The following is a 144,179-nucleotide window of genomic DNA, read 5'->3' on the forward strand; positions in this document are numbered from 1 at the left end:
GTTTTAATAACTTGTTTTGGATTTTTCATAATTCAAGCTAAGCAGAATTTTGAAATAATATTACTTTTTTTTCTATCACGTAAGGATTATTTTACAAATTGGAAGAAAAATTCTTACTTATATCAAACTATTATTTCCTTTACCACAATTAATATTTTTTAATTCTTATGTTTGACAAAAATACAAACAAACAGAAGAAAATGAAAGAACATTGATGTCAAACAAATATCCATCCTCATTTTAGTCTCAAACCTTCGTGGTGAGGTCATTCTTTTACATATCGTTTCTCTTGCATCTCGCTTCATTGGCCAACAATAAACAGCCATCATGCTGATGTTTCACCTCCCCTAATTAATATATTCTCTCCATTTTCCTGAAATGTTAATAAAACTATCCCCTTCTTCATCGCTGCCGACACTGAGATTTTCAGGAAAATAGTCATTAAGAAAAGTATAAGAAATGAACTTTCAAGCTCATATTACAACCCAACTCTTTGAATTTATCGAGTATGTTATTAAGAATATTTTCGTAATTTGGGTACTTGTTATCTCATAGAAATTTGTCAATAAAATCTTTAAAGGTAGCCTTTGCTCCTTTTTTTCAATTTTCTTTAATGTCCTTTTGAACTGTTCATCAGAAATCAGTTTCCTATTCTAAGGTCCAATAAAAATCCCTTCTTTCAGTTTCACTTCTGAAAGAGTTGGAAATTTCCCACATACTTTAAAACAATCGCCATATTTGATAAAGGCCTTTACAATCTGTTCATCAAACCCAGTTTTATGTGAGGTGAAGGTAACAGAGTTTTCTGTGTATCAACCAGTATTTCATGTTCAATGTTTTTCGATGCTGGTATCAGGTTGGCCTGCATGGCCATTGCTTCTTTATCCAGTGCTGATTTTGCGCTCTGCTGTCCCATTCAACCACAAAACATGGAAACTTTGTATAACCAGATTGTTGACTCAAGAACATACAACTGACATTTAAGTCGCCAGAGAGTGGCCAAGCAAGAAGTACGAGACTTCCACACATTTCTTTCAAGAGAAATGAATTAGCAATAAGAAAAAAAATATATATGGTACACCTCGGAAGGAGAAGACCTTTAGATTTCTTTTGAAGGAATCATTGAACAATCGCCACTCACTCGGTTCATAGACTGCAGCTCCTAGCATTGTTATTAATTGAAAAATATTATTGTAATAAACCGGTGAACCTTCATACAAAAAGTATGGTATAAAATCCTTCTCACGATTTCTGTACCAGTTAAATGATTTTTATGGAAAAGTAGGTTCTCTGTCTGAAGTCTGAACCCTAAAATCTCTGAAGAATACTTTAAAGGCCCAAATTTTTCACTAAATCATTAAGTTTATTAGATGTTTTAGATTGAAAATAATTCCTATCATAATGTTTATTGACACTAGATTCAAAATACTATGAACTTTATCTAAAGTCTACGGTGAAGTAGGTACAGGCACACCAAGTCTATGAGCAACAGGTCTTATAACACATTGAAGGTTAAGATTTAAAAAATTCTTTTTTACTTTGAGTGTTGTAGCCCTACGTATTACATGAGCAATATAGTTGTAATCTCTAGTTTTTAGGCTTGCGTCAAACCATCGAAATTCGAAAAGGCAAAGATTTTTTTTAATCCATTGTCTCAATTCTTCGATACACATGGTGCAAACTTTATGTGATATTCTAGACTTGTCTTGGCCCACAAGTTTTATTCCAAAATATGTATAACATGCTGTTTTGACGAATTCTGAAATATTTTGCGTTTGTTTCTTTACAACAAATTTACCACAACTATAATAGAATATGTTTGGGTAATTTACACAACCTTTGTTATCATGGGTAATCTTGAAAAGAAAGAAAATGTTAATATGTACACACAAGCAAATATTATCAAGAAATGATATGTCATGCAGTATGTTAACCGTTTAAATACTAGCGTTGTGTTTTTCGTAGATTCTAGAACGATTGGAAAGGCTTTCACGTTGCGATTGGCTTAGAGTAATCTGTAGTCAGTGGTTGTCATCATTTTAAGCATAACAAATAATTAACTTAAGTTGTTTGTTATTAAGCGCCAAGTTATTCAAAGGGCTATCTGTGCTCTGTGCACCACGGGTATCGAAACCCGGTTTCTAGAAGTACAAGTCCGCAGAGACGTCACGGTGCCACTAGAGGGCATTACCACTTATGTAAAAGTACATATAACATTTGTGAAAAATGTGTACGTAATATGAAAAAACGATTATCATTTAAGGATTCTCCATACAGAATTTATTATAGAACATGTAAAAATTCAAAACAAAAAAACCGTCGCAAGTCATATTGTTGCACCCCTAATATTCTCTAAAAAGTTAAAATTTAGAAATACATAAGTTTAACATCTTCGTTGATATTGATAATTTACTAGCTGTGTCCTTATTAATATCACTATCGTAAATTAGAGAAAAATAGCAAAGCCCAAACAGTGACTACTAAATCACTCTACACTTAAAAAAAAGAAAGACTATAGTTTAAATAAACTTTATTAACAACAACTTTTCACTTTCTCTTGTCTAACCAACTTACAATTCAATTAACTAGTTGTCTCCCAACCCATAACAATGTGATTTTCATAGTTAATCTTCCGTATAGTATTTTGTCAAAAACAACTTTACGTAATCTAAATAATAAACAGCATTCTCAAAAAAAGTTTGCAAATTAGTAGAGCGAAACGTTTCTTTGGTGAATTCTTGCAAGATTTTTGTTGTTGTTGTTTTTTTACTCGAAAGATGCAAAATTAAAATTGGCCTACAATTTCCAGGGAGTGCACTCTACAACATTCTTTCAAAGTGGATGTAGCAGTTGCAACTCTCAGGTTGGCTGGTATGGGTATTATGACCTAAAAAGGTCGAAACATTATTCTCTACTTTATTAGTAAAAGTGTTAATACTCATACCAGCCATCCTGAGATACATTTTTACTTCAAGTGAGTTTCTCGTCATCACAAATTTGTACTGACCGACCAAAAATGAAAGAGAGAGAGAGAGAGGAACTCACAAGAGTTATTGTCGATACCATTTAAAGTCACGAGGAAAACCTTATCTGGCCCTTGTGTTTAATCTATATATAATTTATTTTGTACTTTGACTTGCGACAATTCCAAAATTTCCCAAAGAGTATTTTGGCTCAGGAATATTACTAGTATTTTTTTTTCTTATAAAAGCAGAAGAAAGAGACGGAAAAAGATAAATTAAAAGCTCAACCATTTCATACTCTACAACGCAAACCTTATCGGTTACCCTTTAACATTTTGCTTCTGTTTATTATGCACGAAATAAATTCTTACAGCGTTAGTCTTGGCATTATTGACCAGCTGTTCAATTATCATACAATCATTTTGATTTTATAATTTGTTGTTGTTTTCTTTCAACCAAATCCCTGGTATTGAGTGAAATACATCCTTAATGCTGTATATAGCCGATAAATTGTTTTTAATATGTTCTGTAGATATTCAGTACATTAGCCAGGATGAGATTTAGCTGAGGTGCAGTCTTAGGGCACTTAACGTGTGGGAGTATCCCTGTTACATTGACCTGAATCTCAGTGATCTCCCTCTCTATATATATATATATACATACACACACACACATGTATATATATAAATATGTTACAAAAAGTTAGCTATTTATATAAATATATATACATCCTACTATAACGGAGAATGGCTTGGACGTCCATCTATCTGTGTATGTGACCTAAATGATAAATACGATGGTGTTACCCGTTTTGCTGAATTACAAGATCTCAGTGCAAGGGGTGGTGATTGAAGTTTGAGAAATGTGGTGTCATATATTGATTGGCAGTACAATAAAAATCCATAAAAGTTTTCACACTTTGGTTATTCAAGATTCAGACAATTATAAAAATAATTATGCTTTTCGCAACAACCATTTCTTTAGATATATAATTTTGAATAAAATTACGCATCTCACAACAAGAACATGACTTTCACTTGGACAATACTTGAGAATTTGACTATATCCAATTAATTAGATTATTTTTAGATATTTATTGCTGCAAATGTTTATATATTCTCATCCGTATTTAGTTCTCACAGGATATCTACTTCAGTAGAGAGAATGGGCAAATTTAAGTCTTTGCTGCCTCGCAGTTTAATAAAAATCATTCTTGATCATGTCATTCTTAAGAAAGACATTTGACATACACTCGTTAGTCAACTACCATAAACAATAATAGATTATATGTTGAATTTTCATTCAAATTGTAGAAAACATAAAACAGTTAAAATAAAAATACTTTCATGTGACTTCCCAATATTCTTTAATTAATTATTGTTCAGGGTAAAATACCTTGATTAAATAACAAAAGTATTTGTGAAATTATTATGATAAATTTTGCTTTATATTTTCATAGACGGTTTTGTTTCAGAACTGATTCGAAATGTTGTATATTATTATCTCATATGACGTTCAGTCTATGAGTAATGGTCAATCAATGCAATAAATTTTTGCTCTTGTCCTACTGTCTTCAGGAAACACCAGAGAGAAATAACAGGTCGTTATCCTATCAATCCTCTCGAATAAACTTAGAAACTTCAATAAGTTCAACTTTTACCCTTATTTATTCAGCCGAAGACACGCTAATGAAATCTTAACATGATTTCATGAAATTTGCCCATACTCAGAGTTATCTTATCACTTAAAATTGCCACCTCTTACAGGTATTTTATTGAATTGTTACTGCATACAATGCAGTCATTTCTTCGTCAACCTGACGATGACCGAAGAAGGTCAAAACGTTGTATGCTCTTCTATGTAAAATATTTCTCAACCCAAACGTGCCGTTTTGCATATATAATGTCTTAACTGGTTAAGTGAAAAGATTTGCAGATTTCTTTCCTCAAGACAAATACCTTAAGAACTAGTCAAATTAAAATCCAGGAAAAGCTGTGTATAACTAAGCCTCCATGCTAATACAGGAATCATAGTTCCTTTGTGTTCTGGTAGCATCGTCATGTGACTGTTCATCTTATCACAGCGTACGTTGGCTGTGGACTGCGGACGTCATCCACTCAACCAGCAAAGAACGTTGTTTTTTTCAACACAAAAGTACCGTAACTTTCATTCAGGTAGAGTAGATATTGTCTGCTATAAAAACAAAGACAAAAAGGCAACTTGAATAAGCCAACTTCAACGGTTTTATGTACTACATTTTGATCAGAAAACTTCGTTCTACAAACTAAAGAAATGTGAACAACAGTTTATATATAAACAGGTAGGAAATATATGACATTCTTACATATTACACTTTTGGTACCTCGTCTGTTTCACGTTTCTCATTAAACTTGAAATTAAAATTAAATTTAAAACCAACAGGTTTTCAACTCTTAACATACTTGACGAGCATGTTATCTCTCTGTTATTTCTAAGACTATATAAACACCACACGGACGTCACTTACGATAAGAATTAAACACTTAACTATGGCGTAAAATGAGATACAATATGAGATAATGCATAATAATAATAATGATAGAAAAGACCCTTTAATTATAATTTTAAAATAAAAAATGATATATCATAAAATTAATATATCATCAAGTGATTTTATTTTACTTTTCAATTGAAAGGAAAAAAATACCGTAATTATAATACATGACTTTACAAAACGAAAGCTCTTTAACAATGAATGCAACACAAGAATGCCGTTTAACAATGAATAAAATACAATAATATCCTTTAACAATAAAGAATTCGTAAATCAACGCTTTAAAAAAGATATACGATGTAGAAGTACATACTTAAAACCGTAAACATGTCCTTTAGTGTTTAAGACTCATAAAATAGGTAAATTAATATGTAGAATTATACACGGACTACAGAAAAATCTACATAAAAATATCCTTTGATGAATATATATTATTATATGTAAGACAAACTTTAGAAACAATTAACTATTTCCTTTAAAGGGAAGTAGATCAACACTATGTTAAAATGATTAAAAAAGACAAAATGCTGAAAAATTTAGATCTTAAACAAAGAACTTTTACGTTTCTTTCAGAAGGATCAATGTATTTGTTTATTTGTTTTGAATTTCGCACAAAGCTACTTGAGGGCTATCTGTGCCAGCCGTCCCTAATTTAGTGGTGTAAGACTAGAGGGAAGAAAGCTAGTCATCACCACCCACCGCCAACTCTTGGACTAGTTTTTTTTACCAACGAATAGTGGGATTGATCGTCACATTATAACGCCCCACGGCTGAAAGTGCGACCATGTTTGGTGTGATGGTGATTCGAACATGCGACCCTCAGATTCTCTTACTCATGAACGCAAACCGTATCAATGTTGACAGAGTCTCTTCTTACACTTAAAACGCATAAATAAATCCTTGCACTGTTACATTTAACATTATTGACCTATTTCTTTCTTATACACCCTTTTTGATTTTCTGATTTGTTTTTTAACAAAATCCCTAGTATTGTGCGAAATGTATCACGTACTTTGGATTGAGTAAATATGGTGTTATTAGCATATTATTATACAGCCTTTTTTACTTTCATTCTGAACTTCTTAGTAATAATTCCTATAATGGTGTAAGCCTTCAATCCAATCTATCACATTAAAATTTTTGAAGGTTTTGTACGGTTACATTTATATCCAATTTCCCTTTTTTTATGTCTTTGTGAACCAATATGCTCTCAGTTCTAAAACAGTCGTCCTGGTATATTACTCTGTTATATAGACTATTTGGGGTAACCGTGCCGTGGACGAAATTTATGTAAATTCAGGATTAATAAAAGGTTATCTCAGAACATGAAAAGTTGTTTCCTTTATATATACTTTTAAAAGAGAGCAAAACACAACATGTGAAATCGTAAATTTGAATGTATCTCCTCATGGACCCAACAAAGCTTCATGCCAAATTTGGTGAAGATTCATCAATTGGTGCGAAGTAGTGGTAAAAACAACAAAACAGAAACACTCACTTGTACCGCAAAATGCGAAGTTGATAATTTGTGTATATTTCTTTATCGACCTAATAAACCTCCATACCAATTTTGGTGAAGATCCATACACACCTTGTGAAGTATTTACATGGACATATAACAGACAGTGCTATTATCTTTATATAGATGACTCTTGTAAATTAGATCTGCATGTTATGTATTCATGACGTCATATCTGCACCCTAAAAATGGAGAAAAATAAAATTCTCCGTGACAGGAAGCGGAACGAGAAAATCGTGACCGCTATTGCAACTCTATATCTACACAGGATAAAAATTTCGTAAAATTGGGAGCTGTACATCGCGTAATAAAAACGATTTTTTTTTCAGTATCAGAAATATTAACGTGTACTTACATTTGTCTGCCTAGTTACAATAAAACAAAATTAAACGAAAGACACATTTATATTGACATTAAAAACATCATTTATTCCGAAAATTTATTTTCTAATCAGTTATTATAAAATACGTTATAAACGAATAGATCTACTTTTCATTTCTGCCGCTTTTTGATTTGAACAAAACACGAGCTCTGTCTGTCAGAAGTGGATTCGAACCCACGCCCGGAATACCGGACTGCGACCTTAACGCAGCGCCTTGGACCGCTCGGCCATTCTGACATGTAAATACTTCTTGACTAGTAAATTTTCCTAATTTTTGTACTGTTTTCAAAATATAAATTCTATAATATATTCGAAATAGTGTGAAAATAAAATAAAGAACACTTATCTATATTTTCAAATATAACACAGATTTGCATGCATTGAATAATATATGCTATACCATGATCAATAAATATAGAACACAAAGTTTCCGTTTCATTGGCACAGGGGTAATTCCGGAGGCTTATAGCACTAAAGACCGCATTTCGATACTTGTGGTAAGCACATCTCAAGTCCGTTGCACGGCTTTGTGCTTAACTATTTATAAAGAAACAGAGAACTTTGAGTTTTTTCATTAAAAGATAAATGAATAAAACACGTTGCAAGTAATAAAGGGAAGTTTAAATTTAGATAATCCTACTTTGTACTTTACGTTTTTCAAGATAAAAAGTCTCTAGTTGTACACAAAGTTGTTTATCATATAATCTCTCTCTTTCTAAAATTATAACTATAACACAATACTTTGTTTAAATATTCAGTAGGTTATCCATGTAATATATTTTGTATGAATTCAGTCAACAATTCTGCGTTGGAATAAATTATTATTATTTTTACAATTTTGTCACGGAGCCAAATGGTCAAATTATCTTGATGCAATAGTTTCCATTTTCAATGAGCAAGTGATGAAACCACACGTTACTTAATAGGTGTATTTTAACCTTCAAACGTTTGTTGGTGAAAACTGTTCAATATGTTACAAATTAGCACTGACCTGTTGAATATACTAATATAGGGTATGTGTTTGTGTTTTTCTTATAGCAAAGCTACATCGGGATATCTGCTGTGTCCACTGAGAGGAAATGAACCCCTGATTTTAGCATTATAGATCCGGAGACTTACCGCTGTCACAACGGGGTGCACTAACACAGAGCATTAATCCATTTTTGAAATGCAGGTCATTTACTTTTTTCTTTTTTTCCTGGCCTTACATCACAACTGAAAATATAGGAATCTTTAAATCACATTTTCCACTCAAAACAAATATTGTTGGAACTCTGAAGTTTTTTGGCACCAAGTTCAGATCAATTGGATTAACAAAAACAAAATGGAGGATCTTTCATTTCTCTCTAAGAGTGTGCTGTTCTGTCATACATACATTTGTAAGCGTAAATAGGATGTTTGTAAAAAGACATTTTTGACCAGTATAACTGTAGATTATTTAAATATTTAACTTTTTTACAATATTATTTTTTTGAAAAAAGAAATACATTATACTAAAAGGTAATAACGCTTGAATTTCCTCATCATTTGACATAATGTCGAATATACAGTTTTAAGAGTCAGAACTGGTTTTTAACACAAAATATCGATATTCTATGAACTGATTTCCTAGCAAGTATTACATAGGTCCACTTAATAACAACAAAATCAGCAGAATATTTTAAGTAATGTGAAATTGAAAACTCGTCAAAATTTTAAACATTGAAAAACAGACTGGGCACGTGAGATGTGTGTAAAACAGCTTTATTACAACACAAAAAAACAAAAGAAAAATAGTGTTCTTACTTACATAAAAGAATGTACAATGTCTTAAGTGTGATGTCGGGAAAACCCACTTGTAGAGAAATATATATGCAAAAACGGCTCGTTTGGGTTGAGAAAATATTTTACATAGAAGAGCGAACAACGTTTCGACCTTTTTTGGTAATCGTCATTTCTTCGTGAACCTGACGATAACCGAAGAAGGTCGAAACGTTGTTCGCTCTTCTATGTAAAATAAATTTCTTAACCCAAACGTGCCGTTTTTGCATATATAATGTCTTAACTGGATAAGTGAAAATATTAGCAGATTTCTTTCCTCAAGACAAATGCCTTAAGAACTAGTCAAATTGAAATCCATGGAAAGCTGCGTATAACTAAGCCTTCATGCTAATACAGGAATCATAGTTCCTTTGTGTTCTGGTAGCATCGTCGTGTGACTAGTCATCTTCTCACAGCGTTCGTTGGCTGTGGACTGCAGACGTCATCCACTCAACCAGCAAAGAACGTTGTTTCTTTCAACACAAAAGTACTGTAACTTTCATTCAGGTAGAGTAGATATTGTCTGCTATAAAAACAAAGACAAAAAGGCAACTTGAATAAGCCAACTTCAACGGTTTAATGTACTACATTTTGATGAGAAAACGTCGTTCTACTAACTAAAGAAGTGTGAAGAACAGTTTATGTATAATCAGGTAGGAAATATATGACATTTTTACATATTACACTTTTGGTACCTCGTCTGTTTCACGTTTCTCATTAAACTTGAAATTAAAATTAAAATTTAAAACCAACAGGTTTTAAACTCTTAACATACTTGAGGAGCATGTTATCACTCTGTTATTTCTAAGACTATATAAACACCACACGGACGTCACTTACTATAAGAATTAAACACTTAATTATGGCGTAAAATGAGATACAATATGAGATAATGCATAATAATAATAATGATAGAAAAGACCCTTTAATTATAATTTTAAAATAAAAATGATATATCATAAAATTAATATATCATCAAGTGATTTTTTTTTTACTTTTCAATTGAAAGGAAAAAATACCGTAATTATAATACATGACTTTACAAACCGAAAGCTCTTTAACAATGAATTCAACACAAGAATGCCGTTTAACAATGAATAAAATACAATAATATCCTTTAACAATAAAGAATTCGTAAATCAACGCTTTAAAAAAGATATACTATGTAAAAGTACATACTTAAATCCGTAAAAATGTCCTTTAGTGTTTAAGACTCATAGAATAGGTAAATTAATATGTAGAATTATACACGGACTACAGAAAAATCAGCATAAAATTATACTTTGATGAATATATATTATTATATGTAAGACAAACTTTAGAAACAATAAACTATTTCCTTTAAAGGAAGTAGATCAACACTATGTTAAAATGATTAAAAAAGACAAAATGCTGAAAAATTTAGATCTTAAACGAAGAACTTTTACGTTTCTTTCAGAAGGATCAATGTATTTGTTTATTTGTTTTTGAATTTCGCACAAAGCTACTCGAGGGCTATCTGTGCTAGCCGTCCCTAATTTAGTGGTGTAAGACTAGAGGAAAGAAAGCTAGTCATCACCACCCACCGCCAACTCTTGGACTAGTTTTTTACCAACGAATAGTGGGATTGATCGTCACTTATAACGCCCCCACGGCTGAAAGTGCGACCATGTTTGGTGTGATGGTGATTCGAACATGCGACCCTCAGATTCTCTTACTCATGAACGCAAACCGTATCAATGTTGACAGAGTCTCTTCTTACACTTAAAACGCATAAATAAATCCTTGCACTGTTACATTTAACATTATTGACCTATTTCTTTCTTATACACCCTTTTTGATTTTCTGATTTGTTTTTTAACAAAATCCCTAGTATTGTGCGAAATGTATCACGTACTTTGGATTGGAGTAAATATGGTGTTATTAGCATATTATTATACAGCCTTTTTTACTTTCATTCTGAACTTCTTAGTAATAATTTCTATAATGGTGTAAGCCTTCAATCCAATCTATCACATTAAATTTTTGAAGTTTTTGTACGGTTACATTTATATCCAATTTCCTTGTTTTATGTCTTTGTGAACCAATATGCTCTCAGTTCTAAAACAGTCATCCTGGTATATTACTCTGTTATATAAACTATTTGGGGTAACCGTGCCGTGGACGAAATTTATGTAAATTCAGGATTAATAAAGGTTATCTCAGAACATGAAAAGTTGTTTCCTTTATATATACTTTTAAAGAGAGCAAAACACAACATGTGAAATCGTAAATTTGAATGTATCTCCTCATGGACCCAACAAAGCTTCATGCCAAATTTGGTGAAGATTCATCAATTGATGCGAAGTAGTGGTAAAAAAACAACAAGAACAGAAACACTCACTTGTACCGCAAAATGCGAAGTTGATAGTTTGTGAATATTTCTTTATCGACCTAATAAACCTCAATACCAATTTTGGTGAAGATCCATACACACCTTGTGAAGTATTTACATGGACATATAATAGACAGTGCTATTATCTTTATATAGATGACTCTTGTAAATTAGATCTGCATGTGATGTATTCATGACGTCATATCTGCACCCTGAAAATGGAGAAAAATAATCAGATTCTCCTTGACACGAAGCGGAAGCGAAACGAGAAAATCGTGACGCTATTGCAACTCTATATCTACACAGGATAAAAATTCGTAAAATTGGGGGCTGTACATCGCGTAATAAAAACGTTTTTTTCAGTATCATTTAAGTAAGGGTTCTATTATAGTTTGATATTCAATGTTACAGTAGAGTAAGCAGACAAACCAGAATTATTAACATGTACTTACATTTGTCTGCCTAGTTACAATAAAACAAAATTAAACGAAAGACACATTTATATTGACATTAAAAACATCATTTATTCCGAAAATTTATTTTCTAATCAGTTATTATAAAATACGTTATAAACGAATAGATCGACTTTTCATTTCTGCCGCTTTTTTGATTTGAACAAAACACGAGATCTGTGTGTCAGAAGTGGGATTCGAACCCACGCCCGGAATACCGGACTGCGACCTTAACGCAGCGCCTTGGACCGCTCGGCCATTCTGACATGTAAATACTTCTTGACTACTAAATTTTCCTAATTTTTGTACTGTTTTCAAAATATAAATTGTATAATATATTCGAAATAGTGTGAAAATAAAATAAAGAACACTTATCTATATTTTCAAATATAACACAGATTTGCATGCATTGAATAATATATGCTATACCATGATCAATAAATATAGAACACAAAGTTTCCGTTTCATTGGCACAGGGGTAATTCCGGAGGCTTATAGCACTAAAGACCGCATTTCGATACTTGTGGTAAGCACATCTCAAGTCCGTTGCACGGCTTTGTGCTTAACTATTAATAAAGAAACAGAGAACTTTGAGTTTTTTCATTAAAAGATAAATGAATAAAACACGTTGCAAGTAATAAAGGGAAGTTTAAATTTAGATAATCCTACTTTGTACTTTACGTTTTTTCAAGATAAAAAGTCTCTAGTTGTACACAAAGTTGTTTATCATATAATCTCTCTCTTTCTAAAATTATAACTATAACACAATACTTTGTTTAAATATTCAGTAGGTTATCCATGTAATATATTTTGTATGAATTCAGTCAACAATTCTGCGTTGGAATAAATTATTATTATTATTACAATTTTGTCACGGAGCCAAATGGTCAAATAATCTTGATGCAATAGTTTCCATTTTCAATGAGCAAGTGATGAAACCACACGTTACTTAATAGGTGTATTTTAACCTTCAAACGTTTGTTGGTGAAAACTGTTCAATATGTTACAAATTAGCACTGACCTGTTGAATATACTAATATAGGGTATGTGTTTGTGTTTTTCTTATAGCAAAGCTACATCGGGATATCTGCTGTGTCCACTGAGAGGAAATGAACCACTGATTTTAGCATTATAGATCCGGAGACTTACCGCTGTCACAACGGGGTGCACTAACACAGAGCATTAATCCATTTTTGAAATGCAGGTCATTTTCTTTTTTCTTTTTTTCCTGGCCTTACATCACAACTGAAAATATAGGAATCTTTAAATCACATTTTCCACTCAAAACAAATATTGTTGGAACTCTGAAGTTTTTTTGGCACCAAGTTCAGATCAATTGGATTAACAAAAACAAAATGGAGGATCTTTCATTTCTCTCTAAGAGTGTGCTGTTCTGTCATACATACATTTGTAAGCGTAAATAGGATGTTTGTAAAAAGACATTTTTGACCAGTATAACTGTAGATTATTTAAATATTTTAACTTTTTTACAATATTATTTTTTTGAAAAAAGAAATACATTATACTAAAAAGTAATAACGCTTGAATTTCCTCATCATTTGACATAATGTCGAATATACAGTTTTAAGAGTCAGAACTCCGTTTTTAACACAAAATATCGATATTCCATGAACTGATTTCCTAGCAAGTATTACATAGGTCCACTTAATAACAACAAAATCAGCAGAATATTTTAAGTAATGTGAAATTGAAAACTCGTCTAAATTTTAAACATTGAAAACAGACTGGGCACGTGAGATGTGTGTAAAACAGCTTTATTACAACACAAAAAAACAAAAGAAAAATAGTGTTCTTACTTACATAAAAGAATGTACAATGTCTTAAGTGTGATGTCGGGAAAACCCACTTGTAGAGATATATATATAAACGGCTCGTTTGGGTTGAGAAAATATTTTACATAGAAGAGCGAACAACGTTTCGACCTTTTTGGTAATCGTCATTTCTTCGTGAACCTGACGATAACCGAAGAAGGTCGAAACGTTGTTCGCTCTTCTATGTAAAATAAATTTCTTAACCCAAACGTGCCGTTTTTGCATATATAATGTCTTAACTGGATAAGTGAAAATATTAGCAGATTTCTTTCCTCAAGACAAATGCCTTAAGAACTAGTCAAATTGAAATCCATGGAAAGCTGCGTATAACTAAGCCTTCATGCTAATACAGGAATCATAGTTCCTTTGTGTTCTGGTAGCATCGTCGTGTGACTAGTCATCTTCTCACAGCGTTCGTTGGCTGTGGACTGCAGACGTCATCCATTCAACCAGCAAAGAACGTTGTTTCTTTCAACACAAAAGTACTGTAACTTTCATTCAGGTAGAGTAGATATTGTCTGCTATAAAAACAAAGACAAAAAGGCAACTTGAATAAGCCAACTTCAACGGTTTAATGTACTACATTTTGATGAGAAAACGTCGTTCTACTAACTAAAGAAGTGTGAAGAACAGTTTATGTATAAACAGGTAGGAAATATATGACATTTTTACATATTACACTTTTGGTACCTCGTCTGTTTCCCGTTTCTCATTAAACTTGAAATTAAAATTTAAAACCAACAGGTTTTAAACTCTTAACATACTTGAGGAGCATGTTATCACTCTTTTATTCCTAAGACTATATAAACATCACACGGACGTCACTTACTATAAGAATTAAACACTTAACTATGGCGTAAAATGAGATACAATATGAGATAATGCATAATAATAATAATGATAGAAAAGACCCTTTAATTATAATTTTAAAATAAAAAATGATATATCATAAAATTAATATATCATCAAGTGATTTTTTTTTTACTTTTCAATTGAAAGGAAAAAAATACCGTAATTATAATACATGACTTTAGAAAACGAAAGCTCTTTAACAATGAATTCAACACAAGAATGCCGTTTAACAATGAATAAAATACAATAATATCCTTTAACAATAAAGAATTCGTAAATCAACGCTTTAAAAAAGATATACTATGTAAAAGTACATACTTAAATCCGTAAAAATGTCCTTTAGTGTTTAAGACTCATAGAATAGGTAAATTAATATGTAGAATTATACACGGACTACAGAAAAATCTACATAAAAATATACTTTGATGAATATATATTATTATATGTAAGACAAACTTTAGAAACAATTAACTATTTCCTTTAAAGGGAAGTAGATCAACACTATGTTAAAATGATTAAAAAAGACAAAATGCTGAAAAATTTAGATCTTAAACGAAGAACTTTTACGTTTTTTTCAGAAGGATCAATGTATTTGTTTATTTGTTTTTGAATTTCGCACAAAGCTACTCGAGGGCTATCTGTGCTAGCCGTCCCTAATTTAGTGGTGTAAGACTAGAGGAAAGAAAGCTAGTCATCACCACCCACCGCCAACTCTTGGACTAGTTTTTTTACCAACGAATAGTGGGATTGATCGTCACATTATAACGCCCCCACGGCTGAAAGTGCGACCATGTTTGGTGTGATGGTGATTCGAACATGCGACCCTCAGATTCTCTTACTCATGAACGCAAACCGTATCAATGTTGACAGAGTCTCTTCTTACACTTAAAACGCATAAATAAATCCTTGCACTGTTACATTTAACATTATTGACCTATTTCTTTCTTATACACCCTTTTTGATTTTCTGATTTGTTTTTTAACAAAATCCCTAGTATTGTGCGAAATGTATCACGTACTTTGGATTGGAGTAAATATGGTGTTATTAGCATATTATTATACAGCCTTTTTTACTTTCATTCTGAACTTCTTAGTAATAATTCCTATAGTGGTGTAAGCCTTCAATCCAATCTATCACATTAAATTTTTGAAGCTTTTGTACGGTTACATTTATATCCAATTTCCTTGTTTTATGTCTTTGTGAACCAATATGCTCTCAGTTCTAAAACAGTCATCCTGGTATATTACTCTGTTATATAAACTATTTGGGGTAACCGTGCCGTGGACGAAATTTATGTAAATTCAGGATTAATAAAAGGTTATCTCAGAACATGAAAAGTTGTTTCCTTTATATATACTTTTAAAAGAGAGCAAAACACAACATGTGAAATCGTAAATTTGAATGTATCTCTTCATGGACCCAACAAAGCTTCATGCCAAATTTGGTGAGATTCATCAATTGGTGCGAAGTAGTGGTAAAAAACAACAACAACAGAAACACTCACTTGTACCGCAAAATGCGAAGTTGATAGTTTGTGTATATTTCTTTATCGACCTAATGAACCTCAATACCAATTTTGGTGAAGATCCATACACACCTTGTGAAGTATTTACATGGACATATAATAGACAGTGCTATTATCTTTATATAGATGACTCTTGTAAATTAGATCTGCATGTGATGTATTCATGACGTCATATCTGCACCCTGAAAATGGAGAAAAATAATCAGATTCTCCTTGACACGAAGCGGAAGCGAAACGAGAAAATCGTGACGCTATTGCAACTCTATATCTACACAGGATAAAAATTTCGTAAAATTGGGGGCTGTACATCGCGTAATAAAAACGTTTTTTTCAGTATCATTTAAGTAAGGGTTCTATTATAGTTTGATATTCAATGTTACAGTAGAGTAAGCAGACAAACCAGAATTATTAACGTGTACTTACATTTGTCTGCCTAGTTACAACAAAACAAAATTAAACGAAAGACACATTTATATTGACATTAAAAACATCATTCATTCCGAAAATTTATTTTCTAATCAGTTATTATAAAATACGTTATAAACGAATAGATCTACTTTTCATTTCTGCCGCTTTTTCAACAAAACACGAGCTCTGTCTGTCAGAAGTGGGATTCGAACCCACGCCCGGAATACCGGACTGCGACCTTAACGCAGCGCCTTGGACCGCTCGGCCATTCTGACATGTAAATACTTCTTGACTACTAAATTTTCCTAATTGTTGTACTGTTTTCAAAATATAAATTCTATAATATATTCGAAATAGCGTGAAAATAAAATAAAGAACACTTATCTATATTTTCAAATATAACACAGATTTGCATGCATTGAATAATATATGCTATACCATGATCAATAAATATAGAACACAAAGTTTCCGTTTCATTGGCACAGGGGTAATTCCGGAGGCTTGTAGCACTAAAGACCGCATTTCGATACTTGTGGTAAGCACATCTCAAGTCCGTTGCACGGCTTTGTGCTTAACTATTAATAAAGAAACAGAGAACTTTGAGTTTTTTCATTAAAAGATAAATGAATAAAACACGTTGCAAGTAATAAAGGGAAGTTTATATTTAGATAATCCTACTTTGTACTTTACGTTTTTCAAGATAAAAAGTCTCTAGTTGTACACAAAGTTGTTTATCATATAATCTCTCTCTTTCTAAAATTATAACTATAACACAATACTTTGTTTAAATATTCAGTAGGTTATCCATGTAATATATTTTGTATGAATTCAGTCAACAATTCTGTATTGGAAGAAATTATTATTACAATTTTGTCACAGAGGTACTCTTTTACCAACGAATAGTGTGATTGTCTGTACATTATAACGCTTTCACGGCTTAAAGGGCGAGCATGCTTGGCGCGGCGGAGATGCGAACTCGCGACCCTCAGATTTCAAGTCGCACGCCTTCACACGCTTGGCCATGCCTGGCTCTGGTCAATGTAACAAAGCGTTCTTCTTTCCATACATAAAGTAGTCAAAATAAAAATCCTTTAGGAATGGGCCCAGCATGGCTAGGGGGTTAAGGCACTCGATTTGTAAGCCCCGTCACACCCAACACGCTCGCCCTTTCAACCGTGAGGGCGTTATAACGTGACGATCCATACCACTATTCGTTGGTAAAAGAGTCGCCCAAAAGTTGGCGTTTGGTGGTGATGACTAGTTGCGTTCTCTCTAGTCCTACACTGCTAAATTAGAGACGGCTAGCGGAGATAGCCTTCGTGTAGCTTTGTACAAAATTCAAAATCAAACCAAACCTTTGATAATGAATATGATATGCGGGTATCGTATGTTTTTTCGTAATACATGTTATTTTATATCTTTCATTTAATTGGTTTTATGCAGTTTTAGCATAAAAATGTGGTCCAGAAAGTTGTTGAGATTGTGCCTTATATTGATCGAAGACGACAACGAAAATGTTTTGTACCAAAGCTGAAATGTATAACAACCAGGAGAAAACTGACACAATGACAATATTCAAACACGCGTATATACATGTTCAGTCAAAGAACAATTAAAATATGTCAACAATAAAAGTTCACAGAATAACAAAAGATTCATCTAAGGAGTTTGCTACAAAGTTATTTTGAATCTGATTGAGTTCGAGAAAGGATTGTTGTTGTTGTTTTGAATTAAGCACAAAGCTACACAATGAGCTATCTGTGCTCTGCCCACCTCGGGTATCGAAACCCTATTTTTAGCGTTGCACGTTCGCAGACATACCGCTGAGCCATTGGGGAGCCTGAGAAAGGAAAGAGACTGGATACATGTGTGAAGCACGCAATGAAAATAATATTTACAGGTGAACGCAAACCAGGCCCGGCATGGCCAGGTGGATTGAGGCGTTCGACTTGTAATCTGAGGGTCGCAAGTTCGAATCTTTGTCGCACCAAACATGCTCGCCATTTCAGCCGTGGGGGCGTTATAATGTGACGGTCAATCCCACTATTCGTTGGTTAAAAGAGTAGTCCAAGAGTTGGCGGTGGGTAGTGATGACTAGCTGCCCCTTCCCTCTAGTCTTACACTCCTAAATTAGGGACGGCTAGCGCAGATAATCCTCGAGTAACTTTGCGCGAAATTCAAAAACAAACAAACGAATGCAAACCACAAAGAACAGTCGCTTTTACTTGTTTTCTTTTTACGTTCAGATGTTTTATATAAGTTACAGTCTGAAAAAACTTCCTAGTAGACACTTAAATCTATATAGTCTTACTTTCCCAGGGTGACTCGTGTTAACATTTGACTGTTGTCATTTCTCATTAGAAAATACCCTAAGTTATAGCCTCTGCACATCACCTGACTGACTGTAGAAACAGGCTGCTGGCTGCACGTACCTATAGGTATGTTTTTGGTATTTCAATTAAAACTAATTTTCCCAAAGGTATACACGATAGGCCCACTTCCTAATGGAGATTAGAGTCGGAAGTGGTGGAAAGTAATTTTGAATTTTCTCTCAAACTAATTGAGTTTGTGCAAAAGAAATAACAACAGCAAAACGGACTGATATACATTCAGTAAAAAGTATCTATTTCTTTAAAAATACGCTGTTTAGATTAGCGCAAAGGAAAAAACTGCATTTGCTAGAGAACTGTGTAGATCAGAAATATGCAAAATCTACTTGCAGGACCTATTGTTTATTGTCAGATATACAGAGTATAATATTTATAGCTACACAGTTTTGCCAAGTAAATGCCTGTGAAAAATAATTCAAAATTAGCATAAATATATGCTTGGGAATTATTACGAAAAAGAGTTTGTTAAAACAGACTGAAAATATTAATTATCTGTAAGAAGAGGGCAATGCATGACTAGGGCGACACCCCAACACAACCTAAATATGCATCTGTAGTTAAAAAATGCATGCCTAGCAGCATAGAGCAGTGGAAGATAACTAGAGTTGAATGAAACTGTTAAGGAATCCTAATGTGCATTTCATACTATGCTTTAAATCATTAATCAAGTAAAGTTAACCAAGCTACAAATATTTTGCATTCTTCTCTTAACAGCTAAAAATAAAAGAAGCAAAGCTAGAATTGAACCTGAGGGCACACGATTTGATCACATGCGAAAACCACGGATATCATGTGACACCTGAACTTTTGCAACCAAATGTATTTCTAAGCGACAATTTCTTTATACATGTAAATGATTGTCTAGAACTTTAATGGCGCAGTTATGTTGAGTAAATATGAGAAAAAGAAATAAACTGCGTATGACTGAGGCACTGAGTAACCACAATTATTCGATACAAACAGTGGCGAATTTAGATTAGGCACACCTGACTTTTGAGTTTTGAGGCTGGCTCCTAAATTTTAAAATATTTGGCGAGGCTTGGTGCAGGTGTAATTTTGTACCAACGGAACGCAAATTAGGAATGTTCTAGTTCCCAGTGTTGACACACTTGTCATCTAAACACATTGAACCCGATCTAAAAAAAATTAATTATTTGTGATACGGCAAACCTCGTTGTAACTTCTTTTACATATTCTGATAAATGATATTTAAGCATCTAGTGAACTAAGTTTTTAATAATACCTCCGCACAATTAGGCTAAGAAACAATAGAACGTTTTCATTTAAAGTGAACTGAAAAGGAAACTATAGAAATCCAAAATAGTTTTTCTTAGAAAGAAGTTAATATTTTGATTGGAAGATTTCTTATCATTTAGAATAGCGTCATCTATAATTAAGAACTTCGGAAAGTTTTCGGTAAAAGTCGGTATGATTTGTACAGCGAACCATGATCGGTTTAGCCTAACGTTCTGCCCACGTTGTCTTTTCCAAAATGTCTGTTGTAGGTAGTGTTCTCAGTGTTGGAGGTACAAGAACTTCGGGAGAATCTGTTAGAACGCAAAATGGTAAAGTGTTTGTTGATACAATATTATTTATGAAGTATATTTATTTCGTATGTAAAAATCTGAAAGTATCCTGTTTATTGTAATTAAGGTTTACAAAAATGGGTTTGCAGATGTTGCGTGCCTTTGCTTGTGAATGCGAGTTGGTAGGCCTTATTGTCTCGTGAGTCATATTCCCTGTTAAGTGTAGGGTGTTCCATCGAAAATTCTGGAAACGATAGGAGTCGGATTTGAATTGAAATGTTGGAAGTATAATGTTCAGAATGCATCAAGTTAAAGTAGTTTAACTTAGTTAAAGCGTATATTGTATTCAGAAAACATAGACGTTTATAAAATTTTAGGAAATTTCTAAAACGTTTTAATAATTTAAAAATGTTAATATGATGAAGATGCATACGAGACTAAGACGTTTTTGTTGAATTGATTATTTGAAGTGTAATAACAGACAAAAATATCGAATTTAGTTAAACTGAGAGAATAAGAAATTGTAGAATCTGGTCTTTGTTAACATTATGCACCATCCTACATGTGCGGTACAAATTAAATGGAAAGTCATCTTTATATAGACTGAGCATGACAATTAAATATGCAGACCTGGATATTATTTGTAAATGAATATAATGCTTGTTTTTGTAAAGAAGAAAATTGTATTTAGGGATAACTGTTCATAAAGAAAATTATAAAATCAGTTTTTTAAGTGAAATATACAATAATAATAATAATAAATATCCAAGTTTTATGTTGGGTTGCTGTGTGGAAAAACTTGTTTCTTTAAAAAAACGTGGAATGTTAATTTGTCAGTTTTTATGCTTTGTTCTTTAGGTTCAATTTCAGCATAGTGTAATTGATGTAAATCATAGTAATACTGAGACAGTTAACTCTTTCACTTTGGCCTTGATATAATGTACACAAGTTTGTCTATACATTATATATTTGTACTACAACTTTTGATACAGCATGGGTATCTTCACAAAATTTGGTAGACTTTTAGGCAAAGATTGCAAGTATTTTGTATACTAAAATAAGATTTTTCAGTGAAATATTTTTACTAAAGATTTGTGTGCAAAAATACTCTTTCGTTACCAGTCTGAGTGTAAAGTGATTTCATGTTATGATTTAAAAAATATTCTTTGTCCCAAAAATCTCAAATATTATTTTCATGTAATCTCTAGAACTGCATCAATACATTTGAAATGTTTGTTTTTAGTGAAACTTTTTTTTTCTGTACCCTTAACTCTGTGGGGTCTGTCACTTGACTAACCTTGCAATCATTGTGGAAAAATTAGTAAATAAATATAAATTGTTTTTTCTAGAATGACTGTGTTATAACACAAAAATGCAAATGTTAAGTGTAAGTCTCATTATGCTGTGTATATATATATTTTATTTTATTGGCATTCCAGTCATACCAGTTAACTCTACATAACTTGCAATAATGAGGTGTACGTGTACATATTATGTATCTAGTAATATAAAACTGACCTTTTGTCTTCCCTCTCTTGGTTGTGTTTCAGTATACTAGTATTTTGTAATATAGTCACATTTCAATTATGAAGAGGTGAAGGAGGCCATTGTGTTTGATTCAGTACATAAGATATATTTCGGCAAAATAAGATATGAGGTTCTTGTTTTATATTCTAGCAAGGTAATATTAGTAATTTGAGTTCCAAATTTGTATGAAACTATAGACTTAGTATTTTGACATCATGTATATCTAATTTTAAACAGTGCTCCATTCAACATACCACATGACTTACAAAAATCTGTAATTAATGTGTTCTTTTAATATTTACTTTTAAATGAAGAAATTAACTGGTATATAATATTAAGTTTTGAATTATAATCTACAATTTGATGTCAAACTTATTGACATAAATTAGTAGTTCAATAAAATTTTGAATTCTTCACAAACGTGATGGCATGACCTTGACCTGTGACAAAAGGGATAATGGAATGAGCTACAATCTCCTGTTGTGCACTATTCTGAAAATATTAGGTTGTCCAGAAATAAATTTCAGAATTCTCACAATCATATTTAGAAATTGAATATTGAGTAATTAATCGTTGGTTGGTTTAATCCATTTTTGTTTGTTATGAGACCTGCTCTATGTTGCTATTGTGGAACCGAAATGACCCATTTCTTGAACAGATAGTGATATACAATGAAAAGTGGATTCTGTAAGACAGTCAGAAAGGATCTACACAATGGCTTGATTGCAAAACAGCCCCAAAGCCAAAGTTTCTCCAAAGAAAGGTCATGGTGACTGTGGTCAACATCATTCACTGTAAGTTCTCTTCAGTTGAAAGGTCCTTATTCTTCTTCATGGCAATGAGCTCTCAATGTGTCAAGGATGATGCTAAAAAATTGAACAAATTGGGAATTGATGTTCTGTTTCATACACGTTGTTCCCCAGACCTTTCCTCTATGGATTTTAATTTTTTTCAACCACTTTGACAACATTTTGAACAATAAATGCTTTAACAACCAGGCAGCTGCAAAAAAAGCTTTCAGGGAATTCATATGTGGACATTATTGGTCGTAATGGACAATCTGGTTTAAGAGGTTTGGGGATGCTGTATATTTGTGGCGTGTATGAGTTGGTTTTGCGTAGGTAGAAATAGTGTTTGTGAAATTGTGTTGGCTTTTTTCATTTTTAGTAGTATTTTGTTTAGTTGTGTTTCATGTGTCTTTGTTAGATTTGTGTGTATTGGTTCAAATTTGTTAGTGTCTGATAGGATGTTTTTCATTTTTTGTATGTATTCATTTGTGTTCATTATGACTATAGCATTTCCTTTATCTGCATTTAGAATTTTTATATTTTTGTCTTGTTTTAGGTTTTTAATGGAATTAATGTCTCTTTTGTAAAATTATTTTTTAGCTTTCTGTTTTGTGAAATTATGTTGATGGTTTTGTGAGAAAATTCTTTGAAAAAATCATTTTTAAGATGTTGTTTTTAGGTGTTTCTGGAAAATATAAATTTTTAATTGTTCCTGGGAAGTTTGGCTGTTGGATGTCAATAAAATTATCTAAGTTGTCTTCTTTCTGTTGGTAACTCCTTTCAAACATGTGGTCAGCTTCCGGTCAGTTACCTCTGTCTTTCTTTGTGAACCTGACGATGATCGAAGAAGTTTGAAACGTTGTTCGCTCCTTTACGTAAAAAATTTTCTCAACCCAAACAAGCCGTTTTTTACATATATATTTTTCAGGGAGTTCACTGACCATAGAAACTGATTTCTACATTAAGGGCATAAACAGCATATTACATGTTTGTAAAAGTGTGTTGAAATAAATGGTGCTTATTTTGACTAAAGCATGTTTTACAACATTGGTTTATACTTTTCCAAATTTTCCTGTTAAAATACATGTATTTATGGACAATCTAATAATTCAATGTATTCAAGTATGTGTAATATTTTGTTGAATATTTACATTGTGTTGACTTGGAAAGATTGAGTAAATTATTGGTGCCCAATCATTTTTCAGTACATGCTCTTGATAAAAATAAGTGAATATTAAATTTGTGCAGAATGGTAAAGATAGACTGTAAACTTTTATCAGTGATTGTTTATAGTGTAAGCTGATGTACAGTATTTCTGGTGTGTAGGTGGTGGTTTTGAATCTTGTATTTTAACTTGTATGTCGAAGTGTAAGATTTTTTTGTAAGGTGCTTCAGATACCTTTTTTTTTTCTTTACAGTTATGGCATCATGTTCTATTTCAAACATAGTGAAAAGCTCACTAGGGCCAGTTGGTCTGGACAAGATGCTTGTGGATGATGTAGGGGTACGTTAGCCACTGTTTTGTTAGCTTCCTCTTTTATCTCATTTTTGTAATATATTAAAGAAGCTCTTGTTTCAGGAAAATTAAGTTTCCATAAATGAGCACCATTTTTTAAAGATTTAATATAGAATATTTAATGTTATAACAATTGCTTATATTTGAATATTCATCCAGTTTTATCACTGCTTTTTAACATTTTTTGAAGAAATTACATCTTGAAATTAATGGCTTCAAAACTAACTTTACTTTTAAGATAATTTATAGAATAAGCTTGCACTTCTGTAGACTGAAACTGAGGATTTTAATTTTTATGATTGATTAACTATGATTTTGCATAAAAAATATTTAATCTCTATGACATTCAGGAGGCATAAGTGGGGTTCATTTGTGTTTTTCCATTAAGAATATTTATGATCAGATTTTCAATTTTGTGCCAGTTGTTCATTTTAGACATAAAACATTTTTTGTAATGTAATTTAATGCTTATAATGCTTTTAATATAAACCAACATGAAATTGTTTTGGAAATTTCAAGTGCCAAATGTCTCGAACATCTCCAGACAGTTGAGAACCTCTGTGCCGATACCCTGTTTGACAGTTTGCAGTTAGACATCACAAATTAGAAATCTGATTGCAGTACCAAACTTTTGTGATTTTAGCAATGTAAAATGTTTTATTTACAGAAAAGCACACTTTTCAATGAAAAAATAATTAAAAATTTGTGGATGCCAGGTCTTTTTGTACATGTTTGATGTAAAAGACTGTTTAGCATAAGTGTTGTCATTTAGTTTAGTTAATGATTATTTTGTTTTCATAACAAGCATATAAAAGGTAATCATTTTAAAGGCTAGTTATGACAATTTTTTCTACATAGCTTGATAAGTGTTGTATGTTTTGTGTAGTTCACTTGTAATATATTCTTTTATTTTTAAACCTCTTAAATTTTTCTTGCTATGCGAGTTTGTTACCTCATATTATCTCCTAGCTTGTAGAAAGTTGTAGGTCTCAGTTGGAAAAGAAAAACTGTTCAATCAGGAAAAGTTATTAGTGGTGCCACACACCCATGTGAGTCCCTCATTTGGTTTGTGCTTTCTTCAAGATTCTTTTTTTCTTATCAGTTACTCTTAACAGTTTTACTGTAACATACAATAGTGAAGTTTGTGACTTATTCCAAAGTAGAACTGTTTGATACCATATATATAAAAACGGCTCGTTTGGGTTGAGAAAAGTTTTTACATAGAGGAGTGAACAACGTTTCGACCTTTTTCGGTCATCGTCAGGTTCACAAAGAAAGAAAGAGGGCGGGCTTAGATGTAAACTACACTGACAAACATTACACCAACATTATTTATAAAATACAATGTGATAACTGCCACGACTTCTATATTGGAGAAACAAGTAGAAAATGGAAACCAGATTTAAAGAACATAAGTTGCCTTCACACGGTTTCGAACACTGCAAGTCAAATAAACACAACATAACCATAGAAAACACTCAAATACTAAATAAATAAACAAACATAAACAAATGCAAAATTAAAGAAGCCTTACTTGTACAACAACTTAAGCCCAAAATAAACCAATACAAAGGAACACCTTTATACCTGTATGAAAAAATATAAATAATAATAATAAATAATATAAAATTATATATTCAAACATCTAAGCCAACCCTCTACATTTCGACACTCAGTTACACAACCCCTTTCAAACATGTGGTCAGCTTCCGGTCAGTTACCTCTTTCCTTCTTTGTGAACCTGATGATGACCGAAGAAGGTTGAAATGTTGTTCACTCCTCTACGTAAAAAATTTTCTCGACATCACTAATTATTGTTTGATACCTTCACCCAGTCATGGAACATGGTATTATAAACTTTTTCCATTTGTATGGTTGTGTTCGTTTATTTGACTTTTAAATTTCAAATTTTAAGATGCTACTTCAGGGTTGTCTTCTATCAGCACATTTACACAGGCTTCATGTGGTAATCCTTGGTGGGTGAATTATCTTATCGGGAAATTGATCATCCACTTAACTGACTTTTGTGAGGCTCCAACTTTAGAAAGATAAAGCATTATACTGTCATGGTTTTTTGAATATTTTTACTCTCGAGGAGACAAAACTCTTTAAAAGGCATGACCAGATGTAATTAGACAGGTAGTGAGTGATTTACAATGAAACAATCCTATAGAAGGAATATCATTGTGTTGCAATTTTAAAAGCTACACAAGATAAGATAAAAGAAGCAAGCATATGTCAGTTTTGAAACACCTTTGTTCTAATAGTAGTTGCATATACAATACCATGTAGTCTAAAATAAAGCTTAGATGCACTATTACTGAGGAACAAAAAATATTTATCTGGATATTGGTTTCAATGCTTTCATGCGTGTTCTTCATTTCAACACTTGTTTGAACCTGGATTGATTGTTTAAATGTTAAATGACTGCTGTCATATCTAAAAATACTATTTGTAAAGTTAAAAATCAGATATATAATTATGGTGGAGTCAAGTAAAGATAATTGTTATAAATGAAAATGTTTTGAATGCATTATAAAATATAATCAAGGTACTTGAAGTGATTTTGTTTTCAAATGTATCTTGGAGTGGTTGGTAGGGGTATTAACATTTACTAATAAAGCAGAAAATAACATTTTGACCTTCTTAGATCATCTTCAGGTTAACTCTCTTTGAAGATGAACTGAGAAGGTCGAAACATTGTTCTCTGCTTTATCAGTAAACGTTAATACCCAAACCAGCCATCTCGAGGTACATTTTTACTTTGAGTGGGTTTTTCGTTGTCACGAATTATTTTTGTTCACTGTTTGCCTCAAATCTCATTATTTTGGTTATTTCTGAAGATGATATAGATTAGTCTTGGATAAACAGAATAAAATTGAATGTGTGTTGATCAAGACATTCATGTTTTGATTTACTGAAGCTATAGATAGTCATTTGCACAATGTTTGGTTTTAGCTGTTAAGTTTTAATTCTTCCTTTTCTATAGGATGTTACAATAACAAATGATGGAGCAACAATTCTTAAACTACTTGAAGTAGAACATCCTGCTGCTAAAGTTCTGGTAGAACTTGCTCAGCTGCAGGATGAGGAAGTTGGAGATGGAACAACGTCTGTAGTAAGTATTTTGCATGTGTTACAGACTTGTGAAAGATTTGCAGTTGTGAGCCTCATGTAGGTAATTTATGAGATCAGAGTAAAACTCTTTAGGTTGAGCACTTGTTACACCATCTACCAAATTTAGTTTTCAATGATATCGTAAACTAGACAAGATAACGTGATGGTATTTCAATACATTTGGCATACCCAAACAGATTTCCCTAGAAGTTATCTGTGGTTCCTGATGTGTTTGTTATTAACAAAATATTAATCCTTTGTAGAAAGTTTTAGTTAAATTCAAAATTTAATTTAAAAAAAACTTGTTATTTATGTAAGTTATTACACTAGGTATCAAAATGTAAATTGCAAATACAGTTTTTGTGTTAATTTGAAAAGGAAGTATTAAAAATATTTTTAAGCTTGTTTTGTCATGTGATGTAAATTCACTCTTTATTTTTCCCTCTTTAGGTTTGTACAGTTTCTGTGGTATAGTTAAATAACAGAGTTAAACATACAATTTGAATGTTTTAACTACATGGGTTTGGTCAAATTGATCAATCACATGACAACTTTGTGCTCATTCAAAAGTAATTATAATTTTAATATAGTATATGTATCTATACCAAATTTGATACTTTCAGTAAATATTACATGTTTTATACATACAAAAAATCAAATTTGTAGTGAAATATCTTTAAACTAATAAATATTTGTCTTAACATATCAAGTCTTTGATTAGTGCAAGTGCAAAGTAATTTTCATGTTAAGATTAAAAATACTTCATCTAAAAAAAAACAACCCAAATCTCATTTTCATATCTAAAACCTAGATACATTTTGGATGTTTTTTTTCAGTAAAACTATTTTATTTATATTAAATGAAGTAAATAATATTTTTCTAATATTTTGCTTGTCCCATGACTTTCCCAGTTGACAAATGCTAGTCATGCTGGGTATACGCATGGGATAAATCAGTCTTTTCATGTTAGGTCTGATTTATAGTAATGGATTTCAAAATAACCACTACCATATGGATTCTAACATGTACACTCACTTATTACTTGATTAAGTTTGGAATTATTTTTGAAAAATATTAGTGAAGTCTTGATCTGATTGCTTTTAATGTAAACATTTAAGTATTAAAACTGGGTAAGTTACAAACATAATGCAAGTTTGTTTAAGCTGCAGTTTTTTAATTCTCTAGTAATTATTTGTATACATGCTGGACAAGATTTAAAAGTTTTAAAGAGACATTTAAGTAATCATTAACTTAGTGTTACTGTGTGTTTTTGTTATACTTTTGTTAAAGGAAAGGTCGATTTAGATTTGACTAGAGCAATTTCTTTAACCCCACCACTGTGGGACATGAGTCAAAGACAATGTCATAATATTTGTTGGCTTGCATTCATATTTTTTTAACTACTATTTCATCAGTTGATAACTCTGCATTTTGTATCAAACTGTGCATAATAATTCAAATTTAGTATGTATGATATGTTATTCAATTTCCTAACCTAAAAGTAGATATTAAAAGATGCCTAAACATTGATTTTTGTGTCATGTGGTATGTTGAATGCAGCATTGGTTCAAATTGGGTTTGTAATGACAAAACAGTTTGCAGTTTTATGTGAATTGTAAACTAAAATTACCTGTATTAACAAGATAGTGTAAAATAATATCTTCCTGTTTTTTCTGTTTGCCAAGAAATTCATGCAGTGAATATGCCCCCGGACCCCCATAGTCAGGCTGCTGCTGTGCTGTGGCACCTCTGGCGCCAGGCTATATACCTTTTCCTCTTTTTTTCATAAATGTCATTGGCATGCCTGAATATAGAATACAGGAGGTAAATATGAATGACAATTATAAACAATGTTGAAAGTGACCCCCCGTTGGCATCAATGCAGGCTTGTATCCTTCTTAGTTTGTTTCTAAACACTGCTGTCAGTTGCTGGCTTGAAATAGACAATGAATGCTGATTACAAAACTGCACAGTGACTTTTCGAACACCCTGTACATAAATTTTAACTTCCTGTTACTGTTAACAGTTTTATATTAGTACAAAGGCAGTTGGGTATGAAATCTGGAAAAACAATATATATATCTAGTTTTAAATGTTGAACAATAGATGCTCAACAATGTGTTTTATAGGGAAGTAACTTTTTTTTCTCGTGCAAAAATGTTTTTTAATGTACTAAGAACTGTTATTTTGAGTACAGAGGTTAACAAGTACTCCAAGTTATTTATCCAACAAAATATTTATTGCCCTATCAAGTTCCTAAGCAAAAAATTTGCTGCTCAAAGTGTTGGTTATGATATTTGTGTATATAATATTATTATACTAAAAAAATTTGCTAACATTTTTCATTTAACATTTCAAAAATTTCTAATACAGCAGCTTTTTGTCTGCTACCTTACTACCTCATGTGAGTTGGAATAGCACTTAGATGGCTCAGACATTGTAATGCTACAAGATTTGTACAGCTTACCTGACTGGATTTTGGATATCTGTTTTGATAATCCAGTGAGAATGACTACTACTTTCTGTTAAAATCCAGTTCTTTTTCTTGTTTATGTTGATACAACTGTTAACTAAGTTGGACTTTGCAGCTGCTACTTGAAGAGGTAAAATATTATGTAATGTTGCTGTTAAAAATTTAATTGTTATACTGATACAGTATGCTTTATCAAGTTGAGTACAGTATCCAAAGACCTGAGAATATCAGACCCTGAAAAGGCCAAAACCTGTGAAACATGTTGAATATTATTTTAAGAGCATGACAAGTTCAGGTATTGTTAGATTGAAATAATGCTTGTGCAAGATTATACTAATAGTTTTTTGTTGTTGTGTTTTTAATCTGGGATTTGATTTTATTAATTAGCAATTTATTTTACTTTAGGTAATAGTTGCAGCTGAACTTTTAAAGAATGCTGATGAACTGGTTAAGTGTAAGATCCACCCAACATCTATCATTAGTGGATACAGATTAGCCTGCAAGTAAGTACAGTTATAAATGTTTGTTTCAGAGATGCTACTGTGTCTCTGAACGGGTTGAATTTGATTTAGTACCTGTTGATGTATGTTATGTCAAAGTTGAAATATCTGCTTAAATGTTTGACAGGAATAATTAGGCAGCCTGGGTTTAGTTGCTAAGTGCAATAAAGATTCTTGATTCACTTTTCTAGTTATCTGTTAGAAAGTTTACAAGACTGAAATGAAGCCGTTAAATTGTTTTCTTGTAAAATATCAGAACTAAATGTAACAATCATTACAATAAAACATGATGGTAATTATATTTTGAGATAAACATGTTTTAAAAATTGCTAGAGGTTTCTTTTTGATGCTGACTATTGATTAAAAGTTACCTTTCTGGACTGCTTTGTGTCAGTACTAGTTTTACTATTACATAATGCTAGGTGAAACCTTGCTGATGTTTTCATACTTGTCAAGAAAAGTCACATAGCATCAGTATTTTTTTTCTTTTCTGTATTTGTATATTTAATTTAAATTCTCAAAGGCTTATGATGTATGATGGAGATATTACTACTCCTAATTTACATTCCTGGTAAATTTAGGCCTGAAAAAAACACTAAATTTTAATATTTTTAATCTGTAAAGAAAGTTGACTTTAATATAAGTAAAAATTGGCAAAACTTTGTGTGTCATAATTGTTTTTTACCAATTTATACTATCAGTTTTCATTTATATCCTGGTTTGTCAGAATTCCAATTTGATAAATTGTTTCTTGAAAATTCTGTTATTCAGTGACACAGATGCACATTGTAGCTTGTATGATTTCATAATGATGTACTTGGGTAAAAATATGTTCTTAACTTCAATAAAAGTAGCTCGTTTAAAGAAATCTTGGTGTTACTTTAAACTTTACTTTTAGTAGTTACGAGCCTTCTTGAATTTACTTAGGTTATATGAGTAAGCAGGTTTAACACTTAGGTGGTATTTAAAATATTTTCTTACACCAGTCAGTAACTTTAATAATGTTACATGAACAAAACCTTGGACATTGCATAACCAACAAAACTGTAGAAATAATGGATCAAGTTATGAATTTTTAATTTTAAATTAGATACTTTTTAAGTAAGTTTATTAATTTTCATGTAGTTTGATCAAGTGTATAAACAGAAGATACCAATGATATTCCTCCAGTTAGGAAACGGTTGAACAGTTTTTTAGAAATTTACAGTAAGATAAGACAATTTTAAAGGTAGTACGTAGTTCATAATACTTGTATTAAAATGATAAATTTTTAAGTAAGAAAATGTGTTTATAGACATTACAAAATTGTATACTTAAAGTTTCATATCTATGGTGCACATAAATGTATGCTTTAGTTTCCTCTCAATGATGAAAGAATTTTCAGAGATATATACCTTTGAAGAAACTTAAGGCAGACTCTGAGAGAGGGTTTTTATAGTTAATTTTTCTGAACTTTTGATTGTGGTGCTTTTTTAACAAGAAGTTTTCATCCTCAGAGAAGCTTGTAAGTACATACAAGAAAACCTGACCATAAATGTGGATGAATTAGGTCGAGACTGTATTGTGAATGCTGCCAAGACTTCATTGTCATCAAAACTTATTGGATCGTATCTTTTTAAAATTTTGTGGTTTGTTTTATTTTTTGTTATACAAAGTAAGAAGTTAAACATTTAGTATAAATAGTTTTATCAATGTAAACATTGTCTTAATTCCTTGAAAGGTTTTAAAGAAATAATAAATCAACACTTCAAAGGAGTAAACTATACATAACAGATTTTGTATTATTTATTACCTCGGGTCATACATTCGGTAGAGTATTGTCTTAAAAAAAGAAATACTGCTATGAAATGTAACATAAATTATTTTATGATATAGAAATTGTAAAGGCAAAGTCTAATTTTTATAGCCTTCAGTTTATTTGTTTATGAAGTCATAAACTAGAAAGTTTCTCATTTGCTACACTTATCTGTTACATCTTTTCCAAGTTGAAATAATTCTGACATTTTATACTGTATCGTTTATATTCAATAGAAAGGTGAAGTTTTAATGTATTGAATTATGGGTGATGCTACATTGTTTTTAGTGCAGAGTATTGCCAATTTTCAGTTCAAACGTGTATCTCATGGTGTTCACATTTAGTAACTCAGGGAATTAATCTTCTCTTGCCTTAGTTAGAAAGCCAGTTATATGACATTATTTCCTTGTGCTTGTTATTATTCTGTTAAAATATAATCAGTGCACTAGTACTATAATTCTATATAAAATGCTTAATTTCGTTGGTAACAGACGAAAAAAGGGTATCTTATTTGTCAGTGTACTTTATTGTTATAAAAGTAACTAAAATGTAAAAATAAGAAACTAGATTATGTAGTATAATGAAAAAGTACAATAATAATTCTTAAGGTACATATTAGCTTGTGTATTTAGTCATTCAATACTGTGACATGAAGTACTTGTTTGAATGACTTACAACTTGTTTGGCAGTATTATTAACTACATGGGTTTGCAGGTTAATAAAATTAGGAATAAAACTGATGTAGACTGTTACAACCCTTAAACTATAAAGGATAAAATTTTTATTACCATCTACAGTCATTATGGAAAGAGAAGGGGGGTATGTGTAATTTAAATTTTTTATATTATTATTGTAGTTACAAGGTTTATTAAATTGACCAAGTTTCAGTAGAGTTGGAATAGAGAATAGAGAATGTTTTCTTTAAGAAATGTGATATTTATTTATGAGGTTTTAAATGTTATTCAAATGATATTTGAAAATTTTGAATTTTTTTTTGTCTTAGCATATAAATCATCGTCGTTCCATATCGTTGTAGAAAATCTTTAGTTAAAATACTTAATCAGAATTTCTACGTAAAGAAAATAAATTTGTAATGTTTAATAAAAGCCTTCAGAGTTTTGTGAAGAAACACAAAGCAAACTAAATGTAATGGTATAGAAGCTAATTCCATTATGGTTGTAGTTACAAAGACATTGATTGACAATGTATAGTAAGATTTGAAGGAATATTTTTAAAGGAATTACTTATACAGCATTCTTAAAGTTCTGAAATACAGATATTACTTCCTATGTGTTAGTAAAAATATTAATTTGTAATAATTCATTTATATTAAATTTTAAAAGTTGACTATGATAAAACTAAAAAATATTTAGTCTCAAATGTTCCAATGAAACTTAATGGAATTTAATACAAAATACTGCCTGAAATTAAGTTAAAAATTCAACATTCCTGTAAATTTGTAAAGCACTGTACTGTGCGTAATCTTGTAAGAGAAAGAAATTTTTTGGAAGGTTGGACCTACTTTTTGAGTAAACTATTTGCCCTAACTTCATAGTTCAGTGGGTATACTTGTCAGTGCTCGGTATTTCAATATGTGGTTCACCCAGTGACTTTTAAGTGTTGAGTGTAAAACAATAAACATGCATATGTATGAAAAGTTTGTTTGAAAACTATACTTGGTAAACTGTCTGTTAATTTTTTATCTAGAAAAGAGCTGCTAATTTGTTATACAGAATATGAGAACATTATATTAACATGTTTCTGAAGTCTTATTACAACTCATGTTTCTGTGTCTAATCATGTTCTATCTGGAAACTGTGCATCTTGACAATGGCTTTGCAGTGCACTTTTTGTAGTAGAAGGCTCCATAAGAATGCTTTTTTCTGAACATACAAGTACGCAGAGATGACAATTTTCTAGCACTTATTTTAACAGTCTAATGCCACAGGAATTTGAGTGCTACAACTAATGGCTTAAGTGGTATGTTATAGAACAGCATAAATATTCATTTCTTTCAGTGATTGGTTGAAGTTGAACAGATATGTTATGGAAGCAGCTTGTGCATTTGTGACTTGCATCATTTTCCAGATGAAGATCCTTGTGTGTTTTTACAATTGATGTTTGTTTCATGAATTCATTTTCATTACAAGATACTACATCTTAGTTAATCACAATTGTGGTATGACTTACTACAAGTCTCTCTCTGAGTGGTACTTGATACCCTAAGTTGATTATATGTTTTATTTTTCAAATACCATATTAATTGCAGGTGATTTTTCTTTTCTTAAATTCTAGAACTCTGTTCTGAACATATCTTTATGATCTGAATGTAAGACTTGCCTTGAGAAATGCTTTTACATATCCTTCCCAAAATGTCTTTTTTTAGTGGCATCATGCTTCCTGCAGAATGTCATGATGTATTGTATTGGCCTGATTATAAGGTGTTTTTTTGGTTAATAGTTAGGCTGTAAAATTCATAGTTGCCTTATAATTGTGGCCAACCACAAACTCCTTCCCTCTGCTCTAGCCTGTCACAATCCTGCATGTCCTGATAGCATCTCTATGTTTATGCACCAGATGTTTCCTCAAGGTCATTGCCAGTTCTTGTCAATGATACTTGGAATGTTGGATAACCAACATTCAGAAAGAGGAAAGTATGAGAAAATCTTTAATAAAAAAAAAATTGTAATACTTATTCAAAAACCTGATACTGTATGTATGAAATCCTTGTAATGTTTACTAATAATATAGAAAATTTAACAAAGATTCATGTGCATTATCAAAGATTATGGTTTAAGTACTCTGATAGGTAATTTCATGTTACAAGCTGCTGGTTGGTTTTCACTCAGCCTGTATTGGTAGGATTAATTTATATTAAATATTTGAGATTGTAGGTTAGCCAAGCATATAGAGTACCTTAATAGATGTTTATCTATTATAAAGGCATAATGTATTCAACTTATTTCAGCAGACAGAAAAATATGATGCAAGCAGTTTATTTTTAAATGGTGTAGTTATGAAAATCTCACAATAGAAACCTTAAATTCTGAAATATATTTAATTTACTTTCATTATTATTCTTTCTTATTAGAGGCAGTGTAATGTTTTCATGTTTCATTTTTTTAAAGTCTGAAGAAATCTGAAAATACAAAAAATGTAAGTGTGAGTGCTTTGATTAAATTATCTTCATTGGTGGGTACTTTGAATATCTCTCTTCTGTATAGTAATTTTAACTTTTTGTATTTTTACATAATCTTCGAAAACGTTCCTTAACAGTGATTTAGTGATTCGGATTTCTTTGCTAACATGGTAGTTGATGCAGCAATGGCCATCAGAACATCAGATGGTAAAGGTGGTTTCAAATATCCAATTAAAGCTGTCAATGTCTTGAAGGCCCATGGACGGAGTACAAAGGAAAGCATATTAGTTCATGGCTATGCTCTGAACTGCACTGTAGCTTCCCAAGGTAGTTCTTTTATCGGCATCTTGTATGTTATGTCATTAATAGTTACTATAATGTTATTTTGTTATTGTGGAATGTTTGAATGAGCTTCATAGTTGTATTTTTCATAGATTTATTACATCAGAAGGAGGAATGTCTACTTCATAAAAGTGCTTATGTTACTGGATTTCTCATTTTGTGGGATTACATGTAGCCTTTGGACATTATGAGAAAAGTATCTTTATTATAATCTCATTAAACAGAGCAACCCGACATGGCCAGGTGGGTTAAGGTGTTTGACTCATAATCTGAGGGTAGCAGGTTTGAATTGTGTTGCACCAAACATGCTTGCCCTTTCAGCCGTGGGGATGTTATAAAGTGATGGTCAATCTCACTATTTGTTGGTAAAAGAGTTGGCGGTGGGTGGTGATGACTAGCTGCCTTCCCTCTAGTTTTACAATGCTAAATTAGGTATGGCTAGCACAGATAGCTTTCGAGTAGCTTTGCGCTAAATTAAAAAAAGAAAAAAAACAACAACAAACATTAAACAGAATGGGAAATGTTTATGCAATATTTAAAGGCTACCTTAGTAGGTTAAAAACCAGAGAAGTGTTGAGATTAATTCTTAGTTTTTAACTTAATAATTAGTAGTATGGAAACTTGCATAAAATCTTAAAATGACTACAAAAACAAACTGGCAAATAATGTAATGTTGAGCTCTGTTAAGATTACTGGTTTGATTTCAAGGTCTTTAGTTCAAGTATGAATACGAAATATTTGTAGTTGGTTAATGTTTGATTTATTGTATTGTACAAGTGGCTAAAGACATTAAGGAGATTTAGACCAAAATACAGAAAATTTTTCTTTTGTGTGTATATCTTTTTTCTTAATTTTACCACAGGGTTTAGATAAGTGTGATCCAACTTTTGTTTTTTGTTGGTCCCCCCCAACTTCACTTTTCTTCATAGGTGTAGATTATAAATGGTGGGAATTTACAGTCGTGGTTTGTATTTTATTAGCAAAATTTTACTTTCAGTTAAATATTTTCATTAATTTCTTTTAGCCATGCCTAAAAAGATTGTTGGGGCTAAAGTAGCATGTCTAGACTTTGGTTTACAGAAGGCAAAGTTGCACCTTGGGGTTCAGGTTTTGGTCACTGATCCAAATAAGCTGGAAGCTGTAAGAAAAAGGTTTGTCAATTAATAAAAAATTTTATAACAGTTGTTATTTACTTGGTGTAATTGGCACATGTTTTAATTATAAGTTATGATAACAGATTAGATTTCTTTTATCAGTAAGTAAATGATTTGTTGTGAAATAATGCTGTAATATTTTTTCATCATTAATGGTATTAGCTGCTTGAAGTATGAAAAATGTAACAGACACAGTGATTAACAGATTAACTAGTATTTAACATTTACATAAAGGCTGTGGCATATCTAAATTAAAACAATTCAGTTAGATGACCTTTATGAAACTACACTACAAAGCTACATGGAGAAATGATTATTAAGAGAAAATAAGATAATTCTGTAAATGTGGTATGTTAGTCAAGTATTCTTGTTTGAACTTTCTTTAAGCAGTCACAAATTAGCTAAGAGATTTAAAAGACTGGGGAAAAGTTAGACATTGAGGCATGCTTTGAACATCAATGTTGGGAAAATTAAAATGCCCAGGTAGAGGAAGGTCAATAATACCTTTGTCATTGAGCACAGTTTTCTGCTGTAAACATGTATTGTCCTCTAATGTTGAATGTTGAAATGATGCTGTTGTGGTGTTAAGAACATGTGGACCTGTAGTAACAATTCCTTCAGCATAGGTGAGTTCCATCAGTTCTGTGAGGGTTATGTTGTAAATAATTGCATATACTGTGTAGTCTTGAGGGTTCCTGTTGCATCTGTTGAATAATGTTTTAAATATATTGGAAGAGATGGAATCATTCATAAACGTTACATCACACTTCAGCTTAAAGGTAGTATGTTAACTTAATAGTATTTTATAGAGTACCTATACATTTTTTGTACAGTACCAGTGAGTGTCAAGGAAACTTATAAAAACAAGAGTATAACAATTAAAGCAGCTATTCAAACAAATACTCCTTATGTGACTTTTCAAACACCAGAAATGATTCTTTACTGAGTTGTACATTGGGCAGACAAGTATTATTCACTTTATAGTTACTATTGCATTTCCAGTTAGATTTAACAGATGATACTGCTAGATGGACCATTTGCAGAGAGATGAATGAAGTTTCCAACTATCTCCAGCATCTTCCACCCCTTTTATTTTCTTTAAAAAGTGTTATCTTATTGTAACTTACACCTGACTAGTGAGATGAAGTTTTGTGTAAACAACAGTATCATGTTGCATGATTTGTATTCATTAGATTTGATCTTTTATTGTGATCATTTCTTTAATTATGCTAACTTTATTGAAAGAAGCATAGAGACTAGACAGTAATGATTTTAATGATGTTAAAACAACCTTAACTATTTTTATGTCAATGAATTATTTAAACATATATTTTGTATGACCATTTTTTTCTGGTCAGGTGAGCAGGAGGCAAACGAACTGAATTTTATTATTGTGGTTTCCCCTTGAGGTGGATTCCTGTATGTGGTGAGGGACCTCTCAGAGAAGGCTTTGTACATTCAGTTTACTCCTGGGATTTTAACATCCGCCAGCATGTTTACTATGCATGGCAACCCGTGAAGGGAAGGAAAGGATCCTGGTAGTTGAGTGGTGTCTGGGGCATTGCAACACACTTCTTTGGGCTAGTATCAAGCAAGTACCAGCAAGTGGGTGTTGCAGACATTGATGCTGATGTTTGGGTACAGTGCTCATAAAGCTGGTGTTGCTGCAGTATCCTTAATTGGTAGCGTGGTGCATTCCCTTGTAAGACTTTGTGGTGGGAAGGAAGCAATGGGCACAGAACTATTCTGTCATCCAAATTCTACATCTTGGACATATGCCTCTGTGCTACATTTCACTCCTACTTTGGGTATGCAGGTGGACCTTTCCTTGCCTCCATCAGTGTATTTTTCCCACCATGTGAAGAATCTTTTGTTCTGTGTGGATAAATAAGTCAACAGGTCAGTACCTACTCCTGTTGCTGCTCCAACTATTACTTCTAGTGATGGCCCAGGCACATCTCCCTTGGGCTGAGCTCCTGGTGTCTGCTTGGGTTTATCTTCTTTAATTAATTACAATTATGCTATAGGAAGTCCTTTACAACTTGCATTACTGTAGTTTTTCTGCTGTAAACTAGATGTAAACATTGGTTATAATGCTATTTATGTTTTTTTTTAAACTTTGTTTTGTTTTACCTTAATTTCCTTTTATGAATTTTACTAAATTTACTTTAATTTTAACTTTTTACTGGATGTTTGGCTCAGATAGCCTAGCTGCTTTGTGCCATAAAACACCAAACCAACCAGTTATCTTCTTTGACCCCAAGATGCACTATGATTGTTTGTTCACTCCTGCAGTTACTGAAAGCTACTTCAACTGATAAGATTTGGTTATTCAACCCAGAGTAGGATCCATGGATTTTTTTGTTCTCTTTATCTGTTTTCTGGAGACACGTAATCAGTCAGATCTTGATGCTTTCCTGTTCATCTTGTGAGGCTTTAATAGGCACAGTCCTCTCTGAGGTGGTGTTGATACTAATAGGAGTGGTCATTCTTTGGAGCATATACTCTCAGATTGCAACCTGTTTTTTTAATACTGGCTCTTTTACATATTTTCTTGCACCTAGTCAATCTTGTACTGTTACTGATCTATCTATCTTGCTTTCCTTCACATTTCTCTCATTTTTATTGGAGGGTTGACTGTAAACCACATGGCAGTGATAATTTTTCCTGTACTTTTGAAGGAGATTGGCTGTGATCAATGACAACTGATTTGAGAGCCACAGTAGAAGTTGTACCAAGCCAACTAGCTCTCTTTCACCTCTTTCTTGGAAATTGATTCTGCTGCTGTTTTGTATCATCTGTTAACAACTGCATGGAAGCAGTAACTGATTGTATCATTCAAGCAGTTGTTTGTTCTATACCTAAGAATTTTTGACACGGTATCCTCATCTGTGATAGTCTCCATTCTGCCATCAGACATGGAAGGCTCAGAAACAGGCCTGGGATATCTTTTGTGATGACCCACATTGTTTTCTAATGGGCCCATGCTCAGATGACAAATGACAAAGCAAAAAGAAATCTTGGATTAAGTTCACAACAAGCATCTCTTCTACCACCAGTTCTAAAATCGTGTATGACAAGGTTTTGAAGGTCACCAACTGGTGACATGCTTTCTATCTTGCTCTCCATTGGCCAGAAAGTTATTGAGGTATGGAGCATTGCTGATGCTCTTGATGAAGAGTTTGCATATCTTTCCAGCACTTCTATCCATTTCCCTGCTTTCTTGGCCATTATATTTTGGGCAGAGTGATTGCCTCTTTCCTTTTAACCCAATTATCTCTGTGGCTGTAATCTTCCCTTTACACTGGTGGAACTCTTGCTCTTCATTGATTTGGCAGTACATTGGTTGGACCTGATGATGTTCACTGTGAGATGCTGTGTTGTCTCTCATTTCCTGCTCTTCTGGTTTTTTCAACTGGATCTACAAGAGTATATTTTTACTGATGCTTGCTGCAAAGCTATTGTCTCACCTTTTTTAAGCCAAGAAAGGATTCTAATATTCCTTCTAATTATCATCCAGCTTTGACTAGCTGTTTCTGTAAGTTCTTAGAGTATGGTTCATGCTCTTAATGTTTAGTTTCTTGAAGCAAACTTCTCACCCATTCATCATGAGTTCTGTAACAGAGCTCTACTATGGATTAGATTTGTGCATCTGATTAGAATTGAAACATTGATCAGGGAAGCTTTCCTTTTCACCTTGTTCTGTTCTTGAGAATGCTTAAACACTACATGGAAGTATGGCATTTTGTAGGACCTCCATTCATGAGGGTTGCATGGCCATCTACCCATTTTTACTTAGAACGTTTTACTTGATGGGTAGTTCCACGTTCGTGTGGGTTTGACACTTCTCCATTCTTTCACATAGGAATTTAGAGTCTCTTATGGTTGTATCTTGAGTGTCACATTTTTCTGTATAAAAAAAACAATCAGTGTTGTCACAAATTCTTCCTAATGATGCAAATGGGTTCTATGGCAGTGACATCCACAACTCGTCAGTCATTGAATATGAGGTTTATTTAGTGGCAGCTTCATACTGCCCTCAGTTGCTTGTTGAAGTTTCTAACTTTTTTTTTACAAAATCATTTGCGTTTTGCAACTCTGTGGGGTTTATATGCCGATCCCAAACTTGTGGTGATGCTGTTCTTCCCATGTTCTTTAAGGCAAAGTTCTTGATGCTTATCTTTGATCATAAGCTTACTTTCATTCCTCACATGAAGCTACACATAAAATGTACTAGAACACTAAACATTCTCTGTGCCCTCTCTTCCTCATCTTGGTAAGCAGATCAATGGTATCTGCTTCAGATCTATTGTACTCTCATTTGATCCAAACTTGACTATGTGTCACTGATCTGTGGTCCTACCTGGATCTTGACCTTGAAGATGTTCGACCCCATTCATCATCTGGGGCTTTGGCTCTGCACAGGTTCTTTCTGCACTTCTTCGGTCCAGAGTTTATACACTGAGCTCCACGAACATCCTCTTAAAGTTCTCTGTTTACAACTTTTATTGCAGTATACTACTGAACTTCAGTCATTACCACAAAGCTTCCTCTTGGGATTGTCTTCGTTCCTCAGTGGGCTATGCTCTTTCAGAATAAGTGGTCTACCACTCTTGCTCTTGGCCTTCATATCAAGGTTCATCCGGCGGAATTAGGTCTGTCGTTAGATGATATTGCTGACTCCATTGATCAGCCTATCCTACCATGGCTTATTACCATCCTTACCTATGATCTTTCTTTGAGTCAGCTGAGGAAAATGTATACTCCCATTGTTAAGTGTAGTTTCTTTATGCTGAACATCTTTTGAACCATTCTTCTATTCCCATTTATATGGATAGATTAAAATTGGGTGACTCTGTGGACTCCATCATGTTTCATTGTGGCTCATTGTTGGTTTGCAGGATCCCCTCTATAGTTTCTATTCACTGCTGGGTGTATGTTGCTTCTCTTGCCCTGGTTCACATAGAAAGTATGCAGTACACAGTACTGACTTTTATAGCTCTACTGGTTTTGGAATCTCTTTAGTACTTGCATTATTTTTGTTGATGTACATAAACAACTAGCCCATTTTCCTTTATCTGTTTCTATCTTATTTTTCTGGACATGTGGCTGTGCTTGTAGTGAGAAATCTGATTAAAAGCTTTTCCAGATTAAACCATCTGTTTTTTGTTTTTGGCTATCTTGTGTGGCCTTTGTGACACTCGAGCCACAGTAGCCCTTACGTTACTATTGTTCCATCAATACGTCTTTTCTTTGGGTTTACCTCTTGCACCGGATGGTGTCACTGGTGGTGGTGACACTGTCTGAATTAATTGTATTTAACTTTTTACTTATAGGCTGTTGGTTTTTTAATTCTGTTTAATTATTTTACCTGCTTTTAGACCTTTGTTTGTGTTTTAACTTTATTTATAATTTAATTTTTAGCACCAGTTTGGTGTAGCTTGCTTCATTGCTGCCAATTATTTGGGCTTCAGCAGTGGGATATTGTTGACTGAATATCAGGAATTCATGGCCTAAATAAACCACTTTCTGGCCAAATTGAGCATTGTTAAAATACTAACTGTTTCATGTTAGTTTGTGCTTTCGAAATTTTTAAATGAAATAAGTATATTTTTCCAACAAAGTGTTGCATGTTTCTTCTCCATAAATCTTTGAAATTATAAAATTAAGTAGTAGTAGTAGTTCTGCATAAACAACAGTAGATTTTTCATAGATTAAACTGTGCTACTTGTAATTTATTCCAGATGAATCACTATTTTATTAGTTAGGTATGTTCAATGTTAGAATTTTTAAATTGTGGGGAATTTTAATTTAGAAGTAAATTGAATTTGATATGTATCAGATTTATGATATTTATCAATGAGATTGATACAGTTTTCTTTCTTAACATAAATAATTTTAATATTAAAAAAACAGTCCAATTTATAATAACAGTTATTAAAATATTGGTTTATATAGAAGTTTTACAAACTATACTAAGTTTTCTGTCTGGTCTGGAACTGAATATTTTATCACTAATCTAGATCCACACTAAGCAAATTAATTCGGAGTTGATATTGTTACACCTTGATTAAGTTAACATTGTCTTTTCTTGGCTGAACTCACACCCTTATTAGCTGACTTTTTACTGAGGATAGTATCTGGCGTCCTTGTGAAAACTAGTGTCTAAGGTTGCACAATTTTAGCTTTCAAGGCTTATAGTATACTGACTAGCTAACCAATAATGATGATTGTCTCTCAGTGAGTTGGTTTTATGTATTAATCATGTGAGACTCTTGAACATTCAGCAATGTTTGAAAACACAGTAGCATTTTTGTAAAACAAATGTTGATTCTTACTCTCAAGAAAATTCTACAAATTTAGAACAGCTGGGACTTGCATAATACACATTCAACAGTATATGTCACATGAATCAAGCTGAAACATGTATATATTAATATAAATGCATAATAGTAAATTTGTTACAACTGCTTTTTTTTTTTTTAGTCAGTATTTGTTTTTTTATATGAACATAAAGTAATGTGCAGGAAATTTTGCATTTTTTGGCATTGAGCTTGGAGAGAAGATAATCTTTATATACTTAGTTTGGGAGAAATAGAATGTAAAAAAAAGTTTATATAGGATTTGACTGATATTTTTTGTATGATTTCTTGGTGTAAAGTTCTTTTTATCTATTGCCATATTTGTGTATACTGTAAGTCCCTACCCATCCATATATCTTATGTATCCAGTGTATCTGTGTGCTGTCCCTCATTCATGTACCCACGTACTTGTCACAATATGCTCTTCAAGTGTAAATGGGCTTACATTGGCTATATTTCTCTGAAGAAAAAGAAACAAATTTATAATACGTGCATAATTGAATATAACATAAAACATATGGATGGGTAGGGACTTACGGGCCACCCTGTAACTTTATTTGTGTTATTTTTATTTTAAATGTTTTATTACATTTTCTGTGGTAAATGTTCTTAGTGCTGACTGAATAATATGGTATATTGTCTTTAAAATAAAAATCTTATATAACATACCCATTCAGCATAGATAGTCAGATTCAAATGTTCACACATAACCCATGAGGCTTACATGGGTACGTCCCAAGTTTGGTGAGTCAGTACAGTGATTTACTGGTTATAATTGGGCATATGCCCACACACTTGTCAAATAATTATTTAGATCAGAGCTTAACTTAATATTTAACATTTTTTCTCACATTAGTATATGTCATAATTAAGATACTATGTAAAACTTGCCACATAGAAAGTTTTGCTGTTTTTTTGTTTTTTTATTTAAGAAATATAAATTTTTGATAAAATGTGTTTCAGTTCAAACAGATTGAAAATAACCGTTTTTTGTGTTCTAGGGAGTCTGATATTACCAAGGAAAGGATTCAGAAAATTCTGGCTGCAGGTGCTAATGTCATCTTGACATCTGGAGGTATTGACGATTTGTGTTTGAAGTACTTTGTTGAAGCTGGGGCTATGGCAGTACGCAGGGTTAAGAAGATTGATCTGAAGAGAATTGCTAAAGCCACTGGAGGTGGGGCTCTTTACTCACCGACATCTACAAAGATGCTCACATTAATTCATTTGCTAGTTATATTTAACGAAGGAAATTAGCTATTTTGAAACATGGATTTTCTATCATTTGAAAAAAAAGTACAATTTTTTTTTAAATTTAGTTAAATTTTATTTTTTTCTGAACCTCTGTGATTTGTTGAATGGAAAGTAGTGGTCTGAAGGAAAGTGTGGAACTGTTCTAGTTATGAGAGGTGTTGTACGTATTTTTGTGATTCCAACTTTGTTGTGTGTGTATTTATGTGCATTAATTATTTTACTTTTACCAGCTCAACTCCTGCAATCTCTGGCTAACATGGAAGGAGAAGAGGGTTTTGATGCTACAATGGTAGGTGATGCTGAAGAGGTTGTGCAGGAAAGAATCTGTGATGATGAACTACTTCTTCTAAAAGGGCAAGTTTTTATTATTTAACACAATATCTGTGTATAACGCTTGTTTTGTTACTTAATAAATCTGTGGTTTTTCAGGGGTTGAAAGCAGTTGGTAAATTTAAATGCTTTAGGTTTGATACATCAGCGTATCAGTCTGTTTAAAAGCTGGTGATACAATAACAGAAGTGTTTATTAAATTTAGTTTTAGAAAATCTATTTGAGAATCTTGAATAACAGTTTAAGCCCCAGTGATTACCTATCATGAAAGTAGTGGCCTGAACACTATTATGTGTGGAAAATTTTATCAAAAATGAGGGGTGTAAGAAGTTTATTAAGCAAATTAGTGTTTTAATTTGTGTAATTATGGAAATAAATGAAATATTCCTGAATCTGTTTGTTAAAATAACAAGAGAGCTTTGAAGTTGTATAAGAAAAGGTAGTTATTGTAATAATATTGATTCATTGAATGAATTAAAACATTTTGTATCCTAGAATACTTTTTGGTTTTTAACTTAAAATATCTCTGCAAGTTGTTCTGTCAGCATCACTGTTAGAAAAATATGAATATATTGTTATAAAGACAGGTAGGGGTTGGTATATATTCTAGCTAGCAACAGTAATATAAAGTTTTAATGCTATAAGAATGATTTAAACCAGGTAATCAAAACTGTGAAAACTGAGTTACTTAAAATTTGAAAAATTGTATCCTTGCTTTTGGCAACTCATTGTAATTGTGTTAGTCTGAGCTAAAGTAAAGATAATTTCAGTTTTTGTAATTTTTTATTTCTTGTTTAAATAATTTTTATAGCATTAAAATTTTCTGTATTACTTCAGTTAACCAGATTATGTATCTGTCAATTTCTTTTTGTCTTTATAAAATTTAATATTTTATTATTATACGTTTGTTTTTTATTGGCTATATTTTTATGCACCAGCAATACCATGTGCGAGGCGTGGTATTGTCTCAAAGTCATTTACATTTGTACTTAGATGAAAATTTGTTGAAATAATGAATTGTTGATTCACTTTGTTAACACGTATATAGTGACTTAGGCAGATTCATAAGTACAATAAACTTTGGTTTAGTTCAGTCAGTACTGTGAAAGAGTAGTTAATATTGAGATGTTTTAAAGGAGTGATTTTTATGGTCAATTTCTTTATTACAATCATTACTATTAAGGACTACCGTTCTTCATGATACCTCTATAGGCTTCAAACTTCTATTTGGCTTAAAAAGTTTGTAATTCTGAAATTGAATTTTATTTTTCAAGATCAAATTTAAAGCTGTTTACATTCCTATTCATTACTGCAAATTTAATATTTCTACTGTAATTAAGCAAGTTAAATGTTTTTAAACAATGACAAACTATTACTTTAAAAATGTGTCAAAATATGAGGGATAAAAATGTTACATAACTCCAACTTTTGACAAGATTATTTTGATTAGTATGAAAAATAACATAGCATTTTATAATTCACAGAATATGTGGGTATTGTGGAAGAGCTTGATTCGTACTTACTAATGAAAATGTGCAAGATACTATATCAACTTGTATTAATTCTAATGCTAGACCATTTGTTTAGCATAATTTTTAGCTTCTACAGAATATTTTTCATTAATAGGTTACTGATACTTATATTGTTTGTATTAAAAGCTCAAAACAGTACTTAGCTGTTTATGGATAGTTAAGATTGAGTATAGTAAGGCTAAATTATTTATTAACATTTACAGTAGCTTTAAAATTTTAGGGTGATTAGTAATCTGTTTTTCTAAATTCATCTTGCAGTAGTTACACAGTTAAAAAATATTACATCTGAAAGATAAAATTTTTATTTTAGTCCTAAAGCCCACACTGCAAGCTCCATTATTCTTAGAGGGGCCAATGACTTCTTTGTAGACGAAATGGAAAGGTCTATTCATGATTCCTTGTGTGTGGTGAAACGTGTGATGGAGTCAAAGACTGTTGTTCCTGGTGGAGGTGCTGTTGAAACTGCTTTATCAATTTATCTTGAGAACTTTGCTACCTCACTGGTATGTTAAGTTTGTTGATAAAACTGTATATTAAAGAATTATTTTTTGTTTACATTACCAGACAGTATCTTTTTTTCTAACTAGATGCTGATTTATCGTGTTGTGATCAAAGTTTTACTGATTATTATTTTATGTAATATATTATTGAGCATATATTTAATTTCCATTTGTTTGAAATTTGTCAGTTTTGTCATTTGTAAAACGTTTTGGTGTTCAAAATGTCTGTAAAAAACATCTTGTAGTCTATGTGTAGACAAAGCTTTATTCTCAAATAGGAAAGCTGAACCTATGTTTTCCATTTATTTTAGAGCTCTAGAGAACAATTAGCAATAGCTGAATTTGCTAAATCCCTTCTGGTGATCCCTAAAACTCTGACAGTCAATGCTGCTAAAGATGCTTGTGATCTGGTGGCAAAACTGCGAGCCTATCACAACAGTTCACAGACAAAGTCGGAACATGCACACTTAAAGTGGTAATTTAGTCTTTTGTTTTTCATCATTTTGAATTTACTGAAAGTAAATTTGGGGATTATATGGAATCTCAAAGTATTTTTTGTCTGTTTGATATAGTGTAAGAGATTAAAATTTTCTTTTGTGTGTGTGTGTGTGTGTGTTAAACAGTAAGCTACAGATGTGATATTATTGTGAATATTCAACATGAACCTGGGTGAAATTTGATGTTAAAGCTACTTGTTCAACTAATTGTTAATTTTGAAGAAATTGAACATTCTTCTCTCATTGAAATCAGTTTATATCTAAATTGAATGTTTTAATACTTCTGTAACCAACTATGTCTTATCCAGTTTGACACGTTTACTTACTAACTGAGAACAGATATTGTTGCACAAAATTGTATTAACTTTATTTTTTTCAAATATTATGTATCACTGGAAGAATTAAACACTACACACATTATATTGTAAAAAGATCACTGTAATGACACTACATGATCAGTAATGAATACTCACATAAAATGTAGGTAAAATAAAGATGCAACAGAAATTAACTTTGCAAGTTTTAAAGCTTAAATCTATAAACAATTTTCCTATGGTGAATTTATTTGTTTGTTTTTTAATGGGTTGTACACAGTTCTTAAATTCAGCTTTGTGTGTGTGTGTGTAAGGGTTGGTCTTCTATTTAATGAACTTTTAATATACATCTGTAGAAAGCTTGTGTTAATTGTGTAATATATATACTAATGTCAGTATTGCCTTCTTAAACAGGATGGGTTTGGATCTATTTGAGGGTTCTGTAAGAGACAACAAGAAGGCAGGAGTCTTGGAACCTGCTGTTTCTAAGATAAAGTCTCTCAAGTTTGCAACAGAGGCTGCCATCACTATCCTTCGGATTGATGATCTCATCAAATTGAATCCAGAAAAGAGAGACGACAAACATTATGATAATTAATACATCATTGTATAGGTAGCTTAAATTACACTGTGCTAACAGAAAACTTGCTTCAAACATTAACCTTCACTGTGTAACAATATATATTGCAACTGCTCACTATTTAACTGACCTACAAACAGTAGTTTCCTTGCTTTAACTGTAGAATGAAGCTGTTTAGCTACTACTTTCATCTTATAAGCTGTGATGATGACAAATCAAAATGATGTCATTCTACAAATTTGAAAATTTAGAATGTATTATGTAGTTTACCTCAGCTGAGAGTTAAATCAGTATCCAATAGTAATGAAATATGGGTTTCATTTAAGCTTTTCTATTAGGTTATTGTTTTTTAAATGCTTCATTCCAGTTGTCTTTCTCAAAAAGCTATCATATGTGAAGTTCATTACAGAAGCTAAATTACGTTTTATTTGTAGGACTTGCAGGTTCATGTTCTCCCCTTGCACAAAAACTACCTGTATCCTATTAATCGCAATTATTTTATACGTAATTCTAAACATAAGACAGCTTCCAGTCTCAAAAGTACAATAAGATTCCAATAACTTGCTATACAAGATTAAAATCAGTTAAACAAAAGAAAACAATGAAACAGTCACGTGCACTCTACATGTTTGGACGTATTAATGCATCTTGTTCAGGAAGTGTGGTTTAATCAGAATGATTTTGTATAATTTTTTTATACCTTTCAAATTACATATCTTGTTATAACTTCAAGAGTAATGCACCAGCATTATCATGGAGCATTTCACCTGAGTGGTTTTATTATATTTTCATTTTTATTTAATCATTCTAAAGACGTCTCGCAAGAATCTGCAGATGTAGTTTTTTATTGTTCTAATATAATACACACTGAAATAAAGTATCTTTGGTTTGTTTATTTTCATCATAATGTCGAAAAAATTTCCCCAGCTCTTTAGATTATTCAGTCAAGCTTATTTACGATTCGTTTTTTCGCTATGAATTTTAATTTTTCTACATTCATATGTTAATTTTGTATACACTTTTTTCATTTGTGTAATTAGTTTATTTTTAAGCACATTTAAAAATATTTGTACAACCACGCATAAGTAGCAAAATGTCTGATCATTTGTCACCACTGGTATAATAAGGCCTCATGGTATATTTCAGGCGCTTGTAATGTAGTTTTGTACCTTTACAGAATTTTTTTTAAACACCCGGTAGAACTATTTTCAACATGATTTTACTTTATAACTTCCACGTTATTTAACTGTAATGTTTTTTATTGGCTTTTTTTTTTTTTTGTACTGAATAAGTAACACCGTTTTAACATCTGCATCGTTTTATGTAAAGGATGTCATATTGTAAGAAGCTCAGATGTAGATTTCACGATGATTATTCAATAAAAACTAGTGACACTGATAAATTTATAGACAAAATTAATTGGTGGCAGTTGTAAGGTAAAACTGTAACTTTAGCGGAACGGAAGAATAAACTACTGTGCGTATGATTAGTAACATTTTTTTCCGACCTAGTGATTAGGACGTTGGGCTTGTAATCTGGTGATCGAAACTCGTCATTGTTTTCGCATAACACATTTGCTCTTGAGGGTTTTATAAAGAAACGGTCAAAACCACTATCCGGTGATAACTGATTGATGGAATTGACCAGGTAGCTGCTTTCCCTTTCGTCTTATCACCTTAAAGTTAGGAACGGCTTGTGCAGATAACCCTCGAGTAGTTATGCGCGAAATTCAACAAATCTGACAAACCCTGTACTATTCGAAGGGCTCTTTAACTGTGGGAAGTAATATAATTAAACAAGCAAGGTGTTTCGAAAGGAATAACTCTTGAGAAATATATTGTTGAAATGAAACGTCTGAAACGTAATTACGCCGAAAACCAACCCCTGAAATTATAACTCGTGAGCTTTTCCAACATTTTTCGTAAGGGCAAGGCTCTTTCAGATAATACTGAGTTGATTATAATGGGTTCTCCCAACTCTAAAATAAAATACGAAACAACAACTCAATACAAATAAGTGTAGTATGAAAAACTGCTTCCCCAATATGAATAACAGTCATCCTACCAATAATAATAAAACGTCCAAGGTTCGGTCTTTTCTAAATTATTCAGATGTCTTTTTTAGTATCTGAACTTCTGCTCTGATGTGGTAGATTTATTTTAAATAGGCGCATTAATGTGCTGTTAAACTGTTACATCTGTGATGTACAACCTACTTAAAATCATATCTACATACACACTTTTTTTCCTCCAAAATGCAAGAACGTTTGTAATATTTTCAGCTTATTGTTACGTACAACATTTTGTGAAAGTTGTAACATTTAAATTAAGTTTGTGGTTGTGTTTGTAAGAGAAATCATTTCACACGCCGCTAGTTTAGTTAATATATATACAAACATGTTAACGGTTGCTCTAATTATGAATTTACTGATTTTTTTTCGACATTGGAAGTTGCGTATAAATGAAATCCGTTTTATTGGACAGCTATGTGAACAAACGAAAAAGGTATTCCTTATTATTGGGCTGGATATCACATTTTTGTAAATCTAAACATAACTGGTTGTGTTTAACAATATCTACATGTCCATGCTAATTGTGTTTAAATCCATAAATCCAATTGGTAGAGCGTCTATATGGGAACTCAAATTTAAAAACTCCCTAGATCAGAAACTTTGATTTAGTTTTACCTGTTAATACCAGTATTCAAGTAAATCGATTCGTCGAACTTAACGAAAGCCCCTATTTTGAGGGAATCCTTGTGATTCATTCAAACATATTTCTACGATTGTATTGGACGGGAAGAGGAGGTGACGAGCATGCGTGCAACTGACTTGTATGACTCTCTGCCAACAGGGGCTCCTTGGTATTAAATGGAATTTAAATTTACTGGTTTTAACCCTCCGCTATGGTGTGTGGTGTGTTTATAACTTATAATTATGTAACTGTGTTCTCTGAATTTTATACAAGTAGGCGGATATAGGGAAGGGAGTTAAGAGCCCAACCATCATTGTCTATATTTTTCTCAGATGGTTATAAATGTTTAGTATTATATAAGTTGGATCAAATTTAGGGCCAGCCCAACCATGATTGTCTATATTTTTCTCAGATGGTTAAAATGTTTAGTATTACACAATTATCTTTGTTCAGGAAAAAACAATCCTATTTTGAGATTATATTTATTTCGATCAATTTTCCTAAGATTAATTCACATACAAAACAAAAAACAGTGGGTGTTAGTTGCTAAATGTTTCAGACTGAATTTTGGTCACTAAACTTTTATGAGTGGACACTGAACATAATACAAACTAGCTACAGAACCGATTTTTTGTTGTTTAGAAGTTAGAATTCTTTCTGAAAGATTGGTTTCGTTTGTTGATTTCTAAACCCAAGTGACAGTGTAGGCTTTGAATAATGTCGTTTTAAAATATCTGAAATCCGGTTTTCTGTATGTTAATACTATATATTTTTTTCTAAATACGGTTATAAATACTTGACTCTACTTTAATTAAAATTTGAAATGTATGGTTTGTTTTTTTCTAACCCGTCATATTACTAGAAATAAAAATAGTAAACTTTGAAATCAGTTTATGATAATTCTTTACATACTAAGTGAACGTTATATATTAATTATATCCATATAGTCCTTAATTGACCTAAATTTCTGATGTGAAAAACTGAAAATGTTTAGTGTTACACGGGTAGCTTTTTAAAAGTTAAGTGGTATGTTTGTAAAAATGGTCCATTAGTGTGGAGAAGTGAAAATGTTGCTTTCCAGCACAAATAACGCTATATTATCTGAATAGGCTTACTTTTATACTTAAGTTTAAAAACATTGGGGAATTATTAACAACTATCAAAAGTTTTATTTTAGAAATTAGCATGGTCTTATTATCTAAGTTGTTTATATATAAATTCATGTTACTTGTAGAATACCAAAAAAAAACTTAATTATGCACTTATTTGTCTAATAAGTAAAGGAAAAGAACAACCGTAATTACTTTAAATTGAATACAAAGCATTCTTTTAAAATATATTTTAAATATTCCATATAGATAAACTAAAAAAATGCCATCAAAATGTGTTATTCTGATAAATATTTTCTCCGGGAGCATCCCACAGTTACTGGTTAAATATTGGGTTCGTGTTCCTTACATGGTAGTATATATTCATGATGTGCTAAAAAGTCGTAGATCCAAGACGTCTTGATAAAAGCGCTTAGGTTATAAGAACTTCTATTCAGTTAGATCCAAGACTTCTTGGATCTACCCGTTTTTAGCACATCATGAATAGAATAAATTTTAAAATGTAAGAAAAGAAATTCCTTTAGCGTATTGGCCCTTACCGACAGAATAAATCCTTTTTTGGCTCTTCGAAACTTCATTTATGACGTTATATACTTTTTGAGACTAATATTTCCTCTGTCACGTAAATTTAACGTTTTACGATAAATCAGAAACATATCAGTAATTTTTATTAATTAACAAGTTTTTCTCCTATTAATTTATATATATTAATATATACTTAATTTAAAATGATCAATAACAGTATCTAATTTATATGCAAAAATGGCTCGTTTGGGTTGAGAAAATATTTTACATAGAAAAATTTTTCTATGTAAAATATTTTCTCAACCCAAACGAGCCGTTTTTGCATATATATTTCTCAACAAGTGGGTTTCTCGACATCACTGATTAGTATCTAATTAAGTTAACTCTCTTAGAAAGTAAATATTTTGCTCGAAGTTTAAACTGTTTTCATCTTTGATTTAATATGTAAAGAAAATGTTATATATATATAAATTATTTTTTCATTTATATAGCAAATGGCAGTATTATAGTTCAAGTACCGTCTTTGCCAGTTTTTGACGCCATAATAACTTCCTTGTTCTAATACCAACGATGTGGTTGGCGATTATGAAAAGAACACGTTTCAAATTCGTCATTCGGTGATAATTGTGTTTAAACGTAATATTATTATATCTTTTTCGTTGTTCTTTGCCTCATGTAACTTAATTTTACTTATTCGTAGATACTGTTATTTTTGTTGTTTTTTTTTACTGATTATATAGGCATTTTTAAAATCTAAGACTACAATTAATTTTAACATCAATCCACATATCAAAATTAGCTTTGTCATTTGTTTCTTTATGCTTTCAAGATGATATACTGATGGAAATAATGCACCATTTAAATTTTTTCCATAACACGTTTCACTACAATATTACTGCTTATGAATTTCGACATTGAAAAGACTGTTAAATTTTAGTCATAGGAAATTACGTCTTAGTAATTGCCTTGATTTCAAGATGTCCATACACTTCTGTCTATTATAACGTATGAATTTATATTCTATTTGCAAATGAACACACACAAACTACAACGATGAATAAACTTTTGAGTTTTTATTCACAATTGACAAGATGTAAATCTTCTGACACATCAATAATATAAGTCCTTCGCAAGATGCGCCAAGGAAATTTTGTTACCTGAGCTTGAAATATTGCTTTAAAGGCACTCTACCGACATGTGCCACAATTATTAGATAAATACGGTTCTTATACAAAAATGCTTTATAAATGAAATGCTATAAAACACAAATATTCTGTCGTGAATTCATTATTTGACCAAAAATAAGGATTATTGTACTAAAAGTTCACAATTACTTTATTCAGTTTAAATATAACTATTTGCGAATTGTTTAGTGATGGCGACAAATAATATTTCACTTAATACTTTAGTTTTTTAGCGTGGTTTTTAACTGACACATTACAACATCTAAATTAGTAAAATTATAATGATTTCCAAATAGCACAAGAGACAATCAAATCTGTTTTAAAGAAAATCAAGTTGTGATGTTACACATTCGGTAATCTATAAAGTCATTTTTATCTTACAATTTAAACGACTAATCAATTATTCTAAGGTAATAAAAAATATTGTATCTAAAAACACTAATACAAAATAACACAAAGGTAACTGGAACTTTTCATACATAGTTATTTAATATATTAACTAGTAACAATTACGTGTAAAATGATACTCCAAAGGTTTAAAAAATACACTTGTATAATTATTCTGAAAAACCGAGATCTAATGAACTTATTTACAAAATATTCGTAAGTAGGAACTCAAGTAAGTCATCACTTCAGTAATAAATAAGTTTCTCTAAAAAAGTGTGAAACAGAAATTAGCTAGGAATAAATCTTAGCTTAAACACTAGTAAATATATATTTCACATAATTTTTGATTTTGTAATTGTTAAAGCTCGAATTACATAAATATACACAACGTTCAGAGATTGAAACATACTGCCATATAAACGGTTTCTTTTTTCCGTTTTGGTAGAATAACGTTGAAATTCAAACATTTCCTAGATCGGGATATCGCATTCTAGAAAGATAAGTCTATAGCAATTATAACAAAATTGTAAAGTGTCCAATACACAGCTCTTAAAACATAGATCAAGGTACAAGAAGAGCCTAAATTAAACACATTTGAAAGAAATATACGATACTACCGAAAAATGAAAACACAATTAAATTGGACCATTCAGAAAGATATGACAGATTCGGGTATTTGTTGAGTTTTTATTCATAATTAACTAGAGTTAACTCCCTCAAATATTTTTAGCTTATAGTAACTAATTGTACATAAACATTAAAACCGGCATATCACTTTGCTTTCTCATTGTTAAATACAAAGCTAGACAATGTGCTTATCTGTGTGCTCTGGCAAGACGAACTATTGAAATAAACAGATGTTGAAGTCTGGATTTTTTTTTTTGTAAGTAGAAGTAAAAAATAAACAAAATTACTGTACGTAAATTACAAATTTTTAAATGCACAAACATAAATTTGTATAATTTTTTTATCGATAAGTCAAATACTTTCCAGACTATAGAACAAGGTTGAAAAAAAAAAAGATTACGAACTAACAAACTGATCTTTTAATAAATAATTTTCGTATTTTATTTTTACGTTCGTTTTTTGTTTTTTTAATTATTATTCCACACTTACTAAGAACGGCATCTCTAACCTTCAAATGAGATAAATTTGACATAAAACAACTAATTTACCATCCAGGTTAAGCAGTATATGCCTCACACTTCAACTACCAAAAATCATTTTCATGTTGAGATTATTTTTACTAATTTAACATGCAAGTATTATTTAAACCTTAATCCATGTAACTCGAGTGTTAAATTAACGGACTCCCATTGCTTTACACAAGTCCAGATGAGTTGTCTTGGTTTCTGTTACTCATAAATAACTATTCATCGCATCCAACCCGACATAGTTAGTACAGCGTTAAATACGTAAAATAAACTAAAATTAAGAAGTGAACACGTTGATGTTCATTTTGTAGTGTTGATTCAATGTGAAAAAAAAATACCCGTATTTATTACATCACTCGTATCGTAATACCAAACTATATATTTACCTCAAGTGGGTTTCTCGTCATGCAATACAGAACTTGTACGTTCTTTTGAATTCAAAAATATTTTTGAGAAAGATACTAGTTTACATACAACTTGTACGACAAGAATTTTAAAATAGGTAAAGCAGAAATAAACACTAAAGAATAACCTATAAAATGCTAAGTAATAAATTTGAAACCATTCAGCTATTAAAATAAAAACAGCTTTGATTACATCACTTCATGAAGTAATTTTTGGTACAAGTAGAATCTCAGTTAGAAGTAACAATAATTATAAAAGGGCAACGCGTAATACATCATCAACCTCATAGTATGCATGTGCATTTTAGTTTTCAAACAATGACATTTTCAGATTTTGCTAATAAGCTTCGTAAAAGATGTATCAATGTGAAAGTGTTTCAAGCAAAAAGTAAAAAAAAAAAGGTAAAAACATTTTCATCGACATCTTAACTAAACATCGTAACATCTTCATATATCTGAACGTTAGAAAGCATGTGACATAAACGTTATCTTGTAACCTTTATATGGTAGTTACCGGATACACCTAAAAATAGCAGCACAAAATTCATACACACACACACACACTTAGAATAGTTGTCATCTATTAAGTCCAATAAAAAATACAAAAACAAACTTTCCATTCATTTTTAGGAATGGTTGTACGATAAAAACATTCTATGATCAAAACATAATTTTTACAAATCCAAAGAACGCTGCAACACCATAATTACGTCGATTTTGATTTTGCTCTGTCTCTACTTTCTAATTAGAGAAAGGCAGAGACTGACTAGCGACAGCACTCTCAAGCTTTCATGTTTGATTGAAATTACTAAATCTAGTCTAAGATCATTAATACACATCACAATTTTATGCAATATATATAGTCTCGTAACTCGTTTAATCTAAAATTACCAAGCGTATGAGAAACAGTCGCTATGGGTCATAGTTTATTAATCGGAATATTTAACGAAACGAGTGGTTCGAAGTGAGAGACCCTTTCTCTCATGATCCCAACGTACAAGTTAAACTTTTAGCACAGTTATAAGAGGGTTTGATAACTGACAGGAGGTGGAGTTAAAAACTGAGTAAACAAGAACATCACAGTTCAAGTGGATTAGATTCCAGTACATAGATGGTACAAAATAAATTTAAAACATAAAACTTAGGAAATCAAATAGAAATAAAGAATTTTCCTTGTAGCATTAAAAAAAGGAAAAATGTTACAATACATCTTTGTTAAACAACTATCATTTCCACCTTTCGGGGAAAAGCTGCATATTAAAACTGCTCTTAGTTAAAAACCATCGCACAACACGTTTTACTTCCATTTATTCAACGTCGATGATACATTAAAGGCATTAAAAGCTAGGTTTCACAACGATATACTCTTCTGGTAAAAAATTTTGTTCAACGAAAACATCACACAAAAATGAGGTAGGCTTAACGAGATATTATTCATACTAGATACGTTCGTACAAAGGCCACACTTAACAGTGTCTCTGTCAGAAAACCAACAGCTTGAAGTTTCATTGATGAGCAACTCGAGCAATATGTAAAGAAAAGGAAACTTTATCTTTGTTTTGTTGGCCACACATGTTACAAGTGAAAGGGTCTTGGTAACCATGGTAACCCATGTGCATGGTATACATGATACAATCTATAAACGCCATATCGCAGTAGCTACAAGTGTAGGCGTCTTGCCATTTTGACTTCTCTTCTTTATTTTCGGGACTAGGAGTTTTCTTGGTTTCAGTCCCGTATTGTTTAAGAGGCAAAGAAGAATGAGATGGCGGAAGGATACCCTTCTCTTGCACTGCATCATTTGTAGTCAGATCATGACATATAGAACTGTAGTATCCTTTAGAAGTGATCACATCGTCATTGTGCGTTGTGTTTAACCCGTTACATCTAAGAAAGAGAGGCGACATCTGATTAGGAAGCGCATTGGGCTGATATGGTATCTTGGTAACACTCAAAGGGTTGGCTAGTACCAGTTGAGGAACAGGCTTACTTATTCCAGTAGTTTTCTTCGAGCCACTTGGTGGATCGATGTGGAAAAGATTTTCCCCTTTTATCACTTTTCGGTGAAGAGTATTGATAACAGGAGCTTTGCAAGTAGGTACCGAGATCACGTTAACGTCTTCTGGAGATTTCATTGAAAATACTGTTCTTGAAGTTTCAGCTGTCAGGATTTGCTCATCTCCCACATACTTATCACATTCCATTAAATTTTCAGATTCGATAACAAACTGGCGGCGATTCAATTTTACCGCTTTTCCTTTTCTGCGATTTCGAGAGCTGGAAGCAGAAGCGGAAGTGTCTGTAAATTTCACGGAAAAATCTGTGGCTGGAAATTCTTTTGAGGAAGAAAGGGAAAGATGTTCATTAAATCTGGGGAAGTGGAAAGATACTACTGGCTGCGAAGGAACAAGGTTAAGAGTGGATGAAGTCTCTGGCTGTGAGGGAGAAAGGTTAAGAGTGGATGAAGTCAGTGGCTGTGAAGGAGAAAGGTTAAGAGTGGATGAAGTCAGTGGCTGTGAAGGAGAAAGGTTAAGAGTGGATGAAGTCAGTGGCTGTGAAGGAGAAAGGTTAAGAGTGGATGAAGTCAGTGGCTGTGAAGGAGAAAGGTTAAGAGTGGATGAAGTCTCTGGCTGTGAGGGAGAAAGGTTAAGAGTGGATGAAGTCTCTGGCTGTGAGGGAGAAAGGTTAAGAGTGGATGAAGTCTCTGGCTGTGAGGGAGAAAGGTTAAGAGTGGATGAAGTCTCTGGCTGTGAGGGAGAAAGGTTAAGTGCGTGTGAAGTTTCTGGCTTTGAGGGAGAAAAGTTAAGGGTGTGTGAGGACACTGGCTGTGACGGAGAAATATTAATTGGATGTGAAAAAGCAAGGTTAAGGGTGTGTGAAGGAGTAAGATTAAGTGGGTGAGAAGAAACTTTCTGTGAAAGATTATGCTTAGATGGTTGTGAAGATGAGGGCTGTGATGGGTCAAGCATAGAGAAGTGTGAAAGATCTGGCTCTGAAGAAGACGGCTCAGGAGAAAGTATGGTAAACGGTCGTGAAGGCGCAGACTTTTGGACAATTAACGATGTTAATGTTGAATTGTTTGCCTGAACTAAATGTTGATCGTGTACTTGAAACAGAATTGAGCTTGAAGTTTCTTGGTTTGACATTATATTTTCGCGGTTGTTACTGAGATCTAAAGGGGAAGAAAGTGCGTCTGGCTTAACTTGAGAGGATTCTTTTATTGGAGATATTGTACCATTGTAAACGCCAAAGTGAATAACAGGTGTATGACTATCAGCTTGAACATTCAACATAGTAGGTGAAGTACGAGTACTGTTGAGCCCTTGGGGAAAACGAGAATGCATTATAAAATTCTCTGGTTCCGTGCACTTAGGGACAAATTGAAATGATAAAACATTTCCAGCTGAGCCTCCTGATACAGAATCATTACTATGAGGTGATACTTTTCTTTCTGGAGGTTTGGGACTTTCATTTCTCAGACTGTAATTCTCTCTCTTTTCATCTTCTTGAACAAAGTTTTCTTTTAAATTTTGCCTTCCATTAACTGGTATTGGGTCTTGCATTTGAAACAGACTCTCTGAAGTAATGCCGTAAAGTTTGCAAAGATCTTGATTATCTGAAGCCACGTGAACTAGCATGTGTTTGCTAAATACATCTTTGATTTCTGTAGTAAAATCACAAAGATTACATTTCTGTATTCCAGAATTCATTTTAGGAGAAAGAGACCTTTGAACATCTGGCGTGCTTACTTGAGTTGAATCTGAAAATAAACCATTAGTAGATTGTAGTGCTTTCTGCACTAATGGTTGGTGTAAAAACATGTTTCCATGAAAGCCGTTAGTAATATGAGGAGGACATGAAAATGGAAACCTCGTGGGAGAAGGTATGAGTGTGGGCATGGGAGGGTAAGTATTTGGTGGTTTTTTTATCGAAGACATTTCATTCGCAGATGCATTTGGGTTCTGGTTCAGCAACGGAAAATGATTTTCTTCCATTTTGTGTTTCTTTGGCCTTGGACCTCGTTTTCTTCCATAGACATCAATAATTGGGAAGGGATTTGGCGTTCCATCACGATTTAGAATTGTGGCTGGTTTGTGGGAGTATTTTCGAAGATGTAGCTTTAGGCTGTGACAATACTTGGAAGCATAAGAGCAATCGGCACATCTATACTGATAGATGTTGGAATGAGATTTCATGTGACTGCTCAGCATCGACTTATTCACACAACTGTAGTTACAGTTTGGGCACTTGAAAGGTTTTGAGCCGAAATGGTTCCGAAGATGATACTCTAGATGGTGTTTGTACTCAGTTACAAAAGGACACTTCGGACAGGTCAGAAGCTTCTCCGTTTTGATATGCGTCTTGCAGTGTTCCCAGAAGTCAGTCTTCTTAACAGAAACGTATTCGCACTGTTTGCAGCGGTAGTTGCGGAGTTTTCCATTTAATGTTCCTGAAGGTGTATTGCAGGGAATTTCTTTTTTCTTGGGGAATCGCTGTCCATTCCAACTGCCAGGGTGAACATCTGAGTGAAAATCTTTCACGTGATGTTTGAGCCGGCCATCTGTCTTGGAAGTATAATCACAGAATGGACACTTGTGGTCGAAATGACTATTGATGTGGCAGTTAAAATTAAATTTAGATGTCCCAGAATAACTACACAGATGGCATTGGTAAGATTCTCCTGTGGTGTCATCTTCCCTCATGGAAGGTAATGTATTGGAAATAATCCCACCTTCTATATTGTTGACAGGTGTTGAGTATTTTGTTGATGTGGAGTTAATCACAGAGAAGCCAAGCTTTGAGTTAGGTACTCCATTATTCTCCAAAACCTTCTGTAACTGAGTCAGTGGGTTTGAACACTTGTTTTTGACATAATTTAGTTCGTTCGAATCGTTACTGACATAACTGTCGTCTGTTTCATCTCCAAAAGACACGTCATCCACGCTTACCACCCCTTTTTCGCTGCTATGATTCACAGTAGCAGATTCTATAGGTAAAGCAGGTGAAGAAGTCAGAGATACGCCCTCTGGCGAAGAGACTTCGGACAGGCTTTCTTGACGTTTACGTTCTCGTTTTTCTGGGTCCGAATAACAGCATTCTTCCTGGAACTCTTTGCAACACATAGATTCAGTCTTTAAAGGCTCCGTCAGCTGAGTTTGCGCTGTGTCGAACGAGATCGGCATGGTTGACCTAATGTTAGTCAACTGTGACTGAGTCAAAGTTCCCGACGAACTCATTCCTTCATACTTTTGCTTTGTTGGTTAATACACGACTGTTTTCATACTTTCACATTTTGACAACAATTCTCGATAACATTTCATAATTTTCTGGGATTTTAAAAATTTCTGTTCCTCTTTAGTCACTCCCTTTTCAAGTTCTGAAATCAACAGCTTCCTAAACCCTAAAAAATAAAGTTTTAAAAACTGATCAGCTACCTATTAATATATTAGCGTTACTTTTCTGCTTTTGCGTATTTTTATGTGCTTCACAAAAAACAATTTCAAATGCTTTTCGTTAAAGAAATTTTACCAAGAACTGCCAATATCAACTCCAACACGTATAAACAGTATCTGCCCTCCTTCGTTCTCTGACATAGATAACAACGTAAACATTCAAACTTCAGAAAACCTAAAAACAATATTATGAACATGTTTATGTACGTTAAAGATAAAATATACATCATTTAGAAAGTTTTGAAACATTTAATTTCTTGAAAATCACTAATTTTAGACACATTTATTCCAAAAGAAATAAGTAATGCATAACCAAAGTTTTACTTATAGGTATATTTCTAGCTTCTAACTATGTGCCTTATGAGCATTTTCGACGCAAAATTAAATCTACAATAATAATCACAGATAAGATTTGTTTTTGAATTTCGCACAAAGCTACTCGAGGGCTATCTGTGCTAGCCGTCCCTAATTTAGCAGTGTAAGACTAGAGGGAAGGCAGCTAGTCATTACCACCCACCGCCAACTCTTGGACCACTCTTACCAACGAATAGTGGGATTGACTGTCACATTATAACGCCCCCAATACTGTTTGCAATACTGTTAATTAACATTTTAGTAAGATGAAATAAAGTTTCAAACCGAGAACAAACTAGTAATTCTTTCTGTAACGTGCGATAGAAGAAAAACACTTTCCTTTTCGTTATGTGGACTGAAATTTGAATAATTTCAACTGAATAATTAAAAACAATCCGGCCAACGATAGAAAACGGTACAATATTATATAATACAAAATTTCTGGTAAAATGTGTAGAAAAATTAAAACTCCCATAATAACACTAATAATCAATGAACCATCCTGAAACTACATAATCCACATGTGACCGAAATCAAAATAACAATATTATAATACTGTTGATTATTCTACGAATAATTTGATAAAATTATAAAGCCTAAATTAGCGTTATATAATTTCTAAGTAATTACAATAGAATAGAAATGGAACTCTTGTGAACATATTATTGGCCTACAGTCCTACACAATATGTACCTATTGTTGATTATCTTGTTAATTCAGAGTAAAACCCAAAGAACAAGTAATAAAGTATCACTCAGGTTAACTCAAATTAAATATGTCATGTAAAAATTCTTGTTGATAAATCCAGTAGCATACGGAATGGGAAAACGCAAAACTAAAATTAACTTTTCATCGTCAATTTAACGATCATTAGCAAAGATGGCGACAACGAGTTAGGGCAAACATAAAAATTGACTTAAACGAAAATCATTCTTCCTTTGACAAAAACAAAATAACATTATCACTACCAGTTAAGGGTAATAATGATGTTCTGAACTACAAGAAACGTTGTTTAGTTTGATCACAGTAAACATCCCTCCCTGGATAAAGGTCACGAGGTGCTTAGTTTTTGACCATACTACGGATGTGCAGCAATTATCACGTGCTCCGCTGTAGTGATAAAAGTAGGCAATTTCCTTCCCTAATGTTTGTTTCTGTTGGGCATACATAACGAGTATGTATTAAACCACCACCTTTCCAAGGTCATCCTACGACAAAAAACAGTAACTAAATACAGCCATATTGTTACAAGAACTGAAAACACAAAACAGAGGTAAGCAAGTTGCTACGAGAGATCACATTTTCCTTTCTTTCTGGACTTATTGGATTACAATAAACATTATTATTATTATTATTATTATTATTATTATTATTATAGGAGTTAAAAGTGAAAGAAACTTTCAGATGTTAATCAGATTAACGTCTTACTTTATGTGAATTGAGAAAGCAAGCAACACAACTAATTTAGTGGTTAATATAAACATATTTAACTGGGCTAAAAGTAAAGCAACTTTTGTAAGTATACATCTTAATACGAACATGTTTTATCATGTAATTTATATTCATAAACTCAACTGAGATTATCTTATAGCAAAGCCACATCCGGCTATCTGCTATGTTCACCGAAGAAAATCGAACCCTTGATTTTAGCGTTGCAAGTCCGAAGACATACCGCTGTCTCACCAGGGGCCGTATTTTACTAAAAATATCGATATAATATATACAGAAATTACATGTTTTCCACCTTTTTCTCATTGTTTAAAGAATACTATAATTGAAGCTTATAAAGTTAACTTCAAACTCCTGGCAATATTATAGGTATGAAATATTTAGATGTGTTATTCAGCCCCTTTGCACTGTTTTCTGAAGGGAGTTTTGGTGTGATGTGGATATTATATCTAAAGCTTAAACATTTTCTTAAGTGTCAAGGTATTATGTGAAATGCACAAAGGCGTCTCGACTTCCTAGGCTTGGGGAAACATTTTAATACAAAAACATCCAAAACCTATTCTTTAAAAAATTTAATTAGGGGTAGGGGTCTGTTACAGTGTTGTGAAACCTGATGTATCTAATGAAACGCTATAACCATAGGTGTTATACTCTGTACATCTGAAAATGAAAGTTTGAAGTCACATTATACGCCCCCACGGCTGAAAGGGCGAGCATGTTTGGTGCGATAGGGATTAGAACCCGTGACCCTCAAATTACGAGTCGAACGCCTTAACTCACTGACGAGAATTAAGACTGAATTTGGAATGCCATGATTAGCTGAGTGATACCAGCCCTCATTAACAGACAAACTGGAATAACCATATACATGTATAGTCTGTGTTATTACAGTTTTAAGCTTGATATATACTACTGGCTAGTGAAAAAGTGAAGATTTTTCGTGCATACACAAAAATAATATTTTCTTTAATTAAAATAAATCAAAACTAATCTTGTTTTGATTTTAAAATTACCAAGCCTATCACATACCTAAATAAGTGAATTCAGTTTCTACAAATCAAACATTAAGCCAAATACAAAAGCAGTTGTGCATGATAAATGTTTTGTTATCGTTAAGAGATTATAGCAAACTGACTCGCGCTTTACACTGCCGTCACTCACTGCTGACGTAATCGATGAAGTTCATTAGGCCTTTCTACGTACCCTAGCGTCTAGCCTACGTATAGTTTCAATATAATTAAAAGTAATTTAAATAACTGCTCGACAGAATTGGAATTTAAACATCGTTAGGATTTATGTTCCAGACGAAGCAAAGGTTATGAACAATAACACGAAACTAGTTTCAAGCCGCAGGTAAATCTTCACACACATCTTACAAACAAAATATATAAAAGTTACAAATGTGGGTAACTGTATAAACACTTTGCATATTTAAATTCAATAACACTTATTTCACATGTTGATAACACTAGTTTGAAAAATTAGAAACCTCGAAACGAAGAAAGGGCTTTTTCTGCTTTTAGTAAATATACTGAGGAAAAGATACAGCTTCTGACAGTCGAGTCAAGTTAAATGGTTTACTTATTGTTTTGACGAGTTTGGATAAATCAAAACCGTAATCAAGAGTCGCGTAGTTTTTATCGAACGACTAGTTTTAATAAACAAGGAAACCTAAAACTTAATGTCGTTTTGATAATTCTTCTTGGCTGCTTTACCAAGATACACACATATTCAGTGCGACAGATTAATTATTTTCGACAATTTTCGGTATATCTTATATACCCTTGTGCAAATTAATTGAAACGAAATGGAAAATTGTGATTTTTTCAATTTCTTGCATTTTATTTCTGAGAATCCAAAAAATTACTCACAAATTAATACATGATATGACCGCCTTTATTTTTCAGAAGATCGTTAATCCGCTTTGGCATCGAGTTCACGAGTTGACTGCAATCTTTACTAATTTTTGGATCGCGGTATCACATCTCAATTATGGCCTCAATTAGCTTATCTTTCGTAGTACACAATCTTTTCCCGAAGTCTTTCTTTACAAATTGCCTAAACATTTTCAATAGGATTTAAGTCCGGAGAGTTTCCAGGCTAGTCCAGCACCTTTATTCGCGTTGCAGTCATAAACTTCTTCACAAGTTTCGATGTGTGGCACGGAGCCAGATCTTGCTGAAAAATGCCAGACCCATCTGGAAATCTCTTCAATTCTGGGACGACTCTTCTCTGCAAAACTTCGATGTACTGTGGTTCTCGCATCATACCTTCTACGATATGTAAGCCTCCGACGCCATAGTAGCTGAAAAAGCCCCAAAACATCTTCAATGGATGTTTTACGAACTGATTGATGTGAGATTCTCGAAGCTTCTCACCTGGAGATCTGCGAACATGCAGACTTCTTTGACCCTGTACGAAGAAATTAGTCTCGTCACTGAATATCACTTTCCTCCATTGTTCTTGCGTCCAGCTCTTGTATTTAAGACCCCATTGATACTGTTTTTTCTTCATTGAGTTGGTAAGAAGTTGTTTTTTGACTGGTCTTCTTGCCCTTCCAATGCAATTTCGAATGACGTAATATTCCTCGAAATCTCGTCCTATATCCCAAAAATAGATCGACCATACTGCAAAACACTGCTAATGACGCCATCTGTGTGAAAAATGGCTATTAAAAGGAAATCAGCGGGTCCAGCGAGCCTACACCGATCGCCATGCTGAAAATATTGTAAAATGACCATTTGTTTCAATTAATTTGCACAAGGGTGTAAGAGAGATCACATGAAGGTTATACAAGTCAGATAACACAACAGATTAACTACTGTTCATTTTGTAAGTATTTAGTTAATTTATTTTTAAATTTAGTACATTAGAAAAACAAAATATAATATAGCTTTCTACGGACCTATTTAGAAAATTATACGAGTGATTATTAAATGTCAACCAATCACAGGTTACTTAGTTTTAAAATAAAATAAAACAAAACTGAAGACAGTTTACAAATAGGAATTGTATGAGAAATAAGCCACTCAATGTCCGACTGAATTAGCTGAGCTTGAAGGAGGCAAAAGTGAAGAACAAGTTAAACTCAAACAAATTCTCTCGTTTACTGATTCCATTAGTTTAGGTACGCTAATTCACTGTTTCGGTTTCCAGTCGTGGTCAGTTAGCTCTATGCGGCTGGGGTCAATATGATAAGGAGTTCTTAAAAGGAACTAGGCCACTGTTAAGAAGAATCAAAGTTCCCTTGCTGTTAGACTTCTGGCGTTGTTTCGTTTCTTGGGATTCCCGACATCCGGATTTCGTGGAAAAGATACAGATAGCAAAGTCACGTGTCATTTTTGGGGTAAGGCAAAGGGGTAAAAAATTGGAACGATACCATACGAAATTTAGGTCGGTTATTCTATGTCCAAGGGCACTGAAAGCGCTGTTGTGGTGTTTCGCTACTTCAAAGATAAAACGGTAGACGAAGGCAACTTGAAATTCAAAACTGCCCAACGAACAGGATAATTATCTTAACTTTCACTCATACTACTAAAGCGGATACTCTGCGCAATATCTCTATTGATATCATTATGACGTATGATTTGGAAAGTTTTAATGGTTAGGCAATAATGATTCCTAAGTAAGTCAAACAATGTGACAGTGGTTAGGCAATAATTATACCTAATTAAGTTATACAATACTGAAATACTGTAATCAATACACAAACAATGACTTCCAAGTTGTGGCAAGTACTGAAAATGATGTAGGTCTTTGAAAAAAAAATTGAATGATCCTAAATTAAACAACAGATTACCTTCTTAAATAACTATATGCTTTAACACTACTCGTAAGAATCATTAACTAAGACCATAAACCTGCAGGAATCTTCTGTTCTTATCGACCATTAATTAAAATACGAAACCAGATTCCATTGCCTTATTATCTCATGTGAAGGACAGCAAATAAAGAGATATTTAATTAGCCTCAGTGTAGACACGACAAAGATATTGGTAGGGACGTATTAATAGGATACTGCGTGTTCATACCTCTTTCTCTTCCATTTGGGCAAGCCTCATTTTGGCCGTGCGTGCACACACGTTGAGAGCTGTCACATGCCTTGAGATAAACTTCATGACCTTGAACACAATATGTTTTCACACACAAAAAAAAAAAAATTGGCAGGAAGGAATTAAAGGATACAGAATGCTGCCCACCGTCCTTTCACTGCAAATCTTTCGCTATTTTTAGTAAGAAAGACATTTCCTTACCCTCGAGCGAAGGGTGTTCTGTAACATAGCTTGGAATTCTGGTCTCCTTTATACCATTTCTTTTTTTTATACTCACACACACATTTCCAAAACGTACTTTTGTCATACATATACATATACACACACACGTTTATGTAGCTATAGCAGAACAGGAAACATACTGACCACCTAACGTTATTTCTAAGTAAAGATAATGTAGCTATCCCTAAAATGCAAGTCTAGCATAAACAGCGTGGGCACTGTATCCGTAGGCGCTGCGGAGGAAGTAAAAAACAAAAACAAAAAAACACACACAGAAAGGTACTGACCGATAGGACTAGGTATTCAGGTAACAACAGTTTTAAAATAGATATACGGCTTGCGAACTTTACCGAAGAAAAATACACACAAGTTCAATAACTGCTCAGACGGACAAGAGTCTGAAAAAAACAATGAAAATATTTGTCTAAACAGGAAACAAAAATAAGTAAAACGAAAAGGAAAACAATGAAACAGGATTTAACAATAATAAGACTTTTTTCTTTGCGTTCAATATGGCGACTACCCAGTATTCTGAAGGCTCGATTGTCGCAGATTGTTGGTTCCTACAATATAAGTCAACCTTGAATGAATAAACAAATTTGTAGGTCCATGACATGTTACTGAAATTTTAATTACAAATTTTAAAAGGTATATCTTGGCGAGGTTTCAGGGGTCCAACAGTCCCTTACGGCTTGCTCTCGCTTTAAATCATAAAAAAAATAAATTGTAACGACATTGTAGTGTAAAACTCATTGTATTGGCTTGTGTCAAAATAATTTTATTAATTGGAAGCTTTAACGAGTCTGGGATATAACATTCGTTGTCACAGCACCATGGAATGAAAACCTTGAATGTCCAATTCTTGCAGAAGAGCTAGATTCATAAATTTAATTCTGATGTGAAAATATACGGATTCTGCAGCTAACAATAAACATTGGAGAAATGATAATTAATTTGTTTTGAATTAAGCGCAAAGCTACACGAGGGCTATTTGTGCTAGCCGTCCCTAATTTAGCAGTGTAAGACTAAGAGAGAAGGCAGCTAGTTACCACCTACTCCCAACTCTTGGGTTACTGTTTTACCAACGAATAATGGGATTAACCAAAACATTATAACGTCCCTACGGCTGAAAAGGGGAGCATGTTTGGTGCGACGGGGATTCGAAGTGGAAAGTATTAATATATCTATTCCGAACAATGTATATTTCCAAGTTACAATTAGCCTAGGCAAGGTAATTATAAGGAAGGAAAATGAAAGCTTGTTCAGTAAACATTAAAATAGAAATTCAAATGAATTATGATGACCTTACACAGTTTATTTTACCACGTTATTAATAATCTAGAACAGAATATTTGCAAGATTGTGATAAAACTTGGGAATGGTCCCAATGATATTATAAAATAAAAATTACTCCTACCCAGCCAGTCTCCGCTAGTACAGCGTTATGTCTCCGGATTTACAACGCTAAAATCAGGGGTACGGTTCCCCTCGGTGGGCTCAGCAGATAGCCCGATGTGGCTTTCCTATGAGAAAACACACACTCACCTACCGAGCCAACTCTCAGTGCGATTCACTGTTGAGAAGGTACCCACGAGTCGTAATAGTAAAAATACTTGGAATGAAATCAGTTTAAAATTCTTCTACCATGAATACGACATAATAGGTTCATAATAGGGATCGCGAAGAATTGAAGAAATCCCTAATAGAACGTTCGGACAAAAAAAAAGCACCTTAAACAGTAAAGATTCAGTTTACTATTGACTGCTAAAACTGTACATTGATAACGCACAAAAAAAGTACAAGCCAGCTTCACAAGGAATAGAAAATCCTCTGTAAATATTTTCTTGTGAGCTTACAACAAAAACACCTTGTTATATCGCACCAAACTTTTTGTAAAGTTCTAACTAAGGTACTGCGAAGTTCTTGAGGAAACTGAAAAAGGCAATTTATTTCTTCTATATTTTATGCAACTAAAAATAATAATTATAGTGTGAAAAATGTAATTATCTCTCGAAGTTAGCTTTCATAGAAATATCTTGCATTCCTTTAAAAAACTTAAATATAGGGCGAAATTGGAATTACGAGGCAGCCAATAATAGATGAACATTAAGTAACTAACATGCACGTACTCAATATCTTGTACATTATATAAACCAAAAATAGTGTTACTTTCAAGGGTCGAGAAGCAAAATTTCAAGAATGTCTGAAAATGAACTCGGAAATACTGATTTTGTCAATATGCAACTCAGTTTAATATAAGTACCACATATTTAGGCCTGAAGAATAATTAAAACCAAAAGTATTTGTGTCATTTAAATATAGTTAAAACGTGGCCCGATTTAAGCGAACTGGGCAGTCGTCCAGCCATGTGATTTTAAAGAGACAAAGAAAGCATTTATAAATGTCAATGCCACCTACCTGGACGAACAGGTTTCCGCTGAAAACGGAGGGAAGTGTGCAAGATCAAGTTGAAGCACGTTTAAAACTTAATTTAGTAGGTTCTGGATATCAGCACAAAGCTACACAAGGTCTCTGAGCTATCTTCGCTCTCAACGAACCTACGGTCCCACGGTGAATAGTGCGATTTTTTTTTTTCTTTTCAAGGAAACGGATCGCGAATCATTAGTTACGCTAAACTTTACTCCACGTGGTGTAAGCTATTAGCTCTGACATTAAAAACACGCGAGTGATAAACATGGATAGTTGCAGAACTGAAATGTTGGTGAAAAGTAGTCAAATTACTATTGGTCATACAGAAGTTACCTTAATAATAAAAAAAAATATATATATCCAATTTGATATACGTAGATATTTTGTTAAGCTAACTAGATATTTTTATGTAGCCAGAAATCATTAGAAACACAGAGCCACATATCTACAGAGTTGTGTAAAAGTTGGAAAATACGATCTCTTTTCAAGTCTTTGTGAATGAGCTGGACTTTTATTCGCATTGGGCAATAATGGAAAGGCATTCAGTTCATAAGAGTTTCAGTTTTTTGGGGTCATTGAAAATAACAACGGTTTTTGATAGATATTTCTTACAGAATAACGAAACCGATGTGATTGAGCGAAAAAAAGAGGCAGAAGTATCTTCAGAACAGAATAAAATATACTTTTAAAGTTAATGACGTTTGTAGAAAGAAAATATCGAAGGTCACAGAAAAAAGTAGCTGAATTTGGTCTTTCAAAGTAAAAATATTCGAAAAGATTACATGATTAGTAAGCCGTTACAAGAACATGATTAAACTAACTTTTTACAGTGAAAGTTGAGTTGGTTGGATTGGTGTTTCATGGTACAAAGCAACTAGGCTATCTGCGCCAAACAGAATTAGTAAAATTCATAAAGGAAATTAAAGTAAAACAAGACAGTTTTTTTTTTTTATTTCGCGCAAAGTTACTCGAGAGCTATCTGCGCTAGCCGTCCCTAATTTAGCAGCGTGAGACGAGAGGAAAGGCAGCTAGTCATCACCACCCACCGCCAACCCTTGGGCTACTGTTTTACCAACGAATAGTGGGATTGATCGTCACATTATAACGTCCCCACGGATGAAAGGGCGAGCATGTGTGGTGTAACGGGTATTCGAACCCACGACCCTCAAATTACGGGTCGAACACCTTAACGCACCTGGCAGAGTTTAATTTTTGAATTAAAAAACATAAATAACATTAAATCCAATTTTTACATCTACTCTACTGCGGTAAGAGAAAAACTACAGTAATACAAGTTATAAAGAACTTTCTGTAGCATAACTGTAATTATCATAACTCGCCAGGAAGACTAACAGGTAAGTACCAAAACCACCGTTAGTCACCTGAAATTGGCCTTTCCAGTCCTGGTTTCGAGTTATTTAACGTTACGGCCATTTTTTAATTTCAAATCGAAATAGGTGGACTTTGATTCTTAAAAGGGAATAACATTAAAAAAGGTCTAATGTGTAAATTAAAAACTTAAGTTTCATTAAAAAGATTAATGGTCTTTAAAAAACTAAAAACATTTCTAAGGTTGACAGTGTCACTATCACCAATAACACTGTCTAACGTTACAGATAAACCTTGGGACAGAACATGGTGAAAACGGTGCCATCGTTGAGAGTCACAAGACAGTAAAATGTGGCTTATTGTGACCTTAGTGTTACACAGACAACACATTGGTGCATCAGTCCCAGATAAAAGAAAACGATGAGTTAAAAACTGTGACCAATGCGTAGTCTAGTTAGAACAATTTCCTCTTTCCAATCCTTACGAAAGCAAGACGGCCAAAGTCCAATATAGGGTTTTATTTGGAAAAGCCTATTTTAACGTTGATCACTCCAAGTCGACTACCAACTGGCACGGAGCCGAGCCTTGAATGTAGGTTCATAGTCCATGTATGGAAGAGGCTCAACAGTGATAGTGTCAGAGCAGATAGATTTAGCTGCGGTGTCGGTGGGCTCGTTCCCACAATTATCAACTTGGCCTGGTATCCAGAAAAACTGGATAGAATTATATATTAAAGAGAAATGTACCAGGCAGAACAGGCGAGAACGGGGTGTGAACTAACGTGAAGTGATTCCAGAACCAGTAGAGAACTACGTGAGTCAGTATAAATAGTGCAATCTGAGTACTGCTTAGCTTCTATGTGATCCAGGGAAAGAGAAATGGCGTACAGTTCAGCAGTTAACACAGAAGCTGTAAAGGGAATTTTGCGCGCAACCACCAAACCACGAAAACCGTTTTAAGACAGAGTCCACACTGTCACCCGATTTCGAACCATCTATATAAATAGGAATGGAAGGATAGTTCGAAAGATGTTCAGTATATAACAGACAATATTTCCAATCGGAAGTGTTTGCTTTTCTCAAATTACTTAAAGACAGGTTATATTTGGGGACTGCAATAAGCCATGGTGGGATGGGCTGACAAGTGGATACAGTAATGTTATTGAAGGACAGACCCCATTCACCAAACTGTACCTGGATACGAAAGCCAAAAGGAGTAATGACAGATCGTCTGTTCTGAAAGAGTATGACCCACCAAGGAAGAAAAACACAACCCCTGGTGGGATGCTTTTGTAAGGAATGAAGTTTCGAAGCATATAGCAAAGACAGTTGCAAACGGCTGAAGTGTAAAGAAGTTTCATGAGACTGTGTATGAGCTATGAACTGGGAAGTGCAGAAAGCCCCAGGTGCAGAGCCGAAGTCCTTGATGATGAATGGGATCCAGCATCTTTAAGACCGAGATCCTTGCAGAGCCATAGACCAGTGATCTATAGTCGAGTTTCGATTGAATACGAGCACAATATATCTTAGCATAGAACATTGATCCACTCTCCAAGTGGTGGAAGAAAGGACACGAAGAATCTTCAGCACTCATGTACATTTGATCCGTAGTTGCTTGATGTATGGTATAAAAGTCAGTTTACAATCAAAGATAAGACCCAAGAACTTTGTCTCAGGGACCACAGGCAGCACACTTCACCAATACAGAGCTCAGGATCAGGGTGAATACCCAACTGGCAGCAAAGGTGCATGCAAACGATCTTAGAGAAGTTAAAGCCATTTGCTCTTGTCCATTTCAGTAAACAATTGAGGGCAGTCTGTATCTGCTACTAAATATACCTCATGTTCGACAACTGACATAAGATGTGAAAGTTGTAGGCATAGAGTCTGTTTGCAACAGTAAGAGGGAGTTGTTCAGTGATGGCATTTATCTTTATACTGAAAAGTGTGACATTCAAAACACAGCCTTGAGGGACTTCAAGTTCCTATAGAAAATAACGGGAAAGTGTCGAACCCACACGAATTTGGAATCTCCTGTCCATTAAAATTTTTTAAAATAAAAATGGGCAAATGGCCACGTAACCCATATATATGGAGGTCTCATAAAATCCCATACCTCCATGTTGATCATAAGCTTTCTCAATGTCAAAGAATATTGATACAAGATGTTGTTTGACGTTTCAAGTCGAATCAGATGGTCCATGGTGGAGCACTGTTGTCGGAACCCACACTGGATGGGCGAGAGGAGGTTGTTTGAAAGCGATGTAGTGCGAGAGTGTGGGATACCTATGAAAAGTATCCCAGGCCAGTTTCTGAGCCTTCCATGCCATATGGCAGGCAGCATTTCATCATGGACGAGGATATCGTGGAAAATGTGTCGAGGTTTTAGGAATACATTGAGCAGCTGTCTGTATAATACAATCAGTTACTACTGCCACACAGTCGTCTATTGATGGCTTACAGAACGAAAGTAGGATGGGTCAGAGCCACTGCAATTGCTGCAATGAGGGTCCATTTCACACTCATAGGCATCGTGGTCCTTGCCACCACAACGAGCCCAAGTCAAGGAACCATGACAGGGTGTCTTCGAGTGACCGAACTGCTGACATTGGAAACATCTGAGAGGGTTTGGAATGTATGGCCGTGCCTTGCAATTAAGATAACATGTCTTGATGGTGGCAGGTGAACGTGGTGATGTAAATGTCGGAATGAGGACATTGGTCAGCATCATAATTCCATCTTTACGAGTGGAAATATGCCTTACTGCAGAAACTACTTGAGTGGAGAAACCAGCGAGAATCTCTGTTCTTCAAATCCCTCTCAGCAATAACTCCTCCTGATGAATTCAAAGTAGCATGAGGCATAACCTCAATAGGTATATCCCCAATCGCCTTTGAATGCAAGAGGAGTTCACTGTGTTGAGATGTGGATGTTTCCACCAAGATGTCACCAAATCGAAGCTTCTTTATTGACTTTGGAGAGCCAGCAAGTCCCTCTAGTCCCTTCTGAATGAAAAAGGGAGACAATTTCCCTAAACGTTTGTCTGAAAGAGAATGTAGGATAACAAAATGAGGTACAGATGTTACAGATATTGAAGGCTGTTGTTCAGAATCTTCAAGACATGGTTATTTACCTATGGAATGTTTTTTTTTTCACTATTTAAGTTTTTATTTGAAGGATCCATAATAAAAAATACTATTTCTGTGCCCACTTACCCCACCCACCATGGAACCCTACGAGATGACGCACTATAATGTCAAACAAGGACATTGCAGCAACGCCAGGGTTTCGTGAGCATTATACCCAAACACCAACATCAGATACAATGTCCACAACACTTGATGAGGACATCCAGCACTGGTACTTGGTTGGACACTCAACCACCAGATCCTTCACCTCCATTTCATAGATCACCACGCACGAGAAACACGAGGGTAGATGTTTAGATCCCAGAGAAGGTAAACTGAAAGAACAGAACCTTCTCCGGGAGGTCCCCTCACCACGTACAGGAATCCACATCGAGGGGGTGAAAGTTGGGAACTTTAGAGAAATGATATGAAAATGTGGTGAAATAAACAAAAATTAAATTAAAATATTAACTATTGACTTTTTATCGCTTTCATAGTACCTTCTTCATGGTTACAACTTCTCTGTTGAATTCAAATGGATCCTAAATAATATATAAATTATTTTTGTTTCCCTCCATTTTGAAAGTAACATTTTCTCATTTTTTAGACGCATACAAACACATTGGTTTACTCACCTTCTTCACAGATTTACATTATATCTACTGGAAAACGTTAAAAAACAACAACAAATAAAACTGCACTCAGCCTGACACCTATTACAAGTTTAAAAAAGAAGACCAAGAGGCTACCTTTTATATAAATGAATGTTTTACGATTGAATTTAGGAAACAATTAGTTTATAAGATCTTGTTTTTCACAGTTAGTATTTGTTTGCCAAGGAAACGTGAGAAACAGTAGATCACATCAGTTGAGTAACTTTTCTTGGATGTCATCCATACTTACTGCAGAGAAGAACATAGTATTTTGGTTGGAGAGTTCATACAAATAAAAATGTTTTATCAAGACATTCTGCAAAATAGTTGACGTTAAATTGCAAATGTGTGATGTTAAAATAATATGATAATTAAAAGGATTTACGAAAAGGGAAGTATCTCGTTTAGCTCCAGCTGGAAGACAAAACAAAACATCGAATATACTTAGCCCTCGCTCCACTCGCTATTCTAGACGTTCTCATGGATGAACAACACAAGTTATTTTCATAACAAATCCTTTTCGTTATCTATTTATTTCAAATGTGTTTTGTAAATAATAATCTATTTGTGTTAATACTTTTAGTAATCATCATACTGGGTTCACCTTTTATGTATTTTTGTTAATCATAGTTTTAAATTCATTATTTCTTCTCTTTTTTTTAATCTAATAAAGAAACAAGTTAATTCCCCATGATGTTGGTTAACACCGACATCATCATCCATTGTTCATCTTACTACCAAGCGAAATTTTACTTCCAGTGAACTTAAATATAAAAGTATATTCATTTCTCACTGCTTCGATTTAAATATATTATGTTGGAACTTAATTAAATACTAGTAAATTAAAAATCCACCTATTAATCAAAGTGCAAAAAAAAACCAGATCGGGGTCTATGTATGAAAATACAATTTTAAAAAGAGTTTGAAAACTAGTTACTTTAGTTCCTGTAACCTAGATCTGTCGATTAGTAGGATGTGAACATTTCCGCCCCAAAGAAATACTCAAGTTATAGCTTTTTACTTACCAAAAGCGTCCGAGTAGTTTACCACATGAAATTCAGGAAAATAATATTTAAAAAAGAGAGAGAGGGAAAGATAAACAATTCAAGCCAGGACTCGAGCCTTAAGATACGAGTTTCAACTGCTGGTAAACTAAACAGTTAATCCACAAAACACAGAGCACTGACATGTGTCATCTGGCTAAAAATTCTTCACAGAAACACACGGGTTTGGATTTACTTGGAACACATGTTGTAACCCTCCCCCGTCCTCCTCCGCTATCGAACTGTAACTCTGTTATAGCTTTCTATATAGTCTCTAATCCGTGTCCATGCAGGTCGTAAACTCGTTCCCAACTCGCTTTGTAATGGAAAACTGACTAGAGTTGTAGCGATGTGTGTGTGTTATCTATCTGCTCAATGACACCAATAGCAAACAATACGGGTACGATCTCTTCAAAATTACTTAAGTTTGAGTTCCCTCTTTATGGTCGCCATTCATCCAATAAACTCTTCTGAGGGGAAAAACAAGCTCTTTAGAAGACCGAGAACTTTTTCTTAAAGCACGCTGGAAAAACTAGAAAAAATTTTTTTATGATCAATTAAGATTATTCTGAATTATGTTTCATCACCGATACAGTGGCAGCAGACCAAAATTCAAGAAAGGTTTATTTCATGTACGACCAGTAGAGGTCGCTTCTAGTCATTTTTCATTACCAAATCATTCTGTGTATTAAAGAAAATGAATTTTGCTGAAATGGAGGCAGGTGACACAAACATTAGCCTTTCTCGTGAACACTTGAAGTTTGTGAACACTGATGACAAACAAACAAGTGAATTTCATACAAACACACATACAAGAACGAAAATGCAAAAAAAAAGGAACCATTAAAAATAATCACATACGGCTTCGTTTACGCTAGAAAATTATTATTGTCTTGTATAGAGTGGCGAAATACTCAGATAGAGCCTGAAATGCCGTATCAAGACGAAACAAAGCCAGAATTCCGTAAAAATCTGGTCCACATGTCGAATGAATTGCTTAAACCTATCTTATTAATAAGCAACCGTTGGAACTTCTACAAACACCTAAATGTTTCCTAGACGTTTGGGTTTGAGTGTGTTTTTTTTATTTTGCGCAAAGCTACACGAGGGCTATCTGCGCTGGCTGTCCCTAATTGAGCAGTGTAAGACTAGAGGGAAGACAGCTAGTCATCACCACCCACCGCCAACTCTTGGGCTACTCTTACCAACGAATAGTGGGATTGATCGTGACATTATAACGTCCCCACGGCTGAAAGGGCGAACATGTTTGGTGTAACGGGGATTCGAACCCACGACTTTTATCAGATTACGAGTCAAGCGCCCTATCTAGCCATGCCGGGCAGACGTTTGGGAACAAATGTTATCAGGCCTATATTTATTAACTACGAACATAAATAAATTTATACTTTGTATGAATATTTAAGCTTCTATCATATGCTACAGAATCTGATGACCAAATTATTATTAATATAGTTATATTCATCACGCAGTTTACTTCGTACTGATATTAAAATTTAAATTATACATACCTTGCAAGGTGATGCTGTGGTGTGTGTGTGTGTGTGTGTGTGTGTGTGTGTGTGTGTTTCTTATAGCAAAACCACATCGGGCTATCTACTGTGTCCACTGAGAGGTATCAAACCCTGATTTTAGCGTTGTAAATCCGAAGATTTTTTCTAAACGATCCTTTTGTAAATGCCTCAGCTAATTCATGTTTCATATAAATACATATATTGACACTTTTGGCAGTAACTACAAACTTAAATGTCACACAAGAACCAAATCACGTATTGACTCCTTCGTATGTGAGAAAAGTCTACAATGAAAATACTGTGAGTGAATCTAATATCTTCATGAGAGGATATTATGTTGGTAGAATATAGTCCTTTAAAAACACGCATTATAACTATCTCCAATAATAACAAAATCTGACTTTCCTGGCAATTACATTTTAGCTAGTTGTGGTCTTGTGCTTAACGTCCGATCTGTGAATCTAAGGATTCATGGTTCACACCCCCTTGCACAAGACCACATTGCGCTCTTTGAAGGTGTTGGCGATTGTCAAATACCATTGTTCAGTCAGACAAGAGAAACTTAAGGGTTGGCGGTGGACATTGTTGAATATCTGGTTTTCCGTTAGTGCATCAGTTCCATATTATGAAATACAATACGCAGAAAGCATTGTGTAGCTTTACGCGAAACTTTTGAAACACGCAAAACAGTCTCCATTTACGATATGTACAAACCACTTTAATAAGGTTATCCATGCAGTTTTTTTCAAATTTTTCCTAACTACTTTAAATGCAATCGCAATAGGAGAAAGCTGCAAGACTCTGTAAAAAGACAAGTGTTGTTTGCGTGCAAATATTGAAGAAAAAACAAAACCTGGGAAGTGTTTGTTTATTTTTCATATTACTTAATAAATCAGTTTTATGAACAATACTAAAAACCAAAATTTTGCATTCGGAAACTTCCCCACGAAATCAGTCTCAATGTTTGAAGGAACACTTCACCGTGTGCCCCAACTGCAGGGACACGTTGTTGTTTATCTCCAGTAATTTGCAACATGCTTTATCGTTAGGTGATACGAATATTATCATTTTCACTCTATGATAGTCTTATCACACGTTTATATATTTTCATACTTTTAACTCTCGTACTTTAGTTAGTCCACGAACATGAAAACTAGAAAGGCCAAAATTCGTATTAATCAACCTTATTCGACAAAATCTTCAGAATACAGTAGGGTTAAAGAGAGAGAGGTATTCAAGGCAGGGGAAGAGAACATAGAATTCAACACGTATACTCCAAGAGGGACAGACATTTACTACAGAATCCAGCTGAGACTTCTTTGAGAAATATCTTTTGAATAATACCAAATTGTGACCTTATAATCAATATAGTACGGTCAGGTTATGCGTAAGTAGATTTATCACAATGGAGGAAAATAAACAACTTTGCAGGTACCTTTTTGGGCATGTAAAACCTATTTGTTATGGTACATGAAATTTTCACGCACAGTGTGAATCAAAACACTTAATAATAAAACTTTGAAGTATTTACGTATGCAAGCAATGGCTATACATTCGGAGCACTATTATGAACATTATTGTGATTTGTTTGTTTTTAACTTTGAACCCTGAAGAATCAGAAGGCATACATCTGGTTTCGATCTGTGAAGGATTCGCAATGTACCGTGTGTAAAGTCTCGTCTATATTTTACCCAAGCCTAAACTTTGAGCGTTATTTTTCCATTTCTGGCCTCTGTAAAAATGCGTTTTGCACTTTGGGATCGTGAGTGCGCTACAAGGAGGGTCAAATCTCACGATTCCGTCACAGAAACGTATTCTAAGAGTTAATGCGGGTAGTGTTGACTAGCTATCACTCTTCTAGTCTATCATTTCAAAGTTACAAAAAGCTGTGCCCAGTTTTTGTGAAGTTTCGACCGAAAATATGAAACGACTTATGAAGAATTAAAGAAAAACGCCTTCTATGTGATACAACTTGTTAGCAAAGATGAAGCAACTGTCTTTGAATTTATAAGCATTTAAGAAATGAAGCCCTTCAAAATGATTTGTTTTATATTAATTCCTTTGGCGCCTACCAGGACAATCCCTAGGGCTAAGATCTTTATTTGAAGAACACATGATAGATAGCTTAACGGTCAGAAGACATTATTGTTACGGAGAGTTTAGGAGAATATCATTATCTATGTCTGAAAAAATTTAAACTGATAGAGAAAAAAAAGTTAAGAATATGCGAAACACATACCGACGCAGCTTTGATATAGAAACAAAAAATATATAAATTGTGATGTTACACACACACACAGCGATATCACCTTGGATATACAGACTTTTATACAAAAATCATAACATTCGCAGGACAATGTAGAATACACAAAGTTGGAATTAAATATACGGTCGTTTTGAATTAGAAAATAATTTCAAAACAAAAATAGTTTATTTAAACGGTAAATAGTCTTCTTTCTTTCCGGATACTTCATGTGTTATTATAGATTATACAAGTTACTTGTATAGCATACACAAGTGAATCTAGAAATAGAAGAGCTCATAATGTTGATTAATGTGTTTATTTCCTATGAACCGGCCCGACATGGCCAAGTGGGTTAAGGCATTCGACTCGTAATCTGAGGGTCGCGAGTTCGAATTCCCGTCCCGCCAACCTTGTTCGCCCCCTTTCAGCCGTGGGGGCGTGAAAATGGGGCAGTCATTCCCATTATTCGTTGGTAAATTAGGGACGGCTAACGCAGATAGCCCTTGAGTAGCTTTGCGCGAAATTCAAAAAAACAAACAATGTACATTTCTTTTCTGTTTCAAAAACAGGCCCACTTCACCTAGCTGAATTTCTCTACGTTTATTTATTTTGAGAATTTCACTTTTGGGTATGATGCTGTTTAGGCCAGGTATGACCAGGTGGTTAGGGTGCTCGACTGGTAATCTGAGGGTCGCGGATTCGAATCCCCGTCACATCAAACATGCTCACACTTTCAGCCGTGGAGACTTATAATGTAACGGTCAATCCCGCTACTCGTTGGTTAAATAGCAGCCCAAGAGTTGGCGGTGGGTGGTGATGACTAGCTGCCTTCCCTTTCGCCTTACACTGCTAAATTAGGGACGGCTAACGCGAAATTCAAAAACAAACAAATTTCCCATTAAACTACGGTTTATAAAAAGTAGTGCAATTGAGACACTTTTTACATTCAGCACTCAATTTATTAAAATGAAAAAAAACACATAGAAATTTAAATAATTCTTATGCTTGAAAAATATTTTATAGTTGGTATAGAACAAATGGTAGGTGTATAGGGCTGTAAATAAAAGAAATTGTTTCACATAATTCCAACGTGATAATAGAATGCTTGGTTACGTGCAACGTGATGAGTGAGGTACTACATTTTTCAATGAACCATATCTTTGCTTGGGCTGCATCAAAGCTATGTCAGTTTGTACAAGCGAATAATCGTTCAAGTGACATCGCTGAAAGTTAAACCTCGCTTACCTAAGTAACAAACATACCTCAGTAGAATTTGGTTCAGTAATTACGAGGGTGATGTTAACCGAACGATATCAGGTCCATAATTAGCTAAGATTGTTTTTTTTAAAGAATCAAAATAACTTGTATTATTATATTATCGCGTGCAGGAATTCTCTCAGTGTGTTCATAATAGGATTTCCTAAACAACGGGTTACTTATTGTCAATGAAACGTATATCTTGTTTGATCCGCTCTGAATCAACGCCTCATGAGCCACGCTTGTCTTAATTTGGAAGCATGCTCAGACATCGATCTTGAGCGTATCGTATCTCAACAAACCTCCGTCGAAAATAAACTACGAATTCCTTACCAAAACTAACAACTAAATACTAGTTTATCTATAGAAGTATTCCGTACCAGTTATACCTTCAACGATGCCTCAAATTACAGAAACTTCACTTCTGATAGGCTACTTAACTATTCAACGTCATCGTTCTCGGCACCAATAGAACCTTCTTCATTAAAACTTGTATTAAGTTACTTAACTACACTGATATCTGTCATCAAAACTTCTTCCCCAGGTTATCTACGCAAGTCATTCAGTGCTAGTTTTACTATTTTTTAACATATGTGGAACCAAATTTTTTAAATAACTTTTATCAGTGGCATATCCAGGATAAACTGACGGAGTTTTCAAATCACGTCAGCTCCTCATGGCATCGCAGAGTGCAAACACAAATGGTACGCGATCAAATAGATTTCAGAGAAGATATTAAAAGAAATTACAAGAAACTGAGACAGTCATCACAAAGAAACATTAACTTGAATTTTGATAATGAGAGATAAAATTGAGAACTATTAAAACCACTGTTTGAGAACATGCTATATATTATTGTCAAGTAAAAAAAAAAACGTTGTAGTAAATAGATATACGGTTGTATTTGCCTAACTTGGAAAGCTTACAAAAAAGTTTTTATAAATCAAATTTATACGAGTATAACATGTCAATGAACTTTTTTTTTAAGAACGGAAACACTATTATAGTTAATTAAGTCAAACCAAATAAAAGAGTACTTCACGAACGGCGTTTTTTTATAAAATGTTATTGCTCCATATTTTCTTGAAATGATCTGCCTGCCTACACTTTGTACAAATTTGTTTTTCGGGTGAAAATAGGGTTAGTGAAAATGTGAGTCTTGATAAAGTGACAAATTTACTTTTTCAACTTGAAAGTAAATATTTAATGCTTAACTCAGAAGTTAGTTTGTATACCGTGTAGATAAAGAAATACAAGTTTCACTTGTGATAGATTTATACATTTTTAACGTCTATATTCAACCTTTATGAGTCAGTGATGCTATTTAGAAATAAGTTTACAATGAGATAGCGATGTCGTCGTTCCTGAACAACTTCTGCGATGTTTTAATTTTACTTATCAAGATTTATTACAAATTCACAACATATTATTTTATTACCTTAGTTTAAAACAGGTTAAATGCAAAATACATTTGGTACGACATTAACTAGTCTTACCTTAAGAAGCACGAGATCATAATCCTTAGGTCGAGTTACTTTACGTGAACTTGAATTACACTAGGCTTCGGCGTGAAGAAATAAAACTAATTGGGTCGTCCCTAAATTTAGTGTTATTGTTGATTTATTAAACTTACTGATTTAAAAGAAGTCTCAACCCTTGAACTTTTTCACCTTATCACGTTTAAGACTGACAACGCCCTTACTCCTAACTAGTACTGCCGTAATTTCGAGAGTCCATCAGCTTGCTTCAAATCTCTCGACCCGTACGCAGACTCGCTCGATCTACTCTTTACAAGGTTCAAGTAATACATACCTCCACCAGCCAAGCCGACTTGACAGCCTGGTACACGATTTCGTCAAAGCGTGGCGCCACCCGAATCGTTCTACGAGATGGTGTGGAATTACGCGCATATATTGGACGTTTGACAAACGCCTAGTGAAAGCAGCTGATTGGCAAACAGCACTGAATGTTGTCCTGATTGGTGAGAAGCGAATGACGAACTGTGTCTCCATTAGTTGAAGATAATAAGACAACTTGATGCGTAATTCATACTATTGTACTTCTTTAATTAAAATATTTTGAGTGTCATTTTACGATTTCGACAAAAATCGTCTTTATCTATATTGACAGTGCGAAAAATTATACCATAAAATATCTGTTTTCCCAAAACCAGAATAGGAATGCAACCAAATATAAACTTGTCTTAGAACAGTGTTTGTTGTTTTTCATATTTTTTCGTTGGAAAAGTAAAAATTCCAGCCGCAACCAGTTCGAATAATAAAAACAAGTTAACACACAGCTAAAAGTAAAAAATTACTCATGAAAAACTATTTTTTTATAACAGAATACGTATAGGTAAGTAGGAAATATGATAAAAAAAAAAGAAGGTACTATTTTTCTCGCAGCTCTGCATGGCCAGGTGAGTTAAGGCGTTCGATTCGTAATCTGAGGGTCGCGGGTTCGAATCCCTGTCGTACTAAACATGCTTACCCTCTCAGCCGTGGGGGGCGTTATAATGTGAGAGTCAATCCCACTATTCGTTAGTAAAAGAGGAGCCCAAGAGTTGGTGGTGGTGAGTAGCTGCCTTCCCTCTAGTCTTACACTGCTAAATTAGGGACGGCTAGCGCAGATAGCCCTCATGTAGCTTTACGCGAGAAACAGAGTACTTTTCTTTAATTTTTACTCCGTTTTCTTAGTTCCTTTTTTTGTCTTTCTGTTTAATACAACGTGGATACTTTCACTGTTATCAATATTCTTTGGCCGTAATTTTACTTTATTTGTCGGTTATTGAAGACAGATAAAACAGAAAAAAAAATACTTTGTTCGTTTCATCTTTTGATAATTATTGTTGATTGTTAAATATTAATTTTACTAATACGGTAAACTAGCATCCTTAAAGTATTAACCCGTCATCTGTACAGTAAAGCTGGAGTTAGTGTGTAAAATTTATATAAAGAACTTATTAAAACTTAGAACACGGATACGGATAAAATATTGTTATGTTTTTAACACAAAAACAATTGAAATATTACAGCAAGGTATAATACTTTAGAGTAAATATTACTATTTTGGTTTGGGCATCCAACCTGGTAATGGTATAATAAACTAGTAGAATTATACTGATATATTTTAACGCTATTGTACTTACGAAGTAAGCGTTAAACTGGACAAAACAATAACGTGATTCAAACAATTTTTCTACGAGGTTCATGTAACTTTTTATCGACTGCGGGTTACCATAACCTATTGTCTTGAGCATCGAACTGGGAACATACCCAACTGTACCCATGATTCTTCTCATAATCTTAACCGGCTGCCCATTACAACCCTCTAATCAGAACTTTTAACACAAATATCGATGATATAAAAGGCTAGAGTAATATAGAATGATTTTGTTACGATTACAACTTAGAATTGTGCAAGACGTTTATTGGTTGGTTGTTGCCATGACGTCAGAAAGTTCTTCTGATAACATTTAATTTTAACATTTCCGTCATGCTTTTAAATTAAAATAAAATTACAACAAACCTTGGTTTCTTTGTCTGGCACTGACTGTTGAGGCGATTCGCCGCACATTACAACTATGTAAATTAATCTCGTTCACTAACCACTTACTAGATTTATTGTTCTGATTTGATTTGCACACAAACAACAGGAATCCTCGATCGATGTTGGCGCTAAGTTGGATCAAACGAATGAAAGTTCTTCTTTTCACGGAAAACCAGTACTTCGTCATTCAAGTTTCGACATAATGAAGGGTGAGCGTTACTCGTATAAAATTATATATTGCGAAAGCATTACACGCAGTTGACTTCAGTCAGCTGAAATATTGTGATGAAATGGTCATCTATGCGAACCATATTTTTATTATTTTAAATTTTGGTATTGTTTCTCTTTATCAATAGCTTCCGATAAGAGCATCCTGCGTATCAGTTGCTAAACAGTAGAGTGTGTTTTTCTTATAGCAAAGCCACATTAGGCTATCTGCTGAGTCCACAGAGGGGAATCGAACAGTATAGTCATGTAATCATACGTTCCTTATGTTTCTGTTTATAAAGATTAAAATGCACTGTTTCTTCAGTTGGGTACCCTTATTAATAAAGGATGTATCAAAGTCCACACACTAAAAGGATTTTAAAATGCAAAAAAAAAATAAAAAAATATCGTACTTGGCGTAATACTAATTCAGAAATTTTACTTTTTTCTCCGTATTATTACTGCTACTAAAATATTTAGGCCCCGCATGGCCAAGTGGAAAATAAAAACTTGTAAGGGTTAGAGGGCATTGATTGGGTTGTTCAACAGTTTCATAATCAAATACATTAACTTAATTCGACCAGTTGATTTCTCTACAAAATCGCGTACTAGCTTAAACTGTAAGAGTTTAACAGTCACTGCTTTACCATGTAGTCCTAACAAACTGATCTAGTTGTTCCTTTTGCCCGTCAGCCGATTTTCTTTTTCTTTCTTTTTTTTTTTTAACCACGGGATTTACGAGCACACACCTGCGCCCTCTATTGTAATACCACCCCCGCACATATTTCATTCAGTGACATGCGTAGAAAAGGTTGTCGTTGGTTACGACAGTTTTCTATGCGCGGAAGGCTACTAACGATCGTTAGAAGTACGAAAGACCAGTTTTGTAACAAAAGTTCTACTTCCAAACTTTTTTCCAACAAAAGTTCTACTTCCAAACTAAGCTTGCTTTTAGACTATCGAAAGATAATTTTCGAAAAGAACTCGCAGATTCTTTGTTAAGAGACTGTCAGTCGTTCTCCGTGTTCTAAACAAAGTTGATTTTCTCTCTCGTCTTCCTTGTTTTCTTTTCTTTTTTCTCGTAGGTTCTGCCTTCAAAGACCAAACAGTTTTACAAACATGTGGGTTTCTATTTAACATGGCGATAAGCAAAACAAGTGTATACATGAGGATAATATAAAAATTCTAGCAGTCTTTAAAACATTTCCATCTGTTTTACTTCAGTCCTACGTTTAAGTGTACAGTGAATACAAAAATTATATTAATGTCGATAATTGAAGTAGATTAGAGAAAAAAAATAGCCTATTATTATATCTTTTAGTAATATTAAATAATTATGAATAAAACACGCATTCCTAGCACGTCTGCCACGTGCTTTGTAATCATGGTAACGTTTGTTTGTTTAGCGCAAAACTATATAATATACAATGCTGTATGTGCTTCGACCACTATAGATTTTGGCCTTGTAAGTTCATGAGCTTATAGCTGGCTCACTGAGTGATGCACTTGGGGTAAAGCTTAACAAATCAAAGTTGTATTAATCAATGTAATATAAATAATGTAACACAACTAAAGATTCACACCAAACATGCTCGTTCTTTCAGCCGTTGGGGCGTTATAACGTTACAGTCAATCCCACAATTCGTTAGTAAAATAGTAGTCCAAGAGATGGCGGTTGGTGGTGATGACTAGCTGCCTTTCCCTCTAGTCTTACACTGCTAAATTAGGGACGGCTAGCGCAGATAGCTTTGCGCAAAATGCAAAACAAATCAAACCGCTGCCCACTAAATCGAGCTTGATTCGGCACTACGAATGAAACATGTTAAGTTGTGTAGAAATGGTAAGGCAATATAAAATAATCAGCGAAAATGCCTTCGGTTTATTTTTGGAAGCGAACATTTCAGAGTTTCTAGATATAGTTATACTGTGGTGAATTTCCGTGTTTCACTCAAGATGCCGCAAAATCAAATTGGTCATCGATTATACACACCATTTGAAAACGTATCACCAGCAACAATGAAGCTAACAAATTGAGACAGATCAGCCAAGACACCTTTTTTATGTTCACTATCACACAGTTTAACAATGCATTTATGGTTGGCTGTACACAAAAAAAAATAAAAATAAAAAATAGAAGAGACCGCATAAAGTTTGACCTTCCACAACAAGGCCTGTTCTTCTTTTTTTTTTTCACCATATCATGTTACGCACTCTTATGATAACGTGACAGGTAACATTCAACGCTTTGCTTCACCCAACAGGGGCTTTTTTACCGGCACAATGGGTGGGTTTCCTGAGGCAGAAGACTCCGGTAAGTTCATTCTGAATATATATAACTTTAAAGCACAAAACTGTTAAACACGTGAGCGCGTGTTCAATATTCTTTCTTTTCGGAACAACACCATCAAAAGATTTGTTAGAACCATTACAGAATAGTGTATCCATCCCTGCTGTAATCATTATTTTGTTTCTAAGAAAATAAACTGGTTTATCAGGTTAACATTGTATTTATTTAATTCGCAATTTAAATCACCTTTATGTGTGGGTGCTTCATAATATTCTCCCCACCCCAATATTTATATAATGACACTTTGCAACTGCATTGTAAATGAGATCACAATGTTCCATTAAAAATTGTAAAATCTAGCATATATTCACTGTATAATTTCTAACCGTGGCGCTGCACATAAAAACCAAGGAACGATGATTTCCGAGTAACCATCATAAGTCTGTTTGTTTTTTTATCATCGTTGAAGGGGAAGCTGAATGGGAGAGGGTAACACTAATAATAAATCCGTTCTGTGAAAGCGTGAGCAAAACTGTTTCAAATAATAAATTCATTATTTAGATACAGCTTGATAACTAACTAATTACTATACACACGTGAAACACTTGGCTGTTAACGAGTGGTTTATCAGCAATCGGAACTAAATGTGTTAGCGTATATTAACTGTGTAATCTTTTAACATATATTAACATATAGATCTGCGATAAACCCAGTGGCTGAAACTACGTGGAAGTCAAAGAGTGATCACGTGACGAATCTCGTTTGTTTGTTTTTTATTTCGCTCAAAGCTACACGACGGCTATCTGCGCTAGCCGTCCGTAATTTATCAGTGTAAGGCAGCATGTCATCACCATCCACTGCCAACTCTTGGGCTACACTTTTACCAAGGAATAGTGGGATTGACCGTAACTTTATAATGCTCCCACGGTTGAAAGGACGAGCATGTTTGGTGTGACGGGTATTTGAACCCGCGATCCACGGATTACGAGTTGAACGCCTTAACGCACCTGGTCATGCCGGACCCATTTTAAACTTAAGATGTTTGTTTTGGAATTTCGCACAAAGCTACTCGAGGGCTATCTGTGCTAGCCGTCCCTAATTTAACGGTGTAAGACTAGAGGGAAGGCAGCTAGTCATCACCACCCACCGCCAACTCTTGGGCTACTCTTTTACCAACGAATAGTGGGATTGACCGTCACATTATACGCCCCCACGGCTGGGAGGGCGAGCATGTTTAGCGCGACGCGGGCGCGAACCCGTGACCCTCAAATTACGAGTCGTACGCCTTACGTGCTTGGCCATGCCAGGCCTTATTAAACTTAAGAACAAATCATAATTAGAAATGTTTGTGCTAAGCTTTAATCATGTTTCACTATTCAAACTCTTCTGTTTTAAGCCATATTTAAGGTAACATTAATTAAAGTGTAAAATCAGTCGGAAAGACTGGAAAAAAACAATGGACCAGAAAAATAATTGCACTTGACTTTTTCTTTCCAGCATTTGGAATATGTATTGTGCCAGAAAGATGCACTTTAATTTAGCGACAACCATAAGTAAGAAATATATACCAAAAATGTGCTTTTTCGGATAGCTGTGACTAAGAAACTTAACAATACAGCTTGGGATTGGCTGAACATGATAGAAACAAAAAGCCTCTTTTTGCTTAAGTTGCTTTTTCCTCCTGTGTTTTATCACTATAAAATATTATATTTATCACCCTAGTGCTAGTCCTAACAAGTATAAGGGAAGGCTATTCGACCCCGAGTTGTCTAGTTATACAAGAGAAAACGTTTTTCTTCTCACCACCTGGTGGCGCAACAATATCTACCCTCCTCCCTAATATAATATTTCATTTTTAGTCGCGCGAGCAGATTATTGGTTGCACGTGCGGTTAAAAAGGTCGCGTGGAAGAACTTTAGGAAGTCTCTCCTCTTCTTCCCCAACTCTGGACTGTGACACTTTCACTAACTAACTTACCCATGTACAACTGTGTTACATATATGGTTAGAAAAAAAATGACTAACAATACCTAGGATCACTCCCCTCACCATAAACCGTGGTTCCACAAGACATTTCACAATTTGGAAGAAACCATCTGCAGTCCCCACTACGTCCTACCCCCTCTATTATGAACTTATTACTGACATGTGTTTTTTTTTCATCGGAACTAATAATATTAATTTTACTATATTTCTTTCTTTTCTCTGTTCTTTCTTTTAAAACGAAATGTCAGGTACGTTTTGTTTTGTTTTGTTTTTTGCATTTTCGTAATCTTCTGCGAGGGTGTTTAGCTTCTCTTCATTGAACAAAATGATACACAAATAGTTTCCAATGTAGAAATATTTATCAAGAAATACCTTTAGTCTCTCCGGCCAGGTAGGCTAATGTGGTCGACTCGTAATTTGAGGGTCGCGGGTTCGAATCCCGGTCGCACCAAACATGTTCATTCTTTCAGCGGTGGGGGCGTTATAATGTTAAGGTATATCCCACTGTTCGTTGGTAAAAGAGTAGCCCAAGAGTTGGCGGTGAGTGGTGATGACTAGCTGACTTCCCTCTAGTCTTACACTGCTAAACTGGGGATGGCTAGTACATATAGCCCTCGTGTAGCTTTGCACGAATTTCAAAAACAAACAAACCTTTATTCTCTAATTTTGTCTGGAGAAATAAATACTAGAAGTGAACCGTTATCTATCTATACCTTATATGACAAAATAGTAACATATTTGTAATGGCAAATTCAACGGACATTATACACTGATATATTTTTTTCAGGTACTGTGCAGTAAACTGTTTAAATATGTACATATCTTTACGTATAATTCAATATGTAAGACAGTAATGCTTAACTGAAATAAAATGTCGGTATCCTTTGACCCTGAAGTCTACCCTTCATTGTTTATGCACCAAAATTGCTTGTGGGTTCATGACTTTCTTGATCATAAGGCCCTTATTAAAACATACAATTACTACCAATGTCCCGTCTGTTTTTTAAGCTCAAAATAAGTGAAATTACCCAATTTGTTTTGTCATCTTTTCACGCTGAATGGTAAAAGAAAAAACGTGAAATTATTAGTTCGTTTTTGAATTTCGTGTAAAGCTACTCGAGGACTATCTACTCTAGCCGTCCCTAATTTAGCAGTGTAAGACTAGAGAGAAGGCAGCTAATCAACACCACTCACCGCCAACTCTTGGGCTACTCTTTTACCAACGAACAGTGGGATTAATTTTCACTTTATAACGCCCCCACCACTGAAAGGGCGAACATGTTTGGTGCGACCGGGATTCGAACCCGCGACCCTCAGGTTACGAGTCGACCACTTTAGCCCACCTGGTCGTGCAGGGCCGACAAGGTGAATTCATTGAACGTATTAGAAGTGTACTGGTATTAAAGGACGGAAAATTAGGGATAATAAAAAAGGAAGTTTTCATTCTCCAACTGTGATGTTAACAAGTTTACAGAGTTATATTACTGATAAACTGACTTTAAGAAACATGACACTATATGTTAGTAACAGATAAACAACGTATACTCACTTTTACTGAATTTCTAGTTTTCTGATTTCAGGTGAAATGTCATTACTTCTTCAGAGACAGTGTCACATCTCATGCCCAAGAAGGTTCTCCAGGACTAAATTTGTTTGAAAACATATTCAAAACCTGTCTCTCCTTGTCATCGGTGCAGTTTTAATATTTAATACGATTATTTTTAAGTTATACTGTTAAATATAATTTAATGTAACCTCTAATGACACATCAACGAATTATATTTGTGAAAAGCTTTCTTTAAATAATTGAAATCAATAGAGAAACTTGGGGATCAATTCGCAGAATAAATTTTCGAAGAATGACATTATTGAAGTTAAGCAGCAAAAGCATTCGCGTCGCGAATGTAGCGCTATAAACTTGAAAATCTGTGGCAACGTAAATAGCAAGTTTATTTGTTAAGTGATATCAAAGAAGAGCTCTTTAAGCCGTGAATTATCAGAAAAATGTCTTACACATAGTTTAAAACTATCAGGTTTAAGAAAAGACAGACTCTTCAAAGTATTATTAAGCTAAAGATAAAAGCTTCTTAATCAGTGTTCTTTGACTATAAACAGAAAACTGTGGTGTTCCCAGACCAAAAATTAAATGTGTGAGTGTATTAGTAGTTCCTCTAGCTGCTGGCAGAGGGCCTGTATATTACTTTTGTCAAGTATCAGCTAAAATTAATGTTAGGTAACCACAGTTAGAAATTTCGTGTTGCTGTGCGTCAGGCGGTGAGTTTGTTTAAGTTTCACCACACTACAGATAAGAGTTTGTTACTCAATGTTACGAAGTTACAGCCGGTTTGTATATATTAGCGATGCCTAGTACATACTTTTCTTCAATACAATAAACGTCTCCTATATACATGCTAAAGTAATGCGTTCTTTCAAAATTGGAAAGAGATTTATATGAGCCATAATTCACATTGCTTACTGATGCCACTGGGATTCAAGCGTACGTTACTGATCTAAGGGAAAACTGGACTTAAAAAACAGGGTCGTGTCGCCTCACTTCGCCGCCAGCTTTGTCATTGAAATAAGTAAAAGTAGGCAAACACAGACACGCCAGCTTCCTAACATTAAATGTGATTCATATTAGCCAGTCACACCAGAGTCTTCGCGTATATGTTACGCTACACCCCAATATTGTAATGCAACACACATTATGTCAAGTTTCAAACGAAACTAAAAGTAAAATGGTTTTCAATTAAAAGTATGAGCATTTCTCATATATATATATTATACATGTGAACAGGCATAGAAAACTTACACTACACATAAAATAAATAAACAAGATTAAAAATAACACTATAAGCAAACTATACGATATTCCTTTTCTCAGGATAAATAACACTAAGAAAATATGAAGGTATTCGGTCCTACAAGATGCTACATTTTCCTACTAATAAAATATAAAGGATTATAGAGACGTGTCTACCAACTGCTAAAGTTTCCTATTAACAAAGTGTAATGAATGATATGGATGGTTCTACCATTTGCTACACTTTCATACTAACAAAGTGACAGGGATGATTGAGACAGGTTTACAAACTAATATACTTTCCTATTAACAAAGTGAAAAGATTGATCTAGACGGATCTATTTTCAGTGTGTTTGGGTGTTTTTTCTTATAGCAAAGTCACATCGGGCTATCTGCTGAGTCCACCGAGGGGAATCGAACCCCTGAATTTAGCGTTGTAAATCCGTAAACTTACCGCTGTACAGCGGAGGACTATTTTTAGTGATTTTGGCTCAAATGTTTTTACAGGTTTAACAAAAACGAAACAAATGCTGTTTTTGCCTTTTAAAGTTCCCAATTTCACATTAATCACTTTCATTTTGCTTTTAAAGCTGGCTAGAGAAAATAATGTTTACTACTTTCTATCATAATAAACTGATTTATTCATACTGCAGATTTCCCAAATATATTTTACCATAAAGGGACCAACCATAACACTTGTCACAAAAATATCCCCAACGCATTAGCTTCTTCGAATGATCTGAGTGAGTTTACAACTATGTGTGTAATTATATATGTATGTTCCACAAATCCTTACTTAATTTTAATGTGATTTTGTTTGTTTGTTTTTAATTTTCGCGAAAAGCTATACGACGGCTATCTGCACTAACCGTCCTTAATTTACTAGTGCAAGACTAGAGGGAAGGAAGCTAGTCATCACCACCAACCGCCAACTCTTGGGCTACTCTTTTACCAACGAATAGTGGGATTAACTAGCACATTATAACGCCCCCACAGTTGAAAGGGCGAGCTTGTTTGGTGTGACGGGGATTCAAACCCGTGACCCTCAAATTACGAGTCGAGTGCCTTAACCACCTGGCCATGCCGCGCCTGTACGTTTGTTAAAGTGCCTACCATTTTACTCTAAAAAACAGAGTTCTTCAAGAGACAAACAATCACATTTACAGTTTAGTTTTATGCTGGAATACAGTGACTTACAATGGTAGGGTGGGCTCATTCTCCTGTTTTCATAATTTTATGCCTCAAAATGTCCCTTTTTGGCACTCATAAAAATTATCCACTACCACTAAAAGACACACCTGATTCCACATCTTGATTTCTGTGGATTAAGAAAAAGGGTTTCAAGTTTAAAATGAGGGTCTTTATATCTCTATACTAAAAAAAGTGATATGCTATTAAGTGTTCATGCGCACGAATTTAGTAGAATTTTTTTTAAAATTCAAAAGTGTTAATAAGACTAATAGAATAGGAACAAAAAGAGGGTGTGTTTGATTTAGGTTGAGTTTCTATCTTTTGTATAACCCACGTTCCTCATAGTTTACCCTAACCCCCCCCAAAAAAAAACAAAACAAAAAAAAACCAAAAAAAAAAAACAAACCTGAACAGCATTCTATATATTGGCGTAGTTATCTATGTTGCACCCAAGGCACCCACTCACTTTCATGGAGGCGTTCATAACAGTAACAACAGTGGTTAAGGACTCCCGTGTAAACTTTCTCCACAGGTTCCAAGAGCTCTAGTTGCGCCTCTGAGCAATTACAGGTGAAAACAACTAGGTCATAGACTCCTGTGGTTCGGGTATAGTCGTTTCTAAATTCGAATACCAACCAGAGGGAGGACAGCCAGCCATCAGCATCCGCCGCCACAAAGGTTTCGTTTGATGTTTTGAATCGAACATGGGGTTTGATTGTCACTTTTATAACGCAATAACAGCTAAATTTGGGGAATGTGTTCGGCGACATCACGTCTCGAACTCCCGGCCCTTCGACATACAACAGGAAAAACAAACCACTACTGGTCTCGCCTATCTTCTTAATATAATAATGGCAACTGAAAGAGTCAAAACCCAAATTCAACGTTTTCTCTTTTAGTATGATATACAAATCTAAGGTCGTAACGACAACGATCATACTATTTTATTCCATTTCATGACTTATCCACTCTAGTCATAAAGTCTAATATTAAACCCACTTAAAAACTTTGGTAAAGCTTATATGTTAATCATAAAAATGAATTATATCCAGTTATAAGATGTACTTGTACAAATTTTACTGTGTGATCAGTAAAGAGCAGTTATATGGAATAATAAACCGATTTTATGTATATAAACTCACCACTCAGAAAAGAACAGAAACATGAAGCATGTTTTTTTATTAGTTCGACCTCATATGTATAAATGTCTGGACAATTGTCGTTACTTGTATTTAATTTCTAGTTATGAATATAATATTCTGGTTGTGTTTGTGGTTCCGAAATAACTGAGTTTCACTTTTAATCATTTTCTGGTTTTGTTTAATTCTCTGCCAACCTAAACATCTTAGTTCTGAAAATTGTTTTTGGTTATGTTTATTGCTCTGGCACCGTTAGGTTTTCACATCTAGTTCCGAGTACCTGTATCATTTTCTGGTTGTGTTAATTGTTCTGAGATCGTCGTGTGGTTCTTAGTACCTTTGTTTGGTTGTGTTTATTGTTCTCCAGTATTGTACTCACTTCCTATTTTGCGTATTATTTATTACATTATTTTCATTTTCCTCTCTGAGTAGAAAATTTAACCTTATTCTTTAATTTTGGGTACCATTTGTCTTCAATTGTTCATGTCGTTTTGATGGCTTGAGCCTAAAATCTGGTTGAAATACTTCTTTTTTTGTAGTATTATTTTTAATTTCGAATTACTTTCTGGTTCAAACGTTTTTTGTTGTTTTTTTTGCTTTATCCATTATTACTGGCTATGAATTTTCAGACTATTATTCTTTGTTTGTTTTCCAGCTTTTAGGATAATCTCTGATGTAGTATTTGTATTTGTGGCAAAGTTACTAGGGATGTGTACCGTCGTCCTAAGTTTGAACTACTTATCTCACCAGTTGAAAGGCAACCAGTCAACATTATCCTGTCACACACACTAAGGAATTGACTGTCTTATGACGAGTCCACAGCAGAGTTCAGGAAATATTTTGTTGTACTGCATGGATTCGAAACCAACTCTGAAAACCAGAGTTCTTCCACAGGGCTAACCTACTGGTTCATATCCAGTTCTGTCTACGACGATTACTTTTGTTTCAGTTGATTTTGTTTCTCTACCTTTTGTCTATGGTTTTGATTATTATTTTGCTATTTTAACTTTTCTCTAAAATTTTGATGTGTTTTGTGACTTGAAGCCTTATATCTGGTTTGTATTATCGTTTTATGGCTTTAAATGTTACGTTAAGTTTTATATCCGGATGTGGCTATTTTTGGTTTGAATCTCAACTTTTGTTTTTGATTATATGGCGAGACTTTCTTTTTACGAAAAATAAAGACCCAATATTTTAACAGTTGCACAAACTTTCGTTTGTGATTGTACGATGTGACACTTTACGCACAATAGGTTAGATTATTTTCACAATTACGTAAATTTTCCTGACTATACTATGTGACTTTTTTTTACACAATAGATCCCAATATTTTGGCAGTTATATAGAATATCAAGTATCAGGAATTTACAGCTCACACTTGAAGCCCATAAGTGGCTGTTTTGTTCTTATGCCAACTTCTTGTTCTAAGAAAGGAAAGAGGGTGTAAAAGTGTTATTAAACCGTGGGAAAATACTCCATATGACACATGTTCTAGGCTGTTGAACGAAGACCTCAGCACTCCTATAAAAATGACCATTGGTCGTCATGGACAAAGGCTATTTTCTTCTCTTGAGTGTCCATCTTACTTCCGGTGCAGGATTTACAAACGCTAGCCATTGTTAATAGGTTTTCTTGTTTACTGTTGTAGGAACGGAGAAAAGTTAAAAAGAAAGTATTTTCTCGATAAACACCCATAAATATCGTATTATTGCGTCAGTTCCAGAAGGCAGATTTATTACGCAACTCACAATGACTTAAAATTATTTTTAGAATTCTCAGTTTCCTGTTTGTCCCACACAACTTCTTACCAAACACTTAGAATTTCCTTTGGCTTTTTAAAAACCTTTTTCTTGGTTTTTAAGAAATACATTTTGGTATTAAATTTAGCTTGATAAGTTTTAAAGAAATTCGCAAAATAATATCAACGTTTGAACAAATACATTTTGTATCTCCTTAGATGGGTAATACTAAACCGGTTTTTTTAAAAAAAAATTATTTAAATTGGAAAAATAGCAGCACATATCTGTCGTTTTTTTAAAATCTGTATAAGTGTATGCCAATGATAATCGGAACTGTAAACCTAAATCTGATTTTTATGTTTATATTACGACGGAAGGAAACGATATTGTTGCTATGGCAGTACTCGTATTAATACAGTCAATATTAACAACAAAGACCTAACAAGAACTATAATTTAGTTTTAACAATTAGCCCTTTATTACCAACATGAGAACAAAGAAACAAAAACGCACGAGAATCAAACCATAATCGCTCGCAGTTCACACAGCCCGTGCTTTGAAAATCCCAGGACTGCGGTTTTGGTTATAAATAATTACTAATCATAGTAATCTGCTACATAAAGTAGAATTAAAAACGGCTCGGCATGACCAGGTGGGTTAAGGCGTGCGACTCGTAATGTGAGGGTCGCGGGTTCGCATTCCCGTCACACCAAACATGCTTGCCTTTTCAGCTGTGGGGGCGTTATAAATGTGACGGTCAATCCCACTATTCGTTGGTAAAAGAGTAGCCCAAGAGTTGGCGGTGGGTGGTGATGACTAGCTGCCTTCCCTCTAGTCTTACACTGCTAAATTAGGGACGGCTAGCACAGATAGCCCTCGAGTAGCCTTGCGCGAAATTCAAAACAAACAAACAATTATTAGAATGCACTGCTTCATTAGCCTGCTACACTAGACGTTTTAATTTTGGTCGTAATGCTAATAGTATCTCACGAGATTTATTGTATCAAATTAACATGCTAAGCTAACAATTGAATATTTTCTTCCTAATAATAAAATATAATAAAATATTATATATTAAAGATTTTAACCAGTCCTGTTATTAAACTAAATGAAAGATTGGAATATAACATTACCCACAATAAACATAAAAAAAAAGTGTTTACTTTACACACTATCACCGATTGATTGCCTATTCCTAAAGAAGTCAAACAGAGAAGGAAACATTTCCGTAAATACGATTTATCTGAAATACCTTCTCTCTAGTGTATTAGTTCAAAACTGGAGCCGTCTATGTAAAATAATACTTCGTGCTAAAATTCTGACACAATCTTTCAACACTGGGATTTATATGAATTTGTTTTGTAATGTATATCATTTTACAGAGCACTTTCTTTAGATGTTTTCTAAACAAATAATAGTTTTAATTCAGCGCAAAAGTATGGGGCGTTGTTATTAAGATAAAGGGTATTTTCAATTCGAGAAATCTTCACAGTATCCTCTGAGAAGAAGGACAGCTAATATAATTTGTTAGAAAATTAATACAAGTTAATATGCATAACTTTAATACGCGCATTTCTATGAAACTTGAATTCTAATTACTTACTGATTTAAAAGTACATACAAGTCAGACATTTTTGGGATAGATTTGACTATCATCTGCGTAATTTCCCTTTTCCTCGTTAAAACAGCAAGTTTACCTAAAATATTTTATCATCCTTTACAACTAGATCAATGATACAGCTCCTGCTTCCATGCTTTATTTAATAATGTAAAACGAAGTATTTTCCTAGTGAGCAGAAAAGTCACTCACGCCAACTACGTCATTTCACCCAGACTTTCTCCAAAATGAGCGAAACCACTCCACTTTATAGCTAGTTCCGCTACAAAACAACAGTTGATGGGTCATTTCTTAGCACGTGACACATCTTCCTCTCAAACCCACTCCGATGGCCAGTGGTCCATAGAGAACTGTGGTGGAAGGAGGAAGAATGATTTGTTAGTGTGACCAGTGTCCAGCGCTTCTTGTTTTACCCTTGTATCGAAGAAGTCATCTTACATCCGATGTTGATAGTCGTGAGGTCATTACACTAATTACCTCTGGAACTTAATGGATTTTACTGTATGATGAGGGAAAACATTTTTGGTTAATCACTTCCTCGAATGATTGTGTTTGTTAAATTAAGAAAGCGTGTTGAACGAAAACTCTGTGTTCGTCAGCAGTTTAAAATTTAGTCTGTGAGACTGAGAAGCAATACGAGTGCAAACATCACACTGGACTTTTGGTTTTTGTAAGTTCCTAACCTGGAAGAACCTTAAATATAGTCTATACAAGAACTGAAGTATAACGTTTAGTCATAGAACGTATATTCCAGCTGAACGTTTACAAAGAACGTGCTGTTTCACGTAAATTCAAATGGAAGGTAACAGTTTCTACAAGACAAATAAACCTAGAAAAGCAGTCACGATAAACAGTATAACAAAATAAATAACTTTGGAACGTCTATGTCACAGCCTGTAAGTATAATCAAGTGAAGAAGTTCAACGACCTCTAAAAGAAAACAAGGCGATTAGAATTTATATACAAAACTAAGTTTCGTCGTGAAAATCCTTGGTGCTAAAGTCATTAAAATGACAAAAATAAATAAAAACAAAATCATAAAAAACACCTTTTCATTAATATCAGCTGTTTCTCATTCCAAATCATTGATATTGAACCTATTACCCCTCATTATGTTCTGTAGGACACTCCATTACTCAACATACCACTAAATGTGTCGTCATAACACTTCAGACCTAAGGTTACTGGATGACTTTCATAGTTTAAAGTCTGAATTGAAATACGTATGCCCATAGTTCGTTCACTGCCCCTATTAAAGAAATTTAGTGTGAACACACTTCTTTCCAGCTCCACCTAGGTACAGCAATCACAAAATTATTCATGCTCCATCTCTTAAATAATATCATCTGAACTGGTATAGTTACAGGATGTCTAATATCAATGATACACACACGATCGAGATGCCTTAGCTTGCGTTACCAGTCAGTGACGCAAATAACATTCTACAAATGGCAGGAAAGTATGTATTCAACTTTGTCTTAAGGTCTCACAAGCCAATACCAGTTCAAGGTTTTATTTATCGTTTTCTGTGCTGAACAGTAAACCGACTGGGTGAGTAAATTCTATAAAACCACAATATACTTGTTGGTTTGTTTGTATACGTGTAGGAACAGGAAGGGAGGAAGATATTAGTCTCCACTCTATAAGTTTAGAATGGGCGATGTTAACCTTTCGTACTTTTTAAAAGAAAGAATTTTGTTAGTTCATAAGAAATAAGTAAAAAAAAAAACAAAACAGTATGGACCCAAAGAGGAAAAAATTTCAAACTCGTAAATGTATTTTGATGTAAGATATTAGAGTTTTATTCAAAAGATCTTTATTTTTGGCTAAAACAATGACGTTCAGTGTGCGACTTATTTTTCGGCCTGACGTTGCTGTTAGATTACATTGGAAATTCATAACGCTAATCAGTAATCCAATCTTTAAACTTACGCATTATATCATTGTACTTGTAAGAATGTTTGCAACAAACAAATCATTTTCAGATTTTCAAAATTTTCTGAAGGGAGAGACGCCTACTTTGAGAGGATTTACTCCCACCGACACTCACCAAACTCTAGTACATACATGCATACGAGAATAGCCCATTTGGCTCTCGTCCTTTTAGTTTTACAGGTCAAAGTCTATTTCTACATTGTGTTAATAGTGTGATAGCGTTCGATAGTAGGGGAAGCAATGTTTCCTTACATGAACTTTTGTTTCCCTCAGGTCTAACCAAAACCAAAACCCTCAGTCACGAAAAACCGACTCTTCTAGAAGTCATATTAAATTTTGAAATATTATGTTCGAGAGGGCAAGTCATTGGTAGAAATAAACTATTTGACTCTACTATTCAAAGTCCTTTTTTTAGATATTAAATCCATGAAGTATGGAAAAAAAAGTTACAACTGTATATAGCAGTAATGGTTTTAGATATTTCAACGTTCCCATATTCTCCAAAATCAATGCCTTACATCTTGCTTTTTTCTAATTATATTTACACCTCTCAGGGCACTTGTCTTTTACATTACTCTTCTGTCTCCACTTCCAATTAATATGATTTGTTTTGTTCGAGAATAAATCCAAAGGTAATCAGTACCTACAGGTGAAGCAATCTTCTTACTTTGTGTTTATATTCCTCACAAGGAATTTTATACAGTTCATTTATGAGTATATATTTTTCAATCAGATGAAGAAACTTTGTTAAGCCGTATTATTAGATCAAGGGTACGTAGTCTGGCGCCTCCATTTTTTTTTTTTTTTTGGCTCTGACGTTTTTTTTTTTAGTTGGTTTTTCTCGACCGGGTCTCTTAAAGAAAAAGAGGTATTTTATAAGTGGAATCATCCAACATCTATCGAAAGCAATGTGTATTACATTATATGAAAGTCAAGTGACGTTGTGCCCATAGGTCAAGGGTGGACACGTCCTTTTCTCAATACTTTTCACACATTGTTTAAACAATCCCAAAGGCCTAGCATGGTCAGTTGGGATAAGGCGTTCGACTCGTAATCCAAGGGTCGCGGGTTCGAATTCCCGTCGCACCAAACATGTTCACCCTTTCAGCCGTGGGGACGTTATAAAGTTACGGTCAATCTCACTATTCGTTGGTAAAAGTTGGCAATGGGTGGTGATGACTAGCTGCCTTTCCTCTAATCTTACACTGTTCAATTAGAGACGGGTAGCGCAGATAGCCCTTGTGTAGCTTTACACGAAATTCAAAAGCAAACAAACAATCCCAAATTCATGCGTAAACATTTGATTAATTATGTATTGGAAATCAATACTTTACTGACAGTGACAATTTAAAAATACAAAAAGTAGAATGAACCCACTTATTATTAATTCATTTTTCATATTAAAAATACTTTGTTTTTTACTCTGTCCCCTCTCACAAATATAACTGCATGATGCCACTATAACAAACATAAAAACCTAATGTCAGATTGCATGTAATTTTGTACATTTCTTAAACTAAACAAAACACTTGAATTTCGAACGTGACGATAACAAAATTCCAATATTGCTTAGCTAATAAACATGATCGAAGGTCATACGCTATTCATTGCACAGCTATGGAGAAAATGTTCTCCTTAGTGAAACTAACAAACACCTACAACGTATGGTATAAAAGATAAAAAAAAATGGATATTTTAGTCAGAATACGTTTTTTATTATAACATACCAATACTTGTTGATGTAGGCAATGTTATTTATTTGTTTGATTTTTTAATTTTCGCACAAAGCTACAAGAGGGTTTGGTTTGGTTTGAATTTCGCACAAAACTACACGAGGGCTATCTGCGCAATGATTTTGTTTTCGTTTGTTTTTAAATTTGGAAGTTTGTATTGTTTTTAGCAAGAAGCTTTTAAAGTTAGTTGACGAGCGCATGTCTCAATTACTAGGGCCATACAAACTTAAGTTAGTGAATTTAAATTGTTAATTATTACCGATTTAGCGAAACTGTTTCAATAGTAAGTTGATTACTGAGTTAGTCAGTCAGTTTTTGTACTTCAATTTTATAACTTTCGTTTTTTTGTTTTGCATTTATTTTGCTCAAAGCTACACAAAGGCTATCTGCGATAACCGTTCCTAATTTAGCAGCGTAAGACTAGAGGGAAGGCAGCTAGTCATCACCACCCACCGCCAACTCTTTGACTACTCTTTTACCAACGATTGACCGTCACATTACCACGTCCCCACGGCTGAAAAAGCGTGCATGTTCGATGCAACGAAAATTCGAACCCTCAGATTGTGAGTCGAGTGCCCTAACTACTGGGCCATGTTACTTTATAAGTTTTGCGTTTCAAAGAAGCTATAGATAATACGAAGAATATCTCCCGTAAGAGATAAAATTACCAAGCGAGTGTTTAGCATTATTTCTTAACTTAGGTTGTTCGTGAAACCGCGCAAATGTAGAATGTAGGTAAAAATCGTTACAACGCGACATTTCAAACAACACATAACATCTGAGAGACAGTATCCGATCGTTATTTGTTGTGAGGAACGGTTCAAGTAATACCAAAAACAAAGTATAAAAGCAACATCGTAAGTAGTGTTAGTACATAAACTTGTAACTATTAACAGTGAAACGTTGTCGTGATAGGTATGTATATACTGTTTTTGCTTCAAAAAAGCTTCCTGCAGGTCAATGAAGTGGTAAATTAATTATGGCTCTGCTGTTGAATGGTAATACAGTAAGGAAGAAAAAATTCCAGTGTCTAAAACCCGACAGAGGTCCATAAAACAAAATTATGATCATTTGTCTTTTGATGAATATTTTTAAAAGCTACGAGAGAGAGGAACGAACAGTGGATCTCAAACGGAAACGCGGGAAGCGATACTTTAACAACTCATTCTCCTAAACTCACTTTTTATAGCTTGTCAAGGAATAGAATAACCACAAAAACGGAAATTACTGCTATTACTAGACACGTGCGTTCAATTTTTACCCCTATGCCTACTGGTTTCTTTATCCCAGTACCAAGGGGCGGGAAATGGCACGTGAGGTCAACACCCATACAACACTAATATAGTTTCACCATCAATATAGTTCCTTCGTTAATAATCTATAATTAGTATTCAGCTTTCAAACTTAAGGGACGCCATAAAGTTTAATAGACGTCACCTAGTCTATTATATAAAGAAGAAATAATAAATATTATAGGCATTGTGTGATATGTTTAATTTAATTGGATGATTCTTAGAATATATAATTATAACTTTTTTTTTCCCAAGCCTATTCCCTCTCCTCAGTCTTGTTGTTTTTATTATTATTACACTTTTATTTTTCATGGTGGAATATATATTGGAAGTTTGTTTGGTTTGTTTTGAATTTCGCGCAAAGCTAAATGAGGGCTGTCTGCGCTAGCCATCTGTAATTTAGCTGTGTAAGACTAGAAGGAAGGCAGCTAGTCATCACCACCCACCGCTTATTCTTGGGCTACTCTTTTGCCAACAAATAGTTGGATTGATCGTCACGTTGTAAACCCCACATCTGAAAGGGCGAGCATGTTTGGTGTGACGGAGATTCGAACCTGCGACCCTCAGATTACGAGTCGAGCGTCCTAACTACCTGGTCATGTTAGGCCTACCAACTGAGCCAAAGAGTTAACTCACTATTTTGACGACCACACAAGAAGTAGGCTCAATATGAAATGTACGAAAAAGAATATTCAAAAACATGAACAGATATAGTAGATTCGTTTATACAGAGAAGTATGCATAATTACTAACAAACTTACATAGTTATTACAGTATATATAAATGTATGCATAAATGTGTGCGTATGTATTTTGTTTTCATACCAAAATATTATATTCAGGCTTAGAGGATTTAAAATTTTTTGAACATTTTCAACCTAAAATGCACCTTTACACACGTGGGCTAAAAGACCAGTGCAGAGTTTTCTAGCGATCAGGCATTGTTATCCCTTAACCTTTAACTAATGAAAAGAGGGATACAGCTAATTTATAGAATAACAGTAATAACTGTTACTCCTATAACGTACCTACGGTTAGAAGTGTAGAGAATGTTCAAGGACATTATGGTGAAAAACCTTGGATCTCTAGGTCAGCCGCTTAATACGCTGACGTATAGTCGGTTTTGAACATCAAAGTAACGCTTACTTGTTCTTTCATATCCACCTATTTCGGTCAACACTAATTGATATGTTAGATATTTATATGTATAAACTGGTAAGTAAGAAAGTTTATGTATGTGTCCATCTATCAACTTAAGTAGATAAACGCTGTTACAAAAATCATTTGTCGGTAACATTGTCAGTAACTACATAGTAGGTAAACCAAAATTATTATTTTATGTATGTGGACTTTTAAAAGTAGACGTAGACGTTTTGAGTCACTTTAGTTTGAATCAAGTGATTTACATATTTATAATAAAACATTGGTTTCATTGATATTCTGACCTAACTGAAAATCAATAAAGACAGATATAATTAAATCATTATCTTATATTTAAAGCAGTACGTGAATACTTATCTTTAAACTAAGCTAAGTCTCCTGCAGTTTAATTGATACACACACACACGTGGGTTATTCACAAAACCTGCCAGTAGAATTCTAAAGTACCGCTATTAAATTGTGGAATGAACCTAAATTACAGCTCAGAACAATGAATGATCGCTCTTTACCGGTTTGAGCAGGAAATCCAATAGTTGGAAGTATTTTCTGTTGGGAACTGGCCGGGCAGGGGGCTTCAGCTCCGTGGATTGAAAGTGTCTTGTTGGATATAAATCTTCTTAAATGTGAGGTGCAAGACCCCTGAACGCCTGTCAGTCGACATAACACCACTGCTTCTACATGATTATTGCATAAACAACTTCCAAGGTAGAAACACACACACACACTATCGAATATTAGCATCGAATGATTCATCACATATATATATATATATTTCTACGTTATACTGACACGATTGAGGCTTATAGTTTGATACTGCGTTTAAAATTCTATCTATAAGGAGAACTGACTTTATGAATTGATTATGCTGTTAGTGATAATACATTTATACATGTTTAACGTGACTTGTGGCTACATTTTTCAAACATATGTTCCACTATTAATAAAACTTTTTCTTGTGTTTATAAATCAGTATTTGCCTTACTATTATCAAAAATATATCTATTCTGTACCACGACTACTAGCAGACGTGACTGCCTACACTGTTTATTTTTCTACTATTTCTTACTATGTAATATAATTACTTAGTGCCCTGACTCTTTATCAATTAGTGCTGTGACTCTTGATTAAGGTGGCTGTTTAACTCGACTTGTAACTTGTCTTAGAACTATATTATTAATTATTCTCTGCTAGTATTTTATCTCTTAGTATATATGACGAATCTAAATACTTTAGTTGTTTTTAATGGCTTAACTTCGTTATGATTGTAAATTGGAGTAGCAACTCTTCATTAATGAGACTGTCTAATGGAATGTTTTACGATCAAGAGCGAACAACGTTTCGACCATCTTCGGTCATCGTTAGGTTCACAAAGAAAGAAAGATGTAACTGACCGGAAGTTGACCACATGTTTGAAAGGTGTTGTGTAACTGAGTGTCGGAATGTAGAAGGCAGTGTTAGATGTTTGAATATATAATTTTATATTATTTATTTTTTCATTTTTAATATAGATACAAAGGTGTTCCTTTGTATTGGTTTATTTTGGGTTTAAGTTGTTATATAAGTAAGGCTTCTTTAATTTTGCGTTTGTTTATGTTTGTTTCTTTATTTAGTATTTGAGTGTTTTCTATGGTTAAGTTGTGTTTATTTGACTTGCAGTGTTCGAAAACGTGTGAAGGTGACTTTTTGTGTTCTTTGAATCTGGTTTCCATTTTTCTACTTCTTTCTCCAACATAGAAGTCTCGGCAGTTATCACATTGTATTTTATAAATAATGTTGGTGTGGTGTTTGTCAGTGTAGTTTTTACATAGTATATACCTCAGTTTTGTGCCTGGTTTTGAATAAATTTGGTATTAACTGGAATGTCATATTTTGTTACTAGTTTTTGCCAAATGTTGGTTATTTTTCTGCTGATGTCGGGAATATATGGTATGCAACAGTATATGGTTTTGTGATTTTTTGATTCGTGAGATATATTTACTTTTGTTGGTTGATTTTGCTTTTTGTCTAGGTGTGTGCGTATAATGTTTTCTACAAAAAACTACACTAACATAATTTATAAAATACAATGTAATAACTGCCACGACTTCTATATTGGAGAAACAAGTAGAAAAATGGAAACCAGATTCAAAGAACATAAAAAGTCACCTTCGCACGTTTTCGAACACTGCAAGTCAAATAAACACAACATAACCATAGAAAACACTCAAATACTAAATAAAAAACAAACATAAACAAACGCAAAATTAAAGAAGCCCAAAATAAACCAATACAAAGGAACACCTCTATACCTATATTAAAAATAATAAAATAAATAATATAAAATTATATAATCAAATACCTAAGCACGCCCTCTACATTCCGACACTCAGTTACACAACTCTTTTCAAACATGTGGTCAGCTTTCGGTCAGTTACCTCTTTCTTTCCTTGTGAACCTGGCGATGACCGAAGAAGGTCGAAACGTTGTTCGCTCCTAATCGTAAAATGTTTTCTCAATACAAACGAGCCGTTTTTACATATATATTTGTCTATAGAAATGTTTGTAGTACACGTTGGTGTATAAAAGACATTTTAATACTATAAATAAACGACATTAAAACTACGATATTTATTTTTCTTTAAACGAACGCTCAACGTTTCGCTGTAAAGTTTCTTCAGCAGTGTTCCACCGAAACAAACCGCAACTGACAATACAAAGCTACAGTTTTTGTTTTTGTGAAAGTACTGATGAAGAAGCTTTACAGCGAAACGTTCAATTCTTTCGTTTATTCTATTTCTTCGTTGTAAAACGTAAAATATTGATGTGCAGCATTGTTACTATTCTGTTACCTTTAAGACTACCTCTATTTACGGTTATAACTGGTTTCAATTACGCTTCTTTTTTTTTCGGTTCCTAAAAGGAGTCTTGAAAAATTCTCTCGACTATTTATAATTTAGGAAGAAAATTATGAGATGTATTTTATCAGCGTTAAAATTGTATTTGGTTTTCGGTCAAAATTACAAAGAATAAATTTCATAAATCAGATCATAACTTAAGATTTTGATAAACTTATCGTTTTTATAAATAAAATTATATTGATGTGAAAAGGAACAATTTATTTTGTCCATCTTATATTCGGAAATCTCTTAGTAAAGTCAATAAGTTTACACTAATAAGTGGCCCGGCATGGCCAAGCGTGTTAAGGCGTGGGACTCGTAATCTGAGGGTCGCGGGTTCGCATCCCCGTCGCGCCAAACATGCTCGCCCTCCCAGCCGTGGTGGCGTTATAATGTTACGGTCAATCCCACTATTCGTTGGTAAAGAGTAGCCCAAGAGTTGGCGGTGGGTGGTGATGACTAGCTGCCTTCCCTCTAGTCTTACACTGCTAAATTAGGGACGGCTAGCACAGATAGCCCTCGAGTAGCTTTGTGCGAAATTTCCAAACAAACAAACCCTCTAGTCTTACACTGCTAAAGTAGGGACGGCTAGCGCAGATAGCCCTCGAGTAGCTTTGTGCGAAATTAAAAAAAACAAACAAAAAAACAAACCATCTTATATTCGCAAATCTTTTAGTAAAATCAATAAGTTTACAATAATAAGTATTTTGTAGTAAACAATAAATAACTACATACATTTATGTCCCATGTTTGTTTTCAAGATCATGTTTTACTTCAGGTTGTATGACAAATTCATCTTCTTTCTAATCAGTTCTATCATACTCTGTAGAGCTATCTTATGTTTGTCACAAATCGCTACCCAAAAGGCGTTTCGTTCAATATCATAATTCATGTACCTTAGTCGAACTTACAACAACAGACACTTTACAGCATTTAACCAATGGTCAAACTTAAGCTTTTCAATTAATTATTACTTAATGGGAATTATCACAACAAATAATAAACTTAAACAACGAACATGTTTAAACATTATTGTAATCGCTACAGTTGCCAAACATGACAAACAACTAAAAACTGAAATCCCAACTGTGGATGAAATCTTTATTTTCAGAAAAAAAACAACAAGAATCCAAGTAAGATTAAGATAAACTTTTATATCCCGTAAGTTAAGCTGTTTTCGAAAGCTCTTAAACTGAAGAAACGGAAAGTTTATTTGCTAGATTTTTAAACTTTTTCTCAAAAGTATAGAAAGGATATATGCGCACACCCATTCCTAATTTTGAAATAACAGACTATAGAGAAAGCAGTAAGTCAACAGAACGTCATTCTTATAACGAGGCCCGACATGGCCAAGCGTGTTACGTTCGACTCGTAATCAGAGGGTCGCGGGTTCGAATCCCAGTCGCACCAAACATGCTCACCCTTTCAGCCGTGTGGGCGTTATAATGTGCGGTCAATAGCCCAGGTGGTGATGACTAATTGCCTTCTCTCTATTCGTTGGTAGCGCAGATAAGAGTAGCAGTGGAACCTAAAGAGTTGGCGGTACGCTACAACTAAGTGGTGACTAATTGCCTTAAATGCAAGATTTCATATATTTTCAAATGAAGTATTTGCTAGAATTATTAAAATTAAAACCTCTAAATGAAATAAATTTAATATTTACACTGCTAAATGAGGGCATTCAATGTGTTAATTTAATTACTTGAATCGTGTCTGTTAAAAGTTGTGTGGGTCAAATAACGAGTTATAAAAATATGAAAGTAAAAAAAAATATCAGCACTTCATAAACATAAACTTATAAAGTTTAGTGAGTAATATTTATTGTGGAAGTTTAATTATACATTGGAAATTGTATAGTTTTCCCAGTAGCATTCTTCCAACACTTGAACTAAAGATGACCATTTGATTCTATTGTGAGAAATTTTCTGAAAACGAAAGTGGGCCTGTATTTCGGAAGACCACTAACTTCACCAACAGCAGATGGCTACGAAAGAACAGTTTCAACACAACTGACCACTCCCTCTGTCTTTAGTCAAGCAGCTGACCTACATACCTCATGATCAATAAAAGAAAACTATAATGTTTCCCGGTTAGGCTTAACATTTAAAAAAAAAAAAAATTGTTAACCATGGTGTCATGGTTGACTAGTTGAGAAGAAAGGGATCGCTTTTGATGTGTCTGTAACTCCCAACGAGTGGGCTACTGGTAAAACTTTGGCGTTGTAACACAAGAGAGGTAAGCCTTGTCAACGAAGTAACATATTTCCTCTAACTATTGAGGTTAAACTGAAAAAGGTAAGAACACCTGAAAGTTAGAGTTTGGGATTTATTTAGTTATGTCTGTCTTTTTTTTTTTTCTGTGTAAGACTTGTTTCGCACTAAGTCAACCTTCAAATGTAGAATAATACACAAAAAATAAAAATGATGGAATTTAAAATATAATAAAAAATTCAACGAAAATAAGAATGAGATATGAAACAAAAAATCTAGCTTGTCTGTATAAGCTGTTCCTGGTTTCGCTTTTTCTCTAACATAGCACCTTATATCTCAGAACGGCCGGTATAGGTATTAACACTTCAGGTTAACCTGAAGATACATTTTTATTTCAAATGGGTTTCTCATCATAAAGAATAACACAGTACCTTGTTAAAATACAAATAATACCCACTCAAATTTTGGCATAAAACCATGGTTTCTATTTAGTTTTATTCTTTTTTTCTGCATATAAAATTTGATATCAGTTTAAAAAGAGTATTCGTTATAAACTAACGTCAATTATGACTCTCGTAAAATTCACAAATAACGAAAGTCAATAGTGTTTACATTTACGATTGTTAACTTTATATCTCATACTTTTTTTTGTTCCATAACAAAGCTATTATTGTTCAGGCATACACTTCTTTAGACAGGGTGTGGGCTGGAGGTTAAGGCACTTCACTCGCAATTTGCGGGTCGGAGAATCGAGCCCTGTACTGGAACAAATTCTTCCTCACGGCTGTGGGAACATTATAATGCAATACTAAGATCATTTGTTCTTTGGCAAAGAATAGTCTAAGAAATGGCGATAGGTGGTGTTAACTGATTACCTTTCTCTATAAGCTATTGCTTCAAAATTAGAAACGATTAGCGCAGATGGTGTAAAACTATATACACAATGAAACTAATTAAATTCATATTGCGTAAGTTCACGAAACTTCATTCATGTCTAATGACTACAGAAGAGGGTTTGAGATTCCAGTGTGTACAAAATATAGCATTGTCATGGATGTAAGACGATCTCCGAATAAAACCTGACTCTCCTTGGTCAAAATGTAACATAAGAAGAGATACGAATAAAACCTGTCCCTTCTTGGTCAAGATGTAACATAAGAAGAGATACGAACAAAACCTGGCCCTCCTTGGTCAAAATGTAACATAAAAGGAGATACGAACAAAATATGACCTTTCTTGGTCAAAATGTGATACTACCATGGGTGTAAGACGACCTCCGAATAAAATCTGACTCTTCTTGGTCAGAATGTAACGTTGCCATGAATGTAATGAAAGATACGAATAACCTTACCTTCTTTGGTTAAAATGTAACATTGTCATGGATGTAATAAGAGGAAGGAATAAAACCTGATCCTCCATGATCAGAATGTGACATTGTCATGGATGTAATAAGAGGAACAAATAAAACCTAATCCTCCATGATCAGAATGTAACACTCCCATGAATGTAATAAGAAATACGAATAAAACCTCATCCACCTTGGTCAAAACGATTCCTAAACGCCAATTAAAAACAACGAGTAGTCTGTCTATCATTTTCTTTTGTTTTTTACATGCAACTGCCAATCTATCTATCGTTTTGTTTTGTAATTTTGTATTCGTTTGTCTATCTAACCACATATCGTTTTGTTTTGTATTTTGAAATTTGCATATTAAGAAAAATGCAACCTTCGAGAGAACAAAAACCTGTTGCAGTCGTGTGTATGACTCATCTGGTTATCTTATATATACACACACATTTAAAATGCTATATTTTAAAGAGAAACTTAAGTGTTTTGTCCAAGCTAAAGAAACTACAATAAACAGGCGAGAAAGTAAAACTTTAAGGTCAAGCAGTGCGGTAATGAACACCTGTTTAGAATAGTGCGAAGTAATTACGAACAGCGAGTAGCCGTGACCAACGTTTACAGCATGACCGAAAGCGTAAAAGCAGAATAATTTTGTTTTCTTCGCCCCAAGATTTTCTTAGAACTGTCAGAAAACATTGAAAAATGAAGGAGCAAACTCAGTTCGGGAGCAGAGGACAGGCTGAAAGGCGGGGGAAAGAGTACGCTAGTCGGTGTCTGTGTACCCACTGTCCAGTAACCTCACGTGCGTGAAATACGAACAATTTTCTGATGTCTTTAGGCTTTCCATTGAAATCATGTGGACGCAGCGCATTCACCTATTCCTACGCGATTGGTCATTAGCTGCTAGTAGCTTACAGCAGTCATGATCTATATTTGTTTGTGCAAACAACAGCTGCTAAGACAAATCTAACTTTCTTTGATTTAGCCTCTAGAATCTAGATGATACAGACATAGTTCGCGAAACAGTTCTTTTTTTTGTTTTGTTTTGTTTCACGTCCCTTTTGCGGTGGTTATTTAATCCCATTGTAGATAACTTGTGGAAAGATTTATTCTTGTTGAAAACTGTCAATAGTCTGTTCTGACTACCTTCTACAAAAAGGGCGTGTGTGAGAAAGGATAGCAACAAAATATTAGTGCACAAATTTGTTAAGAACTTTGCATATTGTAAATCAAGTTCTTTTAACATTATTGTTTGTTTGTTTATTTTTGAATTTCGCGCAAAGCTACTCGATGGCTAGCCGTCCCTAATTTAGCAGTGTAAGACCAGAGGGAAGGCAGCTAGTCATCACCACCCATTGCCAACTCTTGGGCTACTCTTTTACCAACGAACAGTGGGATTGACCGTGATATTATAACATCCCCACGGCTGAAAGGGTGAGCATGTTTGGTGCGACGGGGATGCGAACCCGCGACCCTCAGATTACGAGCCGCACGCTTTAACACGCTTGGCCATGCCGGGCCGTTTTAACATTATATATATTATAACATGATTAAAAATTACCTTGAAGATACTTGAAAAAGATTTAAAAAATTTACTCTACAACCACAAACTCTGTTACTAATGCAACTTTCCATCGATGGACACAGCAGACAGCCCGATGTAGCTTTGCTATAAGAAAAAGAACAGACAAACAGACAGACTCAACTTTCCCACGATACATGAGAAAAACTTTAGAGCTGTGATTCGACTTTCCAAATCTTAGGGTGAGACACACACACACACAGCGGTAGTTATATGTTTTTTCAACGGTAAAATCCGGAGTTCGAGACACCTCGGTGAACAGAAATGATATCCCAATGTGATTTTGCTCTAAAACAAGCAACCAGAAAAACAACTTTCTAATGACAACCAACAACATCTACATTGGTAAAGTGACTTATCAATGGTAATTATCAGTTATGTTCGCTCAAAGACGACAGTGACATAGGTATATACAAATGCCCTTAATTTTGAGTACTGAGCAGACAGAATGCATCAAATAAACAGCATCCAAACCAAAAAACTCTATTGATTGTGCGACCCACAAATGGTAACCAGAAACCTTGACATTTGTAATACGACTTCCAAGAAATAATTATCGATTACGTTCGCTCAGAGACGATAGTAACACATATATATGTATATACAAGTGAGAATAATTACATTTTAATGAAGTTAAATAGTAAAATAAGTAAAACCATAAGGAAAAACTGAGTAAAAAACAGCATGTTAATTTGTTATTTTAACTCAAAAACAAGTCAAAACAAATTAAACAAAAAGCGCTGCATCAACTGAAAAGATCCCAGAGTACAAACTACAATGTGGGATTATAACTGCCACCCTTATAACGCACTCACAGAAGAACCTGCGAAACGTGTTGTAGCATCGCAGCGCGAACCTACGAACTTTCGATAAGTACTCTTGACACCCCAATGCTGGATCACTATCAGCACAGTTAAAAAAACAAAACATTTTGTATGAATCAGATAAAAACTGATACGGCTTAATTTGGGAAGAAACCACAAGCTGCTTTGGAAGACTCGAAAAATAACAAAGCCTTGATTTTAAAAGTAGCATAGTGGAATTAGGCCAGCAAAGCTGTAAATACTGTTGAGTGCATGTTTGCTTATATATATATATATTATTTTTTTTAAACAAACTGCCGTTCCTCCTCTGTTAAGTTCAATTTTTTTATAAATATATTCTTTTGAAAACACATGCGTAATCGAAACCCATATTTCAGTCTTAAACAACAGAAATAATGCTTTTGTCAGCTAGATAAACGCAAATAAACAGTGACAGAGATAGACCAACACAAAAACAAAAAAAAATCTGCATTCAGTTTGTTTTGAATTTCGCGCAAAGATATACGAGGGCTATCTGCGCAAGCAGTCCCTAATTCAGCAGTAAAAAACGCGACGCATGACAGCTCGTCATAACTACCCACCGCCAACTCTTGAGTTATTCGTTTACCAATAAATAGTGGGATTGACTATTACATTATACACCCCTCTCTCCGCAACTGAACGGGCGAGTATGTTTGGTGGGACCGAGCTTCGATCCTTAGATTGCGATTCAAGCAATCTAACTACCTGGCCTACTACATTCAGCTCAATGGTTTTCCGATTAACATCACGTGTTCGTGGGCGCATGCTTATTGCGACTCAGCATCTGTTATAATGCTTGTTTGTTTTTGAATATTTACTCAAGGAATACCTGCGCTATTCGTCTCTAATTTTGATTTGATAATCTAAAGCAAAGGCAGTCAAATGCACCAACCAACAATTCTTGTGCTGTTGTTATCTGAACAAATAATGGGATTTGATTGTCATCATTATAATGCACCACGGCCCCAAGTTGTGGAGCCAGATTCGGTAAATTTGTTGTTCTGTTGGTGGTAGCAAGATACGAAAGATGGAATCGCAGATACATAGTTCGTCACGCTATACGCTGTACTATGCTAGGCCCAGCTCAAACAAGTAGGCGGAAAACCTTTTTCGTGAAATTACCTATTATTATTCTAGTAAATGATGGCGAATGTCTATGAATAAAAAAGCGTTTCTGAAGATTCTTAATTAGCAAGCTATTTTTCCTCTTATAAATGTACTCAAAGTAAGTTTATTTGTTGTTGTATTAAATATGACTGACTGTCTATGTATAGTGTACAATGTGAGTTAACATTGAGAGATAAACAGAAGAAATGAATTACACAAACCAAGAATTGCAGACGTCCATTAATAGTGTGGTTTTCCCTCTAACTCAGCGATCATGATACATCTCTTTTTAGCGATAATTTCAGTACTGTTATGTGGAAAGCCACAAAAAGGGAAGAATTGTTAGTTTTTTAATTTCGCGCTACATGCGAGCTGTCCGCGCTAGCCGTAACTAATTTAGCAGTGTAAGACAAGAGGGAAGGCAGTTAATCATCACCACTCACCGCCAACTCTTGGGCTGCTCTTTTATCAACGAATAGTGGGATTGACCGTAACATTATAACACCCACATAGCTGAAAGGGCGAGCATGTTTGGTGCGACAGGAATTCGAACCCGCGACCCTCAGATTACGAGTCGCACGCCTCAATCCATCTGGTCATAGCAGACCCAGGGGAAGAATTGAATACAATAAAAAGGGTTAAAAAATACTAAAAACAGGAAAGTAGAAGGAATGGACAGCGGGTGAAGGAAAGGAGATTAGTTCAGCTCACTGCTCGTGTGCCATATGCTCCGGTGGCACGTGGTGACACGCGCTCAAGCCTGCCCATTACTTGTAAAAATCACCCTTCCGAGACTTTTAGTGTATAACTGTACCTACAACAGCTGGTTACCGATAGGGCAGGTGCAGAGTGCGGGCACGTGAGTGATATTGTATTCCGGTGAAAGTACAATATGTTTTGGCATCACAGTAGGTAAGTTCGATTACGAGATACGTGACAAGCTAACGCAAATTAACAGCATGTTTGTACAATAAATAACAATTATATATTGGTACATACTCAATAGGAAAATAGAATAGTATGCAATAAATTTTGATGTTCTAGAATCTCAATATTTATTGTTACAGCAATAGCGGGTATTCAAGTTTCGTCACTAAAGATATAGATTTCAGCCACAAAGTGCTTAATTTGTAACTTCTTATCTCGACCAGGGTAAATATCACACGCCACGGTCAGTGTTTCATGACTTTTATACGCCCTCATTCTGAGCAGTCAGCCAGGTTGAATGAAACTGTTTAAAATGTTCGTGTTTTTTTTAACACGTTAATAGTCCAATATAACATTTTTCCTCTGCGTTCTCAGAATCCAGTTTTTGCATGAATTACTTATAAACTCACTTAGCTCTTTGATAACCTTAGCAACAGTCTGGTTCCTTTTATTTTGTTTTTTGAGGCTGATTGTACATACGTATGCAAATACACAGAGTTAGTAGAAAAGTACAAATATTCTGTACATTTGCCTATTGCTGAAAAGGACTGGTGGAAATAGAAAAGTTTCTTTTCTTAACTTAATTTGTGAAATATAAATAGTATATACTTTATCTCTGAGTGTTTAGAACCGTCATGAAAATAGTTAGCGATTCATTTTGCTTATTTGAACAGAACTAATAAAATAAAGCCTTCCTCACACCACCCTCCCAGTTCGTCTCTTGTTGGACCTTTGTTCCGTTCGACACAATCAGAAAAAATACTGAAATGTCAACCATAGGGTATTTGATTCATAGCGTTTCTCTTCTAAACTTAAACAATATTAATTAAACAGTAGCGTAACTTGGTTCCTAAAGTGCGAGATGGAAGGAGGCAGTTTTTGTAGTTAGGATATACATGAGGGTATTCTAACAAAACAAATCTACTGTGTAGGAAGGATGCAGTTTTTGTAGCTAGGATATGTATGAGGGTATTCCGATAAAAACAAACTAAAGTGTGAGGGGGCGGCATTTTTGTAGCCAGGAAATGTATGAGGGTATTCTAACAAAAACAAACTAAAGTGTGAGGAGGAGGCAGTTTTTGTAGCTAGGATATGTATGAGGGTATTCTGACAGAAACAAACTAAAGTGCGAGATGGAAGGAGACAGTTTTTGTAGTTAGGATATACATGAGGGTATTCTAACAAAACAAATCTATTGTGTAGGAAGGATGCACTTTTTGTAGCTAGGATATGTATGAGGGTATTCCGATAAAAACAAACTAAAGTATGAGGAGGAGGCAATTTTTGTAGCTAGGATATGGATGAGGGTATTCTGAGAAAAAGTGTGGAAGGCATTTCACCTGCATCGCCTGTGAAAATTACGCCTATATCAATAACTAATTCACTTATATGAGCATGCCATTCAATATTAAAACTCCATACGTAATCATATAAAGTACTATATGAAGCGAAACCACAGCCATGGGAATGGGCTTGGAGAAATCATCAATTTTTGGTGATTACTTGAAATCGATATTTGGAAAGACTTTCTTTTATAATAATTTGTAAGAAAAGACGATGAAGGAAACCTCGACCATGATTTAGTTTTCACTAACGGGATTTAATACGGCAAGATATAGTAAAAAAATGATAAGAAAAGATAGAACACTGATTTTTTTAAAAAAATTAAAACATCGAAATACATCTTTATTTTCCTACTTTGTTGGCTTCTCCTGACATGATATGTAGTTAGTAACATAATTTTAAGTAGGAAAACTGCGATTTACGGGAATAATTCCAATCGTCTTCCATTTACCCCCACAACTACAAAACTAGCCCTCACACGTGCTCTTTCTTTGATCAACTAATCACTTTCCCTTGTTCAAGGGCAGAGAAGCGTCCTCATTGGCAATGAACCCCGCTCCTCTCAGATACACTTATCTCATTGTTTCCATGGCAACCACCATATCCCTATCGTCTCTAATGTAGTCGGGGGTGGTCTAACAAATTCAGATTTCTTCATAAGAGTGACATCTGGCTGTCAGTGTATAAAATATTGCGAATGTTAAGTTTGTTGAGACTTAAATATCTTTACAAATGGCCACGTGAAACAAACTATTCTACAGCACAACAATGAGTTTAGTGGCACAGCGGTATGTCTGCAGACTATCACCGCTATATACCGTGTTTCGATACCTGTGGTGGGCAGCCATTATGTAGCTTTGAGCTTAATTCGAAACAACCAAGCTTGAGATACTTTTGACTTTAAAGCAAATTAAAGGATGAAGCCATAGCAAAATAAGTAAGAACGTTTATAACATCGTTAGCAGCTAGGATACCCAACTGTTGAAACGATATATGTTAATCTTTATCAGTAGAAACCTGAGAAATGTGTTTTTCATACCCTCTGATGATCACCGGGTTGTTTTTTTAATTTTGTTCCAAGTAAATAGCTTGTTGTGGTCAGAAGTTGATACTTATTTATACTTATGTATCGAACTATTTATTAATACCTATTTATCTAACATTATAATTGCTTTGCTTTGTAGTTTTTTTGTTGCTTGTAATTTTCGAAAGTTTTATGATAGAGTAAATAGAGTTATTAGAGTTATGTTTGTTTCGTTTTTTTTAATTTCGCGCAAAGCTACACGAGAGCTACCTGCGTTAGCTGTCCCTAATTTAGCACTGCAAGACTAGAGGGAAAGCAGCTAGTCATGACCATCCACCGCCAACTCTTGGGCTACTCTTTTACCAACGAATAGTGGAATTGACTATCACATTATAACTCCCCCACGGCTGAAAGGGCGAGCATGTTTGTTGCGACGGGTATTCGAGCCCGCGACCCTCAGATTACGAATCGAACTCCTTAACCCACCTGGTCATGCCGGGCTTACAGTTATGTAACTTGGTAATTATTTTAAGGCACTTTTAATAATCCAAACTTCGCTAACGTTAACGCGTTAACTTTTCTTTCGAAAAATAGATATTGGTGTTGATTAAATATTGATTAGGCAAAGACTACTTAATTACGCAGGTTTTTGAAATTTCGGGATGCATGAAACCTGATTAGTTCTCTAATATTTCGCTTTACCATGTCAAGATTTTTTAGCCTTGATATGGGCTTCTTTTTGTTAATTAAAGACCAAAAAAGTGATGTCGAACTTGTTTGATTTTACTTCTAAAGTACAATAATAACGTAACTGATTTAAGTAATTCATAATTTTCCGAACTTTGCATCTAGTGATATTTTTCTTCTAAGTCCTCCCAGCCCCCACCGCCTTAGAAACTCGCAGGACAGAAAGTTGTTGTAAGACACTATAATTACAGAGTCTGTTGATAACATCTCGTGGGAAAAAAACTAAAGAATTGCAACTGACTTCCAAATCCTCGTGCAAAAAGCGAGCGGTTGACAGGCACATCTTTGTAAAGTGTCTTATACCGTGTCAGGACCCGGTGTTGGTCTCTGGTTGATTTATGTCAGCATAATGATTGGTTGGAGGGCGGCTGCAGAAAACGTTAAAGCAACTAGCATGTTCTATAACGAATCTTTACAGCTCGCGAAACAACTAGTCTATACAACAAGATTTGTTTCCAAAACAAGAATATTGTTGTTGAAGCTAATTCGATCACAGTTTGTAGTTTTTTATCAGTAGTTGTTGAACAATCTAATTGTTTTACAGAATTGAGATGATAAAAGCACTCAATACGTGTATGTCGTGCATCACGTAGTGTCGACTATTTACCCTTAGCTTCACTGTTGAATCTACAAATAAATGTCATATTTATTTGTTGTCGCCCTTTAACATAAGTTACATGTAAAATATGATATTTTTACTTTGAAAGATAGATATATTGACATGGTTATGGAAAGCTTATTTGGAAGATTTATTTAATATAGTTAGCAACCTTTCAAAATTTAAATCAAAACGATTTAAAAGTGTCATTGAAATAAACTTTTCTTCCAAGTACCTCTGCGTAAAATATTTTCTCAACCCAAACGAGCCGTCTTTATATTTTATATATTTTTTTATATTTTTCTCTACAAGTGGGTTTTCTCGACATCACTGAAATGGTATTTCCGCTTTTGAATATCCAGCTTTTATCCCATCTCTATCTTCCGTAAAAAGGCATAGATGTTTGTAGTGTAAGCACAAAGCAACACAATGGGCTATTTGTGCTCTTCCCACCACGGGTATTGAAATCCGATTTCTAATGTTGTTAGTCCAAAGACATGCCGCTGTGCCCCTGGAAGGCTAAAATAAGAAAACACTTTGTTTCGGATATGCTCGCAAAGCTAAACGAAGCTTTCTCGGTATCAGTTAAAAATCAAGAAGGCCTCATTTATTGTAAAGCCGAGAGTGCGTTACAAAAACCACTGCTGACTCTTAGATGTTCTTATAAAGCACTATCGGCTTTAAGATACTGAGCACGAGTTTTTGAATACGGGACACGAACGGTTTTTACAGTCCGACACACTAACCACAAGACTACTCCCGGCTATATGAATAGTGATATACTGTATTAAACTTTGAAAGTTAAGTCTTTCTCTTTATGTTTATATTTGGTATGACTTAATAAACGCGAGTATTTTTGATGTTTTATCCAAAAGTTATTTTTAAATTTTACTGAGAATGTTTCACGGATTTATTCCCCAATCAGTTTTTGGTGATTATTTGAAACAGATACTTGGAAAGACTTTCTTTTATTATATTTTTTAAAGAACAAGATGAGTAAGGGAACCTTGACCATGATTTAAATTTAATTTAAGCAAAATCTTCCCCCTGCCGGAACTTAAGTAATCTTTTCATCACCTTTATTTTTATACAGCAACTACTCTAGTAAACGAAAAATTTGAACTAATAAAATCTTTATTGCTAAAGAAACAAACAAAACAACAACAATGAATACAGTGCTGAGAAATCAAATCAAATCTACGGTTCTTTTTAAATTAGAGATTTACAAACTATTTATAATTAGTTACGTCCTCATGTGACAATTATGGTTCGTCACGAGAGAAGACCAGAGACGGCAAAATGTGCTGTTCAACACCAATAAAATAGGTTTCCTTGCCTGTGTAAACTTGCTTTGAAAAAAACATCTTTCTCTTAGATTTATACTAAATATAGCCGCAGGCTACATATTCTAAAAGCCAATTAAACATTTATTGATGCTTACATAATACACGTAGCGGAGATATATTTAAATTTCCACGTCATAAAGGGGAAAACAAAACAGAACTGAATCATGTCATTTTGAGTTTTTAAGGATAAAGAGTTCATTTTAGAATCTGTTATACATGTGTGCTTTCTGATTGACCTCCTATTTTAGAACAATAATCTTGGAAGTTGTTACTTATTGATTTCTAAATGTTTCAGGATGACCTACTGTCTTTCAAACGGCGAAGTTTTAATATTAATCTTGGAATGTTTGTGTTTGTCAGGATCGTCTTTCTGTTGGTTTTTATCTTAGAAAACGTACAAAACTATTTTGTAAAGACATGGAATCGTCCGGAACTACAAAATAGTAAACAGTAAAGAATAACACTTCTTGTCTTCCATTTTCCTTATCACAAAAAACAGGCGCAAATTTAACATTTCAATAATGAAATTTTCTCTGTTATCTGCAGGCACACCAATATTGTTTCCTCAAGTTCAATTTTAAATCATAGTATTTGATTTCCAAATTATTCGAACGATTTTATTTAGGTACAAGCTTATGGATAAAATATATCATTCTCTAGTACAGTTCTATTCAATTAGCCCTAGTAGTTTTGCTACATGTAATTACATCTCGCTTGGCTGATATCATGTTTCTAAGTGCTATAATAGAATCGCTTTAGAATAAGATTTATCTATGCTGGAGCACTCGTGGATTATTTCAGGAACTGTGGTGCCAGCTTTAGGACTTTTAACCACGAAAATGTGGCTCGTGTTGTGTGTTTTACAGGAGGGAAGTTTAATGTTTAAGCGTTCTTTTCTGTAGCGCTTGAAGAAGAGGAACAGTCATAAATCACAGGGTGGGTTAGGCCTAATACAATAATAACGTTTTCAATAATACCAACTGGTGGCTACATTCGTGTTTCTTGAGAGCCAGCTGTACCAAAATTGGCTAACTGTGACAACATCTAATGGTCACTGTCCATAGCTATGTCTGAACCAGAGCTAAGTATTAATCTTTTTGGCGACAAATAGTTTAGGCGTTTTCACTGTTCCTATTTGTAAATTCTGATGAAAACAGGATAGCAAATACGCCAGAAATAAAAGTATGAAATAATAACAAACCGAGCAAACATGTAGTTAACTTTGTATACCAGTGTTATTACTAGTATGCGATCGTATTTTAAAGAAACATAATGATAACAATGCACTAATTCATAAGTTTAATAATACCCATATGGAATGCTTTGAGAATAAGATGGAAACACGTTGAATGCGCCAAAATCTATCGCGTATAGAATACAGAACTCTGAGAATATCCAAGTCCCGCTTTCTCTTTTCCATAAATTTTACAATTTTGTCGATGACAAAAAATACACTCTTTATGTATAGACAATAAAAAGTTGCTGTCCTTCGTATTGCCACAGTAATATAATAATCCTTACGTTTCCAAGTATTTACTTTCAAAATTAACGTGTTTTCCAATAAACGTTTAAGATAACTGAAAACGCAGAAATAAGGCATTTTCAGTTGATTAATATAAAACGTCAGTATTATTTTCTTACCAAGATATGTACTACCAATCTTGTGAGTGACGTCTTACAACGATGATGTCTTGACTCCCTCACACGACAAAGTACAATAAGTCACATGAGCCCGTTTCTTCCACATCTACTTCAGCTTGCTTCTGTGACTCGTATTAACTTCCCAACGCACACAACGTCTTGAGTAACTCTACTTACTTAACGCGGCCTTGTTACCACGAGACACTGCTAGTGGCTAGTGACAAAGCGCCCAGAGAGGAAGACTGACAAACGCTGCCCACTGATTTCTAACTACAGTGTATCTTAAATCCTTCTATACGCTTTGTAATCACTGATAATGACGACAGTGAGGTGAACATACACAGTGCGCTAGTTTTATGTTAAAGTCGTTCATAATTCCTAGGTGCTAGAAAAAGCAAACAATTACTTCAACTTCGTAAATATATATATAGTCAGAGCGTTAGGTTAACTCCTTAACTGACACCATTTTTTGCTCATAAAATAACTTTTAGGCATAGTTTATTTAGATAACACATGTATATAAAATAACTGACAAAGAAAGATTTCTAACCTAAATTTCATAGAGTTTGTAGAAAATCATTCCATATATTTTATGTTAGCTCATAATGTGAAATGATGGACAAAGTGTTAATTAATAAAATTAGTATCATTTCATCACACTTTATTTTATTTTTTTACTCATTAAAAAGGAAAATAAAAAAGTCTATACACCAGCAACTAGGGAAAAAACTGATACTTCTCCGTTCCAAACTTTTCACTCTTGTTTGTTTACTTACACGGATTTGGATTGTTTTGAATTTCGCCCAAAGCTACACGAGGGCTATCTGCTTTAGCCGTCCCTAATTTAGCAGTGTAAGAGTAGATGGAAGGCAGCTAGTCATCATCACCCACCGCCAACTTTTGGGTTACTCTTTTACCAACGAATAGTGGGATTGACCGTCAATATATAACGCTCTCACAGCTGAAAGGGCGATCATGTTTGGTGTAACGGGGAATCGAACCTGCAACCCTCGGATTACGAGTCGAGTGCCTTATTATTTACACGAGCATATACCATGAATTAATTGACGAAATTTTGTTAATTTCATTATTCAAATATATTTTTAAAAAATCATGTTTGCTTTCCGTAATACGATTACTTGCATACCCTCTGCTCTTGTCTACTTATTGCAAAGCTACTTAAACGGTTATGTGCACTTTAATCACCTGAGAGGAGAGAAAATTCAGACAATTTTTACATAGTTGTAAGACCGTAAATTTACCACTGAACCATAAGAAGACAGACATTTGGTAGATTACTAGCTGGATTTCCTCTAGTTATTGTTTTCTTTATACAAGTTCTGAATATTGGACACTTAGCTTTAGTGCAAAAGCTCTGTCTCAAAAGTTCCAGTCGAAGTAGACGTCGTAATATCAGCAATAGCAATAGGCCGGTTAAATAAATTACTACGTCACGTGAATAATAATACAACGTTAAAATATAGACCAGTAACCAGGCTTTTGCAGCCTTCACCCGATCTACGAGCTAGCGTTAAACGTGTGGCTTTATGTAGTGGCTCGTTAGCTGTAACTTCTCAACTATTAAAGCTTAGCTTTTACACGCGATCGTAACGACAGAAACAGACTTAGAAATTGTTCTTATGATAATCATATAGTACCTAAACATACCAATTACAAATCTCATGTACCTTTATAAATAGAGTTCAAAATAAAACATGGCTTAGTTTCTAATTGTCTTACCAAGCCATACAACCATTAACTATATCAATACTTGCACATATAGGTAACCTAAATAAAAATAGTCTCACACAGCCAAGCTGACGTCATAACTCATGCGTTATAAACAGTGAATTTATGTAAATATAAGCAGATTATACATCTAGCTTTATAAATTGTTTTCTATTTGAAGTAGTACAAATAACATGAAAAATACTTATTGTCTTAACTACTTAAACTTCTGTTTATAACTACTGTTGTTTATATTAATTTTAGTATTTCAATTTGTAATTAAGGTGAAAAGAAATATATTTATCATCTCGTCATCACGGAGTAAATATATTTATTCTTTTAATTCCAGCTAAACTCGGTCAGTTTATAAAACAGTCTTAATTTGGGCATGTTTATCAAGTTTTTTCAAAACGGGTTATGTGTCAACAAGACAAAAATACGTTTATTGATTTGCCATGTTCAGATGTTAATTAAAATTAATATACATGGGACACTAAAATAATGGGTTATACACTGCAGTATATACAGCAGTCTTTTGTCGAATTCATATTACTGTAGGTACGGTGAGATACAATAAATGGCTCCCCAGTAATCGTTTCGATAGTAAATTAATAATTTGACAAGGATAAGGTAAAATATTGTAAATGACGCCCCAATAATCAACTCAATGTTAAAGGCTTAATATTCAATACTAGTAGCTGAATTACGTATGTAGGTCTACGTTTTCAGTTTTTATGCTTGCCTTATAGTATTTTATAAGCCATAAAACTTCCACTTCACAAGTAGATTGTATATCCATTGGTTCAACTAAACAGAACTAAAAGTCGTTCAAATTCAAATTTCCCCCATGGTCCTCTCTTCAGAAGACATCCTTTCTCTATGGCCCAGTTTGCTAAACAAGAGGTTTTATTTTTCCAAATAATTATTGTGAGTTCCAATTAAAACATAAGCTGAAGAATGAATGGATTAATTACAATAAAGAGGCGTGGGGTTAAGAGAGTTTCGACCCCTTCAATTTTTTCAATTGCGGAGCCACGTGTATCCATTTGTTTTTACCTACATTACATCAAGGTTCAATTGGATGATAGAACAGTTTTTATTTGGTAGTCAATTACTTTTAGAATCCTTCTTATTAGATGATCCATCTAATACTGGACTTTAGATCAGCAAAATTCGTTCATGCATTATCTTAACAATTTGAAATAGGGCTGTCATCTAGTGGTGAACAAACGTTCTAACAGTTGGCATTTTATTTCAAGAATAAATCGGTGAAATTGTAACATTTAAGATCCACTCAAGGAAACCTTTTGAAAATAAAAAAATAAGAAACTCTTATTTCATCAAAATCTTATCTCTGGAATGTGGTTTAAACTCCCGCTGGTTAACTTCATTTTACAGCAATGCCACATTGATAAGCTTTGACACATCTATTAATAGTATTTTGAAGCTACTTCTTTTGGTTTTGATTTGTTTTGAATTTCGCGCAAAGCTATACGAGGGCTATCTGTGCTAGCTGTCCCTAATTTTGTTGTGTAAGACTAGAGGCAAGACAGTTAGTTATTACTACCCACCGCCAACGCTTTGACTACTCTTTTACAGACGAATAGTGGGATTGAACAACACATTATAACGCCCTCACGGCTGAAAGGACGAGCATGTTTGGCGTGACGGGGATTTGAACCCTCGACCCTCAGATGACGAGTCGAGTGCCTTAACCACCTGGCCACGACGGGCCTCTACATCTTTTCATTTGTCAGCTTAAGAGCAGGTCCCAGTTATTCAATAAACGTTAGATCTACTCATGCACTTAGAGGCACGTTTACACAAAAACTCAGGCCTGGTCTACATGTTGCGATAATTCCTTTTTTTTTTAAGTATTAAATTCTACTGGAATGCCACAGTGGTTTAGCAGTAAATCTTAAGTTTTATAGTGGGTTTCGATAGCCCGTTGAGTAGCTTTTGTATTTAACTACAAACAAACCTGTTAAAGTTCAGACAATGGTCTGAATTAAGTGTTAAGTTGCAATTAAACCTAATGTTCTTGGTCCTAACCATATCTGCAATAAGATCACAGTCGTTACCAAAGACGTCATCTTCTCACCCGTATTTAATTTAGCGCAAGTTAGAAACAAAATCTTATCAGCTGTTTATCGCATTAGCATCTGTTAAACTGTTCTTTCTAAAAAAAAAAAAAAGTTAAATATAGCAGTAAACTATTTTAAGTTCTAATTTTCAGTTTGGAATACCGTAAGAGAGAGAAGGGAGGAGCTCAGCTTACATAAGAGCTTAACTCTCATTCGCAATGTTACTTCTGATTTACCAATCTGAGACTGCCGACTTTGGGCCTCTCATTTTAAACTTTTATTTATATAGGGGAGGAGTAATGTAAAATAACACAGCACAAAAGAATTAAAGAATAATCATAATTTCACGTATTATAATTTTGAGAAAACAAAAACACCAGACTTGGCATAGCCAAGTGGTTAAGGCGCTCGACTGGTAATTTGAGGATCGCGGAGTCGAATCCTCGTCACACCTAACATGCTCGCCCTTTCAGCCGTGGAAGCGTTATAATGTTACGGTCAATCCCACTATTCGTGGATAAAATAGTAGCCCAAGAGTTGACATTGGGTGGTGATGACTAACTGTTTTCCCTCTAGTCTTACATTGGTAAATTAGGGACGGTTAGCGCAGACAGCCCTCGTATAGCTTTGCACAAAAATAAAAAAAAACAACCAAACAAAAAACACCATCGTGAAATAATGCCAATCATCCCCCATGTTGCACATTGTACAGTTGTCACCAAACGATCAATAACATGATCTGGAATTTGAAAGATTGTATTTAAGACTGCGATCTCTCTCTTTCTCTGTATATATACATACATACACTGTACATTCTTGTCTTAGTTGTCACCTTAAGGTGAACTACAAACTTTAAACTGCTTCATGTTGTTCATGAACCACAGTCGGACCTGAAATGTACATTTATCTACTTCTTACGTGTGAAAGGTTATTGGACAAATTGAAGCAAGTCAATCACAGCAGATTATTGCAAACAGAAAACAAGTGTCATTAGCAGAACGTTCCAAGCCAATAGTACAACTGCTACATCACCTGAACAAAGCATACCATTATCCACAAATACATGAAGACAGCCGTTATCAACTGATTGGAAATGTCTGTCTCAATATAACTGGTTTGTTCGGAAACTGCATTACATTTTGGCAATTGGAACTGGACGGTGTGTCATAACATGGACAGTCAGAAATAGGTTTTATATGGTAAACATGTATACCAGATGAGGCGTAGCAGAGTCATGAAGTTACGATTTTAAAGTTGTTTCTTCATTTTTTCTCGAAACCACCCTTTACGTTTTTGACTATATTCAGTTGTCTGAAAGTAATTTGTTTTGAATTTCGCGCAAAGCTGTACGAGGGTTTGGTTTGTTTGTTTGTCTCGAATTTCGCGCGAAAGCATACAAGAGCTATCCGCGCTAGCAGTCCCTAATTTAGCAGTATAAGACTAGAGGGAAGGCAGCTATTCATCACCACCCACCGTCAACCTTTGAACTACTCTTCTAGTAATGAATAGTGGGAGTGACCGTCACATTATAATGCTTCCACGGCTGAAAGGGCGAGCATGTTTGGTGAGATAGGGGCTCGAAATAGCGACCCTCAAATTACGAGTCGAGCGTTCTAACCAACTGGCCATGTCGGGCCCTCTGAAAATAAAGTCTAAACAACTATTTTATCGATAACATATCTTAATTCCGCTTTTACTAAATGTCCAAACGCTTAACAGAGAAAAAGTGTTTACTTTAGGAACCTTAGCGTTTTCTTGTGCATTTCAATATATGTTTTCAATAATATTTAAGAACGCTGTGAAAATTACCTTATTCAGAATTTAAATCCCCATGGTGGACTTTGTTTATCAACAAAGTTGGTTATTTTAAGATGATGCACACACACACACTAAAACATACATAGCTGTATGCAATAATTGTTTCTTGACTCTTGGTGTTCAAATACTGTTATCACAGCCCCCCTTTTAATGCTGGTTAACTGTGGGCGAAAACTATACATCGATTGTAGTCGTATGCGGCCCGGGCAGAGAACGAGGTAGCAAGCTGACGTTTCACACCACAAACACTTTTCTCTGCTATAGAAATCTGATTTAGTGATTCCGGCATAGTGAAAATACTGTTGGTGGCTAAAAACCTTTTGCTAATACTTGAACCTAGAGAGTTTTCAAGGCTGTCTGCTGATTGTCCAGATGGCCTTTTAGACAATACGTTGTCTCTTGATTGAACGCAGAGTAACAGAAAAACTAAATGTTTTCAGAATGCTGAAATACTTGCAATGAAAATAAAAACGAGGAAAAGAACCGTTAGTTATAGATTCTTTTCTGCAACATTCCATGTAGTTATATAAGAAATTATAATAGCCCAATGTGTTATTTCCAAAGTAAAAATTGCACAACGCTCCTTCCAATTTCACCCAGCATGGCCAGATAGTTAGGGCGCTCGACTCATAATCTGCGGGTTCGAATCCTCTTCCCACCAATCCTCTTTCAATCGTAGAGACGTTACAAGTGACGGTCAACCCCATTATTCGTTGGTAAAAGAGCAGCCCAAGAGTTGGTTGTGGATGGTAATAACTAGCTGCCGTTTTTCACGTAGGCCTATTTCCCTGCTAAATTAGGGATGGCTCGTGTACCCTTGCACGAACTTCCTAATAAACACAATCTTCCTAGATGGAAAGGGCGAAATTCTTACAGTGACAATAAACAGAGCTAACAAACAATTAAAACAGGAAAAATCGTCAATTTTATATCCCCCGATTAAAAAGATGTTCTGAAGTTTCACTACCCATTAACACACTGATTCGTTTTCATCAACAACAATGATGTACATGTATGTATATACAATTACTTTAAGCATTATGTTTTTCACTTGAATACTATTGTTAAACAAATTCTTATAAGGCAAAGAGAGATAGACTACTTGTAAGAGTTCATATCAAGATGTGTGTTGCTTACTCCAAGCCATCCACTGTCACAGCGGCATGTCTGCGGACTTTCAATGCTAGAAAAGAGGTTTCGATACCCGTAGTGGACAGAACACATATGATCCATAGTGTAGCTTTGTGCTTAACATGAAACATACAGAGGAAACTTAGTCCAAATAGTAATTGGCTTTGAATATGCTAATACCTATTTATATTAAAAACACAAAATGGGGCACGAAGTTTTCATATCTTTAAAACCACGTATCAATTATTTTCATGGTCAGTATTATTAACTATAACCAACCCTGAAATGTATATATAGTATAACTGCTTTTTTGTTGTTTAAAAAACAAAATTAGTCATTGGACACGTTTAAAATAAATATTCGTTCTTACACACATCACCACCCTCATGAAATGTCCCTAAAACACTAAAGCAATTACACCATACTTGCTTTAGCTTATGGCATTGTTACCTAAGCCTACAGCATAAATATTTCTTTCATTGTTTGTTTGTTTTTGAATTTCGCGCAAAGCTATACTAGGGCTATCTGCGCTAGCTGTCCCTAATTTAGCAGTGTAAGACTAGAGGGAAGGCAGTTAGTCATCACCACCCACCGCCAACTCTTGGGCTACTCTTTTACCAACGAATAGCGGGATTGACCGTCACATTATAGCGCCTCCACGGCTGAAAGGGCGAGTATGTTTGGTGTGACGGGGGTTTGAACTCGCGACCCTCGGATTACGACTCGAACGCCTTAATCCACCTGGCCATGACGAGCCCTATTTCTTTCATATGTTTAGTGTTACTATCGAGAATAGTGTCTGCATTGTGAAAGAAACTGGACTTAAACAATTATAGATTTATGAAACATCATCAGTTCCATAGAGGCAATATTTGATGTACCTGTTTGTGAATTCAAAATTATTATGAAAACACGCCCCCACCTCGTTGACTGTAAATCTTGCTAGCATAATAATATCGAACTCACAAACAGGTACATCAAACATTGCCTATATGGAACTGATGATGTTTCATAAATCTATAATTGTTTAAGTCCAATTTCTTTAACTATTATTCACAAAACACAGTGGTTACAACTATAAATAATTATGTTCTTTAGAACATTACAACTATAAATAATTATGTTCTTTAGAACAAGAAAGTAGTAACTGATATTGCTGTAATAACACTACACAGAAATCCAAGTGACGCGTGTGATCAACTCCTAATTGCATACTGAGACTCGTTCCCTGGTATTCTTTCAGAAGTTTAGTACAACAACACGCACCTACACATCTAACATCTTAGTTCCACACCAGTAATGCGTGTTCATAGATTCACCTTTCTTTTTAAATGAACACCTAATTGGTTTAAAACACCATAGGTTTCTTTTTACCCTATAGGTTATAAAACATCTTTTTCGTATGAAACTACTCCTCATTGTTTAATTAAGAAAACTAAATTTATTCAAACCTCAATAAATTCCTGGTTTTAAAAAGAGCCATCCATATCCAAGTTGTACACTGAGTGAGCACCTGAAACCGGAAGTTTCAAGACCACGGTCACTAATGAAAATCATCTGTCTTCTAATGAAAGACTTTTATTAGAACCGCACACCAAGTTTCCTGTATCGGTGAACTGTAACCATCAATCTGTAGTCGATACTTATCAAAAAGACTGAGGTATGGGTCACTGACCTTTTGAAAAATGCTCTTTCAGCTTCAACTAAAATCGATATGTAATTATATTTAGAGATGATAACAGTTTCGTTTTTCTTGCCTCTCGGAACCTGATCGGTCATTAACTTTCAGATCATAAGGACACCAATAAATAACACCTATTGATCTTCATTAACCAAGCCAGATGAAAATACAAAAGTATTAGTTTCGTGGAATTTTATTAACTTTTATTTAGTTAATTTTAAATGCCTTTCAATGGTTATAGTTTGAGAAAATAAACCAATCATTAAAGCTATTAGATTATAAATGGCGAAACAGTAAATATTTTACATATAGAAATTAAAACGCAAAAAGTTAAAACAAGGTAGCCACATAACTAAAGGGCTGATGTGTCGCTCAAAATCCATTGTTAAATTTTCTAACATAATAGGACTGCCATATGATGATCAAATTTCTTTTTTAAGTCGTTCTTTCGATTCTTATAGAACGTATATGATTTGTCTTACTTTCAACGTTTTGAAAGTCGCTGTTGCACATATTTACTATGCACGTCCAGAGAAATTCTGAGTTTTGTTTTTGTATTTTTTTAATTTCGCGAAAAGCTGCACGAGGGCTATCTGCGCTAGCCGTCCCTAATATAGTAGTGTAAGACTAGAAGGAAGGCAGCTATACATCACCACTAACCGCCAACTCTTGGGCTACCATTTTACCAACGAATGGTGAGATTGACCGTCGATTATAACGCCCCCACAGCTGAAAGAGCGGGCATATTTGGTGCGACGAGGATTCGAACCCGCGACCCTCAGATTACGAGTCGAACGCCTTAAACCACCTGGCTATGCCGGGCCCAATTGTCTGAATATTTACATTCGGAATGTCACTTCTGTGTACATTAGAAAGTTCACACAGTGGGAAAGACCCGCAAGATGTGGAAAATAATGAAAAAAAGAAGTGTTCGAAATTTGTAAAGCAGACGTCTAGGACAAAAACTTTATATTTATTTACAACGTTTCTTGTAAAAGCCCTTCATCAGGCAATTTGAACCGTATTACATGGGAAAAAGGCCTAAAGAAAATCGATTCTGTCTAAGCCTTTTTTAATTATAGAAGTAGAGGATTTGTGCGCAATTCTAAACATTTTGCAAGTTACCGTACGATATTAATACGTTTTCGAAATATTTTCCAAACCATTTTTATTACAACTACGAATTAAACAACACAGATGAAATATTGTGCAGCTCATTGTTACGATAAGAAATACAGAATCAGAGTATGGTGATTAAAATTGCTTTTAAATCCCTAATGATGTTTATACAAAAAGAAATTTTGTGTTCATTGATTTTATATTTTTAGGACTCATGTGATATAATGTTAAACACTTTAAAAGGAACTGAAATTTGGCTTCTATACTTTTCGCGGAGCAACACATGCAAAGCGATTAGTGAACATTATAACATAATGACTACTGAAACACACGTACTTGTTTATTTGTATTTGTTAATGTGTAGCACAAACGTGTGAAAAAAAGCTATATTGAACTTGTAACTTCAGTAACGCGACAAAGTACACAACCAGGTCTTGGTGTCTTTACTAGTTATACTCTCGAAATTATATCGAGAGGTTACAAAGTTATTAAAATATTACTTCATGTGTTGTTAAGTGTAGATACACAATGAGTTATCTGTGCTTTGCGCACTATGAATATTGAAATCCTATTTTTAACATTATGAATCCTCAGGCGATGTTTTTAAACTGACTCTTCCAAGCTAGACTATTTTTATGTATATGCACTAAAATAAAAACATTATATTTGCTTGATCTGTTTAGGTTTAAGAAGAAAATGTGTTAAAATGTTCTCAGTAAATACAACAAAACAGTAATTTTCACCATTCTCCATGTGACAGAAAGTGGTCCAACCACATAGCTTAAAGATCTCATGATTTACTCTCTCATAAATCACAACTTTAGGCAAAATCCTCCCAGACTTCCAGAAAGCTTTTACTACAGAGCAGATGGTCTATAAGTTTCTGCAGCCAACTGACCAATCAATGACCTTTGCTTTCTCCACCCCCGCATCAGTCCCGCTAGTTCACTGACTGACAGTTCGTGTTCTATATTTATGTGAACCCAGATGGTGATTTTTATAGAAGGGATTCACTGTAACCTCTTACTCATTTACTGCATAGGTCAACAAAAACCGTTCACTTCAGTCCCCACATACCCTGTTTATGTGGGTGTAGGTACCTGGTACGTGGAATCACAACGGTACTCTTGAAACACTAATAAACAATTGACAGTCATTCTTCACTGCACGTGACCAACACAAGATTTATTTCAGTGGAGTTTGCAAAAAGCTGAAAGATAAAACCAAAAGTGTCATGATTCTGCAAGTGACAGCAGTGACTGGGATGGTTAAATAGCCCACGAGTAATCAAGTTCATATGGCAATTAATAACAAAAGCTTATACATAATAGGGTTAGGGACTGAGAACCCCCACTCTTTCTTCCTATAGAGCCACCAGTGGCTCAGCGGCATGTCTGCGGACTTACAACGCTACAATCTGGGTTTCGAAACCCGTGGTAGGCAGAACACAGTTAGCCCATTGTGTAGCTTTGTGCTTAATTCAAAACAACAATCTTCCTACAGAAATTCCTGGTAGATGAATTTCTTTAAAATCTATGTTTTTCTTGGTAAACTAAAATAGCTGTTTGTTATCGCAGATAAAAGGTTTGTTTGTTTTTTAATTCCGTGCAAAGCTACATGAGGGCTATCTGCGCTAGCCGTCCCTAATTTCGCAGTGTAAGACTAGAGGGAAGGCAGCTAGTCATCACCACCCACTGCCAACTCTTGGGCTACTCTTTTACCAACGAATAGTGGGATTGACCGTCACATTATAACGCCCCCATGGCTGAAAGGACAAGCACGTTTGGTGTGACGGGGATTCGAACCCGCGACCCTCCTGAAACACCTGAAAATATATACAGACAATACTTAGATTTGATATCGGTTATTGAACATCTTACTTTAAACACCATGTTAAGTGTTCCTCTAACGATACTGCTGATAGGCATCACAAACAAAACGTATAAAAGATAATACCTAAATATCACTCTATATAACTGTCATTAATGCATGATGATACAAATCAAGTTTCGATGCTTCCGTTGGGCAGAATATAGGTAGTTTATTATGTAGCTTAATACATAATAATAAATAATACAACAAGTAAACTGCAAGTTAAAACTAGTCATGTAATATACTTATGTCTTTATTTGGCGTGTGTTTTTAAGATAATATACTTTTTAAGATAATATAATGTACCTCATTTGCGTGTCTTTGCAAAATATTCATAATTTCAAATGGTCCATCAAATAATATTTTTGTGAAAAAATCACTTAAAAAACCATTGTTTTTGAGTCAGTTCACTAAATACATCGCAAAGAAATGTCTGTTTCTTAACAATCGTCTTTCTGATTTAGTTCATAATAAACGCCATCATGGACCCTCATCGAGACTGATTATGTTTAGTTAATTCACTAAACTACTACCCTACTAAACATCATGATGAAGAATCAGATCACTAAATAGAATAATAAACAACCCAACTGAACATAATGTTGATTCAGTTCACTAAACAGAATTATCATGAGCTACCCATCAAAACATCATTTCAATTCAGTTCATCAAACAGGACCGTTATGGGACATTCTCCTTGGTATCATTTTGATTCAGTTCACTAAATAGAATCACCATGAGCTATCTTACCAAAGATAATCTTGCTTCAGTTCATCTAACAGGATCATCATGACCTACCCTACTAAACACTTGAATGAAAATGAGTTCACTAAACAGAATAATCATGATACCCTACTAGACATCATCTTGATTCTGTTCATTAAACAGGACAATCGTGATTTATTACTCAACATGACTATAAATGACAGATGCTATTTCGTATATTCATTGATCGATTGATTCATTAATAAGGTTGTAATATATACTACCAAGTATTATGATCGATTAGTTCCTCAGCACGACTATAATAGTTGTGTAATAAATATCATTATTATACATTAGTTAGTTAGTTTACTACACGCATTGCTCTGAGTGAACAAGACCCAGCTACAAATCTGTTTCTTTAGGGTAGTTTGACTGGTTCACACACGTAAAAGGTAACTTTTTTTTTTTCAATTCAGTAATGTTATATAAATTTCAATTCACGACAGACGGAAGTGTGCGAAACTTTTCTGGCAAAACAAAACGATTTTACATTCAACAGTAATTAAGATGGATTTAAACTGATGTTGGTTCACTGCTCAGCGTGCGGTCATGTGAAAATCCGACGTTTTATTGTTGACCTGGTTTATTTCATTCAAAACCTCTTTACAAGTAACGCATGCACTGAATAGACAGCGGTCAATGTCAGGATGGCGCGTGACTGACTCTTGTTGCACCAAGGATGTGGCTCGTGCAGGCAACGTTTGACAACAAGTCGACTGAGTGTTCGTGAAAGCTCTTTGTGCAAATGACCTAAAAATAGCATCAACAAATATCTGATGCCTAGTCAAGCGGACACTGTTCATTCCTACCTCTCTTTATTTATCAATACTGTCTGCATTAGTAATAAACACACGATCGGTTTTGTAACTAAATTAGAACCCCTAAAAAAACTTAGGCTTAGCAAAATTCCCGAAAGACTGCAACTTTTCAAATTTACTCCTATATCCGCCTGTCTTCAAAAACAGACAAGACATTTCTTAGTATCTTATCAGCTGCTCTGATCAATGCAGCAAGCGTATGTTTACTTCAATAAATATATAAGAAAACGACAGAGAACATGTGAAATCAAATGAGGTATTGGTTTAAACATTTGAATACATTTTTATTAAAAGTTTCAAACAAGACCTTCAGGTACTGATGTAAGTTTAAATTTATAACAAACCAAAAAGTTCAACATCGCATAATTTTTTCTCAAATTTACGTTCCAGGTAGTAATGAGATCATATACAGAAACTATATTAAATTTGCATTATATATTATTTCTCAAACGTTATGTGATCACGTTAATTTCATTCTAATCAGAAGAGCCCACAGAAATGGTAATTGATGTAGTTGACAAAAGAGGAATCTGTTTTCAAACAGTAGGATGTTTTTACGATGCATTAAATGAGGAATGAATAAAGTGAACAGAAATAAGTTCGAAATTATAGAAAAAAAATATAAAAGGTTTGTATATAACTTCACGTCTTACCTCTTAAAGAAACGCCAATTTTTTCTTTTTACTTCGCTAAGTTGACTCGTATTTTATCTTTAAAATGTAACATCCAGAGCGTTTTTATCCTTATTTCTTGGCCCGGCATGGCCAGATAGTTAAGGCACTCAACTCGTTATCCAATGGTCGAGGGTTCGAGTCCCCGTTACCCCAAACATGCGGTCATTCCCACTATTCGTTGGTAAAAGAGTAGCCCACGAGTTGGCCGTGGATGGTGATGACTAGCTGCCTTCCCTCTATCTAGTCTTACACTGCTAAATTAGGGACGGCTAGCTCTGATAGCCCTCAAGTAGCTTTGCGCGAAATTCAAAACAAACCTTATATTTCCTCTTTAATTCTCTAACTCACTCTAAAACTTTGCACATTACTTCTATAAATAATATCCCTGAGCCTCTTTGTTTTATCCAACGTTTGTTTTTAAAATAAAACTTCAATTTAGAGATTATTTTCGTTGCACTGTAGCAGGAACACTTACTCGTTTAACAAGTATATATATATATAAAACAATAATGTGTTAAATGTAGCTTAAAGTTGAAACATAAATATGTATGGGTTTATTCCTATCTATGTTTAAATATAAACTTAAACAAAGGCGGAACACAAATACGTACTTCCTCCTAAGTCGTTTTGACCAAAAGCAAAATGGTTGCCTGCATGGTAATAAAATCTTGACATCTTACCAACGATTGTTGATAGCAAGCAATAGATAGGAACACTTACTCAGTCAATTAGTACATGTATGTAGATATATAATCTGTGTTTCTTTTTATTATTCAGTTAATATTGTATTGTTGCTTACAATGTTTTTCGTATATTGATCTTTAGATGGGTGTATCCACATTGGACTTTACTCCCTTCTTAAATTTATCAAAAGCGTATGATAAAAACTATTAATTATTTCCTATGTTGTAGCAACTCGGGAAAACAAATCTTAAAATACGATAATTTAAATCTAATACCAAAAGTACACTTTAAAAGATTAATTTAAAATATATAATTATCAACAGAACATTACACCAAAAATGGAAAAGATGGGTAAAAATAAATGTCAAGGTTGTTATGACAAACTAATTCTATAACTGTTAAACAGTCTAAGAAAGGACAATTAATCTATTTCTTCATGGGCAACTCAACACACCCTCTGTATTGTTATTGGATAATCATTCAAATATTTAAGTCACGTGCTACTATGGTATTTTTGGGAGTTAAATAAAAGGTTGTTTGAAACGCCGTTATATTCTCAACTACGTGGAATCATTATGGTCTAACAGCTTGCAGGCTACAAATCCAAGGGTCAGCAGTTCGTCACGAGAAACGTATTCTTCACTTTTAGCTCTAAATGTGTTATAAAAATGACAATCAGTCTCATTATTCGATTAAAGATTGGGATAAAGCTCATGTAGCAGGGGGTGCTGCTGGTTAATTATCTTCCTTCTAGCTAATTGCTCAAAATAATGGACGGGTGTGCGTAATACTCAGAGCAATGGTTCTCACAATTTTCGTACCGGGACCACTTCGGAGAGGCAAAATACCCTGCAGACCACCTACCTGTCCTACCTCACCCGCTTTCAATTTCCACCACAAAAATTCATCAGAAGAAAGAAAAGAAAATGCTTCTGCCGTGGCGTTGCAGTAACTTGCATTTTGTACTAGCCTATGGACCACCTATGTTCAGCAGACTACACTTTGAGAATCACTGCCTTGAGGTAACTGACCTGACTATATAAACCACATGCAAGTGAGGCATCATCCAGGCTTAATATTCCAATAGCAATTTACATAATTACGTACTTCTGGTAAGTTCTACTTGCAACCTGATGGCATATTATATCTGCAATTTCTCTTGTAAATTGTTGTGTATCTGAAGAAAGACTCAAACTCTTTACGTTCACCTAATATATCAAAGTGTGTGTGTGTGTGTAAATTGAAGTGAAATATGGTTGGTAGACTGATAGTGATGTTTAAAACTGGTGAAATGAAAGGAATATGGAAGTATTAGGCAAAAAGCTAAACATTATGCAATACATTTTGCTATGCGAGAGAAATGGATCAGTTTAACTGGGACCACTGGCTGAATGGAGTTGATTCGTACTCATTGATAATGGTCTAATAATAGTCTGTGGATTCTGCAACAAATGGAAAAAACTGAATATCTTCTTAATCTGGCTTCGTAAAACAATAACTCTTTATCATATCATTATATTTTAATTAAAAACAGAACAATGAGTTATATTTGTTTTTTAGAGCAAAGTCACATTGGATGACCTGCTGTATATACGACAGGGAAACGAACCTCGGATTTTAGTGTTGTAAAGTATGTACACTTGCCACCCTTCTACATGGAGAACAAGTGTTTTATCCCCTGCTAAAATGGTTTAATTGCAAATAAAACAATGGACGGTTTTTAGCTCTCGGTGTTTCTTCATCATATCAAGAAAGCCCGTTTAGAAATAGGACGATGAGCGATTTTAACCATTGTAATTTCTTTGACATTTCAGGATAGTTTAACTACAGATAAAACAATGAAGGAGTTTAGCTTCTGGTATTTATTATCTCGCTTCTTGTTTAATATGGTATTATTTACAGTATCTATTTTGGTACTGACTATTGATAACAAAATACATGTTGAATTACATGTTTTTATTGTGTATCATCTTCGTATTAGACAAACCGTATCATTCACACAGAATTCTAATAAAGCAATATATATATAGCTCCTTTATCACTACAAGCTGATAGAGTTTTTCGTTCCGGTAGTCCTACAAAATCCATACACTAATGTATATTCTTATTTACTTAAGAGGTATGCACATACTAGATTTTTAATAGCTTGAGTGTGTCACACGGTATGAAAACTCCACGTTTATAAGCACTAAGTATGTCAACAAGAATGTTCTGGCGTCACTTTATTACACTAGGATAATTTTAGGCGATGCCTCAGAGCTTCTTCACCTGCTCTGGATTTTCACGGGCTTTTTCTAAGCTACTTGACAAAAGGGAATGAACACAAACCTTTACCAAAGCTTTGCTTTGTAACACACTTTTGCTTTCACCGCGTCTAGAGATGAAAACGTTCGTTAAAAGCACAGCAATCTCTTATCCCTTCAGTACACGTCAAGGCGTGAATAAAGGGTTAAACGTTGAGATGTATCTGTAATCCCACACAGCTGTCTACACTGTTATATCAGCAGTTCAATCACGTGCCCGTCGAATAATGAACTCTACACGAAACAGTATGAATGAATCTGAACAAAGAACAACGATACACACTGTGGTCAAACGGATATCTGATATCTGTATATCAGACACGTCAATGGATCTGATGGCGAACTATGATATTGTGCAGTCTTAATGTCTTAAAGATGCCTTCGTAACATGATTCCAGAAAATTATTATAATTACAACACAACACTTCGCTACATAACTTGGTCAGCAGTACAATAATATGGTGGAGCATGTAGTGATAACGCAAGCTTGTTGTATTCGATCATGCAACCCGTTTCTTTAGTTGTGAGAAATATAGTAATTATATAATATTTATCGTGATCAGAGGTCTCATACAGTAATATCAAAAATATTTACAGTACGAATGACATGTTAATTCTCTACGACAACTAAAACGTTTATTAGTAAAATAGGAGCGCCCTCCAGTGTCACAGTGTTATATCTGCAGACGTATACTGCTAGAAACCGAGTTTCGATACCTGTGGTCGGCAGAGCACAGGTAGCCCTTTGTGTAGCTTTGTGCTTAAAAGCTAATTTTAATTTCAATAACGGGTTTTCCATAACTCAGTCACACAGTTTTAGAAAATAATATTCAGTTTTTTCTCTCACGTAGTTTTTTTTTTTTTTTTACAAATCGGGAACAAAAACACTTAGATGAAATTCACAGCATATATAACAATATATTTGGGTCATTTACACAACCTCTTGTTGCCGTAGTAACGAATAAATAATAATGAAAAGAAAAAAAATAATATCAAACTGCACGCACAAGCAAATATTATTCAGAAATGACACCCCATGTGGCCTGTTAACCGTTTATCTATTAGCGGTGTGTTTGTCGTGGGTTCTTGAACGATCAATAAGACTCTCATGTCGCGATTTGTATAAAAAAATCTATAACTATTGATTGTCAACATTTTAAGCATAACAAAACATGGTCCAACTTCAATGAAACTAATTCACTTGTAAAAGTACATATATATGACGTTTTGAGAAAAATCTGTACGCGATGGAAAAAAATGGATAACATTTTTGGATTCAGCGTACAGGTTTGGTTTGGTGTGTTTGAATTTCGCGCAAAACTACACGAGGGCTATCTGCGCTAGCCATCCCTAATTTAGCAGTGTAAGACAAGAGAAAAGGCAGCTAGTCATCATCACCAACCACCAAATCTTGGGCTACTCTTTTACCAACGAATAGTGGGATCGATCGTGCCATTATAACGCCCCTCGGCTGAAAGAGCAAGCATGTTCGGTGTGACGGGGATTCGAACCTGCGACCCTCGAATTATGAGTCGAGTATCTTAACCACCTGGCCATGTCGGGCCCTTAGCGTACAGGAAATACCGTAGAACATGTAAAAATTTCAAAACAACAAAGCCTTCGCAGACCTGGGTTATTAATCTACCGTATGTGACACTTGAGTCAAACGTTATGACGCAATATAAAGTACACATTTATTACTCCAAACCAGCATTTTACTTAAGTTTAACAAGTGACAAGAAAATATTTTGGTTCCATTCGAATACTTCACCACCAAGTACACTCAACCATAATATGTAGCATTTCGCACCTTGCGCTCGAAATTAGATGTGAGAGACTCTGACTCTTTATTGAGTCGTAAAGTTACAGTATCAAGTGGAATATTAGAGCATGTCCGGACATGCATGTATTCATAAGTGCTGTCATGTACTTATCCTGGGTTTTAACTGTTTGTTTTTGAATTTCGCACAAAGCTACTCGAGGGCTATCTGTGCTAGCCGTCCCTGATTTAGTAGTGCAAGATTAGAGGAAAGGCAGCTAGTCATCACCATCCACCGCCAACTCATGGACCACTCTTTTACCAACGAATAGTGAGATTGATCGTAACATCATAACGCCCCCACGGCTGAAAGGGCGAGCATGTTTTTGGCGCAACGGGGATGCGAACCCGCGGCTCCCAGATTACGAGTCGCACGCCTTAACAAGCATGGCCATGCCGAGCCGGTTCTAACTGTCTCTGCTACAAGAGAACCGATATTAGTTTGGGTGTACTATTACATTATATTTATAATACTTTGTTAAACATGCCGATCTCAATTGATTAGTTTTTTTTATTACTTTGGGAAAACAGATAAGGTTGTTAATCATAACTCTGTCATCAGGGGTGTAGATCCTTGGGGGGGATGGAGGGTATACATCCCCCTTCATTTTAGGTGGGGGGTATGGTACATACAATCATCCCCCCTACAGTTTGGTCTGTTGAATTGTTTTATTGCATCACAGGCCTACAAATTGTGTGTTTGTTCTTTTGATTCTCGTGTTCTTACTAATCGAATTACATAATTAGGCCTAGATGTAGGCTTTTTCAGTAGCCGAAATGTACATCTTTAATTTCGGCGTGCTTCTAAGCTTTTCGATCTAAGCGATAGTTCGTAAGTATCATTCAGTAGGCCTAAGTAATTACATGCAAGTATCGTGGCAACGAGATTACTCTGTGACTGCATGTTTACAGCTTTCAGGTTCACGTAATCAGAGATTACCAATTTGCAAATTGAACAGTCCAAGTAAGTGGTTGCAAAAATCATCCCCCCCATCGGGTGTAACAAATCTACGCCCCTGTCTGTAATACAATCGTACACTTCAAACTTTAAAAAATTTTAACACAACACACTGTTTTCTGCCCACTATATAATAATTTTTATTCACGGATTACCACTTATCTTCAGTTTTAATCAAAGTTAAGACGAAGGGATATGTCCTAAATTTCGATTGTTGCACTGTGTTAACATCGTTCCTCAAATTTTAACGCGTTCTGCGTTTCGTGTACTATTGTACATTTAAAAAATTCGTTGCACGCAAATTTATCTGATTGACTTCATTTTACTCTGTCTCAAAATCACATTTATTTGATCTGGCGGATTAAGTTTGCTGTATTGTTAGTAGCTCAAGGAATGACAGAATACTAGAATAGAAAAAATACAATAAAAAACACGCGAACGTTTACAGAAAATATAACTAATGAATGATAAAAATAGTTTAAGATAATGAGTAATATGTATACACATATGTTATGTATATTCTTCTGATCCAAGGATAAATCAAACCAAAATTGAGGGTAATAAATATTTGTATTTCTTGTTTTTCAAGTTCATATGTCGAAACGTACAGAGTGCACAATTATTTTTGCAATTCATGGCCTACACACGTTTACTGGCGCTACAACAGTACAAACCGCAACGTTATGCGTCCCTTATGTGACGTCAGCGTAGTATCTACTGACTGACTGACAGACAACACACTACTGTATAGAGGTGCGAGTTATTATAACCGATGATCCCTTTCAGTGAAATAACGAAACCAGAGACCTCTAGAAGGAAGTTGCCGTACTGCCTTATAACATATTTATATTTAGAGAATTTACTCTGAAACCAAATAAACGTTTTTAACACTAAAAAGTGAAGAAAATATGATTGATGAACAGTGTAAAAATGTAACATTCTACAAACAAGTTTGTACAAGACATTACAAATACGTTAACATTGACACTAAAAGAAACAAAGTGTGAAATTGAGCTGAACTTTTCTGAATTGTAATATAAGCGATTTTGTGATTTCTTATCTGGGATAAGGCAAATTTAAAGAGTATTGAAAATAAATAAACAAGTAAAATAAGCTGCAGATAAAAAAAATCTCTAGATGGCAAGGAAACGTTACACATTTTTATAGATTACTAAAAAAAATGCATTTTTAATTCGTGAAATTATTTACCTATTAGAGTAAGATAATTAAGGTCCTGTTCAAAAGGAAGAAAAATCATCCTGTTAATAAAATGTTTGTAACTTACAAGGTGTATAACGATTAAACTCAAAATATTTTGTGCCCTTTAGTGTGGGTTATACCACGATATTTATTTTGAGAAAATAGAAAAGTTAAAAGTTAGATATAAACTCACATAAATAATACCCACGTAATCCCAAAGTTAACTAGCTTCAAGAACGTAAATATTTTCACGAACACTGTAACCAAAATTCTGGTAATTTAAGAAAATTTATTTTCAAGGGTAAATAAACTGCACTTTATGAAAAATGTTTCATTTAAAATATTTTTAAATTCTAAAAAGAGAGTATGATTGTAGTGGATTCTGTAAGTTCGATATATAACCTGAATATAACGAACTGTAAACATTTGTAAGTGAAAATTGAAAAAAGGTTTAATTTTATTAATTAAACTTAGTTACTTCTAATGGTGCCCAAAATTATTTTTTATTTACATTTTCTTTACTTAATTATGTAAATGTTATATTTTAATACTATTCAATTTTTGCACTTCTTCATATATATATCTGAAAATGAGACGTCACGAAATCTGTTCTAAATAATATAACTTATTAAAACACTTGGAATAAAAGTTACTTCATGCAAAAATTTTTGTTTGCATTAAATGATGCACTTTGTTCGGGTGATTTAAAATTGTTTTATTTATATTGTCTTAAGAGTAATAACTAGATTGTAATATACTGTAATAGAGAAGATGAAACATAGATTTATTACTCACATAAGTGAACACATCATAGCTAATGCAAGAATCGATTTTATTAAAAGATATGCTTAGCTACTGACCTCTAATCAATATTTGAATAGATGGAAAGTTATTTAAAGTATGTCAACGGTGAAAATCTCTCTTTTTATATGTTAATTGTTTGTAATAAAATTTCAATCACTCAGAAAAAAAAGGCAAATTTGCTAGCATTGTTCTGCAGAAAACGATGAATACAAGTTTCATTACGTTCTAATTCAGTATGTTATGGTGAACTTGGTTGTTTGGCTGTTGTTTTAACAAACCGGAAACTTACCAGCAATATGTTTTTCGTTGAATAGTTTCAAACGGTAGCCAACTTTGCACTAACACTCCTTTTCCTGTATTTCCAAGCCGGAGATTTCTAATTGGCTTCAATCCACATTTCCTACCACATGTCACAAACATGTAAACACCACACATTCGTTCTTTTATTCAGCATCTGACGTCATGCTTCCTTGTCCAGTCTTAGTTGAAAAGTTGATTTAGCAGAACCTAAGAACGAAACACTTCCAGATTTTTACACTGTTATTCAATAAATGCTTCCTCAAATATCAGGATAAAATGTAATTATTTCGAATAATTTCACACTTAAAATAGCGATGCAGCTTGAAAGTTATTTTTAGTAAACTTCACCTGTTAGTTACTTTTCTATATACCAGTTTCACGCAGTTCCTGTGTGTGCACGTGTATACATCACACTATATAGAACGTATTATCGACATTCATAAAAAGTTCACTAAAGTCGGTTATATTTCATAACTTTAGCGAAGAAACGAGATCGGTAAGAAGTCTCACTTCTTTCTGAGATGGACGTAAGCTTCATTTCACTGTGGACCTATTATGTGGACTGAAGTGGTATGTTATGAAGAACATTAAACAACAGAAACCGAGAAACAAAGAAAGAATCTATGTGAAAATGTCTATCATGTATAAGGGCTTCTGACGATTGAATCATAAACATATACTTATCCAGTTGATATATGCTAATTTTCTTTTACTTATATCTATAATACATAAAAGAATACACAAATACAGGCTCTTTCCTATAGTAAAATGGTCTTTGTACTTCATTATTTATGTTTTAGAGTAGTTTAGTATTTTGATTTTAAAGACACGATTATTTTCGTGACCCAATAACACCTGATGACATTCATAGGATGATTATAATACAGGAGGCACACAGTAGGCAGATTACTTATTTATATTTTAAGATCTAGTATATGTAAGTCAAAAAGTATTTTAAAATACGAGTAGAACTGGATACGCTGGCTAAATGGATCTATGTACCCGTTCAGATTTAAGCCTAATCTGTGCTGCAGATGCAAACTAAGTTGATCATGTGTCAGTGACGTATGCAGCAGTCTAAATGAATGGGACAAACACATATGCAGTAAATCTAACAGATGTGGAGAAAAACAATGATTTTGCAGTGTTCGAAAGATGCATGTTAGTAGGTGCACATCTATCAAGCGCTACAGCAGCTAAAACAGTTTTGTTGGTAGTTTATCAGTGATGGCAAAAGGTGAATAAGGTGTCTTCTGCGGGAAAAATTGTGGCCATAAACATGTAGTTACAGAAAGAGAAAAAGGCTGTTAGATAAGATGGGAAAGTCCAAC

The 144,179-nt window shown here is 34.2% G+C and overlaps 2 protein-coding genes and 3 non-coding genes across 7 annotated transcripts; 1 reads left to right on the top strand and 4 right to left on the bottom strand.

Annotated features, from left to right (window-relative positions):
- Positions 1 to 7,551: 7,551 nt before the first annotated feature.
- On the bottom strand, positions 7,552 to 7,634 carry TRNAL-AAG (transfer RNA leucine (anticodon AAG)). Its single transcript has one exon. It is a non-coding gene; the product is annotated as a tRNA-Leu (tRNA).
- Positions 7,635 to 12,184: 4,550 nt separating this feature from the next.
- On the bottom strand, positions 12,185 to 12,268 carry TRNAL-AAG (transfer RNA leucine (anticodon AAG)). The gene has a single exon. It is a non-coding gene; the product is annotated as a tRNA-Leu (tRNA).
- A 4,542-nt stretch (positions 12,269 to 16,810) lies between these two features.
- TRNAL-AAG (transfer RNA leucine (anticodon AAG)) lies at positions 16,811 to 16,894 on the bottom strand. The gene has a single exon. It is a non-coding gene; the product is annotated as a tRNA-Leu (tRNA).
- Positions 16,895 to 20,417: 3,523 nt separating this feature from the next.
- LOC143234110 (T-complex protein 1 subunit alpha-like) lies at positions 20,418 to 49,132 on the top strand. Its single transcript, XM_076471185.1, has 12 exons — positions 20,418 to 20,574; positions 24,269 to 24,354; positions 27,356 to 27,484; positions 30,362 to 30,459; positions 31,953 to 32,063; positions 35,536 to 35,717; positions 36,757 to 36,883; positions 44,250 to 44,425; positions 44,733 to 44,856; positions 46,675 to 46,867; positions 47,176 to 47,339; positions 48,090 to 49,132. Exons 1-12 carry the CDS (start codon positions 20,502 to 20,504, stop codon positions 48,271 to 48,273), a joined length of 1,647 nt encoding a protein of 548 aa, XP_076327300.1. The 5' UTR covers positions 20,418 to 20,501; the 3' UTR covers positions 48,274 to 49,132.
- Positions 49,133 to 54,344: 5,212 nt separating this feature from the next.
- On the bottom strand, positions 54,345 to 121,306 carry LOC143234109 (uncharacterized). 3 transcript variants are annotated; one of them, XM_076471184.1, is made up of 2 exons: positions 121,091 to 121,306; positions 54,345 to 61,112 (listed from the first exon to the last, which is right to left on the bottom strand). In XM_076471184.1, the coding sequence occupies exon 2, from the start codon at positions 60,946 to 60,948 to the stop codon at positions 57,217 to 57,219; it is 3,732 nt and encodes a 1,243-aa protein (XP_076327299.1). In that variant the 5' UTR covers positions 60,949 to 61,112; positions 121,091 to 121,306; the 3' UTR covers positions 54,345 to 57,216. The 3 variants fall into 3 exon arrangements, with proteins under 3 accessions (XP_076327299.1, XP_076327298.1, XP_076327297.1); XM_076471183.1 differs by lacking the exon at positions 121,091 to 121,306 and adding an exon at positions 82,670 to 82,802; XM_076471182.1 differs by lacking the exon at positions 121,091 to 121,306 and adding an exon at positions 82,354 to 82,662.
- Positions 121,307 to 144,179: the final 22,873 nt, after the last annotated feature.

The sequence above is a fragment of the Tachypleus tridentatus genome, chromosome 12 (assembly GCF_004210375.1).
Source record: "Tachypleus tridentatus isolate NWPU-2018 chromosome 12, ASM421037v1, whole genome shotgun sequence".
In the NCBI taxonomy this organism is placed as follows: Eukaryota; Metazoa; Arthropoda; class Merostomata; order Xiphosura; family Limulidae; genus Tachypleus; species Tachypleus tridentatus.

Excerpts from the sequence above, each read along its gene's own strand:
- LOC143234109 (XM_076471184.1), bottom strand. The coding sequence starts at position 60,948 with ATGAGTTCGTCGGGAACTTTGACTCAGTCACAGTTGACTAACATTAGG.
- LOC143234110 (XM_076471185.1), top strand. The coding sequence starts at position 20,502 with ATGTCTGTTGTAGGTAGTGTTCTCAGTGTTGGAGGTACAAGAACTTCG. Across the intron at positions 36,884-44,249 it reads CTGGAAGCTGTAAGAAAAAG|GGAGTCTGATATTACCAAGG; the intron begins GTTTGTCAATTA and ends TTTGTGTTCTAG. Across the intron at positions 44,426-44,732 it reads AATTGCTAAAGCCACTGGAG|CTCAACTCCTGCAATCTCTG; the intron begins GTGGGGCTCTTT and ends TACTTTTACCAG.